The sequence below is a fragment of the Adiantum capillus-veneris genome, chromosome 16, assembly GCF_014529385.1.
Source record: "Adiantum capillus-veneris isolate H3 chromosome 16, ASM1452938v2, whole genome shotgun sequence".
Taxonomy (NCBI): Eukaryota; Viridiplantae; Streptophyta; class Polypodiopsida; order Polypodiales; family Pteridaceae; genus Adiantum; species Adiantum capillus-veneris.
In genome coordinates this window covers 72,214,179-72,358,357 of record NC_140946.1, presented here as the reverse complement: position 1 = coordinate 72,358,357, position 144,179 = coordinate 72,214,179, and positions in this window count along the sequence as shown.

The window sequence follows — 144,179 nt, the reverse complement described above, 5'->3', positions numbered from 1 at the left end:
ATTTCAACAAAGTAGAGGGATGTGTTGGGCTTCTAGAGCATTCGCAGAAACAGGCCATGGTTTCTAATGTTGAAGCTACTCAAGAAAGGAGGGGATCATGAAGTTTTTTGAGGAGTTCCAAGTTTGATAAAAATCCCTATGTGTCCAACACATGCAGAGAGAGAGCATCCAACACATGGAGAGAGAGAGAGAGAGAGAGAGAGAGAGAGAGAGAGAGAGAGAGAGAGAGAGAGAGAGAGAGAGAGAGAGAGAGAGAGAGAGTTCTATTATCGTCCTCGGAGGTCAAATATGACCTATGGGACCAAATGAACATGTCACGTGGTGTGAGTGGTCATAAGTGACTCTCGATGCTCAAAAATGGCTGAAATGAGTGTCACAATAGAGAGTCCACATCATGGTTGGGAGAGGAAGGTATGTAGGGAGAGCTCATGGATGAATATATGGGGAAAAGAGGAACTAATGTGGTCAAAAGTTGAGTACTCAAGTAGTGTGTGGTACTCACTCTCTCGCACTTGACGAGGGCATAAGGTGCAAAGTCGATGGCACTCCTCGCCAGTGCCCCAGCGTCCTATCTCGCAGCGTAGAGAATGGGATCTAAGACGAATGGAGGCAATGGTGCGGATTGCACTCAACGGGATGGTCTCAAGGATGTAGGGATGGGTTCGGTTACCTCGTTCGGAGAAGAAGAGAGATTTGTAGTTTGGGGTAACGTGTGTGGTGTAATGGTTGAAGAGAGAACCTCCGGATTTCTCCCAAGCCGTGATACATTGGCGTTGTAAGAAGGCCTCATTAACTTGGGAGTCGATCGACGCATCCTTGACCAAGTGATATGCATCCCATCTTCCAAACCATTTGTTGATGTCAAGCATCCACCCCGAACTTAGTATTTTGCTCTTGCATGTCTTTTGAACCTTTTGACTTGCTTCATATGCGATTCTAGGAAGTCGATGCAAAGGGCTACGTTGTGTCTTACGCATGTACTCCACAACCCTTTGCATGCCCAAGACCTCAATGGGAAGCGATCCAGTCTCAAGAAGTAAGAGCATGTAGGGTGTTTGTGTCTTGACTTGGAGAAAGTTGGTGAGAAAACGCTTTTGGACATTCTCAAACTCTTTCCAAGTAGACTTCCCGATGCTTCCACCCCACACCTCCACTCCATAAAGAAGCACTAGTGTCACCAATGTGTCAAAGAGGTACTTTTTGAGAGCCCAACACTTGATCTCTTTAGCATTGCACATGTTCTCAAATGCATAATAAGCCCTCTTTCCGGCTTCCAAGCGACGCATTGCACAATCCTTCCATTTATGATTGGATGGAACCTCACGGCCAAGGTACTTGAAGTGATCTACCACTTCAAGTTGCTCATTGTTGTATACAATGCATGGATTTTTGTCATTGAGGGTCTTTACAAGCATAACCTTGGTTTTGGATCCATTCACGATCAGCCCGCTATGTAGGAAAAAGCGTTCCAAGACACTCATAAGCTTTTGTGCATCTTCTAAGGTATGTGCCAAGAGCACTACATCATCGGCATAAAGCAAAAGCATGATCACCACATTTACGATCTTAACCTCTTCTATGCCTTATTGCTGCATAAAATCAAGAACCATGCATTCGAATTCATCAATGAGTAGCCCAAAGAGGGTTGGGGAAAGTGGGCATCCTTGTTTGACACCAATGGTGCTTGCAAAAAATTTTGAAATTCTATCTCCCATACGTAATCAACATATCACTTTTTGATAGATGCGAAAGACTGCATGCATAAATTCTCTCGGCACTTGAAGGCTTTGCATACGTCTCCAAAGATTTCCTCGTGACACCATGTCAAAAGCTTTCTTGAAATCCACAAAGCAACAATACAACTTTTTTCCTTTCAATCGAGACGCTTCCATAAGAACTCGAAGAGTGACAAGGTGATCAATAGTGCTATGATGCTTTCGAAACCTGCTTGGCCAAGCGCACGTTTGCCATTCTTTTCAGCCCATTCACTCATCTTCATCTCCATGATACATCCAAATAACTTTGCCATCAAAGAACCAACCATTATAGTGCGGTAGTTGTTCACATTGTTTACATCTCCTCCTTTGTGCAAAGGTTTGATCTAATTTGCACTCCAATCATGAGGCATGCCATACTGAAGTGCAAGGTTAAACATATCGCATATCTGTTGGAGCCCAATGGTACAACTGTTGTAATGAGCCCATCTTGTAAAGCATATCAAATTCCATTTTTTATGTCAAAGACGGCTTATCATTTTGATCCATTCATCTGGATTATGTAAATATTAGTCTGTTAGTCAAGACTCAGATTTATTCCCACTTTGTAATCATGAGCAAGAGAACCCCATGTATATTTTTGAGCTAAGGTGACTAAAGTATAAAAGTCACCTTAGAACCATTTTTTGGATAACATTTGAATTAATCCTGTGTCGTAGGAGTCTGAGAGAGAGAGAGAGAGAGAGAGAGAGAGAGAGAGAGAGAGAGAGAGAGAGTGAGTGAGTGTGTCTTATCCTCTTCGCTACGCGCTTCTCCCTCACCGGATTCACGACGCGACCACACTATCGTAGTAGTCTCTTGGAGATCTACGCGCCCACGCCACGCATTCGCCGTTTCGAGTTGATCGCGATCGATTCAGCCTCGAGCTTGTTTTGCTTGTAAGTAGCACAAACGGTGTCTGTTTTCAATAATCAAATGCTTCATGGAATGAGAAAGAGATTAGCTACACATAGATACTGATAAACTTAAGTTTCGCCCACTTTTGGATTATGACTTGTTGGTCTATCGCGACAGCATTCGAGATAGCTAGGGTTCAAATCTGGTGAGATTAGACTTATAGGTAAATATGTCCTAGTGAGAGGATGGTGCCTAGTAAGTTTGATGCGATTCCGAGCTCATTGGACGTGTGAACTGTGTTGTGAGCGTTAAGGGATAGAGTGGGTTGCAATCTACCAGGGTTAGTGATTGATGCATCATAAAAGTGCGTATGTGTAGATTGGTCTCAGCCTGACAAGCTAACGAGATTGCCTACGTGCACCTACGGGTTAGTCGTGTCATCGGATGATAAGTATGTTGTCTGTGTCGTGCTCGTGAGTATGAACAGGGGAGTAGTTTTGCCCTAAAAAACATTGGCGCCGTTGCCGGGGACCGAAGACCTTATGTAGGGAGATCTACGTCACTCGTGTGATGGCTAGCTTACTTTAGTTTTGACTAGAGAGAGCTTAAACTTTTAGAACAAGATCCAGGATAGAGTATCCTGAGGTCTAGTGGATAGCCAGGAAGCCTGTGTCTTGCCGAGGGTCTGCGACTAGTTAGATTTAGTTAAATAGGATAAAGAGGAGTTATGGTTTTTGGTTTTGAGTGCTTGTGATACTTGTGAAGAAATAGAGTAGAAAAACGCTGTAAAATCACAAAAAACAAACAAAAAGAAGGAACAATAAGGCTGTTTGCTTGCCTTGAAAGAAAAACCCACCCCATATACCCTTGAAAGGGGTGAAAAGAGTCGACATTGAAATTTATGATCCAACACTCGAGAAAACATAAAAACTGTGACCAAAACCAACAAAAGAAAAAAAGAAATAGATGATTGTCATAAGGAAACATTAAGAGAACCTAAAAGAGGCCAAGATGAGATATAACCATTAGCCAAGGGTAAACTGATTGTGTCATGAGGTATGACTGATGTGCACAAGTATAAGATGCAGTGTCATCAAATTTGCATCACTTCAAGTGCAATGGAGTTGTGAATTGTCAGAGAAAAGTGAAATTTGTGAAGTGCTTGAGTTTGAGGTCAAAATAAGTCCAAACTTCACAAAACTTGAGGGATAGACTTATATGGACTCAGGGAACAAGACTATGCAAAAACAGACAAAAAATTAAGTCCCCATTGCTCACTGCCTGGTCTATCGCGATAGACTGGTGAAGGTGGTGTTTGTCTAGCAACAAGCAAAAAACCCTGATACCACAAGCTTAACACATCAATACAAGGGTACTCACAAAAATTGAGTGAATTTGAACACCAATTTTGACCCCAAAACTTCAAAACTGGTGTGTGGAGTCTGAATTCAGAGACAAGGGCAAGAAGTCTTTGACTAAATGTCCAAACAGTGCCAAAATTGGTCAATGCACTACACAAGGGGAGACTAAACTAACTGTGGAGAAAACTTTGGAAAAAAGCTGAAAATGAAGAAAGTGCTCAGTCTATCGCGATAGACCAAGGAACTTTCTTCTGGGGAACTTTTTTCCCTAGGGAGAGCTTTATCAGGGCCTAAATAGCAGACACACCAAAATTCAAGGCATTTAGATCACTGAAGGTCAAGCTGAGGGTCAGATAGAGAATCAAGCTCCGACTGAAACACTAAAATGGGACCAAAACCCAACCCAAGTGTCCAAACTTCACAAAACTTGAGGGATAGGCTATAGAGGGTAACTGGAACTCAAGGGTAAAGTCACAATTTTGAATTGACTTGTGCCAGAGCAAACTGTCAGTCTATCGCGATAGACTAAGGAAGTAGTGAATCAGACACTTTTTGCAATTTGTGACTATACTGCTAGAACATACTCTCTATATAGATCCCAACCATCATTTCATAATTGAAATTGGACCACCAGAAGACTGATTAAGTGGTTGCTGTAGATACTTGAAAGATTTTTTGGTAATTCAGGGAAAAGCACTTGTGAACAGACTAACCATCCTTGTGTAGATCCCAGAAGGAGGCCATCACAAAGCTATACAGGAAGAAGGAGTCCAGGTAAGCTTTAAGTTTGCAACAAAACTTTCATTCTTATGTATTTAAGATCAGGAGCCTTTGTTAAGTCGGGAACTAAAAGTGTCAAAAGTCAAATTAGCACCACGTCCACAGAAGAGAGTGTAACACAGACGAGACTAGACCCATTGGCAGCAATCATTGAAGAGGGTAGTGATACTGACACTTCGTCAGAAAAGTCCTTCTTCATGATGGGGAGTCAACAGCCAGGAGGTTTCATCGGTGAAGGACCAATGCCAGGAGGGAGCACCTCCCTACATCCTTTACATGAAACCCAGTTCACTATAATCTTCTTGGAAGGAACTAACTCGAAGGGAGCCCTAGTCTATTCTGACTATCGAGGACGCAAGTGTATTTGTATTGAAGAAAGACCGGCTCAGAGACTAGAGATAATTCGAGTCTACGATGATAGAGACAGATTCGGAGACGAAAAGGGAAACCACTATCTGATAGTGAGTAACCCTGAGGATTACAACAGATATGGGGATAACGTGGAAAAAGGGAAAATGGTTTCAGAAACCCAAGAACCGCCTCCTAACATTGATCGACCTGGAGCGCTTTTTATGTATGATAAGAAAACAACCAGGGTCCCAACCTATAATGAGAATGTAGGGATTTACAAGCATGAAAGCGAGGGAATATTCTCTTACTTTCGATGCAAGGAACCCTACCCAAATGAATTAAGCAAGGACAAGTTTCTTTACTTATTTTCTTATGAAACTGCTATGGGGAAGGATATTGTTTTCGTTGACAGATACGGGCGAGAATACAAACGTATTCTCCCAGAAGAGGTTGAAAAGGCAACAGTTCCGGGAGCATCAACCTATGGCCCCGATGAGGTACCAAGAGCCACCTACACCCCTAGCAAGTCGACTAATCCCTTTTCAGAAGAGTATGACGCTACCTCACATTCTACCCGACTACCGACGTCCAACTACCAGGACCAACCAGCTACTCATCCATCACTGCGGGCATGGCTTCGACAGAGTGCTACATTAGAACAAGACCGAACCCGAGAGGGTTATCAAACCGCACGAGGGTTAAGGGATTTACAAGAACCACCACTCTATGCACAATATCAAGGAGAGAGTAAGCCAAAGACTCAGGGGTCAACTGAGCTTGGAAGAACACCTCGAGAACGAGTTCGGAGAGATGAACCATCTCTCACGAGAACTGTTAGAAATTATGGATTAGGAGTACCATTGGGAGAGGAACCTGGCCACTACAGAAGACCAGAGGAGGTATATCGACTAGGACGGGGAGATCCCATAATGAGATTTGGAGACCATCGTAGAATTAGACCTTCTTAAGTGCAAAAATGGGTAAACAAGAAATATACGGGAAGCAGGGATCCGAGAGATCATGTAGCAGCCTTTGTGCATGTAATTAGAGCTGAAGAGGTGCTAGACTTTCCTACCCAATTTGCAGGATTTGCTTTAACCTTAGAGGATGATGCGGCTACATGGTTTGCCTCGGTGGAGCGAAGAGACTTTGAGTCTATGGAGGAAGTGTTTGACGAGTTTATCAAGGAATTATCACAAAGGGGGATAGCTCATAATACAGTCTCGCAAATCCATAAATTCAAACAGAAAGATGGAGAGTCCGTGCGAAAGTCCGCCCTCCGATTAAAAAGATATGTTAAGTTCTGTCCCGTGGAAGAACAGCCAACTCAGTCCAGACTTATGCTTATATTTATCCAAGGACTAAGGAATGCAGATCTTCAAAAGGACTTACATATGAAAAGGAACACTACGTTGAATGATTTGACCAAGGAATCTCTATACCTTGTGGACAATTGTGCGGTCTACAAAGAGGGCGAGTTCAAGGATCTTGACGATGATTCTTCCTCGCAACAAAGCGGGAGCAAGTCTGCTAAGACAACACTGAAAGGGGAAGTAGCGGTAAGCCAAGAGCAGCTGGTAGAGGAAGTGCTTAAAAAAATTGACTTGTATTTCAAACCACAAGCTAAACAACCAAAATGGTGTGCGATTGAACAAAAATGGACAAACCATGGGACGGAGGAGTGTTATTATAACAAGGAATATGTGAGAGAACGACCATATGCTCCACAAGCTCAGGCGACATCTCCTCAAGTCCAACCGATGCCTAGATATCAGACTGGCAACCTACCAGGACCAGTAGGTGCAGAAAGACCACAACAAGTCTTGGGACAACAACCACCCCTACCAGGATTAGGACCAGTCGGCATAAGATACACACCCACAGTAACTGAGTCGGACGAGAAGGCTTTGGTACCTATGCATGCATACTACGACGATCCCCATGGATATGTGGCGAACTCTGTCTATTATCCACCGGACGAACCCTCTACACCAGAACCATGGAGCATGATAGGAAATACAGGACCACCAATTGCGGCACAGGCAGCGAGAGAAGGACGATATAGCCTGGATGAAAGAACACTTCTATTCATAGCCAACGGAGGCATGAGAGGGCAAAGAATTGCGCACCAACAAAGAGGAGCTCCAGGAGCACCTCAACAGCCTGAAGGACCATGCTACAAGTGTGGAGGAGATCATTGGCTGAGGGACTGCCCTCATGACGAAATCATTAGGGTCAACGCATATTGCGCGGAGTGTGGAATTACTCACTTGATCCCTGATTGCCCTAAAAACCCGAGCAAGGGAGCAAAAACTACCTTGAATATGCTGGGAGCACTACCGTCCAGTGGAGGGTCAGAAAACGAAACTCCGATTCCTGTTAAGGTCTTGATGAGAGCCCAAGCAAGGAAAAATGACATTCAGCCCAAGAGTAACGATGAAAATCAAGAAGAAATCAAGACTGACAAGTCTAGCGTCAATCGTGATAATCCTTGGAAAGAACGAAGAGCGAAAATGAAAGCTAGACGTGAGCGACAACAAAAAGATGTAGAAGCTAAGCTAACGATAGCTCGAGAGCAACTTAAACAGCAAAGAGAGTCCGACTCTCTAAAATCAGCGGGAGGACCAAAGAGTGCAAGCTCAGGAGGGTCGGTATTGGTAGATAAGATCAATGAACCCTTAGATGCAATCTTGCAAGCATATGAAGCAAGATTGAAGAACAGACAGACCCTAGAGCAAAGGTGGATGACATATCCATATCCAGAGATAGAAAAACAGAGACTAGAGATGTGCAAACAGCTGATTGAAACTGCACAAGCTTTACTAGAGCCTCCACCTATGGAAGCAGGAGATAGAGTAATCAAACCACCAAACAATGAAACACCTCACAAAACCGAACAAAGGATACCCGACAAGATAGAAAACATTAAATCCTTGCCGGATGTAGAGGATGCAAAAGACGTACCTAATAGCACTGATGAATCACTGAAAGATTTTCCACCATATTCCCCTATTGTGGAAGAAAATTGGCCTGAAGAGCTATGGGAAACGGTGCGAAAAGCTCAAGAAAAATATGAGACAAAAACAGTCGAGTCAGCGCCTTTCTCGGAGCTGAACTTGAATAAAACTCCATGGGATCTAGACGTTAAATCATTTCAAGGGGATAATGGTTCAGTTGCATCCGAAGATAGTAAACCACAATCTCTCAGAACGTTGCCATCATACATGGGGGACTATGAGGCAAGATCAAAAATTCGAAGAGTACCTTCTTAGAGAATAGGCGGTTCAAATCAATTGGACACTAAAATCCTGACAGACTTGTTGACCACTCCGGTCAAGTGTACAATCACATTGGCAGAATTGTTAATAATTAGGCCAAGCATGTGGACGGAAGTGGAAAAATGTCTTGAAAAATTTGGCATAAGGACACCTCTTAAGTTCTTCGAAACCGAGCTTGATGACACAGAACCGAAGAAAGTCAACACTAGACTAGTGCCACTCAACAAGGTAGGAGAGTATTGTGAGGGTGAAGATGGCAACACAACCCTACTAGTTGAGTATAATGGCATAGAGACTACGGCAATACTTGATAGTGGAGCTGGCATTGCCATTGCAACCAAATTGCTATGGGAAAAATGGGAAAAACCAGCAATACGAACAACTAGAATGAAATTGCAACTGGCGGATGGGCACATAGAAAGGCCTATAGGATTTCCTGAGGCAATTGTGGTATCTTCTTGTGGCATAGAATACGAACATACCTTTGCCATAGTGGATTTCGGCAAGAAAAACAACTATGAAATTATCCTTGGTAGGCCGTTCATGAGGCAACTCAAAATGGTACAGGACTGGGGGTATGATTATTTGTATCTAAGAAATGCTGAAACTACTACACGCGTAAACATGAAAAATCATAGCTACCATGATGTCACAAGAACCCCTGTGGAAGAATTTGACTCAGCCACCATTAGTGGATCAGAAGTCCCAGCGTGGCTTTGTAAGAAAAAAGAGATATGGATGTGTGGGGCATCTCAATGTAGTGAATTTGACCACGATGAAAGGACACTAGAGAGGGTCTTGGAAGACGATGCCTATATACGAGAACCTTTTCCTAAAGAGAAGCTCGAACCCGTAGAATGGTCTCAAATTTTGGCTACATTGGATGTATGCGTCAATGAAGTCACGCCCACCAAATTTTGTGATGAGAATGGCTACGATATCATACCATACTACATGTTGAGAAAAATTGTGGAGGAGGACGAGGACGAGGTAGATACTGAGAATACGAGGATCCATAAAACGGAAACGAAACTTGAGATTAAGATAGTGGGCTATGTGGACATTCTCACTAAAGAAATCAAGCAGGAAGGAGAAGAATTTTATGATTCTTCTGATCAAAGTGAAAACGAGGATAACGCGGATGACGAGAAGTCGGAAAATACAGAGGGAGACGACAATCAAGATCAAGACAATGACGTCTTCTAAAAGTGAGAAACGACAAAAAAGATACAAGAGTAAACGACACCACATCAGTACACCAACCAGGTTGAGACCCATGCTGGAGTTTGAGGGTAAGACACATTTCCTTATGAACATTCATGCAGTTGATTGTGCTAAGGATAAAGTGCCAGGAAGATTTCTTAAGGTGGCTGAAGACTCAGGATTTAAGTCCAGACTGTTGAAACCTAAAAAAACCAGCAAACCAAAAAAAGGAAAACTGAATGTCTGTGGTAGTCCAATTATGACGAAAATTGAACGAAAAACGAGATACAATGAGTTGAAAAAAAAGATAAAAAATGTATGGACAACTGAAATGGAAAGTAGCGATAGAATGAATGCTAGTGATGGGAGTAAAAAGATAGATGTACCTCCTCACTATTGTAAGTACACCATTCAGGAAAGAAGATTGGTGGTTCAACAGCCAAGGAGGGAGCCTAAATCAAACGAGTCCTACGATGGTGGGCCAGAGAACGCTAAGAAAATAGACTTAGCAGAGCTAGGAGAAAATCCTCGACATGCTTACATTGCCACAGATCTAGGTCGAGAAGAAGAGGACTTACTGATCAAAACACTTAAGGAATTTTGAGATGTATTTGCATGGTCGTACAAAGATTTGAAGGGAGTGGATCCTAACATTTGTGAACATTCAATCCCTTTGAAGTCTGATGCAAAGCCAAGCAAACAATGTCCATACACGTATAATGAGACATTCACCAAAAGGATAAAAGAGGAGATAGACAAACTTATGGAGGCTGAATTTATTTATGAGATAGAACACACGGACTGGGTGTCCCCGATAGTGGTGGTACCGAAGAAAAACGGGAAATTACGAGTGTGTGCAAGAAGGTAAATGCAACAACAATAAGAGACAACTACCCTCTTCCTATCACTGAACACGTCCTGGAATGAGTGGCAGGCAAGCAAGCCTATAGCTTTATGGACGGATTCTCTGGTTATAACCAATTGGGGGTCAAACTAGAAGATCAATACAAAACAGCATTTGCAACAGAATGGGGCATATATGCGTTTAGGGTAATGCCATTTGGCTTGACCAATGCTCCAGCCACATTTCAGAGATTAATGACACATGCTTTTAAAGAATACTTGCGAAAATTCTTGAAATTTACATCGACGACTTGTGTGTCTATTATCTATTGAGAGAAGACCATATAGATCATCTGAGAAAATTATTCGAAAAATGTAGAATGTATAGGATTTGCCTCAACCCAGAAAAATGCGTATTCATGGTACGACAAGGTAAAATCTTAGGCCACATAGTGTCGGCTAATGGAATTACCACTGATGAAGACAAGGTGAAGGTGATCATAGAATTGCCAAGACCAAACACTGTACGAGAGGTACAATCATTTATGGGACATTGTGGATACTACTGACGTTTTATCTACATGTACGTTGTAATAGCAAAACCCTTGTATAGTCTAATCACGCTCTTCATTTGGACAAATGAATGTGAGGAGTCATTCCAAAAACTAAAAGATGCATTGGTATCTGCACCAATTCTAAAAGCACCAGATTGGTCAAAGATCTTCCATGTACATGTAGATGCTTCGGCATTTGCTATAGGCTGTATATTGGCACAACCAGAGGAGACAACTCAATCAGTTATGCTAGTAGACAACTCAACAGTGCAGAAAAGAATTATACTACCACTGAAAGAGAAGGATTGGGTATGATATATGCTGTAAAGAAATTTCGGCATTACTTACTTGCGAACAAATTTACATTCTTTGTGGATCATCAGGCACTCTTGTACTTAGTAAACAAACCTTGCAACACGGGACGAAATGTAAGATGGTTCATTGTGTTGCTGGAGTTTGATTTTACGGTAGTGGTTAAGAAAGGAAAATCTCATCAAAGAGCAGACGACCTTTCTTGATTACTACATGGTGAAAAAGCTACTGGGGTAGATGATGATCTCCCAGACGCATACCTGTTTAATATAGAGATGGTACCGAAATGGTCATAGCAAATTATTCCGTTGGTGACATATGGAATGAATCTTGACGACAAACACACGGTGGAAGACATTAGACAAGCACGCAATTACACAATGCTTGTGGAAAGAATGTACCATCATGGAAACGATGGGATTCTAAGGTTGTGTATAGGCCTAGAGGAGTACGAAGCGTATCTAGAGGAGGCCCACACACAAACAGGGGGATTCCATAGAGGAAATCAAATGATGTATGCACAATTGAGAAGACTTGGAGTGTATTGGCCAGGAATGGTAGGTGATGTAGCAAATTACATCAAGAAATGCGACTTTTGCACATCCAATACCACTGTGGATTATGCCACATTATACCAAGTGTTAGTAGCACCCTCATGGAGTCATGCTATTGTGGATTATTTGACTAATAAGGAGCTGCCAGGAGATTGGTCTAAAGCCAGACAAAAGGCTTTACAAATCGAAGCGAATAGGTATACCCTCATTAGTGACCAATTGTACAAAAGAGGAATTGATGACCAGCTAAGGTTAGTTCCTCATGAAAATGACTACTTTCCATTATTGGAACAGGCTCATGCAGGCATAGCAGGTGGTCATTTTTCAGCAGAGAGAACTGTAAAAATCATTATGGTTGCAGGTATATGGTGGCCGACCATGATTCAAGATGCCGCAGAATTCGTGAAAAGGTGTGATGAATGTCAATGAACTAAGGTACCAGTTAAAAGAGACAAAATGCCTTTAAGACCAATGATGAGTGCTCGAGCATTCGCTAAATGGGGATTGGACTTCGTTGGTCCTATCACTCCACCAACGTATCATTCACGAGCACAATATATCATAGTGGCCACGGACTACATGACCAAATGGGTAGAAGCAAAAGCCACAATGAAAGCAGACGCTAGAACCACGGCACAATTCTTATATGAATATGTGTTTACACGTTATGGCCTTCCAATCGAGCTGGTGAGTGATAGAGGGATACACTTTGTAAATGAAGTTATCCAACATCTCTTAAATGAGTTTATGGTAATTCATCGCAAATCTGCACCCTATCATCCACAAGCCAATGGCCAAGCGGAAGCGACCAAAAAAATATTGTGCACGGTTCTTACGAAACTAGTTAGTGAAACAAGAACAGATTGGGATCAGATGCTCTATTCGGCATTGTGGGCTTATCGAGTTGCATATAAAACAACACTTAATGCTACACCATTTAATATGGTATATGGGTTAAATGCAATATTGCCTATTGACTTTTTGATCCCCACACTAAGGGTAGCCAAACAATTGGACTGGACGGGGCATGAACTTTCAGAACGATTAGAGGACCTTGAAAAAATAGATGAGTTACGACTCAATGCTGTAGCGGCCATCTATGCAAAAAAAAGACAACAGAAAGAGTTTTTTGACAAACATGTCAAGAACAAGGACTTTAAAACGGGCGACTATGTCTTAGTATACACCCTTAAACAGCATGCCAAAAAGCTAAAGAAAAGGGGAATGGGGCCTTATGTGATCCAAGAAATATCGTCCAGCGGAGCAGTAAAACTGTTGACACTAGATGGAAAAGAAATGCTGAACTGGATTAGTGGGTGTCGTTTAAAAAAATATCATCTCCCTTTAACACCGGAAATGTTGTTTCAACTGCATTATGGAAAAACATATAGACAGGAACAACAACGAATTCAAGACCAGGCACAACAAGAAGCAAAAGAACGGATTGCTAAACGAAAGCAGTTTCTCAGGACAATAAACATGGTCACCCCAATGATGACTGATGAATATCCCCTTTCAACATCCCAAACAATCGAAGCGGATATACAAAGCGACGAATTAGAAACGACCATGACAGACCTTTGGGCTTAGGACGATAGCATCATCAACGACTTGGAAGATACATGGTGCAGTCCTTACATAAAAGCTTATGCAGACACAAAACAAGTTGAAATCTATGCATTGCATGACACTGGAGCAAAAATGAGTGTCATCAGCTTTGAGCTCTTTCAGAAACTTAGACCAATGAAGACGATTCCAGAGACACACAGGTTGAAAGTAGCGTCGAGTGATGAGGTGACCACGATGTGGTCTATTATAATACCAATCACAGTGCAGGCACACCCGTACACTACAAAATTCCATGTACTGCCACCAAGTAGGTCAGCAACTCCGTGTATCTTAGCAGTGTCATGGACGAAAGCTAACAGGGTATTCATTGATCTGGATACGAATGAGGCACTGTTCAGAAAGGAAAACTTTTCAGAACCCTTCTTATCATATAACCAATTCATGTCAAGGAGCAAACAAAAGTCAATACAAAAATCTGCCCAACAACAAACAAAGTTTACAAGTCCAGCAACGTCTTATCAAAAATCAGCAACCATGCAGGGAACCAGGCAAGTTTGGGTACGACATACAGAGATGACCGAGGCAAAATTACATCAAAAGTGGCAATACAAAGTGTGGATAAGGCGCGACCGCCTAATTCCTATAAAAAAGGAGTTTGAAGAACAGACAAAACACCGAAAGCCAACAAAACTTCAAAGAAACATAGTCAATTTGTCAAATACGCAACGGACTATATTGGTATGGAGGCCAAAAGTGCCAATTCAAAACGAGCCAACAACACAAGAAGGGCGGACAAAGATGACAATCGTGCATCTATCTACAAATGTCAAGGTCAAGCAACATCATACAAACAGCACGAGGAAACAAACAGAATCAACAACAAAAACTACAAGGATGTCTAAGACCCAAGTCATCAAAGCAGAAAGAGAGAATGTTCCACCAGATACGACAACATTGACTTCAAAAGAACCACATACGCCAATTCAAAACCAATGGAAAACAATCAAACAAAGGGCGGCGGAGTTACAACTACTACTTGCAAAGAAAATCTGCCAGCCAACTCAAGCTACCACAGGAAACCTCAACCACAAATGCCAATAAACGAATCGCTTATACCTTCCTCGTGCACTGCATAAATTCTTTCTACATGCATTGACCGTACATGCATATAGGGCTACATTACAAGGCCTGCATTAGCACGAGTTCAAACCCATGCACAACACCTCCAATTAGGAGGGGGGGAGGCATTCCAAATGCGGACTCATCATGTCATATATTAGAGGGCAATGTTTGTGAGCAATTTTTCAACCATTTTTGCATTTTATTGTGTGATTTTGGGAAAAAGAATATGCCCTTGTAATTAATCAGAATTGGGGACCAAATCATCATTCATGAGCCTCTAGGGATGTGTATAGACTATAAAGAGAGTCAAATCTGGTCAAAAACTGTCTAAAAACAGCAAAAAATAGGCCAAGGTTGACGATAATGAGCGAGATTGTACATAGACGAGAGAAAAGTGAGCTACAAAGTGTTTTGTTTCTCATTGGTATTTTTTTAGGTTAGAATTGCTATTTTCGGGTTATTTTGGGATTTATTTGCTTTATTTTAGCCATTTTCTAGCAAAAACTATAGAAAAAAATCCGTAATCCGGATGGAAACACAATAGAAGAGACGCATGATCAGAGCAAGGTAAAGAAGACACAGAAAAAATAAGGACTACAAAGGTGACAGAGCAAAATGACCACCGTCATGAAGGGACCTCCAACATGGGAAATCTACAAAACTGGTAAAACTGGAGCAACCGAAGTCCAAATGAGGAAATTTGCGAGCCTAAACCGCATCTCGCAAAAAGTTATGGCCACAGGTAAAAGATGAGAAAATTTGGTGTCGGAGTCTCGATTACATATAGAGAGGCTAGGCTAGAAATCCCTCGTTTGAGTCATTTTCCATAGTGAGAGAGAGAGAGCTCCCTACAGCAGTTGAGACTTCCAGGAGCTCATCTATCGCGCACGGTCGCAAGATCGACATCAGATATGAGAGGTATGCTCGTCAACACTGACTCTAAGTGTTGTTTACTTCAGTTAGTCGCAAAACCTCGCCGGCATCACAATCACAACCTGTGTATGGTTGTTAGGGAGACCTAGAGGCCACCAAATGGGACCAAAAGTGAAAGGCACAATGCCTATTGCTTAGGGATCGAGCCTATGACCTCAGAAAGCGTGAAGGAAGCCGCTCAGAAAACCCTAATTTAGCAGGACCTGCAAAAGGGAGACAAAACCAAGGTGATCGGAAATGAGCCAAAATTCATAGACAGCTAGCCAATGACCTCGACAAACCGACTGAAGGGTTAGACTATAAAAAAGTTCGTCAAAACGGAGCCTAAAGTCCCTATCTGACGAAAACCCCACAAAGCGTCACGATACTCTAACGGGCCGACCAAGTGACAAAATTACACCAAATTCAACAAGGAACATCCAAAGGAGGTCAACTACGGGATGGAATGTGTCCACTCAGAAATAAAAAAGTTTGTTCACTAGGGCAAATGCCGGCAACAAGCCAGAAAGACGTCCAAATGGTTGTTCTTGGTGTTTCAAACACCAAAACAACAACTCACTGCTTGGATGGAAGGTCAAAAGAAAGTAAAAGACAGCCGGAATCATACAAAGACCAAAAGGAACCGCGACCATCACCTAAGTGATCTACTTCGACTTCAGGACCAGCTAAGTGCTGCAAAGAGGGAGTACATTCTGCTAAATTGATTAAAACTTGATATGTGTGTCTAGGAGGGCATATTAACACCATGAATGTCAACGAACATCAAAAAACTGGAAAAAATGACAAAGTGCCCAGTCTATCGCGATAGACTTGAACTTGCACTTAGACAAGGGAAACTTTGACTTTGGCTTCATGAGGGGTGCTAACAAGGAATGTTAACCACAATATCAAGTCAAAGTGCCAGAAAAATCTATTTTGGCCAAAAAGCTCAGTCTATCGCGATAGACTTGCTACAACAATTTTTGGGGGGAAAGACTTTTCAAATTTTTACAAGCTAGACTTGGGGAAGCAAATGAAGGCAGTACACCAAATTTGGTGCCAAGAGGGACTCACATGGCAAGCTGAGAAAGACATGCAGACAACTCAGAGTCCGAACAAGACATCTCAAGGGCAGACAGGTAAAATTTACATGTGAGGGGTCAAGAAGCCTTGCATCAACTCGGAGAAGGCATACAGATGGTCACAAAGCCAAAAAATGACAAACTGGCACTAAGTCCCAGTCTATCGCGATAGACCAAGCAGAGGGATACTGGACCATCTTATAAAAAATTTGAATTAGTAGTTGTCTTCAACATGATGCAAGATAACCACCCATTAAGTTTGAGCCCAAAACAACACAAAATGAAGGAGATAGACCAACATCTCTCTGAAGGGAATCTGGAAAATTGGGAGTTGATCCAAAAGGTGATCACTTGACATTCATTTGAGCTAGAAATGGGGTCAGATCATGTGCAAGGTATGGGAAACCAATTGGTGGAGTCACAACTGCAAAAAAGGACCCAGATCAAAAAAATGCCAGTCTATCGCGATAGACTGAGAAAAAGGAGCAGATGGACAGATTTTGAGCTTTGGCTTATGGAATGACCTTACATGCCATGAGAGCATACACCACACAAAATTTCAAGGCATTTGGACTTGTTCTCCTTCACCAACAACATCAATTTGAAGCCGCCAAAGTCGCACAATGGAAGAGCTTGTCTATCTGCTAACATTTTACCTTAACTAATCTTGGGATTAAGAAGGCTCATCTAGATGCATGATTAAGTGGTAATCAATTTAGCAGAGTAATACTTTGTTTGTGCATTAACTGATAATTGTGATGACAGGATCTATGGAGGCTTCTTCGGGAAAAAGAAAAGGCAAGAACCTGGCAACGGAAGGTGCAGTACCCTATGCACTTCTACCAAATTCTTTAAAGCCAGCAGCCACCTGGATACCTGCAGATGTGCAACAGGCAGCTGCCTGTCAGATATATCAAGGTTCATATGTGGATGACAAAAGAAACTTAGTGGATACAGTGATGATTCCCAAGGAGGCAGAGAATTACTTGAAAAGATCACCGCAAAGGTCATGGCTCAAAAAAGTCGGCTTGTGGAACTTCGTATCACTACCACCAATAGGGATAGATTTCAAGAGGGTACAACATCTAATAGAGACTATCCAAGAAGATGGAACTTGCATAGTGGCAGGCATGGATAACGAAGTGATGGAGATCCAGATCACCAAAGAGATCATCAAAGAGGCATTGAAATTGTCAGATCAAGGAGCAAACATGAGAGAAAGAAGGAAAAACCTCACAGTTTACTTGCAAAAGTCCAAACTACCTTCTTTCGAACTCATAGCAAACCAGGAAGTAAGAGAACTGACACAGATCTACAGTCAGTGTTTGTTGAGCTACAACAAAAGGCCGCCAAGATACACTACACCGCACGGGAGCATCTCAACCACATTGACATGGGCTATGGGAATGACCCGTGAGTTCTACATAGATCACGCTTCATATCTGTTTGAAGAAATGACAAAGCTAAGGCAGGATAGACCCAATTACATTGCAGGAGGAGAAGTCCTAACCAAAGTAATATACCATGCCATAGGTGCGACAGATCAGTTGCCACCTGCCCCTCATCAGAACGACTGGCTGGTATTAAGGGAAAATATCGAAGACAGATCACAAAACAAAGTACCGGCATCTATTAAAACCATTGGAGGACGCAAGCTGGAAAGAGTGACTAGAAGTACACAAGAAAAGATGGAAGAAGAAAAAAGAACTGAAGAGGAAGATGCCCGACTAAAGAAGCGGAAAGCGGAAATGGAAAACAACACCAGGTTGCAGAAGATAGGAAAGATGGAAAGGATGCTAGAAGGGTTTGCTCTAGAAAGATCTCTACGAGGCAATGTAGGCACCACTTGGAAACCTTCTAGTAGCACTTTCAAACTGAGAACGAAGAATAGAAACAACCCAGCTTTTGAGCTGGACTGGTTCGAGAAATACATCCAAGAAAGAAATGCAAGGGATGAACCAGATTTGCTACTAGAGGAGGAGGATCTCCAAACTTTGAGAGATCAGTTGAGGCCAACTTCAGGTGATCAGGAAACACCGTCTCCATCTCCAGGGTCAGATACAAGTGAAAGGCAATCTAGCCCATCTGCTGAATCTACTTCGCATTCAAAAAGCTCACATCGTGATGACAGAGCTCACACACCGTCCAGTGAACAAGAAGAAGAGGAAGAGGAAGAAGAAGAAACACTGGAGAAATATCACAAAGTGATAAAGGCAAGCAAAAGGTGGTGGATCAGTCTAAAGATAAAGCTTCCTCATCTCAAGAAATTGAGCTGGAAGCTACTATAGATGAAGATTTGCAGTCAATGGCGACAATACTAAACCGAACAAAACTGCACAGTCAATGGTTAGCTGATCAGAACCGGTCCAACAAAATGAAGCTACAAAAAACTGATGAGGAAGTTCTGAGACTGCAAGAGCAAAGGGAGGACACTTTAAAGCTGATCAGAATCAGAGATGCTGAAATATTGGGACTCCAAGGCACAATAAATCTTCTCAAGGACAATTTACAGGAGTCGGAAGACTTCAATGCCATATGTGAAGATACAATAAACATGTTCGTTGAAGATGTCAGTGACAGAGATGAACACATCCAGAAGTTGGAAAAGGAAAAGCAAGATGCACTGGAGACAATCAAGAGTTTGCAAGCTCCTACCAATCACAATTAAATCAGACAATCATAGATGCAAAAAAGATAAGGGGCAATGTTAATGGACAAGAAACACCTGTTTGTGTCGATTGTCGCGCTTGATTTGAAGAGTGAGTCGAGATAAAGATTCCATGAAGGTCCAAATCCTATCAATAGCAACACGCTCCTGTACACACTAGGAAACAAAAGGAATACCTCCAGGAGGCACATTAGTGGGAAAAGGTACCAACACTTATTGAACACAACAAAAAACATAAGGAACCCTAACCTAATTATTTTCACTCCCCCTAGAGAGTGAAGGGAATAGGATATTGTGGAGGTTGGGGGGAAACCCTAAGGCTAAACCTCTATCCTCGTCGTTGAGATAAACAAATTCATCATCCATGAGACCATATGTGCCATCCGTGTAGTCCTGTAAATTTTTATCTTCATCATAGGTGCCCATGTTTACTAAGAAGGTCACTAGACGCCTATAGTCATCTTGGTCAAAAGGGTAGGCTTGTGCAATGGGAGAAACGCTCTCTACTAAGTATGGATCAGACGTGGTCAAGAGACGTATCAGCCATTCTAACTCCTCAAAATTCGTCTCACATGCTAGCGTACCTATCAAATCCCATTTACATGCAAGCACTGGAAAGACCATGTGAAATATTTGGGAAAAGTAAGGAGGGTACCTCTCACCCAAGGCAGGAGTAGATGATTCTAGCGTACTAGCCATATCTGTACACGCAAATAGATGATGGTTAGAGTGCAAATATTGCAAGGGTCGTGTTCTTGTGCATAATTTGTTTTTATGATTTGTGTTATGGCTCTTGCTCTTTTACTTTTTTATCTTGTTTTTGTGAGTATAAGGCTTTATATATACATTCCCTAAGATTGGAGATTAAGAGGTCAGGGAGAAAGGTTGAGAGGGAAGCAAGTGAATGATGACTGTCAGCAAACACTCCCCCCTTCCTTGGGTAGATCATACCGTTTGAAATGAGCTCGTCATCCTTTGAAACCAATCGTTCCAGTTGGTAATAGGTGAGGATTTTTGCCAGTAGTTTTATATTACACTAGGTGCCTCGTCAAGTTGCAAGGGTGGTAAGGTACTCTCCCAGGATCGAACTTGAAGTGGTTCATCAGGTGATTCTTGAACACTGGGAGGTGTGGATTCTTTTGTAGCTTCATGGAGGTCCACTACTATTTATGGAGGCTGTGTAGAAGCTTTTACCTCTATGGATGTATTACATGAGGAGCTAGAAGCTTCATGGAACTCCCCCCTTTCTGAGCTAGGTGGAATAAATTGGTTTTGCCTTGGAGCCCAAAATAGCTCTGGACTAGGTGTGTAGCATTCTGTGATCTTTCCCTTCCCGCGGTCTGCCATTGGCTTTAGCGTACACTATTTGAATCATATGGGTTTGTTGTCGATAGGGAAGGACACATTTTACGTTTAGGTACCAAAATTTTCTCATTTCCATCATAGTAGCCTTGGGCTTTTAATAGTCGTTTTGGAATCCATTGTGATTTGGTCTTGAATCTCCTAGAGCGTGCTCTTGGTTCTCCAGGGAAATTTTTTCTTGAAATGGATGGGAGGGTTGAGGTAGTTGGAAGTAAGGCCTTGGGGACCCATTGATATGTACTCTTAGGTCGTGCAGGTTGAGTACTTGCAATATTACTGCTTGCTGCAACTACAAGTGTTGAAGTGCTAGGTTCATGGGTAGCCGACAAAGACGAGTTAACCACCTTGGCTTGTGAATGTTGGCTATCCTTCAACTTTGCTAGAGTTTGCAACGTAGGTGACTTTGCTTGAATGATAGGGGTAAGAGTCGGTGGTCGCGTCGTGACACTACCAGTGATAGCCGTTTTTCGGCTCTCTGTGATTGCCATAGTGAGTTATCCCCCCCTATCAAATCACTCAAACACTGTGGTTACCCTCACCCTTTCACTGTATATAGGTGCGTGTGAGTTAGGGGACTTTTCCCATATCTCCTTACTGAAATAAAAAACCCTCAATTAGCTAGACATTGGGCTAGTTGAGCCAAAAAAAATAAAAAATAATAAAAAAAGTATATTATGGCCCATGCGTATGTAAATATTTCTTTGTATATAGGGCCTAAATAAAATATTTTTTCATAATTATTTTGGTATTTATTTAAATATTTCTACCTAGGTGTGTGTTATTTATGCTCTGTACATTGCCTCACCATTACCACAATTTTTCTTACCATTTTTCATACTCTTTATTCCATATAGAAATATTTTCATGTAAGCTTCTCTTATATTTGGTGTAACTCCACCCCAACAAAAATCCAAAAAAACTAGTTTTATTTATGTGTATATTTTTCACTATTGTGATTTTTTCCTTCCTACATCTATTTTGTTTTTTTCTAAAAAAATTAGAACACCAAAAATATTTATCTTTTTATGGTAGCCTCATAATGAGAGAGATTTCTTTTGACCCCTTTATATTTTTTCCACTTATATTATTTATATTTGACATGTACATATTTTTTAGACCCCTCAATATTTGATTTTCTTAGTTGTACTATTCACTTATATCATAATCTCAACAATATCTTCAATTATAGACCTACCAAATAAGGTCAAGGGTAGGTGGCATGCATACATGCACTATGAAGGGCTCACTCTTGGAGGTATTCAAAAGAATCATCCAAAGAAGGACCCCACAAGGACCTTGTGTAGTGGAAAAAAACGGTCGGTTTTGCTGAATTTTTAAAGTTCACTTGCTCTCCGAATTTGAAAAGGTGATACAAACAAAAGTTGTAGCTCATGAGCTGAACTTTTGCCTCAAATTATTTCATATTTTTTTGAGCTACGAGCTGTGAGCTATGATTTTATTAGTGGACCCCAATTTTCCCATGCTATGCAGCCACACTCTCTCTTCCACTTTATCATTTTCCTCTTTCACACACACTTCTCCACTCATCATCCCCACCTCTCTCACCCTTCCTCTCTGCACCCTACTCACCTTCTCCTCAACCTTGAAGAATAAGAGAAACCATGGTGAACTCATACCTCCCACACACAATTCCATTCCAAAATTGACCACCTAGTCTCATTTTTCCTCCTCCAAATTACCCATATCTTTCAAAAAAACCACAAAATTCAGCCTCTTCTCTTAAAAGACAGCATCATGGTGGTTGATTACTCAGCTTCAATTACCTTGTCTCTCAAGGAAGGTCAAGAGTGGAGAAAAAATGTACCGTCAGAGCTAGTGGACCGTCAACAAGCGTCAAAATTGGCCCTACTCAAGACACTTGGAGCATCAACCTTGTAAGAAATCCACCTTTTCTTACCTCTTAAGAGTTTTTCTTCCTTATTTGTATCCTACATGGATACTCCCATTGTAAATATCCAATTCCATTTGTAAATTAATACTAACTCTACTAACACTAACCCACTATGAAAAGTCCTATCACCTCCATTTCTCTCCTCTCTCTTTCCCCACCACCTTCATGGTTAGAGGAGTAACCCTAGCCTTCAAAATTGCTATAAAAGGAGGGTGTAGCTAGCACAAAAGGGGGAGCCATAAGCAGGAGCACTATGCTATAGCTTGAGAAGCCAAGCTCAACCTCTCTAGAAGGAGCTCTTGAGTGGAAGCTCATTGTCTTATGCATGTGCAAGTGTTGTAATAGGGGATTAGCAAGGAAACTCTATGCCATTGTAAGAGAGAGAGTGATCATTCAATTGAGAGTAGGAAATCTATCATTTCTCCTACTAGTGTAATCCCAACATTTGCTGAATCAAGAAGGGTGGATTTGGACTAAGCTTGGATACTTTGTCTCCCTTCCAACGTGAAGTAATGGACAACAATGATGCGTAAGTGTCTTGGTGTTTTTTGTTAAGTTATTGATAGCTTGCCTCTGGTGTTGTCATCAATCTAGCCATAAATCCCACATACTGTAAGAGGGCGCCAGGGTGGAGAGGACTCCCCTGGCCTTAAGACAGTGATTGGGGTGGCTTATCTTGTGATGTGTTGTGGTGAAATTTACGCAAGCTATGTTGAAAAAATACTAATCTCACTTTGATTTGTCATGACAGATTTGTAAGAAGGTATTAATGTAACAAGCACCCCCTCCCCCTTTCTCTCTCTTTCTTAAATATATAGTTGTGTTTGCTTGATCATTGCCGATACGTTTCAAAGCAGCCCGAGCACTATCTCTCTCCCCCCCCCCCTCCCTCTCTCTCTCTCTCTCTCTCTCTCTCTCTCTCTCTCTCTCTCTCTCTCTCTCTCTCTCTCTTTACGCGTCCTAGTTCGCATCCAAAACTAGGTGGTGCCCCAAATTTGTGTAGGGTTAGGTTGCGGGTTTGTGTGTGTGTTTTTTGTTTTTTCCAACCCCAACCCAATTGAGCAGCGCGGGAGCCTTGAAGGGTGTCTAGAGGTTGCTCTTCTTGTTGCCCGCCCCGGACCGCCCCAAATTGGTGCCCGCACTGAGGACGGCTTGTGTATTTTTGTGTAGAATCAACCTTTAGCATAGTCAAGTAGTTTGCATGAATCACAAAAATTTGTATGATCCTTTCATTCCCATTGCAAGGCAAAAGGTACACATAATTGTTAGTACTAAGTTGCAATTTCAACGTGTCATTCGTAGAATTTTAGGTCCTCTTAGGTTGGCCGAGATAAACGCTTCACTAAATCCTTTTATTTTGCCTCTCATTAGGTACGACCTTAGTTTGGACGTCTATATTTTTGTTTTGTTTTAAGCATTAGGTCATGCATAGACCATGGATAATGGCCCAGGAATAGAGGTTTTCCCCTTCCATTTCACTCCACACATTAGAATAAACATTGCAATTAGTAGGAAAATCCATTTTCAACAACGTATGGTGTTCATGTTTGGTGCCCAAAGAGTAGGAGAAATTCTCGCATCACCAAACCCTGTCATCCTACCTCTTATTGATTATCATAGGTCGTTTGATGTGAATATCTTTATTTTTTTGTAGAATAGATTGCAAGCTAGAAAACATTATTTTGTAAATCTTTTTAAGAAAGAAAAACAAAAATGGGTGTCACTTTGAAATCAATTCAATGGAAAGCCAACGCCAAATGTCTGGGTATCCTCTTTTCTTTGGAGAGCCTGGAGAGGATGTAGAATTATTTTTAGCAAATTTCAAGATGTCTTGCCGTATCAAGAGGATAATAACTGATCAAGAACGTGTAGAAATGTTTGAGGTGGTCCTTAGGAAAGATGCTAGCACTTGGTTTGACTCTTTGCCTGAGGAAGTTAAGGGGAATTACACAGAAGTTTTGAATCGTTTCAAGAAATACTTCTTTGATCCCCAAAACACTCAAAAATTATGGCAAGACATTGTTTCTCATAAGCAAAAAGACTTAGATGACTACTACTTGTACAAGCAAGAGTTTCTATGTCTTTGGGCTCTATGGATACGAAATGTTGCTAACCCTGGTGATGGTGCAGAATTTCTAAAGAAGGAGAGGTTCATAGCCGGACTCTTTCCTGACCTTAAGGTAAAAGTTGAGGTGGGTGCACCTGCTACCTTTGATGCAGCTGAAACTAGGGCTGCTGAGAAATATAGGAAACTCAAGTGCTTAAGGGGAGAGGTTCCAATAGAAGGTCTTAGACCCAAAGGTAAGTCACAAGCATCAACATCGAGGGAGCTTCCTGAGGTAATGGCGGAAGTAATTGAGAAGTTAAACGAATCTTTAAGCAGTCTGTCAATTCACTTTGCATAAGCTGTAGGTCCAAAGGGACAAGCAAAGAAGTCTGAAGAGCGAGATCCACGACCTAGGAGAGTCTTGCAATGTTGGAATTGCGGAGAGTCTGGACATGGGATGTATAATTGTCCTTGGCCCCGTGGGGAGCTAGGGAGACCTAACTTGAATTACCCAGTGATGAATGCAGGTGAAGGAACTGGTCAACAACCAAGGCTTCTACAAAGGCCAAATGGACCAAGACCACCTCCACAAGGGGTAGAAGGAGTTCCACCTTTGCCAGATCCAAACGTGCATGTGGTAGAGGTGACAAATTCAAGAGAGGTTGACATGGAAGCAAATGGCATTAAGCGTGGCCGAGGAAAAGGTAAAGAGAAAGAGGGTGTCCCATCACAGAGTGACCATGGACTGGCAAGAAGGCAAAGGAGACCAAGGAAGCTAAGAGGACTCGACGTCGTATCAATCTCCAAGACTTCCCTCTTGGACATGGTATGGCTCCATACAACCTGTTGGAAGACATGCGAGGTAAGGGTCCTGATATCTCATGGCCTCAGTTTCTTGCATTATGCCCACAAGTTAGGAGGGATTTAACAAAGGCAGTTAGCACTAGGAGAAAGGTAAAAGAGAGTTTTCCTGTTGTAAAAATTGCACATGCTGAAATGAATGAGGATATTACACCTGTGCTAGATTGTTACATAAAAGGAAGATTGGTTAGGAAAGGTCTAGTGGATGGGGGTGCACAAATTTGCATCATGACAGAAGGGCTCATGCAAAGACTAGGCATGCACATCCATGAGACACCTGAAATCAAAGTCAAGATGGCAAACAATAGCAAGGCTAGGTGTGTAGGCATTTGTAAAAATGTCTTTGTAGAGGCCTTTGGCATTAAGAAAGCGGTGGATTTTTATGTTATGTCGACCAAGGGAAGTGGTTATCCATTTATCCTAGGAAGACCATGGCTAATGAAAATGCGAGCTTTGCAGGATTGGGAGAATGGGAAATTAATTTGCAGGAATGACAATCATAAGAAGGTTGTCTTTGACATGAAGGAGCAACGCCAAGAGGAGCTCTATGAAGAATCATCTCAAAGTGAGACGGAAGAAGGTTGGACCGATAGCACTTCAGAAGAAGAAAGTAGCGGCAGCATTACTGAAGAGGAGTCTTCCATCGAAGTCATGGGGGTAAGGTTTAAGCCAAACAACCAGGAGACCTCTTCTCGAGGTTTGGAAGAGGTAGGTTCCCAAGAGAACCAAAAGGTGGAAGATGAAGGGATGCTGGAAGGTATGCTATCAACAACACTTACAAAGGATGAAAGAGAGGAGTTCAAATGTGTGCTAAGGAAGTTTCCTAGGCTTTTTGCTAAAGACTACACCGACGTGCGTGGGGTAGATGTTGTTCAACACAAGATTGAGTTAAAGCCTGAGGCCACACCTAAAGCTCAGAAGCTAAGAAGGCTAGGAGTTATAAAGGAACAGGCTCTACTCAAGGAGGTAAGAAAGCTTCTAGCAGCAGGTTTCATTTATCCAGTGGAGAATTCAGAGTGGGTATCTCTTGTTGTTGTCACTCCTAAGAAAAATGGCAAGTGGAGGGTGTGTGTGGATTACCGTCCCCTCAATGAGGCAACAAAAAGAGATCACTTTCCCCTCCCATTCCAGGATGAGATACTAAATGAGGTAGCTGGTCATGAGAAGTACACCGTGTGCGATGGCTACTCGGGTTACTTTCAAATAGGTATCGCATTGGAGGATCAATTGAAAACAACCTTTATCACTCCTTGGGGTTGTTATGCTTTTAGAGTCATGCCATTTGGCCTGACAAATGCTCCTACAACTTTAGAACGCTTCATGAACATGGTGTTTCAAGCATTCTTTGGAAAGTCCATTAGGGTTTTTATTGATGATTTTTGCATTTATAGCTCAAAATCATTGCATCTACAAAGGGTAGAAGAAGGTTTAAAGAAGCTCTATGACATGGGAGGTCAACTCAACCCGACAAGTGTCACATAGCTGAGGATGAAGTGATCTTGCTTGGTCACAAGGTTTCCTATAAAGGCATTGAGGTGGATCCTTCAAAGGCAAAGGCTCTTATTGAGCTCCCCTCACCGAAGAGTCTTAAGGAGGTCATCTCTTTCATTCAGAAGGTGAAGTATATGTCACGCTTCATTCACTTCGCCTCGGAGTTGCTTCATCCTTTGCAAAAGTTAACACAACAAGTAGAATTTGCATGGTCTGATGAGATTGAAGAGTATTTTTGTAACATTAAAGTCATTTTGTCAGAGCTACCAACACTCATGCCTCCTTGTTGGGAGTACACATTCTTTGTTAGCTCTATTGTTGGAAGGGAAACAATTGGTGCTGTGTTGCTACAACAAGATCCCCACAGTACAAGGATGCGACCCATCTAGTAGGGTCATGAATGCTTTGGAGAGAGACTACACAAAAGCAGAACTCATGATGCTTTCTCTCATGTTTGCAGTGAGAAAGTTTAGATCCTACCTACTACCAAAACCTTTTGTAATTCTCACTGCAGAAAATTTGTTCCCTTGGGTGTCATCTCAAATGAATCTTCGTACTAGGATCTCAAAGTGGATTATGGAGTTGCAAGAGTTTCAATACTCTTTCAAGGTAGAAGATAGTGTGCGTGCACAATTGGCAGGGATTCTCACTTATAGGGTACATGAGAAAGAAATTAAGGTGCCTCAAGTAAAGACCCTACCATTGCCACCACCAAAAAGTATTCCCAATGCTTTTACCTTATTCTTTGATGGAGCTTTTCGATGAGCCACAGGGAAAGCAGGGGGAGGGCTAGTGTTGCTCAACCCAAGTGGAGAGGTGGTCATGAAAGAGAAGTTCAATATACCAAGTTCAGCTAGCAACAATGAAGCAGAATACGACACACTAATTCATGGTTTGAAGATGTGCATTGGCCAAGGGATACAACGCCTCATGGTAAAGGGAGATGCACTTCTCATTGTTAAACAGATTTTAGGCATTTGGGCATGCAAGAATGAAAGCTTACGGAAAAAAGTTCATGCCATTCGTAGATTGTTTAATCAATTTGAAGAAGTGCAACTATATCATATTCCTAGGAAATAGAATGAAGATGCCGATTTACTTGCACAACAAGTAGTTACATGTGTTGAGAAAGAAGTGCAGGTCATCATGGTGGCAGCAACTGTCAAGCAACCGAGATACCAGGGATTGGAGTCATTGACTCCCATTATTAGCTACATTTTGGAGGGCGAGTTTCCACAAGACTTCACGAAGGCTCAGAAGAGGAGACTCATGAATAAGGCAAGCGCATATCTCTTCCTAGAAGGCTCCCTCTATCAAAGAGGGAGGGATCAAGTATGCAGAAGAGTACCAACTATTGAGGAAATTCCAGCCATTCTAAAAGGTTTGCATGAAGAAGCATGTGGTGGTCATTTTGCCCAAGAATTAACTGTGAAGAAGATTTTGCTTGCGGGGTATGTTTGGCCAAGTCTGCATGTGGATGTCCAACATTGGTGTAAAATTTGTCACAATTGTCAGGTAAATGGGAATAGAAGATTGGTTTATGGTCCAAGGAAAATCGTGCTTGCAAATGGACCGTTTGAAAAGTGGGGCATTGATGCTATGGGTCCTCTGCCTAGGACAAAAAATGGTAAACTCTACATTCTAATGGCTGTAGACTATATGACTAGGTGGGTGGAAGCACAAAGTGTGGCAAAGGTAAATGAGAAGACAGTGAGCAAATTCGTCTACACTCACATTTGTTGTAGATTTGGCGCACGTTTGGAGATTGTTTCTGATAATGGTCCAGGGTTTAGAAAGGGATTTCTCACAGAAGTCTGTGAAGAACTTCACATTCTACATCGTCACAGTACACCCTACTATCCCCAATCAAATGGTTTGGTAGAAAAAGCTAATGGTGTCATTGCAGGCATCATTAGAAAGATGGTGAAAAACAAGACAAAGTTGTGGGATGACTTCTTGGATGGTGCCTTGTGGGCATATCGAACCACATATAGGGAAGCCATGGAGTTCACACCATTTCACTTGGTCTATGGTCAAGAGGCTTTACAACCAATTGAGCTAAACATTCCAACAATGCGACTTCATGGAAAATCAGCACAAGATGATCAAGAAGCATGGATGGATCGACTTCTTACCTTAGCTGAGCTTGAGTGGAAAAGAGAAGCAGCATACGAGTGCTATAAGAGGAAAGCCACACAGACAAAGGAGAAGCTTGACAAGAAACTGAAGGACAAAGGCATCAATGAAGGAGATCTTGTGCTAACGTATGACAATCGACTCGATAATCGTTTTGATGCCAAATTTGAAACAAGATGGCAAGGGCCATACATAGTCAAGAAGGCTTTCAATTCAAGTTACTATCAGCTTATGGACTTGAATGGTAAAGAGCACTCCAGGAAAGTAAACGGGTATCGCTTGAAGCCTTACTTGAGTCGCCTTCTACCAAAGGATCTACCAGAGCAAAAGGCAACTATCTCATGTAAGTATTGTTACATGAAGCATGAGTGTAACACAAACCAAAATTCCAAGGGGCCAAACAATGAAGATCTTGTCAAGGACTCTGAAGCACTCTCTTTGGAAAAGATTCTTTATGATGGTACATGAATATACCATCATCCTGGAGAAGGGGTAATGATAGCCGTTTTTCGGCTCTCTGTGATTGCCATAGTGAGTTATCCCCCCCCTATCAAATCACTCAAACACTGTGGTTACCCTCACCCTTTCACTGTATATAGGTGCGTGTGAGTTAGGGGACTTTTCCCATATCTCCTTGCTGAAATAAAAAACCCTCAATTAGCAGGTCATTGGGCTAGTTGAGCCAAAAAAAAATAAAAAAATAAAAAATAAGTATATTATGGACCATGCGTATGTAAATATTTCTTTGTATATAGGGCCTAAATAAAATATTTTTTCATAATTATTTTGGTATTTATTTAAAAATTTCTACCTAGGTGTGTGTTATTTATGCTCTGTACATTGCCTCACCATTACCACAATTTTTCTTACCATTTTTCATACTCTTTATTCCATATAGAAATATTTTCATGTAAGCTTCTCTTATATTTGGTGTAACTCCACCCCAACAAAAATCCAAAAAAACTAGTTTTATTTATGTGTATATTTTTCACTATTGTGATTTTTTCCTTCCTACATCTATTTTGTTTTTTTCTAAAAAAATTAGAACACCAAAAATATTTATCTTTTTATGGTAGCCTCATAATGAGAGAGATTTCTTTTGACCCCTTTATATTTTTTTCACTTATATTATTTATATTTGACATGTACATATTTTTTAGACCCCTCAATATTTGATTTTCTTAGTTGTACTATTCACTTATATCATAATCTCAACAATATCTTCAATTATAGACCTACCAAATAAGGTCAAGGGTAGGTGGCATGCATACATGCACTATGGAGGGCTCACTCTTGGAGGTATTCAAAAGAATCATCCAAAGAAGGACCCCACAAGGACCTTGTGTAGTGGAAAAAAACGATCGGTCTTGCTGAATTTTTAAAGTTCACTTGCTCTCCGAATTTGAAAAGGTGATACAAACAAAAGTTGTAGCTCGTGGGCTGAACTTTTGCCTCAAATTTTTTCATATTTTTTTGAGCTACGAGATGTGAGCTATGATTTTATTAGTGGACCCCAATTTTCCCATGCTATGCAGCCACACTCTCTCTTCCACTTTATCATTTTCCACTTTCACACACACTTCTCCACTCATCATCCCCACCTCTCTCACCCCTCCTCTCTGCACCCTACTCACCTTCTCCTCAACCTTGAAGAATAAGAGAAACCATGGTGAACTCATACCTCCCACACACAATTCCATTCCAAAATTGACCACCTAGTCTCATTTTTCCTCCTCCAAATTACTCATATCTTTCAAAAAAACCACAAAATTCAGCCTCTTCTCTTAAAAGACAGCATCATGGTGGTTGATTACTCAGCTTCAATTACCTTGTCTCTCAAGGAAGGTCAAGAGTGGAGAAAAAATGTACCGTCAAAGCTAGTGGACCGTCAACAAGCGTCAAAATTGGCCCTACTCAAGACACTTGGAGCATCAACCTTGTAAGAAATCCACCTTTTCTTACCTCTTAAGAGTTTTTCTTCCGTATTTGTATCCTACATGGATACTCCCATTGTAAATATCCAATTCCATTTGTAAATTAATACTAACTCTACTAACACTAACCCACTATGAAAAGTCCTATCACCTCCATTTCTCTCCTCTCTCTTTCCCCACCACCTTCTTGATAATTCCAAGCAAAAGAAATTAGATAAATTGCTGAAAATCTAACCCAACCATGGTTAGAGGAGTAACCCTAGCCTTCAAAATTGCTATAAAAGGAGGGTGTAGCTAGCACAAAAGGGGGAGCCATAAGCAGGAGCACTATGCTATAGCTTAAGAAGCCAAGCTCAACCTCTCTAGAAGGAGCTCTTGAGTGGAAGCTCATTGTCTTATGCATGTGCAAGTGTTGTAATAGGGGATTAGCAAGGAAACTCTATGCCATTGTAAGAGAGAGAGTGATCATTCAATTGAGAGTAGGAAATCTATCATTTCTCCTACTAGTGTAAGCCCAACATTTGCTGAATCAAGAAGGGTGGATTTGGACTAAGCTTGGATACTTTGTCTCCCTTCCAACGTGAAGTAATGGACAACAATGATGCGTAAGTGTCTTGGTATTTTTTGTTAAGTTCTTGATAGCTTGTCTTTGGTGTTGTCATCAATCTAGCCATAAATCCCACATACTGTAAGAGGGCGACAGGGTGGAGAGGACTCCCCTGGTCTTAAGACAGTGATTGGGGTGGCCTTTCTTGTGATGTGTTGTGGTGAAATTTACGCAAGCTATGTTGAAAAAATACTAATCTCACTTTGATTTGTCATGACAGATTTGTAAGAAGGTATTAATGCAACAAGCACCCCCTCCCCCTTTCTCTCTCTTTCTTAAATATATAGTTGTGTTTGCTTGATCATTGCCGATACGTTTCAAAGCAGCCCGAGCACTATCTCTCTCCCCCCCCCCCCCCTCTCTCTCTCTCTCTCTCTCTCTCTCTCTCTCTCTCTCTCTCTCTCTCTCTCTCTCTCTCTCTCTCTCTCTCTCTTACGTGTCCTAGTTCGCATCCAAAACTAGGTGGTGCCCCAAATTTGTGTAGGGTTAGGTTGCGGGTTTGTGTGTGTGTTTGTTGTTTTTTCCAACCCCAACCCAATTGAGCAGCACGGGAGCCTTGAAGGGTGTCTAGAGGTTGCTCTTCTTGTTGCCCGCCCCGGACCGCCTCACCAGTATCCGAATCAATAGTGCATTTGGTTGCCAACATCCACGTGCGTCCCAGGTTTACGTTGCCTTCCATAGCTCCCGCGGGCATGACTAGAAACCTCTGAACTATGCTTCCATTGTCATAGACAACAGGGATCTGAAGGACTCCAAGAATAGCAGTTTTCTTTTTATTAATGCCCTTGACTTGCATTGTACTCGGGGATAGGGTCCGTTTCCCTAATTGACACCAAACTCCATAGGATAACAAATTGTGTTTAGCTCCCGTATCTAATAAGGCATTGTATAGTACTTTCCCATAGGGGCTATTTAGCTCAATTGGGTATCGTAGGGGTGGCTCAGATTCTAATGAGTCGTCATCTATGTCCTCGAAAAATGCTTGCGTGATTCCCAGATTAGACTCTCGTTGGCGTCTAAGACGTTGTTGTCGTTCTCGAGCCTCAACTCTTGCTTGGATTTTTTAAAGCTTTGCTTGTTCCTTGGCAGCCTTCTTTTGATGGGTGGCTTGCAACTCTTCCCGGCTTAGAGGATCATAATATCTTTTGAATTTACTCCCATTAAGGAATCCAATGGTTTCAACTCCATCTAGAGTCTCCACACGAATGGTACCTTGCGGGGTGATTTCACACACTCGATATGGTCCCTTACCAGCGTATTTCAATTTCTTCTTTTCATTACGTACCCCGTACATAAGAACTTTATCACCAACCTTGATGTCTTTATCCTTTAAATGGCTATCAAAACACTTCTTTCTCCTATCCTTCTCCACTAGAGCATTTCGCACAGCTAATTGCCTCTCTTCATCTAGCCTTTCCAGGATATATAATCGCTCCACTAAGGGGTTAACATCCCAACCTTCTTGAGAAGCTACTCAAAGACTAGGAATGAAAAACTCCCATGGCATAACTGCTTCTTGGCCATACACCATCTTAAACGGTGTGCAATTAATAGCAACTTTATACGCAGTACGATAAGCCCATAAAGCTGATGTAAGCTTTAGGTCCCAATCAGTGCGATGAGCCTCAACTGTCTTTGTCAAAATGGAGATGAGAGTTTTGTTGGTACTCTCAGCTTGGCCATTTGCTTGGGGATAATAGGGTGTAGACTTGTGGTGAGATATCATGAAGTTTGATGTGAGTTGTTTTATTACTTCATTTATAAAATGAGTTCCATTGTCACTCACAAGTTCAAAGGGGCATCCAAAACGTGTGATAATGTTCTCAAAGAGGAACTTAGCTGTTGTTTTTGCATCCACCTTTCATGTTGCTTTTGCTTCAGCCCATTTGGTTACATAGTCGGTAGCCACAATGATATATCGTGATTGCGTGTTACGTGCAGCCGGACTAATCGGTCCTACAAAGTCTAAGCCCCACTTTTCAAATGGTTGGGTTACCTTGATGGGATGTAGAGGCATCCTATCCCTTCTTTGTGGCTTGTTGAATCGTTGGCATTCATCACATCCCTTTGCAAAAAGTGATGCATCCTTAAACAGAGTGGGCCACCAATAGCCTGACTGTAAGATCTTTCCGGCAGTCAACTTTCCTGAAAAGTGACCACCAGCTAAACCCATGTGTGCCTCTCGTAGAATATACAAATACTCATCCTCGCGGGCACAACGTCTAAGAACATCATCTTTTCCTCTCGTATAGAGAGTTCCCACCAGTAAGCAATAGGGTTCGCATTCCTTGATTAATTTTCGAGCTATATCTTTTCGCAGCTCTTTGGGTGGAAAACCATTAACTAAGAAGTTAACAATCTTTTCACTCCATTCAGGCATTGTCTCAACAATGAACAAAGGAGTATCAGGCAATTCATCATCAACCCCCGTAGGAGCTTCGCCATTAGGGATACGAGATAAATGATCCGCCATGACATGTTTCCTCCCAGGCCTCACAACAACGGTGAAGTCAAACTCAAGAAGAATTAACAACCATTGTGTAATTCGACCTGTGGAACATGGCTTGTTAACCAAATATAGCAATGCTTGATGATCAACATAAAACACAAACTTGGTAGCAATAAGGTAATAGCGAAATTTCTTTACTGCGTAAATCATAGCTAGACCTTCGCGCTCTGTAGTAGTGTAGTTCATCTTGGCATCATTCAATTGGCGACTTGCAAAGCTAATAGGGTAGTCCAATTTATGTTCTCCTGGTTGAGTTAGAACACACCCAATAGCAAAATTTGATGCATCAATATTCACATGAAAAGGTACATTCCAATCAGGTGTATCACATGCCCCTAGATAGCTAAGCCATTCTGCAGTAGATCTTTCCTTGTTTATCCTAGCTCTAACATTGCTCGATATCGTCGTCTCTTATATGACCTTTGTTTCTTGTTAAGGTTTTGATTTTGGTAAATGTTTGAACTCGACTCGCCTGATAGGTCTTCGCTTGTATCTTCTTCACTCTCATATAAATTACCATAGATGGTCGTACTAGGCCTTGAGTGTTTAGTTTCTATACTTGGCTCACTCGATGTTTCCTAAGGTTCTGAATCCATTTCTCCCTGAGATTCCGTTTCTGATGTGTATTGGCCTGAATCCTTTGAGGAATCATCAGTTTCACTCTCAGGTAGGTGTGCCTCTTTCTTATCATCGGATGTTACATGCGCTACGCCTAACATGTTTACTGGTGCAATGTGTGGTATCTCTTTCCCATCTGGTGTTACCCAGGTTGTTCCTCTAGCTCCCCATGTATCTATAGTTGCCGCTAGGTGCACCCAATCGACATTGTCTGACTCAGCCATTCCGGGTAGGATATCCATATAAGGAGAGTTCTCCTCAATATCCGTGTCTTCGTTACACGTGTAACAATACTGTAATGGAGCTGAGTGAATTGTTGTGTCTGATCGATTATCAATGATGAATTTATTTCCTAGAGGATGCGTTCGACCACTTAAAAGATCAACTCGAATGACAGAGTCTTGGAACTGTAAGTAGACGTGGTTTTTGGACCAGTCATGCACCATTTTTGCTTCCCTCATGAATGGACGCCCTAAGATCATCTCAAATGACATAGGATGCTTGGAAAAATCCATAACAATGAATGTCTGCCTTACCTTGTGTCCCAAGACCTTAATTCTGAGATCCTTTAGCATTCCAATAGGCGTAACAATAGATCCATTAGCCATTTTTACCACTACGCTTGTGGCTTCAAGGTGAGGTCTCCCCATAGACTCCCAACAACTCTTTGTCACCATGCTGACTCCCGCACCACCGTCAAGGACCCCCTTTACAGTTAATCCTTTAGTAGTGATTGATAGAGTAGCATTAGATTCATCACCTTCAAAGTATTGCCCCAACTTGTTAACGGGTACTTCAATTATAGATTCATGTCCCACTAGGTCAGATGGTGGTGCTAAATGTTCCTCATCATTCATTACCGAGTCAGGTTTGTTCATATGTGCAAACTGTGGTAATCCAGCCTGTAATTCTCCATTGAGGAAGGCTCGAAGAGCTGAGACTAGCTCGCGGTCTTTATATAGTTTGGACATGATGGTGGTTCTAACTTCTGAAGACATGAAATCCATCAATTTGGCAACATTTAATGGCATCTTGTGGGACGTAGGACCCTGAAAAGAGAATGGTGAAGATGGAATCTCCACTTCCTCAAGGTGGTCGGGCATTCCCTCACCAAACATTCTCTCTAGTAGGAAAGGTGTGTGTCCACTTTCAGATGTCCTACCCTCACTCTCTTCCCGAATGATATTGGGTATAGCTAACGGCCTGTAGTTCTTGTGAGGTTGAACTTGTGTGGGAAACACTGTGTCCGATATCTGGATATGTTTGGGTTCAGGTTCTAATGTTCGTTGAGTTTCTTCCACCAAACCCCTCAGTTGTTGGACTCGTTCAATTTCCACTGTTGGGTTTGGATAGGTTCCAATCTTTCTCTTGCAATCCTCATTTTTTGTCTCTCGTGGCTTATCTTGGGGTTTCGCAACTGGGTGGTTTAACTTTGAATACTCTTTTGGTGTTCGTCGTAATTCCCTCTCGTGATCCTCCTCACTGGCTTTTTCCCTTGTAGTAACAGTTTTGGTCTCCGTGGTCTCTATCGAATCTGAGTCATCCTCAGGGTCATTCATATACACGGGATCCTCTCCTGTCCCTATGTTAGTCTTTGAACTAGGTTTTGAGCTAGAAGCATTAAGGGATTTCTTTCTTCGTGTTTTCTTCTTTCTCGCTCGGCCAATGGATGCAGCATCTCTCTCTTCGAGGATGTAATTTTTCTTTTGGAGCATCGACCGTGTGAGTGCATTCACTGGTGCTATGTTTATAGTTGGTGGTGTCCCATCAACAATCTCTATTATGTTCAATGGTGTGATTTTCGGTGCGTTTGGATTGTTAGGACATTGTGCGATCAAATGATCTATGCCACAACGATTACAAGTGAGTATTGGCATTGTCAATGCACTCCCTTGACTTGTTTGCATTAGTGCGGCATTCTTTTGCATTCTAATGGGGCACTCAGCTACTCGATGTGGTCCACCACATTCGTAGCATTGAAGAGGTGGTCTCCTGGAAAAACTATTAATGTTTTGGCCTCTTGCTGCTAGCGCAGTAGCTTGATATACCGGTTTGATTTGTCCCCAATGGTCTTCCATATAGTACATGGGACACTCCTCAAGCATGTCGACTCCATAGGTGATACTAGAGTCTATGTCCTCTTCACAATCTACATAAGTACTAGATGACTCGCAACCTATTTGGTTCATAGGTGTAACTCTTGGATGAGGGGGTTGCGGTCCTAGCACTGGAGGTGGCAACGGTGTGGTTTGGACCACATTTTGGGTTCTAGGGACCATGTGCTGTAATGGCAACTGTTGCTCCATGGGTGGGGTAGGCATCAATGTAGGAACTCGAGGTGAGTCTGCCCAAGCTATAGGTGGTCTATTTTCCATGATGCGTTTAAGCATTAGGAAATCCTTCGCTTGATGGACATACCTACCACACGCATTACAAGTCCCGTTAAACTTTACTCTGAAAGTAGGGCATTCACTCGTAGTATGTGGGCCCAAGAAAATTGAGCACCATTGTTGCTCCCTTCTTGGATACATATGAGTGTTTTGTGGAGCACGATTACCCCTAAGGCTTTCTTGGATGGCCTTGGTGAGATCTGCCAAAGTCATCTCAGATATCGTTTGCTCTTTCACGATTGGATTTATCTTCATTGGCTCATGCCCTGACGCTTGCGAGCTACTAGACTTCGGCTCGACGGACACTCTTTCTCCTTCAATCATTAAATTATCCTCCAATTGGATTGCATTCATGGTGACTGCTTCCCAAGTAGTGATACCTCTAATGACTAGGCCATTATAGATACTTTCATGTCGTAGTCCCCTAATGAATCTATCGAGAAATTGGTTGTTGTTGAATCGCTCGTTTGGATTGCATCGAGAATTCAAATTCTTTAGGCGACTAATGAAGTCTCTCACGGATTCACCTTCTTCTCGTTGGGATTTTTGGAGCTGAGAGGCTACACCCCAAAGTACTCCCTCTCGTATGTATTCTTTTAAGAACAGTCTCCTAAGAGTAGAGTAGATCGTTTTCTCTTCAACTCTTAAGGTTCTATACCAATCTTTAGCCTTTCCGCTTAGGGTCAAACTCAAAGCCTTACACTTATGTAGCTCATTGTGCTCTTCCAAGGAATCGCACACATGTTCAAAGACTTCCATATGCTTTCTAGCATCTCCGTCTCCACTGAATTTCTATGTGAGCTTAGCTACTTGAACTGGCTTGCTCCTAGGCTCTCTATCAGGTGCACTACGCATGTTTTCCGCAATAGAGCGACCGATAGTTTGAGAAAATGCTGCCAAATCTCCTATTTGAGCAGGTATAATGGGTGTATGTGCTCCTGGAACCACATGTGAGATGGGAGTTGGCCTTGGCCTTGGCATACGCGCGGCTCTTGGGTCCCATATTTCGTATGGTGGTGTACCAGACGGTGGTCCAAAGTTTACAGGCGTGGCCCTAGGCATAGGGGCTGCCTGATATGGCATGTTATTATTAAATGGCATGGCTCCACTTGTATAAGAGCTTGGATAATTCCATTGTGGATTGTAAGCTCTTGGAATAATCGGAGGTGTAGGAGCTACATGAGGCTGAGGTACGACAGGTGCACATGATTGATACATACATGTAGGTATAGTTGGGGGCACTGTGCTACTAGGCATCGGCGCAATGTTAACAAATGAACTCCATGGTGTACTTCTTGTCATGCTCACCACTAGGATATGCATGGTAGCCGTAGTGTCATTAAGAGAAAGATGAGCTAGATCTGGGAAGGTAAAGCTGAGATTGTACTGAGGCTCCTGGCGAAACAACATATGGAGGATCAATGGGGCTCACTGAGGGAGTCTCCATTTGTGATAGGGTTGGTTGGTTGGCCTTTCCCGTATCCAAGAATCTCATTAGGCCTGTTGAAGGCATGTTGATCCCTATGTTCTGTCTTTCTAACTCAACAATCCTATGGAGGACATCACAGACTTTCTGTTGTTGCTCATCTATGCTAGTAGCACCCGATGTGGATTGTAGAACATCTAACCAACCCACATGATAGGTGTGTCCTGTGTACCGATCAGTTAAAGCTCTCATTCCCTCTCGAGGGGGTAGGGTATATATATAAGAGTGAGTCTAGTATATATCATAAGACTGAGGCCTGGGCCTGGGCTTGGGCTTGGGCTTGGGGAAATGATCCCGATCCCGATCCCGATCCCGATCAAAATTTTAGTGTAGCCCCCTCAGTCACTCACGCTTAAATATTTTTGGTTTTTTGTTTTAAAACTTTTTTTAAAATATATATATATATATATATATATATATATATATATATATATATATATATATATATATTTTTAAAGTTGCCGCGGCCGCGCCGTGCACGCGCGCGCACACACTTAACCTACACCTAACTTATCTACTTACAGTTAATAGAGATACTGCCACACACACTCTAACACTGTTTACACAGTACTACAGTAGCTAACAGATCTACAAAACTAACCTTACAGAACTAACATTCCATAGCTAATACCTTAATTCTAACAGTACATTGCAAAAAAATTGTAGCTCCTTCTTTACAGAAAACAAAAAAGACAGTACAGTGTAACAAAAATCTTCTCCACACAACCACACCTTCCTTCTTCACAAATCCTTCAATTGAAATTGCATCACAAGAAAGCGTAAAGTGCTTAACCGAGCTTAGTGTAGGGCATTTCCCCGACAGCGGCACCAAAAATGTGCGCTCCTTGCCGCACTGTCGAAGCAAAGGACTTGCCGATACACCGTGTGCGAGCCACAAATGGCTCTAAGCACACAACAAGCCTAAAGTAGAAATCTCAAGAGAGCAAAGGGTGTGTCACTCACCGCTCTACGCTCGCCTTCGTGGTGGATTCCTCGCTGCGATGAAGAAGAAGCTGCAGTCGTGCTGCGCTCAACCGCTTCGCCAAAAATGTGCGCTCCTTGCCGCACCGTCGAAGCAAGAGACTTGCCGATACACCGTGTGCGAGCCACAAATGGCTCCAAGCACACAACAAGCCTAAACTACCAAGCTTAAGAGAGCAAAGGGTGTGTCACTCACCGCTCTACGCTCGCTTTCGTGGTGGATTCCTCGCCGCGATGAAGAAGAAGCTGCAGTCGTGCCGCGCTCAATCGCTTCGTCACCGTCGTGCCTTCGTAATGCTCGATCGCACACACACTCCCCCCCCCCCCCCCCTCTCTCTCTCTCACATACACACATACACACAAGGAGGTGAAGAAGAAGAAGATAGAGATGGAGATGGAGCAAGAGCACTCTTCTATTGCACAAATGAGAGAATAAGTGAATTTATGTTTAGTTGGCTTTTATATGAGCTCACCCCATTCACACTTGGGCGCCCATGCTTAGCCAACTAATCCCTTGAATGTCCCAGTTAGAGTGCGCCTCTCATCGGCGATCACTCTTACCCTTTTCCTATTGGTCCGACAACCCCGGTACCTGACTCTACCAAATACATAATACACGTCCGTCGTCAGTGATGGGGTGTCCGTGAGCCATGAGGGTTAACAAAGTTGAAGGAATGGGAGCGACGTTCCAAGAATATTGTCATTCGTGGAATTCCCAAAGAGAAGACTCCAAGTTATGGTCTATGGAGCACATAGAGTGGGTAAGAAAGGAGCTCCTCTCTTGGGAGAATGGCCAATTATATGCACCATGCGCGATGAGATCAAATGAAAGATTATCCTTAATAATAGTTGGATCTTTTTAAGAGATACAAAACTTTTTGTATGGAAAGATATCACTATTAAGAAACAAAATATGCATCGCAAGGCATACGCGGAAAAGAATAAGAAAAACAAGGAGATCTCTCATGAAGATAATGTGCCCAAGAAGGAGGCAAGGACCTCGAACAAATAGGAATGCACGACCTATGAGGCAGAGTTACAATTGAAAATATGCTTATGAAATTGCAATGGATACCCATGGAATGCGGGGGTTGGCAATAACGAACTAACAAGCAAAGCCAACGGTTGTACTTCTTGTTGAAACTTGGGATCATGATACACAAAGGATTAACGGATTGGAGGATTAGAATGTACATTCATTGATGTGGTTAAAGAATCTCAAGTAACAAAGAGGGCAAGGAGGGGTAGCATGTATGGTTAAGAAAGTATTGGAAGATTTTTTATCAATTGTGAAAGATGACAAGTACAAACGTTATGTATGGCTGAAAATTATGACACCAAAAAGAGCATCCATTTTTGTAGCCGGTTGCTACATTCCTCATCATGATTCCCCCTTTTATGCTTGCATGGATAGAGATCACCATTTTTTTATTTAGAAGAGGACATTGCTTATTTCAAAGGCGAAGATGATGTTATTGTATTTGGGGATATGAATGCTCGCACAAAAATATTGCAACTTGATACTCAACAATTTGATATGCCATACATTTCAAGAGAGTTGGAGGAAGTTCACTTGTATAATTGTACTTCAATGGATGAGAAAGAGCCGGATCATTATGGAAAGTTAAATTTATACATGTGTAATAGCACGGGTATACTCATTGCTAATGGTGTATCTTTGTGAGTGGAGCGAGTGGATTTACATGTAGAAAACATAATGGGATAGTGTGATTGACTATATACTACTCTCTGAAGCCATCATGTATCGCATAAAGAGTTTTGTGTTTGGCCAATGGGCCTTGGAATCAGACCATTGAAACCTTATGTATTGACCTTCCATGTGGAGAAGGAGAAGCAACAAAGCATGATAATCTCAGCCAAAGGAAAGAGAAGTTATCACTATGTATGGATTTCAAACGGGCACCAATGTACATTGAAATTGTTGAGAAAAAGTTATGCATGACAAACTGCAATAAGACGTACCATTGGAAACTAAATGGGAAGCTTTTAAGAAACTTATTTGTTCTTGTGCCGAAGAATGCTTTCCCATAAAGCATCTCCATGGTATCAACAAAGATAGATCACGCAAAAGGTGGTTTGATAAAGAATGTCATGATGCTCAAAAGTCCTTGATAAAGCTTGATGCAACTATGGACAAAGACAACTATCAGAGTCATTTGCAGACATACAAGGCATTGATTCAAAAGAAGATAAGAAGACTGGAAGTAAAGCAACAACTTTTCTAAGTCCAAGAAAAGGCACATGCATGTGAAAGATTTTAGAGAAACTTGAGGGGCGAGCGGGTTGAAAAATTGGTAACTTGAGTCTTGTGGATATGTACACACATTTTAGGCAATTATATGAGCAACCAAATGCCATTTTATAGATCACTCCCATGTACGCTCTTTCTTTTTTTACTATTGAAGATGTATGCGGTGGGCTTGAGAAGTTGACCACTTGCAAAGCGGGAGATCTTCAAGGTATCAAGTCGGAGATGATCAAATGGACGGGAGATTTTACACATGAGTGGATATGTGATATGTTCAATCTTGCACTTCAACATGGTATGCCTTATGATTGGAGTACTAACTGGGTGAAGACTTTGCATAAAGGAGGGGATGTAAAGAATGTAAAAAACTAATGGAGTACAATGATTGGATATCTTATGGAAAAGTTGTTTGGGTGTATAGTGGAGATGAAATTGAGTGATTGGGCTGAAGAGAATGACAAGCATGCAAAAGGACAAGCGGGTTTTTGTCGATGCCATAGCACCATTAAACATCTTGTCACTCTTCGTGTTCTCATGGAGGAAAGTTGGTTGAAAGGCAAGCAATTGTATTGATGTTTTGTGGACTTTAATAAAACCTTTGATATGATTCCACGTAGCAATTTGTGGAGAAGGATGGAAGAACTCCAAGTGCCAAGTGAGTTTGTGCTTGCGGTTTCTTGAATCTATGAGAAGGTGATGTGTCAAAAGCGCATGGGAAGAGGAATTTCAAATTTTTTTGTAAGCACTATTGGGGCTAAACAAGGATGTCCGTTGTCACCAACTCTCTTTAGTCTATGCATCGGTCAATTGAAACAAATGGTACTTGAGTTTATGCAAGAAGAAGGCATTGAAGAGGTCACTATTTGCAATGCGATAATCATGCTTTTGTTGTATGCAAATGATGTAGTGCTTCTAGCACACACTTTAGAAGAGGCACAAAAGCTTATGGTTGTCCTTGAGAACTTTTGCTTGCATAGTGGGCTAATTGTGAATAAATCCAAAACAAAGGTTACGCTTGTGAAATTCAACCATAAGGAGAAGCCATGCATTGTGTACAACAATGAGACATTTGAAGTTGTTGAGATATTTAAGTACCTTGGCCTTGAGGTTTTGTCTAATCACAAGTGGCATGATTGTGCTATGCTTCATTTGAAAGCGGGAAAAAGAGCATATTATGCATTTGAGAACATGTGTAAGGCGAGAAACATCAAGTCTTGGGTTCTCAAGAAGTACCATTTTTATGCATTGGTGACACCGGCTCTTCTTTATGTGTTAAGTATGGAGACTGATTTATCCTTGTAATTTTATGTGGTAAAAGCGCACATTTGTAAGGGCCCCATTATGAGGAGAAGCCATCGTGCGTGAAGGAAAATCACTCGCCGGAAACCAAAAATCAGGGGCAACTTTAGGGGCCTCGGGGGCTTCCGCCCCCGAGACTTTTTTTTCCCCTCGCCGGAATATTCTTTTTTGCCAGAATATTATGGCCGGACGTTGGTCGGAAAGTGGTCGGAAAACAACCAATCGGTTGGCCGGTGGCCGTTAGTCAATGGCCGGTGGCCGGTGGTCAGAAGTCAATGGCCGATGGCCGGTGGCCGAATTCAAAAGCGGACTTGTCTTCTCAAGGGCGGCCACACATGGGCGGATTGAAGGGTCTGATTTGGACTTATCTACACAAGGGCGGCTACACATGGCTGCCTTTCATGAGAGAGGGCAGCCCTTTTGGCCTATAAAAGGAGGCCATTTCTACACACATTTCATAGTGTGAAGTTGATGCAACAAGGTGAGTGTGAGGTGGTGAGAGTGAAGCAAGGCGTGAGCTCCATTAAGGGTATAATCCCTTTGTAAACTACTTCTTGTTTTGAAGTACTAAAGGCATTGAGTGGATGCTTTCCCATGGACGTAGCCCACATTGGGTGAACCACGTATATCATGTGTACTCTCTCTCTCTCTCTCTACTCTATAATATCGTGTATGTAAATCTGTCTCTCTCCATTAAGTAATCTACTCAATTATCTATTTAGCTATGTCTTATTTCCTAACAACTGGTATCAGAGCAAGGTTTGCTCGTAGCTAAATTATCTCAAGGAAAGGATTCCTTGAATTGAGTGGGAGTTATGGTGGAGGAAGGAAAGATCAAGATTGAGAAGTTCAATGGCAAAAACTACCAACATTGGAAGATGCAGATTGAAGACTATCTCTACCAGAAGGACCTCTATTTGCCACTAGGCGGTCTTGCAAAGAAGCCCGTAACGATGACAGATGAAGCATGGATTGTCCTTGATCAAAAGGCCCTGGGAACAATCCGGTTAATCTTGGCGTCAACGATGGCCTTCAATGTTTCGGAGATGAAGACCATGGAGGACTTGATGAAGTCACTTGACGACTTCTACGAGAAACCATCGGCATCCAATAAAGTATTTCTTATGAAGCGCTTGTTCAATCTAAAGATGGCAGAGAATGGTTCAGTTGTAGAACACCTAAATGACTTTAACACAAACATAAGTCAACTTTGATCGGTGAAAATCAATTTTGATGATGATGTGTGAGCTCTCCTTATACTATCATCTCTACCGGATAGTTGGGATAGCCTTGTGATGGCTTTAAGTAATTCTATCTCTGGTACAAATACTCTTAAGTTTGATGATGTTGTGGGTGTTTTCCTAAGTGAGGAAATGCGAAGGAGAAGTACAGGAGAATCATCAAGTGCTGCATTGTCAGTGGAAACAAGAGGAAGGCCTAAGGAGAGGTTCAAAAACCAAAAGGGTCATGATCACTCAAGATGGAGCAAGTCACGCACAAAGTCAGTTCTTGAATGTTGGAACTACGGTAAGAAGGGCCACGTCAAGAAGGATTTCTAGTCCAAGAAGAAGAAGGAGACTGAGTCTCAAGACAACCAGCCAACATCGGAGGCCAATGTGGCAGGTAAATTAGAGCAAGATGCTCTAATTCTCTCATTAGACAATGTATCTAATTCATGGATAGTAGATTCCGGGGCTTCATTCCATGCGACACCACACAAGCAACATTTCCAAGAGTACACCAAAGGTAATTTTGGGTATGTATACTTGGGAGATGATGAAGCTTGTGAGATTGTCGGCAAAGGTACAATTTCTGTCAAAACTACTAACGGAAATGAATGGAAGCTTAAAGATGTTAGGCATGTTCCTTCTCTTTGCAAAAATTTAATCTCTACAGGACAATTGGACGATGAAGGTCACAACATTGCATTCGGAAACAAACGGTGGAAGATCTCAAAGGGATCTTTGGTGGTTGCCAAGGGAGAAAAAGTCGGTACACTTTAGTTGTGTACTGTTAGCATGCAACCTTCAGCTTGTGCAGCAACTACAGAAGTTGACAGTGCGGTGTGGCACTATCGACTTGGGCATATGAGTGCCAAAGGAATACAAATCCTTCAAACAAAGAAGCTTCTACCAGGTTTGAAAGAAGTGGACCTACAATTCTGTGAAGATTGTGTTTATGGTAAACAAAAGAGGGTGAAATTTCAAAAATCAGGAAATGAAAGAAAAAATAAAAAACTTGAGTTGGTTCATTCTGATGTTTGGGGTCCTGCAAGTACACCATCACTTGGTGGCTCATTGTACTATGTAACATTCATAGACGATGCGACTAGAAAAACATGGGTTTATGTCATGAAGAATAAATCCGATGTATTTTCCATATTTCAAAGGTGGAAAGCCTTTGTGGAGAATGAAACAGGTACCAAGGTTAAATGCCTCAGATCCGACAATGGAGGCGAATATTGCAGCCAAGCTTTTGAAAGCTTTTGTGCTAGCAATGGAATTCGGAGGCAAAGGACAACCCCAAGGACACCTCAACAAAATGGGATTTCGGAAAGGATGAACAGGACAATCATGGAGCGATCACAAAGCATGCGGCTACATGCATGCCTACCGCTTGAGCTTTGGGCAGAAGCTGTAAGTACGTCTGTGTACTTAATCAATCGGTCACCCTCAACGGCATTGGATGGGGGAGTTCCAGAAGAGGCATGGACAGATAAACCGGTGAATTATGCATTTCTCAAAGTGTTTGGGTGTGAGGCTTTCATGCACATAGATAGAAGCCTAAGATCAAAGCTAGATGCAAAGTCCAAAAAGTGTTTCTTCATTGGCTATGGAGAAGGTGACTTTGGGTATCGCCTATGGAATCCTGAAGATGGTAAAATCTTAAGGAGTAGGGATGTAATTTTTAACGAAAAAAATATGTACAAAGGTTACATAGAAAGAAAACAAACAAAAAAAACAAGTGATGAGTACATGGAGCTTGAGGACGGTGAAGACTCAAGGACTGCAAACGGTGACAATGTGCAACAACGTCAACCAAATGAGGAGCCTCAACCTATTCCCCGAATATCTACAAGAGCAAGTAGACCTCCAGAAAGGTTTGTTCCTTCCTTCAACCATCTCTTGATCTCAGATTTTGGAGAGCGAGAATCATACAAAGAAGCTATGCAACATGAATCCAAAGAAGAATGGACGAAGAGCATGCAACTGGAGATGGACTCACTACATCGCAACCAAACATGGGATTTGGTTGAATTGCCTAAAGGTAAGCGGGCACTTCAAAACAAATGGGTGTACAAGGTGAAGGAAGAAGAAGGTGGGAAGAAAAGGTACAAGTCTAGGCTTGTGGTAAAAGGTTTTTCTCAAAATAAAGGTATTGACTTCAATGAAACATTTTCTCCTATTATAAAAATGAACTCAATTAGGCTTGTCTTAAGCCTTGTGGCTGCTCATGATCTAAATCTCGAGCAAACAGATGTAAATACGGCATTCCCTCACGGTGACTTAGAGGAGGAAATCTACATGCTTCAACCAAAGGGGTATGAAGTAAAAGGTAAGGAGAAAATGGTTTGCAGATTAAAGAAGAGCTTGTATGGTTTAAAGCAAGCATCAAGACAATGGTACTTGAAGTTTGATCGATGGATGTTGGATCATGGATTCACAAGATGCAACTCGGATCAATGCGTCTACACGAAGAATTTGGGAGATGGAAAATTCATCATCCTAATGTTGTATGTTGATGACATGTTGATTGCAAGTGCTAACATGCACGACATCAAAGACCTAAAAGAGGAGCTGTCTAAATCTTTTTCAATGAAAGATTTAGGTGTTGCAAAGAGGATACTTGGTATGAAAATATCAAGGCTATTGATAGCCGTTTTTCGGCTTTCAATAATTTCCATAGTAAGCTACCTCACCCTATCAAATCACTCAAACATTTTGGTTATCCCTACCATTTCACTATACATAGGCGTGTGTGAGTTAGGGGACTTCTCCATATTTTCTTAAAAACCCTCAATTAGCTAGTCACTGGGCTAGTTGAGCCAAAATAAAATAAAAAATATAAGTATATTATGGCCCATTTGTGTGTAAATATTTTATTGTATATAGGACCTAAATAAAATTATTTTTCATAACTATTTTGGTATTTATTTAAATATTTATACTTAGGTGTGTGTTATTTATGCTATGCACATTGACTCACCATTACCATATTTTTTCTTACCATTTTGCATACTCTTTATTCCATATAAAAATAATTTCATGCAAGCTTCTCTTATTTTTGGTGTAACTCCATCCCAATAAAAATCCAAAAAAATTAGTTTTATTTATGTGTATATTTTTTCACTATTGTCATTTTTTCCTTCCTACATCTATTCTCTATTACACTCATAAATTAGACCACCAAAAATATTCATCTTTTTATGGTAGACTTATAATGAGAGAGATTTATTTTGACCCCTTTATATTTTTTCCACCTATATTATTTATATTTGACATGTACATATTTTTTTAGACCCCTCAATATTTGATTTTCTTAGTTGTACTATTCACTTATATCATGATCTCAATAATATCTTCAATTATAGACCTACCAAATAAGTTCAAGGGTATGTAGCATGCATGCATGCACCATGGGGAGCTCACTCTTGGAGGTATTCAAAAGAATCATCCAAAGAAGGACCTCACAAGGACCTTGTGCAGTGGAAAAAACAGTCAGTTTTGCTGAATTTTTAAAGATCACATGCTCCCCGAATTTGAAAAGGTGATACAAACAAAAAGTTGTAGCTCGTGAGTTAAACTTTCACCTCAAATTGTTTCATATTTTTTTGAGGTACGAGCTGTGAGCTATGATTTTATTGGTGGACCCCAGTTTGCCCATGCTATGCAGCCACACTCCCTCTTCCACTTTATCATTTTCCTCTTTCACACACACTCCTCCCTCTCCTTCCCACTCCCAAACCTGCAACTCCCATGTCCTAATTCACCCTCTTCACCATTGCCACATCTCTCACACCTCCATAGCCTTCATCCTCCATTTCTACACCCTATGTGTCCCCCTTTCTCTCCACATATATGTCCGTATTACCATACTCTCTTCAGCTTTGTAAAGAACTTCAAAAAATTTGCAAAAATCCACGGATAACCTCTGCAAATGAAGACTTTTATCATGAATTTTCCAAGATTTGAAGATAACATAGCTTCATCGACACGCATTGCTTCGCCATGCTGACTGCTTCTTCTTCCGGTGCTGTAAAGAGGTGAATGTCAACTTCTCCAAAGCTTCAACCTCTCTTTACAAGCTCATCCCTTCTCTAACTTTTCTCATCATATATCTCACCATTTGGTGAATGATTTTGTAAATATTTTCTAGTGATAAATACTAACTACTAGCCACTAACCTTATTGTAAAATGCACCCTCTACTAGAGTAGGCACTCCCCAATTATTCACTTAATCCTCTCTCCTTTCATCCTCAATAATTCTCTTCCCTTGAGCCCACATCGATGTGACTCAAAGGACAAGAGAGACCCACCCTCATTAAAAAAAAAAAATATGCATAATCTTTTATTCCTTCAAATAAACTTGATTAGGCCTAATCCTAATCGGGGCTTCTAAAACCTATAAAAAGAGCCCTTCTCTCCCTTGTAAAACATCACATGATCACACTACACCACACCATTCTCAACACATAACACACCACTCTTCAAGCCTATTTGTGTAGAGTGTGTGCATCGTGAGTGCTCTATTCCATCGTTACACATAGGTGCATAGAGGAGCTTGAAGTTAGTTATGCCATCTAGAGGAGAGGAGTGTATGCCATACTCTTCATCACACTTGTAGCCTACTATTGTGCATAAATAAGATTTTTAGTTTTGGGTGCAATTGTTTGCTGTAACTACGACTCTTCTCTCCAAATTGACTTGATAAGTTGGCTCATCAGGTGGTTGAAGGTATATTGTCCTTGAAGTTTGTTGTGTCATTTCATGCTTGGTGGTTTGAGGGCTTGTTGAATTGTTTGCCTAAAAGGTAAATTGTAAGAGGGTGCTCGGTGAGAGGGATCCCGTGACCCTAAGACAATTTGTGTATTGGCAACAAGGTCAAGTTTTGTGTTGTCTCTCTATTTCTCATCAAGCTTTGTGTGCATCTAGTCTTTAAGGTTAGGACTGAGTTGCTCAATTTGATTTGTGCTCTTTACCTCGCTCTGGCGTGGTGAATGTTTGTGTTTGGTGTGTGTGTCTAACTTGAATTCTCCTCTCTTTGTGCGTTTGAGTACAAGGAGATATCACGTGCACCCTAGTTCGCATCTACAACTAGGTGGTGCCCCTTTTCTTGTTTGGTTTCTTGTTGTGGGTTGTTGTTGTCTTTGATTGTGCTTGCCCCAACCCCAATTGAGCAGCACGGGAGCCTCGAAGAGTGTTTAGAGGCCCCTCTTCTTGTTGCCCGCCTCGGATCGCCTAAAATTGGTGCCCCCACGGAGGAATGACTTTGTGCTTATTGTTGTTGTATTGCATGCATACTTGAATTTTAGCATAATCAAGTAGATTATATGAATCATGAAAACTTGTATGACCGAGTTGAATTTCAAGGCAACAAAAATTGATCTAGAATATGGTTTGGATTAGCATAACATAAGAAAGGAAAAAGCATTTTCACATAAGAATCTAGAATTCATGTTGAAAGACCTTTCAAAACTTTGTGTAGTTAGTTGATGTCATGAGAGAAAATGATTGTTTGGAGCTAATCTTTTTGTGGTTCTAGCACTGAGAGACTATGATACGCTATACCTTTGATGATATCCCAATCTTCTTTGGAAATCTAGAAGAAGATGTTGATGATTTTCTTGCTGATTTTAGAATGGTTTGTCGTATCCTTGGTAAAAGGGATGACATTGAAAAAGGGGATTTTCTATTGCTATGCCTTAGAGGCAACGCTGAGAAATGGTTTTGGAGTATGTCTTCTCAGATTGAAGATGGGTATACCCAAATTTCCAAAGCATTGAAGACCAGATTCTCTAAATTTCCAACAACGGAGAAAGCATGGGCTTCATTAGGGAGACTTCAACAACATGGTGAAGACTACTATGCTTATGAGGATATTTTTTCTCGTCAATGGGGAAGATGTGGATTTAGTTCTACATTTCCAGATTATGTAAAAATGGAGCAATTTATTTCGGGTTTGTCTCCTTTCCTAAAGACTAAGGTTACTTGTAGTGGACCCTCTACCTTTGAAGAAGCGGTCACTATTGCCCGAAGGAAGTTTTACAAGTACTTCTACATCAAAAATGGTTTCCATCATGCTGGAAGAACCAACCATCATGAAAGTGTTTCTATCAAGGAGTCATCTCCTTTGCCATACCTGTCTCCTTCTACTCCGACAAATGTTGAAGAAGTTACTTACATGCCAATTGATTATTCAAGTGCTAAAGTGTGTGGCCATGATTCAAATGTGGAATCTCCTTCTACCTTTATCACAAGCATGCAAAAATCGACACAAGATATCTCAAATGGCATTGATGATTCAATAATGGATACATCCAACCTTTTGGCGGAGGATCAAATTCTAGTCCAAGCAGACGAAGCTTTTGTGCAACATGACTCTATGGAGAATGAAGACCTTGAAGGTAACCTTGATCTTATGGAATGTTCTGAGAGTGTATCTTGTCTAAAAGAAGAGAGTGAAGAAGAAGATGAAATCATAGGTGGGGAGATCATAGACCACATTGATCGTAAAGAGATGATTGTGTACATGGAATGCCAACCCCAAAACAAAGTAGAAGAGTGTGAGTTGAATCCATGTGAGGATAATCTTCAAGAAGTGTTTGAGGATGTTGAAAAGCATTGGTATGACCCATGTATGTTAAGCATGGAGGAACCTATCATCCAAGAAGCCAAAGTTTTCACAAAATCAGATAGTAATCCATCAACCTTTGAGGTGGTACAATGTGAGGAGTTACAGCCTTGTCAAAGGGGGGGCTTAGAAGGGGATGAAGAACATGGGAGAGTAGTAAAAAATAAAATCATAAAAGGAAACTGTCAGAAGGGTATCATTTTCTCCAATGGTGTTTTAGTGGGTGGCTCTTCATTCATGGGACAATCTCTTAGCAAGAAAATCCAAGCTTTTGAAGCCCCAATCATCTTCACATTGGGTTTCACCTCTTCAAAGTCAACTTCTCCTCTCTTCACATGTACCTTTCATCGGGGGCACCATACCTTCTTAAGTGGAAGAGGACATGAATACTTGGTGATGAAAGGATGTTTCCAAACCTTCTTCATTTGGTTCTTTGGTGTATGGAGGTCGCACATTGTGATGCTTCTGGTCTTCATCATAGATGAAAAACTTGTTGATTGCTACATGTGGATATTTAATCAATCAGTTCTAAAATCTATTCTCTTCCAACGTGTTGGAAGCAATAGAAACCTTCGTCTATTATCTACTTATGTGGTAAACTATTTGCAATATCTTCCAATAGCGGTTGGAAGCATGGATCAAGCTTTCATAAATCATGAAGGTCATAGAATTTTTGACTTGATGAACCTACCTAGGTTGAATGAATTTTATGAGCTACAGTTCAGGAATTTGCTCATACCAGCTCTTGAAGATCGTAGCAGATACATCAACTTTACACAGGAGGAAGAGCAACCAATCTTTTATATCACATTCATAGTGATAGATGCAATGATGGACAACAATAAAATCTACAAGTTTCTTCAACCGAAATCAGTAAGTGATTCCATACTATACATCTCTCTTTGGAAAAGATATTTCAAGATCTTTGATCCTGGGGGGTGCTTATGGAAACTTTCTCAATGGAGGAGGTTTACTCCGTCACTTCATTACATCTTACTATTGGCTCTGAGAACCTTTCATGTCACTCAAGGTTTTTTAATCATACAACAAAGGTTCTTCAAAGATGAGAGCAAACAAAGATAGACGTTACACAATCTACATGTTGTATGGTCGGATAAATGGTACATGAATGTATCATTATCTAAGGGGGGGCTAATGATAGCCGTTTTTCGGCTTTCCATAATATCCATAGTAAGCTACCTCACCCTATCAAATCACTCAAACATTTTGGTTACCCCTACCATTTCACTATACATAGGCGTGTGTGAGTTAGGGGACTTCTCCATATTTTCTTAAAAACCCTCAATTAGCTAATCACTGGGTTAGTTGAGCCAAAAAAAAATAAAAAATATAAGTATATTATGGCCCATTTGTGTGTAAATATTTTATTGTATATAGGGCCTAAATAAAATGATTTTTTATAATTATTTTGGTATTTATTTAAATATTTATACTTATGTGTGTGTTATTTATGCTATGTACATTGACTCACCATTATCATATTTTTTCTTACCATTTTGCATACTCTTTATTCCATATAAAAATAATTTCATGCAAGCTTCTCTTATTTTTGGTGTAACTCCATCCCAATAAAAATCCAAAAAAATTAGTTTTATTTATGTGTATATTTTTTCACTATTGTCATTTTTTCCTTCCTACATCTATTCTCTATTACTCTCATAAATTAGACCACCAAAAATATTCATCTTTTTATGGTAGACTTATAATGAGAGAGATTTATTTTGACCTCTTTATATTTTTTCCACCTATATTATTTATATTTGACATGTACATATTTTTTTAGACCCCTCAATATTTGATTTTCTTAGTTGTACTATTCACTTATATCATGATCTCAATAATATCTTCAATTATAGACCTACCAAATAAGAAGTTCAAGGGTATGTGGCATGCATGCATGCACCATAGGGAGCTCACTCTTGGAGGTATTCAAAAGAATCATCCAAAGAAGGACCTCACAAGGACCTTGTGCAGTGGAAAAAACAGTCAGTTTTGCTGAATTTTTAAAGATCACATGCTCCCCGAATTTGAAAAGGTGATACAAAAAAAAAGTTGTATCTCGTGAGTTAAACTTTCACCTCAAATTGTTTCATATTTTTTTGAGCTACGAGCTGTGAGCTATGATTTTATTGATGGACCCCACTTTACCCATGCTATGCAGTCACACTCCCTCTTCCACTTTATCATTTTCCTCTTTCACACACACTCCTCCCTCTCCTTCCCACTCCCAAACCTGCAACTCCCATGTCCTAATTCACCCTCTTCACCATTGCCACATCTCTCACACCTCCATAGCCTTCATCCTCCATTTCTACACCCTATGTGTCCCCCTTTCTCTCCACATATATGTCCGTATTACCATACTCTCTTCAGCTTTGTAAAGAACTTCAAAAAATATGCAAAAATCCACGGATAACCTCTGCAAATGAAGGCTTTTATCATGAATTTTCCAAGGTTTGAAGATAACATAGCTTTATCGACACGCGCTGCTTCGCCATGCTGACTGCTTCTTCTTCCGGTGCTGTAAAGAGGTGAATGTCAACTTCTCCAAAGCTTCAACCTCTCTTTACAAGCTCATCCCTTCTCTAACTTTTCTCATCATATATCTCACCATTTGGTGAATGATTTTGTAAATATTTTCTAGTGATAATTACTAACTACTAACCACTAACCTTATTGTAAAATGCACCCTCTACTAGAGTAGGCACTCCCCAATTATTCACTCAATCCTCTCTCCTTTCATCCTCAATAAATCTCTTCCCTTGAGCCCACATCGATGTGACTCAAAGGACAAGAGAGACCCACCCTCATAAAAAAAATAAAATATGCATAATCTTTTATTCCTTCAAATAAACTTGATTAGGCGTAATCCTAATTGGGGCTTCTAAAACCTATAAATAGAGCCCTTCTCTCCCTTGTAAAACATCACATGATCACACTACACCACACCATTCTCAACACATAACACACCACTCTTCAAGCCTAGTTGTGTAGAGTGTGTGCATCGTGAGTGCTCTATTCCATCATTACACATAGGTGCATGGAGAAGCTTGAAGTTAGTTATGCCATCTCGAGGAGAGGAGTGTATGCCATACTCTTCATCACACTTGTAGCCTACTCCTGTGCATAAATAAGATTTATAGTTTTGGGTGCAATTGTATGCTGCAACTACAACTCTTCTCTCCAAATTGACTTGATAAGTTGGCTCATCAGGTGGTTGAAGGTATATTGTCCTTGAAGTTTGTTGTGTCATTTCATGCTTGGTGGTTTGAGGGCTTGTTGAATTGTTTGCCTAGAAGGTAAATTGTAAGAGGGTGCTCGGTGAGAGGGCTCCCGTGACCCTAAGACAATTTGTGTATTGGCAACAAGGTCAAGTTTTGTGTTTTCTCTCTATTTCTCATCAAGCTTTGTGTGCATCTAGTCTTTAAGGTTAGGACTGAGTTGCTCAAGTTGATTTGTGCTCTTTACCTCTCTCTGGCGTGGTGAATGTTTGTGTTTGGTGTGTGTGGCTATCTTGCATTCCCCTCTCTTTGTGCGTTTGAGTACAAGGAGATATCACGTGCGTCCTAGTTCGCATCTACAACTAGGTGGTGCCCCTTTTCTTGTTTGGTTTCTGGCTGTGGGTTGTTGTTGTCTCTGATTGTGCTTGCCCCAGCCCCAATTGAGCAGCACGGGAGCCTCGAAGGGTGGTTAGAGGCCGCTCTTCTTGTTGCCCGCCCCGGACCGCCTCACTATAAAACCAAGTTCTTTTTTGAAAGAGAGACCATACTCACACTTACATGCTTGAGTCTATCCCCTTGTCAGTGATACACACTATTGTAGCCATTTGGCTTAGCTTCCATTCCCTTTGATGCGAGACAGGCCGTTGGGACAATGGAGAAGAGTCAAATCAACTATGCACATTATGCTCACTGCAAGTTCGAGAGTTTGAGTACCACACACTACTAGAGTTTCAATTTTTGGTCACATCCGAACTTGCTTCGCTCACATTTTAAGCGGTGACTTAGACCGACATACTTTCCTCTCCCAGCCATATTGTGAGCTCTCCATTGTGACTCTCATCACCACAATTTTGGAGTATCGAGAGTCACTCATCAGCCATAAACACGTGTAACTTTGGTCCCATAGGTCATATTTGACCTTCGAGGAAGATAAAAAAATCTCTCTCTCTCTCTCTCTCTCTCTCTCTCTCTCTCTCTCTCTCTCTCTCTCTCTCTCTCTCTCGATTTGGGTTTTAATCAAGGAGTGCAATAGCTGATCACATTGGGGGCCAGCCAAGCCCTGCTCGCACAAAGAGAAAATGATGGGGAGGATGAATATATTGGGGGATTGTAGCCACAAGCACTTGCTGCTGCACATGTCCTTTAAACTATTGATTGTGTTGTTAAGCCCACGTGTATACTAATTTGACAAAGATAGTGCACTACCCCATGCCTTTTCCTTGAAGCCTTGCTCATAAATGTGGATGTTGAAGGCATAGTGGAGATTAGAAATTAGAAACAGTGAGCCAGAGGTGATTGAAGGACTCATAAAGAGCATGGTGATTGGAGGGATAGATACAGTGGATATGTAATGGAAATGGCCTATGAACTTTGAGAATAGCGGAATTAAGAGAATTAAAGTGAGCATTTTTGTGAGATCACATTGAGAACAAAGAGAGTGAACTTAATTGATGGTAGTGATAGCCGTTTTTTCAGCTCTCAGAAAATCTTTTAACAAGCCACTTCACCCCAAAAAAATACCCTAGCACAATGACTAGGCTCGCTTTTTCATTGTAAATAGCGTATGTGCGTTTAAGGTTTTTATCACATTTTTTAATTAAATCATTGAGCGAGTCATTGGGCTAGGAGACAAAAAAATAAATTTATAATATTACGGTTCTCTTTACATGTAAATATTTTCTATCAAATAAGGACCTAAGTATAAAGGGTTTTTGTTAATTTTTTTGTATTTATATAAATATATATTCCTAGGTGTGCGTTATCAGGCCTAAGTATGCTAGCTTCCATTGCGTGTCATTCCTTATACATATTTTACTATCATTCTATCCCTTAATCTCCACTCACACAAGCCTTGAGAAAACCTTTATGTGACTTCACCGTAAGAATTCACCAATAACTTTATCGGCTCCGTCATATTTTTTTCCATCCCTTCTTGATAAATATTCACAAATATATAAATTTCATCTTCAGATAAATTCCATAAATTACTTAAAGTAGAGAATAATTGAGGGTCCCTTTCCTCATGATTTTTCTCCTTTTATTTTATATATTTTTTGCCACCATGCATCCCATGTGTCCATTTTTCATGACTAGCTAGCCTATCTTCTTATCCCACAAGTAGATATTATATTTGATACTTATCCTATACCATACATGTGTGCAAACTCCTTGGCAATATTAGGTCATGGTTGATGTATGGGGGACTCACGTGGAAGACTACAAAGGAAAAAGAATCAAATAGTGGCCCACTTCAAGCCTTATTAGGTGCTATAGGAATAGCTTTTTGCTTAGGTCTAATTCCTAATCGGGGCTTCTCAAACCTATAAATAGAGCCCTTATCTCCCTTGTAAATCAACACATGATCACACTACACCACACCATTCTCCACACATAACACACCACTCTTCAAGCCTAGTTGTGTAGAGTGTGTGCATTGTGAGCACTCTATTCCATCACTACACATAGGTGCATGGAGAAGCTTGAAGTTAGTTATGCCATCTAGAGGTGGAGTGATGCCATACTCTTCATCACAGTTGTAGCCTACTCTTGTGCATAAATAAGATTTATAGTTTTGGGTGCAATTGTATGCAGCAACTAGGACTCTTCTCTCCAAATTGACTTGATAAGTTGGCTTATCAGGTGGTTGAAGGTATATTGTTCTTGAAGTCTGTTGTGCCATTTCATGCTTGGTGGTTTGAGGGCTTGTTGAATTGTTTGCCTAAAAAGTCAATTGTAAGAGGGTGCTCGATGAGAGGGCTCCCATGACCCTAAGCCAATTTGTGTATTGGCAACATGATCAAGTTTTGTGTTGTCTCTCTGCTTATCACCAAGCTTTGTGTGTATCTAATCTTTAAGGATAAGACTGAGTTGCTTAAGTTGATTTGTGCTCTTTACCTCACGCTGGTGTGGTGAATGTTTGTGTTTTGTGTGTGGCTATCTTGTATTCTCTCTCTTTGTGTGTTTGAGTACAAGGAGATATTACGTGCATCCTAGTTCGCATCTACAACTAAGTGGTGCCCCTTTCTTGTTTGATTTTTTGGTTATGGGTTGTTGTTGTCTTTGATTGTGCTTGCCCCAACCCCAATTGAGCAGCACAGGAGCCTCGAAGGGTGTTTGGAGGCCGCTCTTCTTGTTGCCCGCCCCGAACCGCCTCAATTTTGGTGTCCCCATGGAGGACAAGCGGTTGTGTTATCATACACAAGGTAAGTCTTCAAAAACTTGTTTTTTACATGAGAAATCCACCACCTCCTAATCCTTCTCATGCAATTCAATTTCATCAGTTTCATTGGGTGCAAGGGATTAGGATAAATGTTCGTATTGATAGAAAAATATCTTTTCAACAACGTATTGTATTCCTCTTTGGTGCTGAAGCATTAAGAGATATTCTACAATCCCTAAATCCTATTATAATCCCACTTGTAGACTATGATGTCTCTTTTGACGTGCATTTTTTTATCTTGTTTTAGCTAGGTTAATGAATCAAGAGGACTTGTATCGTACATTCATTCCTTTGGCTAGACAAGACGTTGTCCTGCCATGGCACGTGCATAGTGGGAACGAAAGCTAAGGCCTACACTATTATAGATTTTATGTGTATGCCTTAAGTGTGCATAGGTATATGCATTTTCTATTTAGCATGCAAAAAGCTAGTCGAAGTCTGATGTGTCACTCTTGTTGGGAATGTACTTCGATCCCGAGCTTGTTTAAGAACCTCTTCTTGGAGCCATGATTAAATGAGCCTATAAGACATACCTCCTATCTACTAGGCATCCTAGGTGGTATATGACATGTGTAGCATGGTCAAAAGTGGCCTTAGTCATAGTATACCCCATGAGGTATCATTCTACACATAGTAGGTTCACTTTGGAGTAATTATGGGCCTAGAAAAATCCCTTAGAAAAATGTTTACGATTCTGTTTGATGTTATCCATGATGTATGCCAAGCTCTCTCTCAATTTTTTATACAGCTACTTTATGCACATGTTCCCACCATAGCTCAACAACTCTTGGAGGCTTAACCCTTGACATGTGGTGGCAAGGAGAAGATATTTGGAGAAAGATCTAGAAGAACCTCTAGACTTGAAGAGAAAGATCTAGAAACTTTGAAGATAATTTCAAGATATTTTGAAAAGATAGACACTTGTCACACAAATCCCTTGGATATTTCTAAGTAAATATATTCTTCAAGGGGCAACTTCATCTATAAATAGAGCCTCTTGTCCCTCACTTGAGCATGAAGCAAACAATCAAGCAATCAATCACTCAAGCAATCCCCATAATCAAGCCACTCTATCAAGCCGTCACCCAACCTCCTAGCCATCTCCTTGAGTGAAACTTTCTCTCAATTTCAACCCAACACATCTTGAGCTTTCTACTTCACGCCTCAAGCCTTCTATCTCCTCACTTGTAATACTCATACACTCTATGTAACCTTCTTTCATCAATAAAGACGAATTGTTGGTGGCTCACAAACGGTGTTGGGTACTACTACTAATCTTCTACTTCATCAAGTTGGCTACAAGACCACACAGTCTTGAGGTGTGCTTCACTTCTTTGGCTTGATCTTGTGTGGGTCTTTGTGTGTTGGTTGTCTCTCTTATATCTTTCCTCCATTGTTTGACTGCTTTCTTAGATGAATAATCCCAATGGTGTAACCTTTCAACCCTTTCACTTTGTACAAAATATTAGGATTAACGTATGTATTAGCCGTAAAATCCACTTCCAACAGAGAATTGTGTTACTCTTTGGGCCGGAAAGACTGCAAGAAATTCTTCTTTCTACATGTCCTCTTATTTTGCTACTACTAGACTACTCTAATTCTTTCGATGTGCACATATTTGTTCTCCTCTAGGGGTTGAGTCTTGCTTTCTTAATATTACTATGAACCAAGAAGACTTGTACACACGGCTCACTCCTATCACTAGGCAAAACATCTACATCTTTGTAAGCACTAAGTTACATTTTCAAAGAACCATTCGCAGTCTATTTGGAGTACAACGACTTGCTTCTATAAATGCATCAGTGAACCCTTTCATCTTACCTTTGATTAGATACGATCAAAGCCTAGATGTTTTCATCTTTGTTTTGTTTTGAGGGTTTCACGTGTGTGTATGCATGTAAGATTCCAATGGCTACACACAATGTATTTGCTACAAACATTAAGCTTGCTTAAGTGAAAGCCTTCACAATCTCCCCACAAACCCTCACAGCTAGAGGCCTGGTGCCTTCCTGGCAAGACCGCCAACTCTTTGATACACTTTTTGGTGAACGCGACGCAAAATTTGTCAGGGTGAGTTAGTGGGGATCTGCAAGCTACTTCAACCATGGGTGATCATCATCCACAGCAGCAAGGTATGCCTTTTGATCCCGCTACAATGCAAATGTTTCAAACATTTGTCTTGTTTATGCAACAACAACATGCTACAGAAAGACGAGAAGTGTTAGCAACCAAAGGTATTCAAGCAGTGGTGCACAAAATAGATCAGTTTAAATGGGAAAGATGTGACATGGGAAAGATGTGACAAAGTATCTTCGTGGCTATGTAAAGGAGATGGAGTTGCATCGTGTGCCAGAAGATCATTAGGAAAAATATGAACCCTCTAGGGGCCCTTTGGGATTAAGGTTAATTAGAGGCCAACCAATGAGAAGAGGGTGGTGGACACACTCTATATCCTCAAAAATGTAGGGGGACAAAGTAGCATTACACTTCTTAAATGGGCTCTTACCTAGTGAGAAGGTGGGGTTGGGGGGGGGGGGGGGGGGGAGGTTTGGGCCATATGGAACCTCCAACTTCCCTCCTTTTTGATCCGGTTTTGAAAAAATCCCAAAAATTTGAAATGTTTCAAAATTTTCAGAACTCAAATTGTATCTTCTTAGAACCCCCCTAAAGTTATTTTATGGTCAAAAAAGCATTTTTGACCTCAAAAAGTCAAAACGTGCACCCAAAAACCCTAAAATTCAAATTTTTTTAAAAACTTTTGAAAATCTTTTTTTACTATCCAGAGCTCCCCCAAAAGCAGTCCTTAGGCAAAAAGTTATTTTCTCTCTCTAGAACCCCTTTTCCAACCCCTCCTTGGTTACAACCATCACACTCATCCTCTACTCCAACACTCTCTCTCTCTACACCATCTCCATTGCTGCAACAAGGAAGTTCCTCTGTCCTCCCCTACCACCTTCCATTGCCACACCAAGCAAGGGTTATCCACCTTCTCCTCCCATTGCCACAAGGGTTAACCACCGTCTCATATCACTCTATCCTACCTACATTGTAGCAATAAGCAAGGTCCTGCTCCTCCTCCTAGTTTTCTTTGCTCAACCATGGCCAACTCTACTTCGCAAAGGCGGCCAAAGGATGAGGTCACAACACTTGCATGCCACAACACTAGAGGTATAGATGATGAGTGGGTGCCACAAGAGTTCACCAAAGGTGCTTGGGTATACATGCAACCATCTGCTATTGGCCCTCATCGTGTGCGGAATCTTGCAAACTTGGATCTTCATTGGAAACACTACAAGAGGTTGTGTGCTCTTGTGACGCTGTTAGCGACGGAAATACATTGGGTTTTTATAACCCCCGGCGTCGCTAAAACCGTCGCTACGAGCGTCGCTATAGGCGTCGCTATATGCGTTGCTATATAGCGACGCCTATAGCGATGTTTACACAGAAGACTATAGCGACGCTACAGAGCCATAAATAGCGACGCTTATAGCGACGCCCGAGAGAATTTTTTTTTGGTGGCAGGGCATTGAATGCCCTGCCACCCATCAACTATATTGTACTTGATTCACTTTTTAAAAAAAGTGCAAAGGTAGATAATAGACCCAAAATAGTCACCCACAAGACGCATTGTTTGCAAAATTGACAATTGTACACATCATAGGCAAAATGAATTGATTGGCAAATGTAATAATGACAATTGTACAACATCATAGGCATAAAGAATTGATTGGCAAAAGGAACTGCGGTGACAAATGTAATAATATACATGGTTCAAAAAGACGTATAAAATCCGTCTCATGATACATAAGCTATGAGAAACCCTAAACTAATGCTATCTAGCTACGGCTAAACTGACGTCGTCTAGTCAGACGTCTAATCGCGTCCAAGCGGCGTATCTGTCGGATTCTGCAAAAAAAGACAATAAGACAACTTTCAGTAAGTATAAACATATAAAGACATTTATAAAACAATACAAAAAAAAAAAAAGAGTAAACCCTAATACTAACCATGCCGCCGCGAGAACTGAGAATGTCCATCAGGGCGTTTAAGCCCTTCCTGCCTGCGTACTCGCGCTCGTACGGTGTGGGATCACGTCCTGTCATCGACCACTTTCAAAACATACAAAGATTTCATTATGTTAGAACTAAAAAACTCATAAACCCTAAACTATCGAACATGCATAAAGAGCAATGTGAAAAGACTTACAAAATTGGCCTCAAATGATGCCCATCCACCGCTCCCCAAGTGGTGCGAGCTCCCTTCCTCTACTCGCGCTCTGGCTGCATCCTTTTGTTGCTTCCACTTGTCGGGATTCTCGCGCGCTGCTTTCTTCGCATTCTTCCAATCTTCTTTGGCCAGCCAATCTGGCCTGTTTCACCCATTCTTGATTGATTTTTGCACTTTGGAACGCTTGTGTTTGCAGTATTCGCGCATTCGAATCTTCATCAGGTCTTCATTGAAGCGCTGATCCCGTGTTGGAACGGGAAACTCATCATGAAGTATGCTGATGACTCTATTTTTTAAATCACTTGGTACTTCACTCCATTTGTTTAGTATGTAGTGTCTAAACAGCTGAGAGTAAAGACCACGCATGCGCGAGATCACCTTCTTGCCGTCATCATCCATGATGATGCCGCCGCTGATGTCGACGGAGTAAGGCAAGCCCTCTGGCCGGTGACGCGTGAACCTGGGTGTCCCGGCAGGGGTCTCTAGCGGCGTGTCGATGGGGGTACGGACGTCAGGTGTCTCCACCGGCGTCTGGGCCCCGAAGCGAGGAGTGTCGAGTGGGGTGGCTCCTGGCGGAGTAGGTAGAGGTGTGTAGCTTCTAGGAACAGTCAGCCGTGAAAAACCTGGCGTAGATGGCGATGCTATGGCTGGTGTGGGGGCGGGCAAAGAAGGGGAGGGTAAAGAGCCTCGTCGAACACGAGGCGGTGTGGAGGCATCGGTGGCGGAATCCCCACAACAACCGCCACCGCCACCACTAGAGCGCCGGTGTCTAGACGAGTGTGAAGCTCGTCTCGTCGATGCCGAAGCTTCGGAGCGCGCCGAATGCTCCGAAAGAGAGGGAGATGTAGATGGTGTAGGAACGCGCGATGATGCGCCAGAGCGATGACGCTCCACGTACCACTGTCTCTGCTACGGTGACAAAGAAGAAAGAAACTCCTCATCATCCATACCTGCATTAAACACACGAATATTTAAACTTAATATTGAATGAATAGAGTAGACAATGACGCAAAGACCATTAAATACAATGACGTAATGACGCATATAAATACAATGACGCAATGAATCGAGTGATAGAAGAGGCAAGTCGAAAACTCAGAATTTTCAATCAAAAGATGTGAGCGCGAGTAGAAAAGAGCGTTATACACCATGGAAGGTACTTAGAGAGCCATAGCTTTTACAACACGGAGCAAAATTGTTCAAATACAATATTTGTGGCTTTAAGAGATCTCTCTCTCATCCTCGCATAACTCAGCATAACTTCCTATATCTATATAGAGCTCTCCGTTTAAACACATATCCTCTGTTTCATTTTGTAGCTCCTCTGCATGCACCCCATATAGAGTAGTAGCATCTTGATGCTCGTCTGGCACCACCGTAGCGGCTTCTGATTGAGCATCTTCTCTGATCTCCTCCATTGATTCCGTTGTGATTGGCACATGGTAGCCTTCATACGTCCTTGCACTACGAGGGGCTACCTCTATGACGTACCACCAGTTTGATGTAGACTTTGTAGGATGAAATATTACCTGCCAGAGCCACATAACTTACATGAGAGCTTTCAAGCACATAGCTTGTAAAAGGGGGATGTTAACTATTTATATACTTACTTGTTTACAATGCTCGGGTAGTACGAAAGGGTCTCTTAGGTCAGTCCATTTCTTAGTAGAATCCACCTCAAGAAAACTAGACTCTCCTCTACGCACAGTAGCGTTGCGACCCTCCATGATTATCTTGAACCATTGCACGTCGAACAAGTCGACAAAAAATCCTCTGTAATCGATCCTCAAAATCTCTTGCAGCGTGCCGAAGTAAGTGAGTTCCGCCACCACAGGATCTGCATCAGAGGAACGTCGTCAACTAGACTGTTCAAATTTTTCCATGATTCCACAATCTTGAGTAAAACGCTTTTTGTCGATTCGTTCCACCCTAAAATGTCGACCTTTACACCATGCTGCTGTGTATGACTTATACTACAACGAACAAAGAATATGAGTGGCCGTTCAAACGTTTATAAATAAAGTCACTTGCTAGTCGTACATTGCAAACTTACCTTGGTCGCGCAACCCCGAGAGTACTCCCACTCTTCTTCAGTCACTTCGTCACCGCATTGTTGTGCGCTTTTCAATTGGTTGTGCAACCATCTTAAGCTCATGAAGGTTGGTAGGCTCTCCAGAACCGCTGGATAGTGCATCCGTGGTCGTCTTCCCCGTCTCCACTCGATTCGTGCCCTTTGTTGCTCTTGCTTTGCATCCTCATATTGTGAAATCCACTTTTGCATCACTGGATTGTGAAGCATGCAAAATCGGTTGATTTTAGCCTCTAGATCTTCCATCATCTTCTTCTCAACACCGAGATTGCACATGACAATCCCAGATATGCGCTCATCATCTATGGTTCGCCATAGCGTGTCCCGGGATTTATCAAATCCGTCTAGCCACTCTCCAATGTACACTAGGGACTCTGATACCAACCAACCTTCTGCCATGCTACCCTCCGGACGTGCCTTTTGACGCACATATCCCTTAAGCGTTTTCATGAAACGCTCTAAGAAGAACATCCATCTGGAATGAACTGTGCCAACTATTTCCACCTCATCAACTATGTGAACAAGAAGATGCACCTGAATGGTTAGCATGGTAGTAGGAAAATGTTTCTCAAACATGCACACAAGCTCCGCAGCATTTAGTTTGGCGAATGGTATGGAGTCTACGTTGATCTCCTTTTGTGAGATCCATTGCACCAGCTTTGCAAGTTTGTAGATTGTGTTACGGATGTCGAGAGACAAACATCCCTCAATGGCAACCGGTAAAATAAACTGTAAAGTATGTGCAGCAATGATATTAAAGTCCACATTTTATGCAATGATATTAAAGACCACTATGAACGTACCTGACACATTTTATGCCAATCGTGTGACTTCAAACCGGTAAGCTTTCCTTCTTTAGTAAAACACGTTCGGAGCGAGTGCATTACGCCAGTGGGGGTCCGCAAAGATCGAATGGCCTCTTTTACTTTGCGTTCTTGGGCTCCTGTGAAAATCCATGGTGCTTTAGGGAGTTTTATCGATCCATCAGACGCTGTTTGCGGCCAATATTGCTCCATACGATCCACATTTCTAAGGTCAACTCTGGCTCCCAAAGTATCTTTCTTGCCGGTCAAATGGTCCCATAGTAGATTACCCACATTCTTGAATATGTGCATTGGATTGAGCAAGTGATTGATCATGAGTCGGGGCCAGTATGGTAACTCGTACCATAGAGATAGTCTCTTCATCCCTGGAGGCAATCCGTCATCGCACATCTCCTTCTGCTCTAACCATGCTTGTGCAGACATCCTTGGTGGCTCTCTTCCCAAAAAGCCGTCGTGTAACACATGATTCTCTGGAAGATACGCTTGATGACCTTCGTAGATTTGCTTCTTCAGTGAGGGTGCCCTACGTGCATTCAGTCTAGGTCCACATGTGACACATGCTCTATATCTGCTTGTTTGAAGCCCTCCATGTATACACATGATAATAGATCAACTATGGGAAAAAACAATATTTACAGTGTCTGAGTGAGGAGTGTCAATAGATCACCTAAGCATTCTGTTAGCCCGGGATAGTCATGCATGGTCCACATTAGAATGCCTCTGATCAAAGCATTCCGTCGTCCTGTGTGTCGGCTCATATCCACCACCTCTATGCCAATCCACAATTGTTGTAGCTCTTCCAATAGTGGACGAAGATACACATCCATATTTCCCACTTTATATCGCCCTGGCACAATCAAGCTTAGCCATAGGTGCCCCTTCTTCGTAGTCAACCACGGGGGAATGTTGTAGTTGACGATGACAACGGGCCATACACTGTAAGATGTTGATCTTTGACCAAATGGATTTACGCCATCCATAGCCAGGCCTAAGCGCAAATTTCGAGCTTCCCTGGCAAAATCCGACCATGTTCCATCTATATGTTTCCAGGCTGCGCAATCTGCAGGAATTCGTAGCACACCATCCGAAGATTTATTCTCCTCATGCCATGATGCTAGGGCGGCCATGGACTTACATTCGAAGAAATGCTTGATGCGAGGAAGCAGAGGAAAATGTCGCAAAACCTTTTGTGGAATTTTTGTCCCGTGGAGATCTACTCGATATCTTTCGGAATCACATTTCGGACACTTCTCCATGTCTGTGTATTCCCCTCTGAAAAGAATGCAGTCATTAGGACAAGCGTGGATAGAATTGTAATCCATCCCCAAGTTTCGCAAAATCTTTCTTGCTTCATCTCGGGAATCTGGCATCACATTGTCAGCTGGTAGTATGTGCTCTTTCAGCAATCTACACAACATAAAAATATGATACAGTCGTGTAAAAATCTATCAGATCATTGTACATTTAGAGTTCTATTAAAGTAAACTAATTGTAATAGATCACCTGAAAAGCGCTCTGACGCTAGTGTCACTCCATCCAAACTTTGCCTGCATGTTGAGAAGAACCAGGAGTGCTTTCAATCTAGACATACGTGCTCCATTATACAATGGCGTATCGGCTTCACTTTTCATATCATCATAGATAAGCCTTTCTGAATCCATGATCGTCTCGATCATTTCATCAATCTCGGGCTCAAACATTGCCTCGTTGGGAATGTGCTCTGCATGATCATCCCCCGAGCTGTCAGAGGCTACATCTTGTGGCCTCACATATGCTGCTTGACCAAAGCGCCTGCGAACACGTCTATTGGGTTGCAAGATTGCTTCTTGTTGGCCAGCGTCAGAGTCCGACGAGTTATAATTGGCAACAACTCGATCTATAATAGATGGATTGAACTCGCCAAATTTGCGAACGTGCTGCAAAGAAACACGTCTTGTCCGTCGCACAGCATGCTTGCATTGATTACAAGGACATAAGACCCTCGTTGAGAGATAGGTGTTTCGGTTGGACGGTCCCACATCCTCGTCGCTACTCATAATGAGGATAAAAAACTTATTACCTGGACAACAAATTTAATATTCTATTGGCATTCTTCGTCTTATCTCTCTCTCTCCTCTCTCTCTCTCTCTCTCTCTCTCTCTCTCTCTCTCTCTCTCTCTCTCTCTCTCTCTCTCTCTCTTTACCTCACATTCTCTAGTCATGACCAATCCCAGCACACCTCGGTCTAGAGGTGCACGGAGATCAGAACCACCGGGTTATAATCTCGTCTTTATTGGTCAATACCTATATTTGTGGGTACAAGAAATCTACACACCCACGTCTACATGATACTGCATGTAGTGGACAAAACCCCTTTGCCTCTTCTCTAGCTGTAGCACTTCACTTCATCTTAACATCTTTTCACAGTAGATCTTTTTACTGTTCGTCTAACTCTAAACCCTAAACCATAAGTAATTCTTGCGTGGACTCGATCTAACGTAAATAAGCGTAGATCTAAATAAACGTAAATCTAACTAAAAATAAAGCTAAATCTAATTTAACGTAAGTCTAATGACTAGAGGTTGTCTAGATGGTCATTGTGTCGGGGATGTAGTGACTCTTGCCGCCCTGAAGATCCACCTTCTTCCCTATCTTTTGAAGACATTTCACCAGTACTTTTGGATCGACGGAGCCCACCATGAGTGAAGGCAGCAATACCCTATATTCCATTGAGGGCTTTCTTCACCCGCTTCATGCAGGCATCGCAGTCTATGGAGACCTAAATCTAATCTAATATAACATAAATCTAAATCTAGCTTAAATAAACGTAAATCTAGTTAAAAATAAACCTAAATCTAATTTAATGTAAGTCTACATATAACCTAATCTTTAACGTCTTTTAAGATAGTTTCCTACGACGTTATAACTCTCTTCTTCTTGTGTGTGTGCACGTGTGCCAATAAAAAGAGATAAATGGTATAACCTTTCTATCACCCATGCCAAGTATGATAGATTGATTATGCCATTTCCCTCTTGAATAATAGGTCTTGAGTTCAACTCCTCGTCGGCTAGATCTTTAGGTCTTTTAATTTTAATTAGTTTCCTACGACGTTAAATTAGTTTCTCTCTCTTTCTCTCTCAATGTGTGTGCGTTTTTTTGGATCGTATGCATGTTTTCTCTCTCTTTTGCTCTCTCAATGTGTGCGTTTTTTGTTTATGCATGTTTTCTCTCTCTTTTCCTCTCTCAATGCGTGCGTTTTTTGTTTATGCATGCTCTCTCTCTCTTTTTCTCTCTCAATGTGTGTGTGCATTCTTTGTTTATGTATGTGTGTGTGCGTTTTTATTTTTGTTTGTACTCTCTCTCTCTCTCTCTCAAAAACACTATGTGTGTGTGTATGTGTGTGTGTGAGAGAGAGAGAGAGGGAGAGAGAAAGAGGGGAAGGGAACATGAGAATGAGGAGAGGGAAGGAGCATACCTGGCTCTCCTTCCTCTCCTCGTGTGTGTGTGTGTGTGTGTGTGGAGAAGAAAAAGAGAGAGAGAGAGAGAGAGAGAGAGAGAGAGAGAGAGAGAGAGAGAGAGAGAGAGTGAGGGAGAGCATTACCTGCTCCTTGCTTGAGGGCGCCGAAAAACTCAGATCTGAGATCTGAGTTTTTGGGCGCGCTCGGTTATTTTTTTACCCCAGCCGGCGTCGCTATGAGCGTCGCTATAAGCGTCGCTATGAGCGTCGCAAATTTACAAAGAAATTTGCGACGCTCATAGCGACGCTTATAGCGACGCTCATAGCGACGCCGGGAAAATTTTTTTTGAGCGTCACTGTGTGAGCGTCGCTAATATGAAGAGCCTCTTGTAGTGAAAGGAAAGCTCCTTGGCTTCAAGAACCGCAAAGACAAGGGGAGTGTAGCCATTGTGCAACATGTTTTCTCAATGTCAACCATGCAATTGCAACAACCACGTCGATTTCCAACACATTGTAAGTACATATTTTGAGAATACAAAGCTAGGTGTGAAATCACAGTGTAATGTTATTATGGATTCATACTTAAGATTTGTCATGCATTTATAGTCATATTTCCATCCACTTTGGTGGAGGAGCAGCCACAACATAGTCTCTTCGGCACATTCAATGCTCTCCAGCACATTCAATGTTATACATGCGGATATTGGAGCAACAATGTTCCCACATCTTTGCCCAACCAAACTGGTTCAAAGAAGGATTTTCTTCTATTCTCACTCCTATATTGTCCCTACTTCTACACAAGCGTTTGGAATGCTTGAACCCATCAAAGTAACTTCCTTATTAAGTATGGAGTGGCCGGTGCCAGATTTGTGGTCGGTATCATCTTTCAAGCAAAAGATGATAATAGATGTCCAAAAATCTTTGAAATACTCTAAAGCTTCTGGGTCTGTGGGCTTGAGTTGGTGTTTGCCTATTCATTATTTTGTGCACATTTTTAAAGAGTTTGGATTTGTGGAGACTACCACAATGATTGTATGTAAAGATGTGCATTATGAGGAATTAGGAAGGTTTTTAGAAGAGGACTGGGGTTTTGTGGAGGGCATGCACAACGGGGACCGGTACCTTTGTAAGGTTGGAGCTTCAGGTATTGGAATGTGCTATTTGAAATCCGCACCTCCTTGTACATAAGATTTCACTATGATCGTTGGATGTGCAAGCTTGGAGTGTGGACTCCCTTACAAAGTGTAGACGATGCTATTGCAAGCTTTGACATTGCAGTGAAGATGCCCAACGATGCTTTGGAGGCAGTCCAAGTGAACAAGCATTGGAATCTCAATAATCTGCGAGAACATTTGGTTATTATGGGTTTTGAGGCCCTTCAACAAGCACAATTTCGTTTACAAGGTCACAAGGTGAGAATCCTTCCACCACATTTTCAATACATCATGATTTGTCAATCATTGGATGCTTATTGTAATGAATGTCCGCAGATTGGGAAGAGAATGGAAGACAAATTGAAGGTCGAGGAGGAGTGGGGGATGGATGGAACTATGCTATCGATCTTTTAACTTTGTAACCTTTGCAATTTTCAAAACAATCCCCGACGTAATCAACATGATTTGCTTCGGCAAATCATGTCTTTCAATATAATTTTTCGCATTGAGATGAGAAATCATTTTTTGGTGAAAGTGCTCTTTTTTTATAATAAAAAGGATTTAAAAAAGGGTCCATTATAAAAGGGGGGCCGCCTAACTCATTCACTATTTTCAATTTTGCAACTCTTGAGCTCCTCCACTCTCTATCTACACCCTAGGCTAGACATGGATACTTCCACAGCCTCTGCATCTGCACCCCCATCCACCCCTTTGTCACGCTTCATTGTCTTCCTTGAGGACACCAAATACAAAGGGAAGATGGACCTCCACACCTTTTTTACTTGTCTCCCTGACCTTGACGCCACAATTGGCCTTCACATGGATGCATTTGTCGAGATTTTTGCGTTCATGGAGGAGCACATCATAAAATATTCTGTATGCATCGCCCCACATGCAGGGATCTGGGTGGCTTGCGATCTTTTGTGCTATATACACAAAGGTGATTGCCCATTCTCCAAGTGGTTGCAACGATTCCAAGAAATTGCCACCGATGGAGGCCATTACTTGGACGAGCAAGCCCCAGGGGTGTCTGCGCTCAAGAAGCGCAAGTTGGGGGTGGAGTACCTTTCTCGGCTTGTAACATTTATCTTCTTGGTGAGCGAGGAACCTGATTTGGAGGAGCTCCGCTTACCACACCTTCAGGTTGGGTCTTTTATCAAGGACACCAACGAGCAGCAGTTTATCCCCATGAACCTTGCAGCGGAAGGAAAGACACTCCAGCTCGAGTACCCCAAGGGTCTCGAGGAAGTGGTTGAGAAATCCATAGTTGTGGCTGGCCCTAGTGACACTCCAGTGCCACTACCACTGACGGATGTGGCTATCCCAGAGGTAGAAATCAACCGCTTCTCCTCAGTGGTAGTGGATGGGGAGGAGTATGTGTTTATGCATGATTTGGAGAAAGCATTTGGCCTGCGCATGGATGAATGCTTGAGCGTGCTATGCAACAGCACCAAATGTCCCTTAGACAATACGCCAGATGCCCTAGAAATCAAGCTCTTGCCAGTTGGGGACTCTGTTGCTGACACTATTGCAATTGTATGTGTGGAGGTCCTGGAAGCAGAGCAGTTGCACGTGGCTGAGAAAGAATTCCAAGCCACGCAAGCCAAGGTTGAGGCTGCTAGGATGCCTATGCCCTTATGCAACCTCCCATCTGATGATCCAAAGCTCGTATCTGCAGTGCATGGGACCATTGACTTGGATGCAACGGGCAACAGGGAGGAGGACGACAAGGAGAAAGAGGTAAACTATATCCTAATTTTCATGTTACTATTTTATCCTTCATTGTCTTTTTTCTCAACCTTCATCGGTTTATGACAGGACGTCGTGGAGCTTGATGATTTTGCTGCAAGGACGGGTGGCAAGCGGACGAGCTTTCGACCTCAAGCTTCCCTTGTGCATTACTTAGGACAACTCCCCCCTGGAGATGTGGCCATTATCCATAATGAATTTACTCCCCAAGCCCATTTTATGACTTGGTTGTTGAAAGCTTTGAGCAAGTTTTTGTGTTTGAGCACCATTGCTCAAACTGCGCATCAAGTGTTCCTAGTGCGTAGATCCCTTGTATGCAGAGCGTTTGGCACTGGCTTTCGTGGTAAAGTGCTTGCCGAGATAGGGTACATGCTTCCATTGGCTCAATTGACCCAAAGGCCATAGCGTAGTCCCTCTTGACTGGGGAGTTGCCTTACGCGCAAAATAGGTGCCAAGAAATGGTCAAGAAAATTATGAACTTCTCAGATACATGATGTAAAATCACCATTTTGGAAGTAATAAAAATATTTGGAATTGTCTCTCTATCTTGCAAATTCTTCTAAATGTGATTTGTCAATCTTGAAAATTGTTGTAATTGGTGGTATGTTTCAATAAGCTGTCTTTTTTGCTTGAAGTAACAACACAACCGAAGTTGGATGCACATGATACTGGGTCTATTATGATATGACTTTGAAATTTCAAGTTTTGTATGTAATTTCAGTTAATTTAGGTATTTTAAGTATTCTAGGGGGTAGAGATGCCTACCAGGAGCAAAAAAAATGCTGGCCACAAGGGTGCGCAAATGGCCCATCCACCAGTTTTGGATGGGCCATTTGTGCGCCCTTGTGGCCAGCCTTTTTTTTGCTCCTGGTAGGCATCTCTACCCCCTAGGATACTTAAAAAACATAAATTTAATTAAATCAATTGGTTTTGCATCACTATTTTAGATGGAGCCTTGTGGCCACCCTTTTTATGGAAATTTCAGCATATGTTCACCCTCAAGGACACTAGAAAGGTGAAACCAATTCTGAATTTAAGTTTCCAGCACATTATCACCTGCTTTAGCTCTACCTAGTACACGCCTGCACCAAAAAACCCAATTACATTGGACATTTCAAAAATCAAAACTAATGTTTCATAGACACTTGGTTTCACAATATGTTAACTTTTTTGATATCCTATGGGGAATTCAAAGCTTGAAATGGCCAAAAAAGGGTGGCCACAAGGCTCCATCTAAAATAGTGATGCAAAACCAATTGCTTTTAGTAAATTTGTGTTTTTTAAGTACCCTGGGGGGTAGATAAGCCTACTAGGAGCAAAAACAAAGCTGGCCACAAGGGCGCGCAAATGGCCCATCCAAAACTGATGGATGGGCCATTTGCGCGCCCTTGTGGCCAGCCTTTTTTTTGCTCCTGGTAGGCATCTCTACCCCCTAGCATACTTAAAATACCTAAATTAACTGAAATTAACTGAAATTACATATAGAACTTGAAATTGCAAAGTCATCTCATTACAAAGATAATAGACACAATAGACACAACTGTTGATCATATTGTCATTGGAAAGTCAAAACATTACAAAGATAAGGTTGTGCAATACAAAAAGAGGGGTAACTTTGGCTAATGCTCAAAGTCTTGTCGCAATCAATGTACAAGCTGCATATCTTTTGGCTGTATTGTCACTCGCTTTTCATGAATGGTGCATAGGTTGGTATCTTCCAACACCGAAATGATGTGGGTCTCTACAGCTTCTTGAATAGTCTCTAGCGCTATTTCTTGCATTCTATACTGATTTCCATAGCTTTGAAGCACCTCCTTCATTGTGCGAGCAAAGGGGGCGCGTCGAATCAAAAGCTCCGTAGTCTTCTGGTGGTGGCGGATTTCTGCAAATGCCCTTGCTATTTTTCGGCACCGCTGCGGTTGTCTTGGGGGCACTTGCACATTTGCTGGAAGGGGGCGTTTAGGCTTCTTGAAAAACTTAGACTTGCACCTATTTACATGCTTAGGGACTGGTTCTACAGCCTCTTCTGATTCATCTTCTTCCCTTGGCTACCGATCTTGTCGTGTGGGGAGAGCTCCTTGGCCACAAGGCAGTGTCTTCCCCCCAACGGCCACCCGGTATGTGCTTGGTATTTTATCTCGCAACCATGGTGGCTCACTCTCTGATTCAGTGTTTGTATAGACCACCCGAGTCCTGGATGGTCCTGCTTGTGATTGGTGGCGTGACGGCTGCTCCCTATCTAACTCTGTTGTTTGCTGGCCCTGTTCTTCTCTCCAGCGCTGGGCACGTTGCTTCATTCTTTTTCTAGGTGTTATATCTTGAGGAAGTGGAGATTCAACAGCCCTCCATGACTCTGGTGCCCTACCACCATGCCCACTGCCAGAAGAGTTCTTGGAATGGCCAGGTGTTCGTGGCCGTTTTCTTGTGCCTTTAAGCCATGCCGGCTTCTCACAGCCTTGGAGGGTGTTTTTGTTGGCAGGCGGATGCTCTTTCGTGGTTTGTTTGGTGCGTGCCATTTCGTTGGTAAGAGCTCACATGTTCTTAAGAAATGAGTGGTTTATGAGAGCATGCAATATTTATAAGGGTCCATTTAAAAAGGGCCCTGTTCACACTAATTTTGAAAAAAAATATATTTTTAAAATAAACATGGCACTAAGAGTTGGACCCTGCGTTCATGTTTAGTGACTTGCGTAGTATCCACTTTGATCCTTGTTGCACTCTGCATCACCGCCATGCAACATGCTTGGTGGGACCTTGCGACATTTGCCACTTGTTGCTATGCTCTTGACGACTCCATTTCCGCACTTCAATAGCAATCTTGGATTGTCGCACATGCTCCATTGTGAGCTTACGAACAAATGTTGTGCAAAAAAACCAGTTGAACATCTCCTCCAAATAATTGGATTGCACCATTCCACTACCATGTTGAGTATTTTTGAAGTACACTCCCCTTGCTTGATAATGGGACTTCTCCATGCCTTGAGTGCTAAAAATTTCAAGCGATCCATACTTGTGCATAAAAAATGCACCATGCACAAACAAGATATGTTGTTCACATGAGTAAACGATCCACATTATCTAATAAAAACAATCCCTTGTAATAAATACACCACGTAAAATGGCTTACGATGTAATGTGTGATGTTATTTTCACCCCTAGAAAGGGTGAAGACCTTGGTAAAATCCGCCAAGGCTTCTTGAAACGATTGGCGTTGTTCTTCTGTTGTGCTGTTAAGGCCCATAAGCTTGACCATTTTATCAAAATGTACCCAAACTTGCTTGCGCTTGTTTGCAAGCTCGCCATTTGAATCATTGTCAGTAGTAGCTTTGCATAACTCCTTCCAAAGCTCCCAAAGGTTACCTGCCTGTTGGTTGGAGCTGTTTTGAGCATCATATTGACTTGGCTTTCCTTGGGAAACTTTCTTCAAAAAGTGTCTAGCTTTTTGTCCACTCATTGACACTTGTTGAGCAATTTCATGGGCCTCCCCTGTGTTCTTTGCAGCAACAATAGACATATTTCCAACGTGACAGCCAATGGAATTCAAGAGTATGTCCACGCTTTCGATCGCTTCTTGGGACTTTTCCAACGGTTTCATTGTGAAAGCATAGTCAATGTGGAGCTTCAATAGCCTATCAAAAATGTACATTCGATAGAGGAAATGGAAAGATTGGATTCCAAGTGTGGTCCTTTTGATCACGGTCTGGGGCATTGAGCATGGGACATCTCAAATAGACGCTTCAAATCCCCACCTAAGTGCCACTCCACATCATAACTAACAAAACCCTCAATCTCCAACTTCTGACCTGCAATTTGGGAGTGTATTACTTCTGTGATCCATGGAGTTCTCTCAAAAATCTATGAAAGTACTCCATTGCTCTCTTTGGGCACCTCAATAGCACCGAACCACCAAATGTCTTTCTCTGATTGCATGCTAAAAGATGGGGTGGGAGATGGCTCGGCTGAATCCCTTCGCTTGGTTTGCAAAAGGGCCTCGTTCATTAGAGTGACTCTTAGCCTCTCTAACCTTCGGCCTTTCACTATTTGACACTCATGGAGTTTCAGCACAAAAGCGACTTTTGTGCCAAGCACTACAAAATAAACAGTACCAAGACCTTAAACTTCAGAGTCTTTATGATAAGAACAATACCAAAGAAAAAAGTAAAGTGTGTCACCTTCTTCAAGTAACTCATAAAATCTAAGCATGGCTTCTTGAAGCCTTCTAAGATCCACGAAAATATTGTTCCACATTATGGAAGGAAATCCCTTCTCCGAAGGTCTTATGGATTGTTTCTTACCTTTTCCCCTTGTCTTTGTTGCGCACGAAGCATAAAGGGAAGTTGGCATTGTGTCCTCAATGTGTAGGTATGTCCCAATGCGGGAGAACACATCTTTGTTTGTGGCCTTCGTTGCGAGCTTGACCTTGTGAGGAACGAGAAATAGGTTTTCCACAATGCCATGTTCTTTGAGGGAATCCTTTAGGAGTTGGAAAATAGCATGATAGGCTTTGGTGCTGATTCCAGCCTCATCACAAGCTTGTTGCACGCCATCATCACTAACCACATTTCTCAATTTACGCATAAGGTCCTTGGTGACTGCATCCTTAATGTGCTTACCTCCAGGTGATCGTAATATAGAAATCACATCCTGGGTATTGAGACAACTAGTGAGAAGGTTGACTCGATCATCTTGGCTTGTTCCACCGCATGCGTCCTGGATGAAGTTTCTAGCAACAAATAAACATAAATGTTAGAAAATAGTGTGAAGTAAGAATGCATCATGCAAGTAAAGACCAAATCACCTTGTGGCTATAACTCGTCGTTTGCGTTCTCCTCCTGAATGTGCAAGAGTTTCAATGGATGAATACGTGCGTTTGCGTTCCCTTGCACCAAGGGGTGTTTCTTTCAAGTATGTGATGGTGTTGGTAAGCTTTTGGATGTGGGACTCCTTTTCTTGCATTTGTTGTTCAAGAGTTTTAAGCACCCTCTCCGAAGAGGAAACACTCTCTTGTAATGCCGTTGTCTTGAGGTGAAGATCTTGACATTCGTGCGTCCACATATGTAAAAAAGCACCTGCACCCATACACAACCGCTTGCAATAGCCTAACAAGCCTGCTTCTCCCCTCCCAAGAAATTGAAGAAATGCAGAAAGGCTACTAAATGGTGGATGGAAGTGGCTTATAGGATCGTAAGGGTACAAATGGCCATCCACCCAAATGTCAACATTGGTCTCACAAGCGGTGCGACGTTCCTGTGATGACCTTTGATCACCCTAGCGGTCTTCGGTGCAAATGCCGTGGGTAAGCGTATATGTATGCTTTTGGTGTGCGGAGTATGTGGTGGTGGAAGAAAACCATTTGTGATGTCCGTGAGCACCATGAAAGCTGTTGCGTGAGGAAGAAAATGATGAAAAGATAGAGGGGGAAGGGTAGGGAGGTTGAGGAAGATGGGAGGAGAGAATGAGGGAGGAGGGGGAGGGAGAGATTGGGGAGGAGGAGGAAGGTAGGGGCAAGGAGGGAGAGGAGAGGGAGAGAGGAGGGAGGATGAGGAGAGAACAAAATGTTTTTTACTTTTTGGGGGAAAAGATTTTTGAAAAAATGGACTTTCTAAGCTTGTGGATTAAAAAATGGGTCAAAAAATGAATTTTGGATATGTATATATGTTGGGAGGGAGTTTTAAGTAAAAAACAAGTAAAAATGATTTTTTTTATAAAAAAAGTAAAATTTTGACTCTTAGTGACCCACGTTTTTGCTGATGTGGTCACACCCCTACGCTTCCTTCACTTTTAAAAAAGCTAGAGAGAGAAAGTAACCCCTTAGGTCCACATCCTACATTTGTCTAAAAAAAAGGCTAGAAAAGCCTACTCAAAACTACCTTCTTCAATGCCCTTTCCCCCTAAACCCCACACAACATTAGCCTTAATCCCTAAAAATTAGGATTCCTTACAAGGCCCATACAAGGTTCATATTTCTCCTAATGTGAGATGCTCCAAAGCTTTGATCTTGTTGTGACTCTCGAGATTAGAGAGCATGTGAGAGGAATCAGGAATGAGCATGGAAGAAATTGGGAGGAGTTCCAGCTAGCAATGAAGGAGGAGTATTTCATGGAGGACTCTGAGAGAGTAACAAAGAGAACTTTCTTGGAGTGGGTAGCCAAGCTGAAGGAGGGGATCTCTCCAACAGAGCTACTCAGGGAGTTTGAGTGACGATATGCTCAACTCACAAGGACAAAGAAGGCCACACTTGACTCAGAAAAGACAGAGCTCTTCTAACAAGCAGCAGGAAAGGAGCTCCCGGAGCAATTGGAGCTACTTCTTGAGGACAAAGATGTTGAGCAAGGATTGAAGACAGATTGGAGCGAAGTTGAAATTGCTATGTCATTACTTGCCAAGCGCCAAAGGAGACGGGATAAGATGGTTGTTGGTAGTTCACCATCTACCTCCACAGCGTCTGAAAAGAGGGTAAAGCCTTCTTCCTTTATACTTCCAAAAGATGGTAAAGCCTTCTTCCTTTATACTTCCAAAAGTTGATGACACTGTAATAGATGAGCTTATGAAAGGTATCCGGGATTTAAAAGTAAAACTCACAAAGCTTGAAGAGAAGGGGCAACCATTGGCACCATATTCAAGGAAAAAACAACCTAAAGAAGGTTTTGTTCATAGATGCATATGGTGTGACAGCACAAAGCATGCTAGGAGAGAATGTGACAGCTTCAATGAAGCTTTGAGAAAAGATCTTATCTTCTTCAAGGATGGGAAGATTCACTTAAGGGAGACAGGTTTACCCTTAAGGACTAACTTTGGGAAAGGAGGAATGTAGAGTCTGGTAGGTGTTAGCAGCGGCTAACACAGGCTACACCAAATATGCATCAAGCGGGAGATATCTATGGATGTCACAATATTTCCCACACACTTTGTATAAGTCTTCGGCTCACTTGGAGTTCCAAAGTTGTATTTGGTAGTTTGAGGGCTCAAGCTTAAACCCATAGTAGAAGGGAAAGTGGTGAAAGCCCTTAAAAGGAAGCCTTTGTGTAAGGAGGCTTCATTCTTGAGTATCCACTCTTGAGGATCCACTTTTGAGAGCTCCCTCTCTCTAGAGTGTTCACTCTTTGGCCTAGCCTTGAGCTTAATGTCTATGCTTGAGAGGCTAGTGCTAACCATTGTAATTAGTGTAAGCTCTTCTTGATTAATCTAATTCTTATTTTCTCATTAGTCTCTTCTTCTCTACATTTCATCTTGTCATGAAGTAGTATTACACTTTCATTATTCTAGATTTGAGATATGTATGTACTTCTTGCTAGTAACCACTCTTATCTCTCTACGAGCAATTGATTTGTGATATTTAGCATCATAAATTAGGGTGATTAAGTTGGGTCTTAATCTTCTAATTTGTGTGTGTGCCCTATTCTTTGCTTGTGTGTGTAGATAGGTTTTATGGAGCTCTAGCACCATTCACCTCGTGTGTGTAAGCTATTGATGAAGTGCCTTAATTGACGCGTTATAATTAGTGTGTGCTTATCATTAGTGTGTTTGGAGTTCCTAGTCTATGGCAAGTCGGACTTTGAATAAAATTGATAGTCAAATTGTGACTAATGAACTTGTGTGTATCTAAATAATGTTTAGTTCTCATCAAGAATTCATGTGTGTGTGCACACACCAAAGAGGGAAAAAACTGTCAAAAATTTCAAGTGTGTGTGCACTTAATTTTTAGTGTGTGCATACATATAAAGTGATGGAATTGATGATACATGAGTATGAAATCATGTAAATGATGAGTATGTGAAGCTAATTCAAACATTGGATAAGCCTAATTGCCAAAAAATTGGGCAAAAATTGAGTGTGTATGCCCATCCATGACCACTTGATTTTCAATGATTGATGGTCAAGTGCGACACCTAAATGGTTTTTTGATTGTGAAATGTTCAAGAAAAGTATGTGCAATCATTAGGTATAAGCCTAAATTCAATGCTAATTGAGCCAAATTTGAATTTTTATGCTTAATTTTTGAGTGTGTGCATTGCTTGATTGGGTGAAAATCGTGCTAAATTTTTAGAAATTGAGCATGCATACGCTTGATCGAGTTTGCAATTTGTGCATTCCGATGTGGAATTGATGTAATTTTCTAATAAATTTTGGCCTAAATTTGGGTGTGTGTGCCTACTCAATGGCATGTGCAATCCGGTGCTTGAATGAATAATTGGTATTTTTTACCAATTATGATGATTAATTTGGCCTAAAAGATCGGTGTATATGAGATTGATTGACTTAGGATGATTCAATTGGTACTCAATTGAAGAGGATTTATGTGATTACCATTATAATCGGTGTGCCAATTTGATTGAAAAAGGTGAAAAAATTCAATGATTTGTGCATGTGTAAGTGCCATCATCAAATTTGTGTAACCGTACAAACCAAATGACAAATCCGATATGATTTGGATGATTAGGGCTTTGAAATATGAGAAATTAAATTTGCAATGATTTAAAAAAAAAATCGGGTTTGAATTGACCAATGTTTTGTGCCAATTGGGTTTGCCTAATTGTGGATATCCGCAGATATGAGTAACATAAGTTGCAATGATTAATTTGGTTGTGCAAATGAGATGACAACCTTGTTTAATTTGCTTATGAGCATTGCCCAATCGAGTAAGAAGAGCATCAATGTCAAAATTGAAAATTGAATTTTTACTCTTAAATTGGAAGCCATATCAATTAAAAATGGACTAAATGTATTCTCAAATTGATGAGAATTTGGCTTAATTTTTTCGTATGTGAGATCCATTCTAAGATGTGTGTAACAAAACTGGCTTGAAAATGAAGTAAAGGAGCGCACATTTGTCTGAAACAATGAGATGGTATGGTGTGTGATTTTGCTTTAGATCTTTGAAAAACGATGTATCCCGTGGGAACAAGCTCCCCAAGTGGAATTTAAAAGAAAAATTAAAAAAAAAATCTATGGACCCTGGCTTGGCGTTTTCAAAGAAAAACGCACACACACACACGCCCGTTTTGTCTTGTAGGCATGCAGCTCCCGCAGCTTTGAGTTTGGCTTGGATTTGCGCATTTAACACACACACACACAAAGTGGGATGCCAAATCTGCTAATCAGTAGTAGCCCATCATCAAGCCCGTCCTGTTGTGGCTTCGTTGAGTCCGCAACAGGTTGCAGAATCTCTCTCGATCGGTCGATCTAACCTGTTGAAGACCTGGGTTCATGCACCCCTTTCCTAAGTAGCGCTACTCGACATACACGCTGCTAGCCCACTTGGCCTATTGATCTAGCTACAGCTTTGCAACTTCCGGCCTCGTTCATAAAGTGCTCACACCAATCACCAAGTGGCTAAGCTACTTTAAGCCATGGATCCACACTCGTCAGAGTCCAAATCAAACAAGGGTGCTGCGATTCCAGCCAATTAAAATAAATTGAACACAGCCTGGCTCGCGAATCTTCATACACACACACACACAGTAACTGCAGGGCTGCAGGGCTGCACCACCGGATACCTGGCTCACCAAATTGCAGTTTTACACACACACAACTCATACACTCACTGTCTCTCGCTGTCCCTGGCCCCTGTCCCTGGCCCGCCTTGGCTGCCCACATCGACCACGCCAACACACACACACACACTCGCTTGGTTTGGCACGGGAACCTCTCTGATGCGCCATCGGGCCCAAGACCCCCCCACACATAGATGCTAAACAATCTTCTTTCTCTCTCTCACTCACTCTGTTGGTCCTGCACTGAGACAGCCTAGTAGCTACAGCTCGCAGTCATTTTCAATAAATGAGAAAATTAAAATTAAAAAGAAACGAAAGCTTGCGTTTCCACCCTAGAAAACGAAGAAATCCGCAATTCCTACTCGCCTCTTCTTTTGCCTCCACATCACCTCATCTGTCCAAGGTATTGGATTATCCCAATTGATCCTCAATTCCTCTATGGTTTTTCCTAATCCAAGAAACCCTGCTGTGGCCCTTGCCTTCACTAACTCACAACACAGTTTGTGAAAATATCATTGGACTTTACAAACAAAATGACCAAATTGAGTATTCAAAGTACTTTACGGTACAAATCTTTGACACCTATTTGATATGCATGTTAAATTACACTAAAGTCGGGCATCAGTTTTGGGTGAATGGCCATGGAATGACGTTACATTTTGGTTTGTGAATGATCATGGTATGTTTTGATGCTTATTTTGTCTGAAGAATGTTGTCATGCACTAGTGGATGAGCTTCATTGGGTATTTATTACTGCCAGAGCTAAATAGACCTTTCCATCAATTGCTATAAATGTCATATTAAAGAGCACGGATATGGGCTACGATTGTGTATGCATCCATTGTAAAATTTGCATAAAGTCATTGAAAAAGTTTGAGATATGATTGAGCACGATCTTATTGCATTGCCAAATTGAGAACTTTGTTTGTAGTAGAAGAAAATTTCATTTTTGGCATGCATATGGGCTTCATGTGAGAGTTGCAGTAGATGATGAGTTGTGATTGCTTGGTCGGGACTTTGTGCTTAAACTTAACATTGCTTGTACATTTTAATGCTCGACTTGAATGAAATCATTGGAAAGGATTACAATTGAGCTTGTTTTAATGGCCAAGAGAGAGCATTAAAACTTTGGGGTTGTGGATGATCCTGCATTTTTAGTTCTTGTGTTGAATTTCCAAATGCTTAAGAAGCACTAATGATTTGAGTTCAGGTGTGTGATTTCATTGATCCAAGGAGGGGTCATCATTGCAATGTATTGCAACATTTGGCTTGTTAGAGTCATTCCAATAAAAGTTGTATAAATGCTAGCTCATAGCTTGGTCAAAAATTTAAATTTTTTCATTTTGAGCTAGAGTTTACCCAACTTTTTTGAGCTTTAAAGTACATAATTTGGCTATTGAGAGCCATTTACTTTCATTTCATCAAGTTGCAGTCATCTCTAGCTCATATCGTTCTCTAAAATTGTAAAATTTGGTGAGCTAGTTGTAAGCCAACTTTTTGAAAAGCTTTAAATTGTAAAATTTGACTTTCAAGAGTCACTTCATTTCACTTAAAAGTTGCATTATTTTCAGCTCTTGGCTTGTTTTAAATTCCATATTTCATTGAGCTAGAAAATAGTTAACTTTGAATCATGCATAAGAGATGGTAAAAATTGCAAAGTTTGCTTAGGTAGAAGCTCATTTTATCTCTCATGGTTGATATGTATGCATAAATTTGCTATCAAAGAGCATCATGTGCATAACCAAAGGCATTTTTTTCCCTTTGGCAAATTTGGGTATGCAAGACCCTAGCTTTAGGTTTTCATTAATGTTTTGTGTGTGGCTTTTCACCTCATGTGTGTAAGCTATTGATGAAGTGCCTTAATTGATGTGTGGTAATTAGTGTGTGCTTATCATTAGTGTGTTTGGAGTTCCTAGTCTATGGCAACTCGGACTTTGGCGGGCTTGATGTGTGTAGGAGATTAATTGATTAGCGATTAGAGTAGGTTTAGAGTTAGTCTTGCCATGGCTAATCTCTACTTGCAATGGAGAGGTGATCTCTTGAATCCTCTATTCCATTCATCTTAGGCTCGTGCTTCCATGCCCTAACCGGGTTGCTCAATCCACAAATTTGATAATTTTGTGGATTGCGATTAGGTCGTGCTACAACACATCCCTACAGTAGGGGATATGGACACTACCCATGCCATCTCTGCATCCTAGGCATCTACTTATACATTCAAGATTGAACCACTGAGGAGTTTTGAAGAAAATGGTAAGCTGTGGCCAAGTGCTATGGAGCTAGCAAGGAAAGGGAAGCTTACAAGAGAAGTCCTACATGAAGCAGGTGACTATATCCGTCTAGAAACAGGATGGAATGACCCTGTGGACTCCTTGTCAGTGCATGCCTATATTGAAAGATGTCAAAACAACGAAGTGTTTGTGGAAGAAAAGCGCAGGCGAGAGAGTGGTGACAAAGTACCATAAAAAAGAATTACTAGAAGAGCGACACAATTCCTCCTCGAGCGCCTTCGACATAGGATCACCCCCACCTGAAGTGACTATGGAAGAAAGTACAACTGGGAGGAAAAAGGAGTCATCAAAAGGTAAGCCTAAAACTCCAACTTATAAGTTACAGTCTGATATTGAGGCTGCTACAGACTTAAAGAAAGTTCTAGAAGAAAGAATTTTGAATAGAAAAATAGAGTTTACCTTGGGGGAGGTCCTTGGCATAGCCAAGTGCGAGTTTCATGAGGAGATCATTGATATCATCAAGAGGAAGAGGCAAAATCTTTTTGCACCATTCGCCCACAATCTGAAGGAGAAAGCTTAAAGACACAGGTAATACAGGTGAAGATAGAGAGCATGATGAGGATGTCGTAGGGTGCTACCATTCTTCTGGAAGAACAAAGCAAGTAAAATTTCAAATGGAGATGAGGAGTACGAAGCCATTCCAAGAAGTCACTTTTCCAGGAATCATTGGGCAAGAGCTACGTCAAAGACAATGGTCAAGGTGGGTGATCTTGAAGAGCCATTTGTTGCCTTGATTGACCATGGCTCAGAAATAAACATAATGTCAAAGAGATTATTCAACAAGTGCAAATTACCAATGGACATAGATCATGGCTGGATAAGGTAGCAAATAATTCATCACGTGAGTTATATGCATCTTGTCCTAGTGTGAAAGTGACTATTGGAGATGTAAAGGAAGAGCAGAATTCCTTTGTACAGGACATATCTTCTTATGATCTCATCCTTGGACAACCCTACATTGTAGGGGTTAGAATGGAAACAAAGGTAATGGATGATGGTTCTTCTTATGCTAGGATAAGAAGTAAAGATGGAAAATGTGTTGTTCAATTTCTCACTGTCTGTGTGAATCATGAAAGAAATCATGACAGTCTCCGAGAGCGCCCATTGCCCAGATTGAGTAAAGAGTTTTATGATCATCGAGAGAGAATGGGTTTTGGCCAAGTACCATTGTAGAGCGGGATTATGATGGTACAAAAAGGGAAAGGTTCTCACATAAGGAGGATTTTTGTACAGGTTTTGCAAGTCTAACAGAATATGGATATGTCTCGTTTCTAAAACGTGAGAACTTGAGTCGAGGTTCCCGCAAACATGTACATAGTCTACAAAAGGAGTGGAAAGAACATGGTCTGCTAGGAAACAATGAAAACATAACAGGTGTGTTTGAGGAGTTTTCTTTCGTGGACACATTACAGGATCTGCAGTCTATAGTAGATTATCCTTCGCATGACAAAAATGCGATACCGAAAGGTTGCTCACTTGAAATGTACAATGTGGTTGAGGCATTTCAAAAGGAACAAGAAGATAGAAAGCAAAAACATGAAGTAAAGGTGGACACCATATACAAGACTGTGGCAAAGAAGGTAAAACTACTGGCACTTCCTTTGCCAAAGGATTGCAAGGAAAAGCTAGAACAAGCTTCTTTGCAACCTAGTCTCAGAGATCCAAGAGGGATTGGACACAGGTTTACAAAAAGGAGTCTCTAAAGCAATTGAAGATTGGGAATGAAGACTCCTTGACACAGGTTGAAAGGGAATGTTTTGAAGAGATTCTCTCTAAACATGGAAAAGCATTTGCATTTGAGCCACATGAGATAGGATGTGTAGATCCTACCATTGTTGCTCCTATGCTGATCTTTACCATCCCTCATGTACCTTGGAACTTAAGACCAATACTAGTTCCAAAGGCTCACTTACCAAAGTTAATTGAGCTGCTAAGTGAGAAAATCAAGATGAATATTTTGGAGCCTTTGTGTGCTCCATACTCAAACGGGTGGTTCACAGTACCAAAGAAGAATGGAGCTTTGCGCTTCATCGAAGATATGCAGCCGGTCAACAAAGTCATAATTAGGAATATGGGTACAGGGCCAATTGTGGATGAGTTTGCAGAAGCATTTGCAGGAAGGGCAATATATTCTATGGGAGACTTGTACTTAGGGTATGATCAGTTCCAATTAGCAATGGAAAGTAGGGATTTGACTACCATGAGGACACCTTTGGGTTTGGTGAGGATGTGTACCTCACCACAAGGAGCAACCAATTCGGTTGCACATATGATGAATGGTATGAATAATGTCTTACGCGACTTTATTCCCCAAGTAACTATGCCCTTTCTTGATGATGTTCCTATCAAAGGATGTGAAGTAAGTAATAAAGATGAAGCTTTGGATTCCAAGGGGTGCCGCAACTTTGTGGCACAACACATAGATGATTGTGACAAGATCCTATCCAGACTGGAAGAGGTGAACCTTACCGTCTCAAGACAAACGTCTGTGTTTGTAGTGAAGGAGGTGTTGATTATTGGGCACATGTGTGGTCCCAATGGGAGACGACCTTGTCCAGCAAAAATTGATGCAATTCAAAAGATGAAGGGGGTATGCATATCTGTGAGTGAAGTTCGCAGATTTCTTGGTGCATGTGTGTTTTATGTTATATGGATTCCACATTATGCACATGTAGCAGATCCTTTGTGCCAGTTGTTAAGGAAAAATCAAAAGTTTCATTGGGGAGACGCACAAGCAAGGGCTATAAGAAAGCTAAAGGATTTTCTACAACAAGCACCAACTTTAAGAAAGGTAAACTATGAGTGTGAAAAGCCAGTAATAGTGACAGTGGATATGAGTTCGATAGAAATTGGATGGTCAATAGGGCAGGATGATGAAGAGGGACATATGTATGTGGTAAGGTTTGGAGCCAAGGTTCTAAGCACTCGACAAAGGAACTACCCACAGGTAAAACGAGAGTTGTGGGGCATGGTTACAATACTAAAGTGTGAAAAGGAGTACTTGATTGGAGCATATGTGGTTGTGAAAATAGATTGTCTGCCACTCCTCGGAATGATTACAAGCTGCTCAACACCAGAGATTGCCATGCTAAGATGGATTGCCTACATTAAGTCCTTGAATCCCGAGTTCAAGCATATTGCAGGAAAAGACAATCCGGTAGCGGATATGCTATCAAGGGCAAGGTATGAGGATGAGCAAGACATGGTAGATGATAGTGAAGATGTAGGCACAAGGTTCTACTCCATTAATCATGTTGAGCATAATGATGTTGGCACACCTAGTGCACTTGAGTTGTTTTTAGAAGATGGGTATGAAGGAGATTGGTTGCTTATTGGTCATTATTTGAGTACTTTAACAAAACAGGGTGATTGGTCTGAGCATGAGTTTAAGAGGATAAGTAGAAAAGCATCTGGGTACTTTCTGCAAGATGGCTACTTATGGAAACATCCAAAATAGAGGAGTGCTATACCACAAAGGGTAGTATGTAACAAACAGAGTCAAGTAAAGCTCATGTAGAAGTTTCATGAGAACCTATGGGCTGGACACCGTGGTGTGTGGGCAACCTTTTCAAAGCTAAAAGAAAGGTATTGGTGGAAAGGTATGTACAAGGATGTATCCAACTTTGTGGAATCGTGTGTCACATGTCAAATGTATTCAAATGTGCGACATCACGATAGGTTACATCCTACTTATCTACTATCCATATTACAAATGGTTGTGGATTTAATCACCATGCCTTTAGGACTCTGGCAGATGAGGTACTTGGTTCTTACAAGAGAAGACTTGACTGATCAGGTTGAAGGGCGAGCTTTAAGGACAAAGACTACAGAGGCAATATGTAAATTTCTCCTCCAGGATGTAATCGGCCCCTATGGTTGTGTGGGAAAGATTTTGCAGACAGAGGAGAGGTGGATGCCAAGGAAGCAAGGGAATTCTTTTCTAGGATAGGAATTAAGCTTTTCATTACCACCACTTACAATCCGGAAGGCAACGGGAAAAGTGAAAGAGGGCACCCGCCAATCATCAAATCCTTGGCTAAATCTTGTGAAGGGAGAATTAGTGAGTGGCCAAAACTATTGCCATATGCTCTACGGGCTGTAACTGGCTACATGCCTACAGAATTGATGTATGGTCAAAAGCCTGTAATGACCATTGAAGAGACCATTCCCACATGGAATGTGCTACCTTGGCAAGATGGGCTTAGCAGAGGAGAGCTCCTTGCCTTGCGTATAAGACAGCTAGAAAGAAGGCTTGAAGACATTGAGGTTGCAAAAGGAAGATTAAAGAATGCCAGGTTGAAAAGCAAGGAGTACTTTGATAGACAACACAAGTTAAGAAGGAAGGTAATTAAGCAAGGAGGTTGGGTTTTAGTGTATGATAGTAGTCTTGATAACCAGCACACTGTCATGCAAAAGGTTTCAAAAAGATGGTTTGGACCGTACATAGTACGTACATGACAATTCCACTTACACCGTGGCTGAATTGGATGGAACAGAGATAAAGATACCTATTGCAAGAAAGAGAATCAAGGTATTCAAAAGAAGAGAGGATAGTCATCCGGCTGATCAAGTAAGCGAGAATGAAGGTTTGGAATCACCTAGTGAAGATGAAGAAGAAGAAACTCTAAGCGAGTCAAACCTGCAAACATTGGCTGTGCAGATACCAGAGGATGTGCAGGTTGGGGGTGGATGTCGTGCTGTGGCAAGTGCATAGTGGGAACGGAAGATAAGATCTACAATATTATAGATTTTATGTGTATGCCTTAAGTGTGCATAAGTATATGCATTTTCTATCTAGCATGCAAAAAGCTAGTCTAAGTCTAATGTGTCACTCTTGTTGGGAATGGGCTTCGATCCCGGGCTTCTTTGTGAACCTCTTCTTGTAGCTATGATAAAATGAGCCTATAAAACATACCTCCTATCTACTAGGCATCCTTGGTGGCATATGACATGTGTAGCATGGTCAAAAGTGGCCTTAGTCATAGTATACCCCATCATGAGGTGTCATTCTACACATAGTAGGTGCACTTTGGAGTAATTATGGGCCTAGAAAAATCCCTTGAGAAAATGGTTATGAGTTTGTTTGATGTCATCCATGATGTATGCCAAGCTCTCTCTCAATTTTTTATAAAGATACTTTATGCACATGTTCCCACCATAGCTCAACAACTCTTGGAGGCTTAATCCTTGACATGTGGTGGCAAGGAGAAGATATTTGGAGAAAGATCTAGAAGAACCTCTAGATATTTCTTGAAGAGAAGGATCTAGATACTTTGAAGATAATTTCAAAATATTTTGAAAAGATAGACACTTGTCACAAAAATCCCTTGGATATTTCTGAGCAAATATCTTCTTCAAGGGGTAACTTCACCTATAAATAGAGCCTCTTGCCCCTCACTTGAGCATGAGGCAAACAATCAAGCAATCAAGCGCTCAAGCAATCCCCATAATCAAGCCACTCTATCAAGCCATCACCCAACCTCCTAGCCATCTCGTTGAGTGAAACTTTATCTCAATTTCAGCCCAACACATCTTGAGCTTGCTACTTCATGTCTCAAGCCTTCTATCTCCTCACTTGTAATACTCATACACTCTATGTAACCTTCTTTCATCAATAAAGACGCATTGTTCATGGCTCACAAACGGTCTTGGGTACTACTACTCATCTTCTACTTCATCAAGTTGGCTACAAGACCACACAGTCTTGAGGCGTGCTTCACTTCTTTGGCTTGAGCTTGTGTCGGTCTTTGTGTGTTGGTTGTCTCTCTTATATCTTTCCTCCATTGTTTGACTGCTTTCTTAGATGAATAATCCCAATGGTGTAACCTTTCAACCCTTTCACTTTGTGCAAAATATTAGGATTAACGTTTGTTTTAGCCGTAAAATCCACTTCTAGCACAGAATTGTGTTACTCTTTGGTCCGGAAAGACTACAAGAAATTCTTCTTTCTCCACGTCCTCTTATTTTGCCACTACTAGACTACTCTAATTCTTTTGATGTGCACTTATTTATTCTCCTCTAGGGTTGAGTCTTGCTTTCTTAATATTACTATGAACCAAGAAGACTTGTACACACAGCTCACTCCTATCACTAGGCAAAACATCTACATCTTTGTAAGCACTAAGTTACAGTTTCAAAGAACCATTCGCAGTCTATTTGGAGTACAGCGACTTGCTTCTATAAATACATCAGTGAACCCTTTCATCTTACCTTTGATTAGATACGATAAAAGCCTATATGTTTTTATCTTTGTTTTGTTTTGAGGGTTTCACGTGTGCGTATGTGTGTGTCTGCGTGTAAGCTTGCAATGGCTATACACAATGTATTTGCTACAAACACTAAGCTTGCTTAAGTGAAAGCCTTCATAGTCTCCCCACAAACCCTCACAGCTAGAGGCCCGGTGCCTTCCTGGTGACCACCAATTGTTTGACAACCTGCATGTAATAGTTGGCACAAAGTTACAATTTCAACGTGTTTTCCATCGTATGTTTTAACCTAGGGAAGTAGCAGTTATCAATGCATCAATCAATCCGTTCACTTTGCCATTGATTCGCTACGATCTAAGCTTTGATGTTTATATTTTCATTCTACTTTGAAATTTGATTTTGCAAAAGAGAAAAATAAAAAAAGAAAAAGAAATTTTTGAGTAAAACTGGCAACATGGATACAACTAGGCAAATGAGTGGCTACCCCTTGTTTTTTGGAGAGCCTGGGGAGTATGCAGAATTATTCTTAGCAAATTCAAAATGTCTTGCCGTATCAAGAGGATAGTAACTAATCAAGAACGTGTAGAAATGTTTGAGGTAGTCCTTAGGAAAGATGCTAGCACTTGGTTTGACTCTTTGCCTGAGGAAGTTAAGGGGAATTACATGGAAGTTTTGAATCGTTTCAAGAAATACTTCTTTGATCCCCAAAACACTAAAAAATTATGGCAAGACATTGTTTCTCATAAGCAAAAAGACTTAGATGACTACTACTTGTACAAGCAAGAGTTTCTACGTCTTTGGGCTCTATGGATACAAAATGTTGCTAACCCTGGTGATGGTGCATAATTTATAAAGAAGGAGAGGTTCATAGCCGGACTCTTTCTCAACCTTAAGGTAAAAGTAGAGGCGGGTACACTTGCTACCTTTGATGCAGCTGAAACTAGGGCTGCTGAGAAGTATAAGAAACTCAAGTGCTTAAGGGGAGAGGTTCCAATAGAAGGTCTTAGACCCAAAGGTAAGACACAAGCATCAACATCTAGGGAGCTTCCTGAGGTAACGGCGGAAGTAATTGAGAAATTAAATGAATCTTTAAGCAACTTGTCAATTCACCTTGCACAAGCTGTAGGTCCAAAGGGACAAGCAAAGAAGTCTGAAGAGCGAGATCCACGACCTAGGAGAGTCTTTCAATGTTGGAATTGTGGAGATTCTGGACATGGGATGTATAATTTTCCTTGACCCCGTGGGGAGCCAGGGAGACCTAACTTGAATTACCCAGTGATGAATGCAGGTGAAGGAGATGTTCAAGGCTTCTACAAAGGCCAAATGGACCAAGACCACCTCCACAAGGGGTGGAAGGAGTTCCACCTTTGCCTGACCCAAATGTCAATGTTGCAGAAGTCACACAATCCAAAGAGGGTGACATTGAAGCAAATGGCATCAAACGTGGGCAGGGAAAAGGTAAGGAGTAACATCACAAAGTGCCCATGGATGAGGAAAGAAAGCAAAGGAAACCAAGTAAGCCAAGAGAACCTGGTGCCACGTCAACCTTCAAGACTTCCCTCTTGGACATGGTATGGCTCCCTACAACCTTATGGAGGACATGAGAGGTAATGGTTCAAGCATATCATGGCCTCAATTTCTTGCATTGTGCCCACAAGTTAGGAGGGAGTTAACAAAGGTAGTTAGCACTAGGAGAAGGACCAAAGAAAATGTTCTTGTTGTTAAAATTGCACATGCCCAAATGAATGAGGATATTATGCATGTGCTAGATTTATATATCAAGGGAAAACTAGTTAGGAAGGGTCTAGTGGATGGGGACGCACAAATTTGCATCATGACAGAGGACCTTATGCAAAGACTAGGCATGCACATTCATGAGATGCCTAAAATCAAAGTGAAAATGGAAAATAATAGCAAGGCTAGGTGTTTGGGAGTTTGTAAGAATGTTTCTGTGGAAGCTTTCGGCATTAAGAAGGCTGTTGATTTCTATGTTATTTCTACAAGGGGAAATGGCTATCCATTTATCCTAGGTAGACCGTGGCTAATGAGGATGCGAGCTTTGCAGGATTGGGAAAGCGGAAAGTTGATTTTCAGGAATTAAAATCACAAGAAGGTTGTCTTTGACATGAAGGAGCAATGTCAAGAGGAGCTCCAGGAGAAATCTTCTCAAAGTGAAAGCGGGGATGATTGGAACGATGACACCTCGGAAGAAGAAAGCAGTGGTAGCACTACGGAGGAGGAGTCATCCATGAAGTCATGGGTGTAAGTTTTAGGCCAAATAACGAAGAGACATCTTGCCAAGGATTAAAAGAGGTAGGCCCCCAGGAGAACCAAAGTTTGCATGATGAAGAAATGCTAGATGGTATGTTGTCAAAGACTCTTACTTGGGAGGAAAGAGAGGAATTCAAAAGTGTGCTAAGAAAGTTTCCTAGGCTTTTTGCTAAAGATTACACAGATGTACGTGGAGTGGATGCCATTCAACACAAGATCGAGCTAACGCCAGAGGCCAAACCTAAAGCACAAAAGCTACGAAGGTTAGGAGTCATCAAAGAGCAAGAACTACTCAAAGAGGTGAGGAAGCTTCTAGCAGTAGGGTTCATCTACCCCGTAGAGAATTCTGAGTGGGTCTCTCCAGTTGTGATCACTCTGAAAAAGAGTGGCAAGTGGAGGGTATGTGTCGATTATCGTCCACTCAACGAGGCAACAAAAAGGGATCACTTTCCCCTCCCATTTCAAGATGAGATTCTTAATGAGGTAGCAGGTAAAGAAAATTACACTGTATGTGATGGCTACTCTAGCTACTTTCAAATAGGTATTGCATTGGAGGATCAATTAAAAACAACCTTCATCACCCCTTGGGGTTGTTTTGCTTTTAGAGTCATGCCGTTTGGTTTGACAAATGCTCCAGCAACGTTTCAACGATTCATGAACATGGTGTTTCAAACATTCTTTGGGAAGTCTATTAGAGTATTCATATATGATTTTTGCATCTATATCTCTAAATCATTGCATCTACAGAAGGTAGAAGAAGGCTTGAAGAAGCTATATGATATGTGAGGTCAACTCAATCCTGAAAGTTCCACATAGGTGAGGATGAAGTGATCTTGCTTGGTCACAAGGTTTCTTCCAAAGGCACTGAGGTGGATCCAGCAAAGGCAAAAGCTCTCATTGAGCTACCATCACCAAAGAGTCTCAAGGAGATAATTTCATTTATTCAAAAGGTGAAGTACATGTCACGCTTCATTCACTTGGCATCAGAGTTACTTCACCCCCTCCAAAAGTTGACACAACATGTAGAGTTTGCATGGTCTGATGAGCTTGAAGAGTACTTTTCTTGTATAAAAATGGTTTTGGCCGAACTACCGATGCTCATGTATCCATGTTGGGAGTTTACATTCTTTGTTAGCTCAAGTGTGGGTAACGAGACATTGGGTGCGGTATTGTTACAGCAAGATCCTCATAGCACAAGGATGCGGCCTGTCTACTTTGCTAGCCGGGTCATGAATGCACTTGAAAAGGATTACTCGGAAGCAAAATCTATGATGCTTTCTATTGTCTTTGCAGTGAGAAAGTTTAGATCCTACCTCCTACCAAAACCCTTTATCATAATCACTACTGAAAACTTGTTTCCTTGGGTGTCATCTCAAATGACACTAAGTCAAAATGGATCATGGAATTGCAAGAGTTCCAATACTCTTTCAGAGTAGAAGATAGTGTACATGCACAATTAGCAGGGATTCTCACCTATAGAGTGCATGAAAGGGACATCAAGGTGCCTGAAGTGAAAACCCTACCCTTACCACCACCAAGGCATTTACCTAATGCATTCACCTTGTTCTTTGATGGAGCATTTAAGAAGGCTACAAGAAAAGCAAAGGGAGGGCTTGTGTTGCTTGATTCAAATGGTGAGGTTGTTATGAAAGAGCATGTGAATTTGCTCGGTTCCACGAGAAACAATGAAGCAGAGTACGATATACTAATCCATGGTTTGTAGATGTGTGTTGCTCAAAAGATACGGTGTCTCATGGTAAAAGGGGATGCACTTCTCATTGTGAAGCAAATTCTAGGTATTTGGGCTTGTAAGAATGAAAGGCTAAGGCAAAAGGTTCATGCCATCCATAAACTCTTCAATCAATTTGAAGAAGTACAATTGTATCATATTCCGAGGAAACAAAATGAAGGTGCTGATTTGCTTGTCCAAAAAGCAGTTGCATGTGTTGAGAGTGAAGTGCAGGTCATCATGGTAGCAACAGTGATAAAGCAAGCAAGGTACCAGGGGATGGAGTCATTGGCTCCCATTGTGAGCTACATTTTAGAGGGAGATTTTCCAGAGGGCTTCACAAAAGCTCAAAAGCGGAGGCTCATTAAGAAGGCAAGTTCGTATTTGTTTTTGGAAGGTGCCCTCTACCAAAGGGGAAAAGATCAAGTTTGCAGGAGAGTACCGACAACCAAGGAGATTCCAGCCATTCTTGAAGGTTTGCATGAGGAAACATGTGGTCGTCATTTTGCATAGGAACTCACTGCAAGAAATATTTTGCTTGCCGGGTATGTTTAGCCAAGCTTGCACATTGATGTTCAACATTGGTGTAAAAGCTGCACAATTGTCAGATTAATGGAAACAAGCACTTATTGCATGGTCCACGTCAGTTAGTCCTGCAAATGGTCCGTTTGAAAAATGGGGCATTGATGCTATGAGTCCATTGCCTAGGACTAAAAATGGAAAATTGTATATCTTGGTGGCCATAGATTACATGACTAGGTGGGTAGAAGCTCAAAGTGTGGCAAGAGTAAATGACAGGACAATTAACAAATTTGTGTACACTCACATTTGTTGCAGATGTGGCACACCTTTGGAGATTGTTTCTGATAACGGTCCAGGATTTAGGAAGGGCTTGCTCATAGAAGTTTGTGATGAGCTTCACATTCTACATCGGCATAGCACACCTTACTATCCTCAGTCAAATGGTTTGGTAGAGAAGGCTAATGGCATCATTGTAGGAATCATCCGGAATATGGTAAAGAACAAGACAAATCTATGGGGTGACTTCTTGGATGGAGCATTGTGGGCCTATCGGACTACCTACAAGGAAGCGACAGAGCTCACACCCTTCCACCTAGTCTATGGTCAAGAAGCTTTGCAACCCATCGAGCTCAACATTCCCACGATGTGACTTCATGGAAAGATGGTACAAGGCGAAGAAGCAGCATGGGAAGACAGCCTTCTCACCCTTGCAGTACTAGAATGGAAACGGGAGGCGGCTTATGAGTGCTATAAAAGAAAGGCTACACAAATAAAGAACAATCTCGACAAAAAGGTGAAAGATAAAGGGATCAAGGAAGGAGATTTGGTGCTAAGGTATGATAATCACCTTGACAATCGCTTTGATGTGAAGTTCAATACTAGATGGCAAGGTCCCTACATTGTAAAGAAGGCGTACTGTTCACGCTACTATCAAATCATGGATTTGGATGGCAAGGAGCACCCCAAGAAGGTGAATGGGTATTGACTAAAGCCCTACTTGAGTTGAGTTCTACCAGAAGATCTACAAGAGTATCGAACAGCTACAATACCATGTAAGTCTTTGAGCTTGGCACTACAAGATGAAGATTTGATTAAGGCACCAAATATCACGAAGGATCGAAAAACACTCTCATTGGAAGATATGCCTTTTGATGGTACATGAATGTACCATCATCTAGGGGAGGACTAAATGATAGCCATTTTTTCGGCTCTCACAAAATATTTTAAGAAGCCACTTCACCCCAAAAAAACACCCTAGCACAATGACTAGGCTCGCTTTTTCATTGTAAATAGCGTGTGTGCGTTTAAGGTTTTTATCACATTTCTTTATTAAATCATTGAGTGAGTCATTGGGCTAGGAGACAAAAAAATAAATTTATAATATTAGGGTCCTCTTTACATGTAAATATTTTCTATCAAATAAAGGAACTAAGTATAAAGGGTTTTTGTCAATTGTTTTGTATTTATATAAATATATATTCCTAAGTGTACATTATCAGGCCTAAGTATGCTAGCTTCCATCGCGTGTCATTCCTTATACATATTTTACTATCATTCTATCCCTTAAGCTCCACTCACACAAGCCTTGAAAAAACCTTTATGTGACTTCACCATAAAAATTCAGCAATAACCTTATCGGCTCCGTCATATTTTTTTCCATCCCTCCCAGATAAATATCCACAAATACATAGATTTCATCTTCAAATTAATTCCATAAATCACTCAAAGTAGAGAATAATTGAGGGTCCCTACTCTCATGATTTTCCACCTTTTATTTTATATATTTTTTGCCACCATGCATCCCATGTGTCCATTTTTCATGACTAGCTAGCCTAGTAGGGTCCCCCAATTTCAGAAAAAGAAAAGTCTTTGAGAAACATGTAATATTCTATGAGAAATCAGTGAACTAAAAAACATTTAATAGCTTTCAAAAGGTCACGCGTGAAGAATGGGAAAGGTGAGAAGTTTTTTTTATATTAAAAAAGAAATTTTTGGCAATCATTGACTCTCTGTGTCTCTCTCTCTCTCACAACGACCCTCCCTACTCTTGCTCTATCGACTCTCTCTCTCTCTCTCTCTCTCTCTCTCTCTCTCTCTCTCTCTCTCTCTCTCTCTGAATCCTAGACATCAAGGGTTTCCTGCATTCACAAAATCTGGTTTGCGTCTGCAAAGCTGACGTACGAAGGAGGTGCGAAAAGGGCGAGGAGAGGAGGTACAATATGTATAGTTGCAAGGGGTGCGGAGGTGCAGGTCGAAGGAGGGAAGAAAGGGCGAGGAGAGGAAGAGGTAGGAGGGGGCAGACGGCGGGGCACTAGCGCTGGCAAGGGGCGATGGTGAGTACCTTAGGGGAGGACTCGAAGGAGTACCTTTTAGTTTTTTTGAAGCCTTTAGGAGTACCTCTCAATTTTTCATGACTAGCTAGCCTACCTTCTTATCCCACAAGTAGATATTATATTTGATACTTATCCTATACCATACATGTGTACAAGCTCCTTGGCAATATTAGGTCATGGTTGATGTATGGGGGGCTCACTTGGAAGACTACAAAGGAAAAACAATCAAATAGTGGCCCACTTCAAGCCTTATTAGGTGCTACAAGGACAACTTTTTGCTCGAATTTTGGAACCTTCTTTTGATCCGAATATGAGGATGTGTCCAAAAGAAAAAATGTAGCTCGTGAGCTAAAGTATTTTTTATAATGTTTTCAGAGATTTTTAAGTCAAGGGTACATGAAATTTATGGCCAACTTCAAAACTGCCACCTCATACACCAAAAAATCTTCCTATTTTCTCTCACCCTTCCACACACCTACTCACTCTTACACACTCCTCCCTCTCTTTCCCACACCCAAATCTGCAAGTCCCATGTCCTATTTCACCCTCTTCAACATTGCCACTTCTCTCACACCTCCATAGCCTGCATCCTCCATTTCTACACCCCTATGTGCTCCCCTTTCTCTCTACATATATGTCCATATTACCATATCCTCTTAACTCTCTAAAGAACTCCAAAAAATCAGCAAAAATCCAAGTTTAACCTCTGCAATTGAAGGCTTTTATCATAAACTATCCAAGGTTTCAAGATAACATAACTTCATCGACACGTGCAACTTCGCCATGCTGACCGTTTCTTCTACCGGTGCTGTAAGGAGGTGAATGTCAACTTCTCCAAAGCTTCAACCTCTCTTTATAATCTTATCCCTTCTCTAACTTTGCTCATCATATATCTCACCATTTGGTGAATGATTTTGTAAATATTTTGTAGTGATTATTACTAACCACTAACTTTATTGTAAAAATACACCCTCTACTATCTATTAGAGTAGGCACTCCCAAATTATTCACTCAATCCTCTCTCCTTTCATCCTGAATAATTCTCTTCCCTTAAGACCACATCCATGTGACTCAAAGGATAAGAGAGACACACCCTCATTTAAAAATAAAAATATGCATAATCTTTGATTTCTTCAAATAAACTTGATTAGGTCTAATCCTAATTGGGGCTTCTAAAACCTATAAATAGAGCTCTTCTCTCTGTTGTAAATCAACACATGATCACACTACACCACACCATTCTCCACACATAACACACCACTCTTCAAGCCTAGTTGTGTAGAGTGTGCATTGTGAGCGCTCTATTCCATTACTACACATAAGTGCATGGAGAAGCATGAAGTTAGTTATGACATCTAGAGGAGTGGAGTGATGCCATACTCTTCATCACACTTGTAGCCTACTCTTGTGCATAAATAATATTTATAGTTTTGGGTGTAATTGTATGCAGCAACTATGACTCTTCTCTCCAAATTGACTTGATAAGTTGGCTTATCAGGTGGTTGAAGGTATATTGTCCTTGAAGTCTGTTGTGCCATTTCATGCTTGGTGGTTTTAAGGCTTGTGGAATTGTTTGCCTAAAAAGTCAATTGTAAGAGGGTGCTAGGTGAGAGGGCTCCCGTGACCCTAAGCCAATTTGTGTATTAGCAACAAGATCAAGTTTTGTGTCGTCTCTCTGTTTCTCACCAAGCTTTGTGTCATCTAGTCTTTAAGGCTAAGACTGAGTTGCTCAAGTTGATTTGTGATCTTTACCTCACTCTAGTGTGTGAATGTTTGTGTTTGGTGTGTGTGGCTATCTTGCATTCCCCTCTCTTTGTGCGTTTGAGTACAAGGAGATATCACGTGCGTCCTAGTTCGCATCTACAACTAGGTGGTGCCCCTTTCTTGTTTGGGTTTTTGCCTGTGGGTTGTTGTTGTCTTTGATTGTGCTTGCCCCAGCCCCAATTGAGCACCACGGGAGCCTCGAAGGGTATTTAGAGGCTGCTCTTCTTGTTGCCCTCCCCGGACTGCCTTAGTAGCAACATGAACATAGTACTAATTAACTTGGCATGAACAATACTTTTGCAAGAGAGAGAGAGTATTAGAGAACATGACAATAGTTGAGGACCGGATTTACTTGGAACCGGTCCCCCCTCCAAAAGGCGTTCGTATTATAGATGCTCCCATCAAGAGAGACTTATAACAATACAATCTTTGTGTTTCTTGTGACCTTGGTGATGCTATGAAGATGGAAAGCTTCATGCATCACAAACATAACATAAACTTTGCAAAAAACATTAACTATCCCAAGCCTCAGTCCCAAGGCTTCAAACACCTTCGAAGGTGGAGAGAGCTAGTGGGGAATGACAGTAGGGAAGAGGAAGAAAAATCATTCATAGGAAGAAGAAATAGTTCCTGACTTATCATCACTCTTCTTGCTTAGCATATCAGAATATAATAGTAATGAAGATGAAGAAGACGGCAAGATTAAGCATTGAAGCAGGACTCTTGGTTGGATTTGCATTTCATAGCCAAGAGTGTTGGTGTAGGCTCTCCACTTCTCAACAAGCTTGGAGAAGGAGATGGAGCTCTTTTACTTTGCACTCCACACAATGAGAGAATGTGTGTGTGTGTGTGTGTGTGTGGGAGAGTATACCCCCCTCTCATGCTTGGTCCACCTCTCTCTCTCTCTCTCTCTCTCTCTCTCTCTCATAATATTTAATTATATCATTTGGGACATGTGTCCTTTTTTTTCTCTTTGGGAGAAAGAACTTAATTATTTATTTTTATGCATCTAAATTCTCATTGAACCCCTTTAAAACCTATCCAATAGGATTCAAGCACATCATGAGGGTCACATGTGGATAGTTTTTTGAACATATGTTTTTTATGCTTCTTAAGTCATTTGGTTTGATTTGATTACTTTAAGCACTTAGTCAATCAAGCATGTGTTTTTTATGCTTCTTAAGTCATTTGGTTTGAATTTAATACTTCAAGCACTTAGTAAATAAGGCATGGAACGAGTTCATGCCTTTTGAGAATTTATCTTTGAATTTAACACTTCAAGAACCTTAGTTATTTGAGCATAATAAAAATCACCTCAAGATTTGGGTAAGGTTCCCACAACCACTTTAAGCATCTTAGCACCTCATGCTTGGGTAGGATTCCCACCTCGAGGTTAGCTCTAGCTTGCGTAAGGTCAAAGGGCTTTTTTACACTAACTTTTAGAGGTATTTAATGAAGCTAACCCTAAGGTCTTTTAAGCTCCATTAGATGCACGTTTGCTCTTTGATAGACGGTCCTTTTGGACCCCTATTGAGATGTGACCATCTCTCCTCTTGGTCCCTTACCGAGGTAAATCTAGAAGCACTTATTACATATTGCTCTTTGGTAGACCGTCTCCTTTTGGACCCCTATTGAGATACAGCCATTTCTCCTTTTGGTCCCCTATTGAGATAGGTCTAGAAGTATATATCTATATCCTAAATCTTGTTTCCCTTTTATCTTCTCATATTAAGTGATCAGTTTAATATGAGAAAAACATTTGGTAAAGTTAGATATTATATTTTATGACAGGATATGCTGGCAATGATAACATATCCAATGTATCTTTTATTGTACTTTGTACACACCTTCATTGCAGGTTCGTAGAGCACCCTTATACTTCCACGGGGTTAAGCGGGTGATTGTTCCAATTAAAACCTCTGCTTTGGAAGAAGATGAGTAGCTCTCTCCAAGTGAGGCTAAAGATAAAGCCGGTGTCCTTGTTGATGAAGTAGCCGTTAAAATGCACTGAGTTGGTATGAAGCGAGAAGTAGGCAATGATGATGCCCGTGTCCACATGTGCCTAGGGGGTCGTGACATAGCTAAGGGTGAGACTAGAGTCAGAATGTAGCAGATGTAAAAATATGGAGCTCACATCCATTGAGATGTGCCAATCAAGACCATGCTATGGACGGAGAGAGAGAGAGAGAGAGAGAGAGAGAGAGAGAGAGAGAGAGAGTCTCAAAGAACAGATTTTTGAAAACTTCACACACTTCTCATGCATGTGCTCAAAATGTAGCTCAATCTTTCAACTCTATTAAGGAGACCACCATTCAAGCATGCCACATCTTTCTAGGAGGGCCAAATTCGGGAAACAATACGTGGATGGAAATTGGTACTAGGCGGTTGTGAGAAAGGAGGAAACCCTGTAGTACTCAAAATCTTAGAGGGGGACGAGAGGAGAACAAGTGGGGGGAGGGGAGGCTAACGAGAGAGAGAGAGAGAGAGAGAGAGAGAGAGAGAGAGAGAGAGAGAGAGAGAGAGAGAGAGATAGAGAGAGAGAGAGAGAGAGAGAGAGAGAGAGAGATAAACCTTGATGCAAGCTACTGGTTGTTGCTTCTTGCCTCTCCATGCCTACTAAATATAGTTGAGAGAGGATCCTTCTCTTATGTAAGGTCTCTCTCTCTCTCACAAAAAATTTCCTTAGCTATTTCTTAATGACTAATACATCAGCAGGGATGCCCACTTTATCGCTGGCCTCACTTAGAGAGAGCTGCTCACATTCTTACAAAAAAAGAGGTTTCAACTGATTGGGGCAATGACCTGCTTAACCTCGTGGAAATACATGGCCACTCACGTTTGCAGAACCCCAATGAAGGTGTGTGCAAGTGCAATAAGAGTGAGAGAGAGACCTTGGTGCAGGTTGTCGGCTATTGCTTCTCACCTCTCCGTGCCTGTTGAACATAGCTTAGAGAGGATCCTCTCTTTTAGATCTCTCTCTCTCTCTCTCTCTCTCTCTCTCTCTCTCTCTCTCTCTCTCTCTCTCTCTCTCTTGCCTCTTCAATTGCCTTTGCTTGTTAGCCTCCCCTCCCGCCTATTCTCCTCTTGTCCTCCTCTATAATTATCGGTTCCGCATGGCTTTGTACATTCTCACCACCAGCTAGTACCCATTTCTAGCCTCGTATTTCTTCTTGAATTTGGCCCTCCATAATAGAGTAGAAAGATGTGGCATGCTTGAATGTTGCTCTCCTTAATAGAGTTGAAAGATTGAGATATATTTTGAGCACATGCATGATAAGTGTGTGAAGATTTCAAATGTTCTCTGAGACTCTCCCCCCCCCCCCCGAGTGCAGCCGTTTTTTGACCTAGTAGACAAATAGTTCACGCTTTTGATCATAACTTCTTCAGCCGAACTCCGATTTGTGTGATCTATAGTCTCAATCGAAGAGTACAGCACACTCTATGCATTGATGTAGAAACATAAATTTGTAGAGTTATGGAATGCATTTTTGTAGCAGAATTTATGAAGTGAACAAGTTTAGAAAAGTTGACTCTCATCTCTTATTTTACATGCAATGCCTTCCGACACTTGCAAGGGTTCTTCTTCTTCAACAATGTCCACAACCATTATAGAAAACGACCCAAAATCTTCTAAGTGTGGAGATAGCAACACAACTACTCAACCAATGAAAATGGAGGTCATGATCATGGCATACTCAGTATCGTTGCAATAAATCATAAACAAACAAGGTGAAGACTTATGGGCACTTGCAATGGAGAATGGCACACTAAGGGTTCTTGTCATTAAGAATGAGAATCTCAAGAGAAAACTTGAGATGAAAACAACACGGTTGATTAAACTTGAAGAGGAAGTCAATGAATGTAAATGATTTCTTGTGCTTTCAAGAAGCACATGAGCAAAGTAGAGCATGACCATGTACTGAAAGAGAAGAACTTCACACCATGATCCGGGATGTATGTGACATGAAAAATGTATACAAAAACAAGTCTTGGGCTGATATATGTGATAGCAATGTGGTTCCTAGTTTCTTTCTCATGCAAGCTATGGCTCAAACAAAGAATGTTGAGAATATGGATGAGGAGTTGAAGGAACGGGAACAACGTTCCAAGAATATTGTAATTCGTAGAATTCCCAAAGAAAAGTTAAAGATGCCTCCTTCTCTTGCTATTGTTATCAAATATTTTTTCAAAACCCACTTTGGCATGTCCAAAGTTATGGTCTATGGAGCACATAGAGTGGGTAAGCAAGGAGCTTCTTGCTCGGGAGAATGACCAATTGTATGCACCATGCCTGATGAGACCAAACTAAAGATTACCCTTAATAATGGTTGGATCTATTTGAGGGATAGAAAAGGTTTTTTATGTGAAGATTACACCATTAACACTAGAATGGTAACAGGACACTTTTGTGTCCTGTTAAGTGACCATTTTTCTTGAATTATTTGAAGAGTATGAAAATGAATTTCTAGGTTCTATATATCCACAAAGTTGCCTTATGAGTTGAAAAAACTTAGAATTTTTTTTGGAGCATCGATCTCACCATTAACCTTACTCTTACACAACATTTTTGAACCTAAACGGTGTGAAAAAACGGGTCCTGTTTTTGGCTTTTTTTCAATTTTTGGCAACTATACCACTCTAAACTTAATGTTTGTGAGCTTTAGATGGCTAGAGGTTAGGCCTTCATAGTTCTCAACATGTTTTGATTCTTGTAGGGAGAGCTAAGTGTTAAAATTGAAAGTTATGACCAATTTACAAGAATTGCATAATCCTGTTTTTTGGCCAAAATTAGTACTTCTATGATTTTTTTGGTGGCTTTCTTGATATCCAAATTCAATTTTGATTGTGTAAGTGTATTGTATAACATAAAGCTAGTCTTCCTTGAGTTTTGGGAGACCTAATATGCTATATAGCATAGTATATGATGATGGTTAAGTTTTTTGATTGCTGAAGAATACGATACATTTTAGAGTAGCAAGTAATGCCATAGCACCATTGATCATCTTGTCACTCTTTGTGTTCTCATGGAGGAAAGTTGGTTGAAAGGCAAGCGATTATATTGTTGTTTTATGGACTTTAAAAAAGACTTTGATATGGTTCCACATAACAATTTGTGGAGAAGGATGGAAGCTCCAAGTGCCAAGTGAGTTTATGCTTGTGGTTCCTCAAATTTATGAGAAGGAGATGTGTCAATTGAGCATGGAGAGAGGAATTTCAAATTTTTTTGTAAGCACTATTGGGGTTAAACAAGGATGTCCATTGTCACCAACTCTCTTTGCTCTATGCATCAATCAATTGGAACAAATGGTACTACTTGACTTTATGCAAGAAGAAGGCATTTAAGAGGTAACTATTTGCAATGTGGTAATCATGCTTTTGTTGTATGCGGATGATGTAGTGCTTCTAGCACACACTTTAGAAGATGCACAAAAGCTTATGGTTGTCCTTGAGAATTTTTTCTTGCATAATGGGCTGATTGTGAATGAATCCAAAACAAAGGTTATGCTTGTGAAAACCAACCATAAGAAGAATCCATGCATTGTGAACAACAACGAGACACTTGAATTTTTTGGGAGCTTTAAGTACCTAGGCCTTGAGGTTCCATCGTGTAACATTTAATGGCCTAAAATCTTATGTGTAGCGGAAATTAGCATGAACATAGTGAGCATTTCATTAGAGTTGATTCCTAATGAGAATTACAAGAGTGCTTGGGTGGAGAGAGCAACAAAAAGCATAACACCTAGTTAGATAGCATCGACAATACTTTCAAAAGAGAGAGCAATTAAGCTATTGACAATAGTTGAGGACCGGATTTGCATGGAGCCGGTCCCCCCTCCAAAAGGCTTTGTATTATGGTTTCTCCCATCAAGAGAGACATTGTACAATACAATTCTTTGTGTTCCTTCAAGACGAGCTAGTGCAATGAAGATGGAAGCTTCATACACCAAGCAAAACACTTAATCAAACACAACTTGAATTATCCCCGTTCTCAGACCCAAGACCTCACACACCTTCGAAGATGGTGAGAGCTAGCAGGGTATGAGAGTAGATTGAGAGGAAAAAGAAGTATCTTACGAGAAAGAAGTACATCTCCTCACATAATCACTCATATTAGCATAGCTTAGCTTAGTAATTAGCTTGGTAGAGAAGATGAGCATGCATTGAAGCTTGGCTCTTGGTTGGATTTGCATCCACATGCCAAGAGAGTGTTGATGTAGGCTTCTATCTCACAAGCTTGGAGTAGGTGATGAGCTCTCCATTAAAGCTTGGGAGGAGATAGAGTATTTTCCCTTCACACATGGTCAAGTGTGAGAGTGTGTGTGTCAATGCCAAGCAAAAATCAGCCCCCTCTCTCTCTTGGGCGAGCCCTAGCTGCTAAGTTAGTCTGGCTTTTGCCTCATTGGACCTCCCCAGGTCAAGCCAATAGGGATTAAGCAGCATAAGTGATAGCCTTCTGACATGTGTCCCCCTTTCCCCTTTTGTGAGAGATTTAGATAATTAAATAATTAAACTAAACTCTCATTGGACCCCTTTGCCTCCTGGCCAATAGGAATCAGGCAAGCCATGGGGCTCCTGAATGCTCATTGGACCCCTTGGGAGACTGCCCAATAGTCTTCTAGGACACTTAATTCTTATTGGTTTCTTTTATTAAATGTTTTTAAATTAATTAAACTAGATTTACTCTAGCCTTATTCTCATTGGTCCACTTCAAGGGTCTTCCAATAGGAATTGGGCATACCTTGTGGGCATCTGGCCTAGGGAGCTGACATGTGTCCCTCATTCCCTTTGTGTAAAGGGAGCCTGTGTGTGTGTGTGTGGCTTTCTCTCTCATCCCCTAGCTTTGAGGCTCGCCCCCTCCCATGTAGGGATGTAGAAAGACTTTTTGGGCACACACTAAGCATCCAATTTTCCCTAAGGTTGACCTTTGGACACAACCTTTGAATTTTGGAACCTTAGCATTTTGGAAGTCTTAATGGGCTGAACCTTAGGGTCTTTTTAGCCCGTTGTTTCACATGGCTCTTTTGCAGATGGCCCCCCCTTTGGATCCCTATTTTCCCTCCTTTGGATCCCTACTGTGGCCGGTCTGCTAACTTAACCAATATTCTAGCTTTTTCTCCCTTGGCACTTCCCCACATTAAATGATCAGTTTAATATGAGAAAATCATTTAGGAGAATTAGATATTGATTATTATGACATTACCTCTCTCTTGAAATCATAGTCGTCCTCGACTATGGTGTAGAGAAGACAAAGCATATGCATGAGTCCTTTTCTTAGCGGGTAGAGGATCCCTATGTTACCCTACGACATCATTCCATAATGGATGACTAGTCCATTTGGCGCTTGAGAGCCTGAGGCTGCCGCAAGCATGTCTGCACATTAGTCCTATCAATCTTCCATAGTAGAGTGACAAGCTCTACTTGGTGTTCGGGAGACGTCGTCTCCGCAAACTTGATCTAAGCATGCATACTACTTCATTTTTGTGCACAAATAAAGAAAAAGAGAGTCTTATAAGACAAAAATTTTTGTTCATTTTTAACATTTTGTACATTTTCTTACTCTTGGGAAGCATTGTAAGCATTGACAAGGTTTAGGTTATCCTTTAATTGTATGCCTTGCATCCATCTAGCATCTTCAAAAGGATAATTCTTAAACTTAATAAGATATCGTCGGATAGTCTTACCGCCTCTTAATACCTTGTCTTCATGTCGGAGAATGGACTCGGGCTGCAGCACCTCCTCGTGGTCCTCGATCTCCGGTGGGTCTTCAATAGTTGGTTCTTGAGGTGGCTCTCCTTTGTAAGGCTTTAAGAGGCTCACATGAAAAGCATTGTGTATGAGCCAATGATTGGGCAACTTAAGTTGATAGGCCATCTCATTGATTGGCCTAAGAATCTGGAAGGGACCATAGTACCTTTTTGCTAGTTTAGCATAGTACTTTTGGTGGCCCGTAGGATTCTTGCCCGTCGTGTGCCTTAATCGAGCCTTGGGAAACTTTAACAAGACCCAATCGTTTTCTTTAAAGGCTTGGGCTCTTCTGTGCTTGTCAGCAGCAGCCTTTTGCCTTTGCTGTGAGATAGAGATAGCATCCTTAATCTTTTGGAAAGATTCTTGTAGGTCTCGGCTATACTCATCTGCAGCGAAGATCTTCCCATGTACCTTAAGTAGCAAGGGACTTTTTGATCTTCCCTCAATTACCTCGAAAGGTGCTTTTCCTGTAGAAGTATGTACAGTGTTATTGTAAGCATACTCTACTAAGGGTAAGTACTTCTCCCATTGGGATCTTTGATCTACTTCCGTTACATAGGCTTTTAGTAGATCGAGAATAGTTAGGTTAGCTATTTCACTTTGGCCATCAGTTTGTGGATGATAGGCCGAAGAGAAGTTTAGCCTTGTTCCTAAATTCTCAAAGAGACCCTTCCAGAAATTACTGGTCATTCTAGGATCTCTATCCGACACTATGGACATTGGCAAGCCATGGTACTTGAAAATTTGCGAAATGAAGAGGGTTGCCATTTGATGGGCTTTGATAGTCTTTTTGACAGGTATAAAATGAGCTTGTTTACTGAACCTGTCTACTATCGTCCATATTCCCGTATTCCCATGGATAGACTTAGGCAATCCAAAGATAAAATCCATGGATATGCTCTCCCATGGTGAATTAGGGATTGGCAAGGGTTGAAGCAATCCAAGTTGCTTCCCTCTATCAAATTTTGTCTTTTGACATACCACACATTTGGAAATATACTCATGTATGTTCACTTTCATGGTAAGCCAATAGAAATATGTTTCAATTCCCTTTAGGGTAGACTGAATCCCTCTATGCCCCGCATATGGGGGAGCATGAGATTCATACATTACTTTCTCACGTAGTGAGTTAGTAACGCATAGTCTATTGCCATAGAGAAGATAGCCATCTTGTAAAGTAAATGGTTCTTCTTTCTTCCCTAAGGCAAGGGCTGAAATCACATCTCTAAAATCGGGATCAATAGCATACTCATCTATCATTAAAGATAGATCATTGTGAGTTGCTATGGAAACCGCATTCACTCTCGGTCGTCTTGAGAGTGCATCGGCTACTTGATTATGCTTGCCAGCAATGTGAGCAATATGAAAATGAAATTGCGAAAGGAAATTTGCCCACCTCATTTGTTTGTCGGAGAGCTTGGTCTGCGTCATGAAGTACTTAAGACTTTGGTGATCCGTTCGCAGAATGAAAGGAGTCCCCAATAAATAGTGCTTCCATGAGTCTAAGGCATGTAGAACTGCAAGGAGTTCTTTTTCGTATATGCCTAGAGCTTGCTCAACAGGGTCGAGCCTTCGACTCTCATAGCCTATGGCGTGCCCTTCTTGGAGCAAAACAGCCCCAAGGCAATCACCACAAGCATCACATTGGACCTCAAATGGTTTTGAGAGATCCGGTAGTGTAAGCACAGGTTGAGAGATAAGCTTTTCTTTAAGCTTTTCGAAAGCATTGTTCTCCTTAGCAGACCACGTATACCTAACATTTTTCTTTGTTAGGTCATGTAATGGTCCCGCAATTTGTGAGAACTTTTCTATGAAGCATCTATAGTATGCACACATACCTATAAAGCTTCTTAGTTCATGAAGATTCCTTGGTTTAGGCCATCCTTTTATTACCTCTAACTTGGATGGATCCATTTGGATTCCATCTTGAGAGATAATGTGACCTAAATATTGAATCTCTTGCAAGAAAAATTCACTTTTCTTTCGATTAACATAAAGTTTATTCTCTCTTAAAACTTGAAATATTACCTGGAGGTGTTGCTTATGTTCCTCTAATGAATTAGAGTAGATGATAATATCATCAAAGAACACTCCAGTGAAGGTTCGATGAGGTCTGAACAGCTTCTCCATCAAGCGGTTAAATGTGGCTGGTGCATTAGTCAAGCCAAAAGGCATGACAATGTATTCGTAAAGACCAAATGTAGTACGAAATGCGGTCTTTACAATGTCTTGATCAACTATCCTTATTTGATGATAGCCACTTTTTAGGTCAATCCTACTGAAGTAGGTCGATCCTTGTAGCTTATCAAATAGGTCTTCTACCCGTGGAACGGGAAACCTATTCTTGATAGTGATCCTATTTAGTGCTCTATAGTCGACACACATACGATATGTGCCGTCTTTCTTTTGCACTAATAGCACAGGTGAGCAAAATGGAGATGAGCTAGGCCTAACCATGCCCTTCTCAATTAACTCATGCACTTGCCGCATAATCTCCTCTTGTTGAGCTTGAGAAACTCTATAAGGAGGTTTGTTAGGCGGTGAACTTCCTGGAAGAAGTTCAATTGCATGGTCGTCATTACCTCGTTTAGGAGGTAGCTCAGAAGGGATGTCGTCAATAAAGACATCTTGAAACCCCTTGAGAAAATTGGATAACTCTAATTCCTTTTGGTTGCTTTTATTTTCTTTTGCTAAAGCATTAGGTTCATTTTGAGAATCTTTAACAAAAAGCATGTACACGGAAATAGAGCTCTTTATTGACTTGTTGAAAGCTGGTGTATGTACAATGGGGATGGTGTTACCCATCTCCCTAGCATCTATATACATGTCCTTTTCCCTGAACTTAAAGGAGATTCTCCTTTCAGGAAATTTAACATGGGCAGCCAGACGGTCAAACCATGGTGCCCCTAGGATTACATCCTCATGCTTGAGAGGAGAGATAAAGAAATCCTCTTTGTCCACATAGCCTTGGACATGAAGCCTCAATTTCCCGATTAAGGGAGTGACTGAAGCTTCTTGCCCCTTGAAGGCACTGTCTGCGGGTAGGATATCTCCCATCTCGTAGGATTGTATGCCTAGCTTGGTGGCTAACTCCATAGATATGAAATTGTGAGTAGAACCAGGGTCAAAGAGAATAAAAGCATCATGTTCTCTTACCTTTCCCCAAGCATGGCATAGAGGAGATCCTTTGTGGTGAGTTTGGTGAATCTCCTCCTCTTGGATTTCAACCAAAGAAGCTCTAGGAGGATCTTGGCGGTTGTTCTTTTGGGGACAAGCGCGGTACGCATGCCCTTGTTCGCCGCACTTGAAACACCGGTTATCTTTACGATAACGCTCAAGCTCTTCAGGAGAGAGTTTATTCTTTCCTTTGTAAACTCCCTTCTCTTTAGCTTTGTTGGAATTGCCCTTAGGAGACTTTTGGACATTGTCCTTCCCCTTAGGCTCATTGGAACCTTTGTTTTCCGGGGGCTTATTATTTCTTTTACCCCCCATTTGGAAATTGATTCGCGAGGCCACCATAGTATGGTGTATTACCGCCGATATGGTACGTGGCCTTTGGGAGTTGACATACTCCGCCATTTCTTCGGTTAAGCCCGCACAAAATTGTTGCTTTTGCTCTCCAAAATCCAACTTTTTGAAGACAGTGGCTTTGAGTTGTAGGTCCCAAAACTTGTCTACATATTTGTGGATGGATTCATTGGGAGAGAGCTTTAAGCTTCGCCATTCGGTGAGTACTTTGTCTTTGGCATCGGTGGCCAAAAACTGCTTCATAATGGAAGCTCTTAAAGCCTTCCATGTTCGTGGAGCTTCACCGTTGGCTCGTAGGCTAGACCACCATTGTCTGGCGGACTTTTGAAAGTGCATAGCTACATGGCGTAGCTTAGAGGACTCCGTGAAGCCCTCATCTCCAAACGCCGCATCGAATTGCTGGATAAAGGCCAAAACTTTGTCTGTAGCACCGAAGGTGCCATCATAGGTAAGGAAAGAGATGCTCTTCCCTCCCTCTTTGAATTTCTTCAGCTTGGACGACCTCTTCCATGCGGCATAGGATTTCCTATGGCCTCTTCTTTTTGATGGTTCAAAAGTTCCACCATCACTTTCTTCAGAAGATGAAGAATTTGAAGAAGGTGGAGAAGAGGGTGACCTCTTTCTCGCCTTTTTCTTGTCTTGATCTTTGTCGTCTTCACCATAGCTTTCATAAGAGGAAGAGGATAAAGAAGATGGAGAAGAGGGTGTCCTCTTTCTCGCCTTTTTCTTCTCTTGCTTTTTATCATCCCTCTTTGAATTATGGCGTGGAGAAGAGTGTGATGGTCTTCTCCGCTTTGGTGGTGATGGAGAGCGTTTAGCCCGCCGTCTTCGTGGAGCCATCTCCGCCGAGGTGGCGGGAGACTCGCTTCTTTCTCGTTCCTTCGGTGGAGGCTCTTGAGTTCTCCTTTGGGAAGGAGATGCATCATCAAGAAGTAAGTTCTTGAGCCCTTCATATGGATTCTCTTCTTCTTCCCGAATCGGAGAGAGACCTCTTTTGGTAGTCTCACAAGGAGGCTTCCTAGGTGTTCTCTCGTCATGGTGATGAGCTTGGAGAATCCCGTGAGCACGGAGCTGCCGTTGCACTTCACTTTGGAGAGATGGATTGCCCATGGCTTGTTGAAGCCTAGAAACAAGATAATTAACAAGCATTGAAGCATCATTAGTAGCTTGCTCATGAGCAAAATCAAAGTTATCAACATTAATTTCACTCTCTTTAATATTGTCAGCCATTCTAAAAACTTTTAGGTGTAAACTTTTTAGGTGTACTTTGGCACTTCAAGCCCTAGTTGCTACTCCTCTTTACCCCTTTAGAAAAAGCACTCAAGCTACTGTACCCGCGGCTCGAATACCATTAATTGCAAGGAATAGAAGAGAGGGTCTTTCGACACCAAAACAGCACCGGCTCCTGTCAAGCTTCTAATAGCTCAATAGTGGTTAAGCCGTAGGCAAGCCCCGTAGGACTCCACTATTAAGACCATAGCTCTCGACGGTGATGCCCCGTTAACTGCACAAAGGCAGGCGCACTGCAAGGCTGAAAAATCCCTATTCTACTTACTCACAGGCAATTAATAATACCAACCATTTGTAGCTAGCTTGAGGACCTCCCTTCTTGAGCAAGAAAAGAGAAACCTTGAGCTCTGATACCAATGTAACATTTAATGGCCTAAAATCTTATGTGTAGCGGAAATTAGCATGAACATAGTGAGCATTTCATTAGAGTTGATTCCTAATGAGAATTACAAGAGTGCTTGGGTGGAGAGAGCAACAAAAAGCATAACACCTAGTTAGATAGCATCGACAATACTTTCAAAAGAGAGAGCAATTAAGCTATTGACAACAGTTGAGGACCGGATTTGCATGGAGCCGGTCCCCCCTCCAAAAGGCTTTGTATTATGGTTTCTCCCATCAAGAGAGACATTGTACAATACAATTCTTTGTGTTCCTTCAAGACGAGCTAGTGCAATGAAGATGGAAGCTTCATACACCAAGCAAAACACTTAATCAAACACAACTTGAATTATCCCCGTTCTCAGACCCAAGACCTCACACACCTTCGAAGATGGTGAGAGCTAGCAGGGTATGAGAGTAGATTGAGAGGAAAAAGAAGTATCTTACGAGAAAGAAGTACATCTCCTCACATAATCACTCATATTAGCATAGCTTAGCTTAGTAATTAGCTTGGTAGAGAAGATGAGCATGCATTGAAGCTTGGCTCTTGGTTGGATTTGCATCCACATGCCAAGAGAGTGTTGATGTAGGCTTCTATCTCACAAGCTTGGAGTAGGTGATGAGCTCTCCATTAAAACTTGGGAGGAGATAGAGTATTTTCCCTTCACACATGGTCAAGTGTGAGAGTGTGTGTGTCAATGCCAAGCAAAAATCAGCCCCCTCTCTCTCTTGGGCGAGCCCTAGCTGCTAAGTTAGTCTGGCTTTTGCCTCATTGGACCTCCCCAGGTCAAGCCAATAGGGATTAAGCAGCATAAGTGATAGCCTTCTGACATGTGTCCCCCTTTCCCCTTTTGTGAGAGATTTAGATAATTAAATAATTAAACTAAACTCTCATTGGACCCCTTTGCCTCCTGGCCAATAGGAATCAGGCAAGCCATGGGGCTCCTGAATGCTCATTGGACCCCTTGGGAGACTGCCCAATAGTCTTCTAGGACACTTAATTCTTATTGGTTTCTTTTATTAAATGTTTTTAAATTAATTAAACTAGATTTACTCTAGCCTAATTCTCATTGGTCCACTTCAAGGGTCTTCCAATAGGAATTGGGCATACCTTGTGGGCATCTGGCCTAGGGAGCTGACATGTGTCCCTCATTCCCTTTGTGTAAAGGGAGCCTGTGTGTGTGTGTGTGGCTTTCTCTCTCATCCCCTAGCTTTGGGGCTCGCCCCCTCCCATGTAGGGATGTAGAAAGACTTTTTGGGCACACACTAAGCATCCAATTTTCCCTAAGGTTGACCTTTGGACACAACCTTTGAATTTTGGAACCTTAGCATTTTGGAAGTCTTAATGGGCTGAACCTTAGGGTCTTTTTAGCCCGTTGTTTCACATGGCTCTTTTGCAGATGGCCCCCCCTTTGGATCCCTATTTTCCCTCCTTTGGATCCCTACTGTGGCCGGTCTGCTAACTTAACCAATATTCTAGCTTTTTCTCCCTTGGCACTTCCCCACATTAAATGATCAGTTTAATATGAGAAAATCATTTAGGAGAATTAGATATTGATTATTATGACACATCGAATCACAAGTGGCATGAATGTGCTATGTGTCGTGTGGAAGCAAGAAAGAGACCATACTTTGCATATGAGAACATGTGTAATGCGAGAAACATCAAGTGTTGGTTCTCAAGAAGTACCTTTTGACACATTAATGACACCAATTCTTCTGTATGGAGTTGAAGTGTGTGGGGTGAGAGCAACTCAAAGTCTACTTGGAAAGAGTTTGAGAATGTCCAAAAGCATTTTCTTACAAATTTTCTCCAAGTTAAGACACAAACACCATATACGATTCTACTTCTTGAAAGAGAATCTTTTCCAATTGAGGTTATGGACATGGAAAGGGTCATTGAGTACATGATAAAGGTGCATCAAAACTCCTCACATTGACTTCCTACAATTACATAAGAAGCAAGAAAAAGAGTTCAAAGACGCATAAAAACAAGATGTTGGGCACGGTATGGATGCAAGACATAAAGAAGTGATTTGGGAGATGGGATGCATTACACTTGCTACATAATGCCTCAATTGACTCGGAAATGAATGAAGCTTTTCTACAACACCAATGTATTACGGCTTTGGAGGAATTATGGTGGGTCATGCTTCATAAATTACACCACCCATATTTTCCCCAACTACAAAACCATATTCTTCACTGAAAGTGGAAATCGTAATGACACTTACATTATTGAGCCTATCCCCTTGTCAGCACTATGCACTATTGCAGCCATTCAGCTTAGCTCCCACTCCCTTCGATGTGAGACAAGGGATTGGGGAAATGGAGAAGAGTCAAATTGACTGTGCACATTATGCTCACTGCAAGTTTGAGAGCTTGAGTACCACACACTACTAGAGTGCTCAACTTTTTCTCACATCCAAACTTGCTTCCCTCACATTTTTAGCCATGACTTAGACCTACACACTTTCCTATCCTAACCACAATGTGGGCTCTCCATACCTCCAAGGATGATAAAAATCTCTCTCTCTCTCTCTCTCCCCTCACATCGACTTCCTACAATTGCATGGGAAGCAAGCAAAAAAGTTCAAAAGATGCATAAAAGCAAGATCTTGAGCACGGGATGGATGCAAGACATAAAGAAGTGGTTTGGGAGATGGGATGCATTACACTTGCTACATGATGGTTCAATTGACTCCCAAGTGAATGAAGCTTTTTTACGACGCCAGTGTATTACAGCTTGGGAGAAATCCGATGGGTCATGCTTCATACATTACACCACCCATATTTCCCCCAACTAAAAAACCATGTTCTTCACTGAAAGAGGAATCCGTACTCACACTTACATGCTTGAGCCTATCCCCTTGTCATGGCGATACGCACTATCGCAGCCATTCGGGTTAGCTCCCATTTTCTTTGATGCGAGATAGGGCGTTGAGGAAATGGAGAAGAGTCAAATCGAATGTGGATATTATGCTCACTGTAAGTTTGAGAGTCTGAGTACCACACACTACTAGAGTGTTCAGCTTTTGATCACATCCGAACTTGCTTTTCTCACATTTTCAGCCATAACTTAGACGCACACACTTTCCTCTCCCAGCCAAAGTGTGGGCTCTCCAATTCAACTCTCATCACCACAATTTTGGAGCATTGAGAGTCACTTATTAGCCATACACATACTACATCACATGTAACTTTGGTCCCATAGGTCATATTTGACCTCTGAGGACGATAATAAAATCTATCTATCAACACACACACACACACACACACACACACATGACACTAAGTGACACCATTTGAGAGCAGGTGACTAGGGGATCAACAAATTGGGAGGTGTGCGGGATCTCACGGTGTAGTATGTCAGGACTAGGGTAGGACCAGTCACGGCCAAGGGCCAAGATGGACATGCAGTCAAGGGGGTCCCTATATTTAGCAGGCCAAGGGCCTATATAGGGCATGGCTGGGTGGAGATTAGCATGTTCCAGTTCCCTATGCGTCACACTGGTATCAGATCTCAGGGAGGAGCGGGCTATGGAGGAAGGGGAAAATTCTCTCTCTCTCTCTCTCTCTCTCTCTCTCTCTCTCTCTCTCTCTCTCTCTCTCTCTCTCTCGCAGCAAAGAAGGTGCAGCATGGTTGCATGGTGTTTCATCAAGGCTTGACAGAGAGGATGAAAGATCTTTTGAGGCCGCAGGGAATTGCATGCAAGGCATGCATGTTCATGAAATTTCATGACAAAACCGAGAAGGTCGAAGGGAAAGAAACCGAGCCACAGCGCGGGTAGGGCCGCTTGTGTCGAGCGAGATGGAGGACCGTGGGCAATGCCCCTTGTGTCGGGGAGGGAGAACAGGGTCGACCAAAGAGTTTTGTTGTGCGTTTGGTGCCGTTGAGGTCGCCTGGCCATGGGGAGCAAAACTCGTCATACCACTGAGTGTTGCAGAGCAGTCGATCGCAGACAAGCTTCCACTCTTGGTCTCGTCGATGCTCTGCAGCGCCATAGCCACAAGAAGTTTTTTTTTAATTTTAGTTTTTACTTTTTCTCCAAGTCTCCACTGGAGTGGCCGCCCATGCTACCCTTCCACCCCTTGTCCGTGAGGATCAAGGCTCCATAGCTCGTCAAAATGTGGATCAATTTGCAAGCGTTGAGGTTCGTTTTCCTTGCCGAATCAGCCGCGACCATGGTGTGTCGAAGGCGGCCAAGGTTGGAGCCGATATTGCATTTGCTGAATGTCTGAGGGGAGTAGCAATTGCAGAAAGTCCGAAGTGACCAAGCAGTTGTCAAGGCAAGGAATAAGAGCAACAAGGACAGCTTTTGGATGACATGACTACAACAAGAAATTCCATGAAGTTTGTATGCCTCAAACCCTCTTCGATTCGAGTGAATCACATTTGAAAAGGTTTGCAGCCAAGAATTTGTAACTGATCCTTGCTTTAAGCTTAACCGTAAGTTGCACATAAGGCAAGGCATTCCGAGAGAAGCCTTGCAACCAACCTCCATGAGGGTACATGAGGGCATGACAAGCTTCAAGTTTCGACATGGGTTGTAAGGATCTACCACATAGGCCATGCGGCCAGTAAGGTAAGTCGGCACAAGTCAGTAATGAGGTATGCATTTTTTTTTGAATTTGTTTGGCAAATTTTTTCGAACATGATGAGTGATTCTTGTCCCAGCAAGGCTGTTGTACAAGTTTTCAATCTTCATTCATTTGCATGGTTTTGCTAGCCTGAATGATCATCACTTGTATATGCAACTGAATTATACCTATGATGTGCAGGCTATATTGTTACTTTGAAATTTACATAACATTTCGGGCAAGTAAGGCTTGCATGCAATCGAGAGGAGTTCACTTTAGGCACTCCAAGCACAAGCACGGCTTGTGATAGTTGTTTTGAGCATTACAATTTTGTTGGGATCAAACCAATGCTTAGCCTGGCAACATGACTCAAGCATGGCTTGAGTACGTGTAGCCCTGATCTGCTGCACGGATCAATTGCAGTTCAATTCTGATGCCCATGGAATCTCAAGGAGATTGGCACACCCCGTGGCTCGACTTCATGAAGGGTGCACAGAGCTTGGCATGGCCGACTTCTTGTCACTATTTCCAGAAGCCGGCAAAGATGCTCGCCACACAACACTAGCCAATTTCAATTGAAAGTTTTTGAAAAGGTCAACTCTCGTTTGGCATGATCTTTGTACGTCGGTACCAACATCTGTTGGCTACAATTTGGACATCTTGCATTGAAGATTCCCACATTTGGACCATGCTATGAGCATACAAACTTGGCGAGGGAATTGGCAATATGATTGCAGGTTATTTCATTACATACCAAACAGGCGTATAGGATATATGATGCAAGGTCTCTGACCCCGATCAAAAAGAACACCATTGTACCTTGAAATGAACATAATGGAAAAAGTTACTATTTTTATTAGTTTTCCAAATTCTGTCAGTGCCATGATGTTTAGAATGTTTTAAAGCTTCGAAATGTGAATTAAAATAATTTTGTAAAAAAATTTCAAAAATAGTAAGTTTTTGGTCACCCGACCCGTCCAGTTTTGATTGTCTCGAAAAACTGCACCTGTACCCCGAATTTGAAAAAATGCAATTTCGGACCCCGGGGGCTGCTAAATATGGCAGGTACTCAGGCCAGTACGCCTTAGTTAGAGCTTGCTATAGCAATTTACGGCATCAAAATCCGACTCGTATGACCTATTTTAGCCTAAAATCAATTTTTCCATAAATTGAGCAGGGAGGCACCGAAGCCCGGGATTGTGTGGGAATAGGTCCCAGGCCACTCCAGATCATCTTTAGTAGCTAGGGGGCGCCTTTTGTCCTTGTGGGAGTCCTGGGAAAGCTGCCAAGCCAGTAACTAAGTCTCATAGCCAGTTAACCAAGCCAACCTAACACTTGGTGGGTAGGGGGACTGGACTTGCCAATGCAGAGACTGAGTGCTCCTGCAGATGCATTTAGCAAGGCTGGTCGATTTTCAGCTTGTAGGAGCCTATTTAAAGGCCTGCTCACACACACACACACACACACACACACACACACACACACATATGCTCACACACACACAGTGCACACACACACACCCTGGGAAGGTGCTGCCGGAACACACACCTTTTGAAGGAGAAGCAAGGAGGGAGGTGATGTCGAATTCTCGCCTCAAGAAGCTCGATTAGATCAGAGAATCGAGAAGATTATCATCCCTTAATCACGGTAACCACGGTTTAATTAATGCCTTCTGTAAATTATTTTCATTACCATCTAAATTCCTCGTCTATTATGCTTATTCCTAGTCGTAATTCTCTCTAATTTCTCCTTAACCATATTCTATTATGTAATCATCATCCCATAGCTGAATTATCAGCCGTTCATCACTCTTGATTAATGATTAGTGCATGATTATTAGAATGTTATCTCTCTGGGTAGCATAGTAATTAATCGGTAAGCTGGTAATTGTGTAGATTGATGAGAATCACTCGTTCTATCACGCATTAATATTGTAGCTGAATTAGATTCATTTCTCTTATGCATTAAGATAGAATTAAGGTAAGATTAATCTGTCATTAAGTCTCTAAGAGGCGGTTTTTCTCACACCTATGCATGCAGTGATTCTGCACCCTCTAATTGCTAGGAAAGAGATTAATCGTGCTTAATTCATCTCTCTGGTAATTTCATTAGTGAAATCCTATTATTCTTAATCATGTAAGCCGAGTAATTATCTTTAGAACCAGTTCCCATAGGATTATGTGTCATCCATAATGATTGCTATATGAAAAATCTAGACCTCTCATATAGGAGAGATTAATTGATGTTGCTAATCTATCTATTGGGTTGTTGTGACGCTTGCGAACCTTAGCTTTTTCTCCAAGCTAACTATTTAAAGTAGTGAGTGAAATGGCCCCGGTTAAGAGAACTTGCTTCGGTGGTGCCCACGACCGCGAGGCAGGAACAAGCAATGTCAATGGAAATGGAAAAGCTCCCATGGAGGAACAAACATCGGCCATCTCACGGGCCATTGAATGGAAGAGGTAGGTCATAATTTTATTTTAAGTCGTTTGAATTAACATTGCACACATTTAGTTAGGAATGAACATATCCCCAAACATGTTGGAGAAATTCGACGGAAACCTCGGCATTGAAATCATTGTACATTAAGTTCTAAAAGTAGGAAGGAAATGATTGATGGGTATGTTGTTTGCAAGAGGAAAGAATGTCTGCTAGGGAAAATTTAGCTCGACATGTTCATTTTACTTCCAATGTTGAATCAGTCCTGACCCCCCTACTGATCACAGGGGGCAGAGTTCCTCGTTAAGGGCTCTTGAATCCACGACTTGCTTTCTATGCGGTGGGAACCCACGTCTTGCTTTCTATGTGGTGGGAGTGTCCATGACGTGCTTTCTATGCGGTGGACATACCTAGTTGTATGGGCAGCTAGGTGACAACGGGAGGAGTGAACTCTCACTGGAGGGGGGATGTTGTACCTCCAGAACATTGGAATTTTTATGAATAAGTTTGAGTAGAATTTTTACTAGAATTCTGTCTTGGTGTTGTTTGCAATACTGGTTGAAGGGCTGTCTTAATGAACAATGTGATTTCGGAATTAAAACAAGGAATGTTTATGTTGAACAACCATTGTGATAGTAATTAGGTCACACAAAGAAGTGTGAGTGTGGGGGTGGAAAGTGGGGGCTTGGCTCAGGTTGCCAATACCTACGAGATGGGTGGTCCCGATTGGTCAGGAACTCTCTGTCCCCATAGTGCTTACTTCGATATTAGTAATACTCATTGCCCCTAGAGCGGTGAAATCTCGGGAGTACGTGCCTCTGAAACATGGGAAAAAAGGCACTCGGGATCTCTCTCCTCTTGGAAGGTGGGTCTTAGGATCGCTAGATAGTTTAAGTACGCTTCCCCTGCGAGGTGGAGCTAGATCTCCTTGCTAGTAGGCTCGAACTCGACTCACTATGTGATGAGAGATCGTCCGCTAGTCGAACCTTGAACCATTTTGTTTGCTTCCGCAATAGATCTAGTGGCCACGAGGTTCACCATCAAATCGGCCGGTTGATACGGCGGGGTGGGGACCTCACATACGAGGGTGTATATGACACACACGATAATTCTCTCTCGCGCAACAGAGATGGTTATGATCTACATTTGAGCGAGCTTTTCTTTAGACATCTCCAAACCACTGGTTATAGCAGGATGACCAGGTTAGACCACTGGTTACAGCAGGATGACCAGGTTAGACCATATTCAATTTTGTTTATTTTTTCATGTTTACACATTTCATTTGGAAAATATTGTCGGTTGTGTAAAGCAAAGTGCTTTGACAATTTCACATGAAGCAAGGCTTCTCACGCGTGCCACTCTACTGCATATTGATTTGGTATCAAGGGCGTTGGCACGATAATTTGGGGAACTGTTACGATTAGAAATTTGTTCCCCTTTTATGTGTGGTGACATCATGTTATGATGGATCACTACCAATGCAGAATGTGCAAGGCACTTATGCTTTCAGCGCTCACGATTGAGGCCATCATGTTGCCAAGGGCTTACAATTTCGCATGCAAGGCATTTTGGTCAAGTGGAATCAACTCCACGGCCTCATAGATTACGCTTCCTCTATAACACCAGACACTCTGTCAAGGACAAGGACACTTCTGGATTCTTTCCACATGCTTTCTAAGTTTAAACATGCTTTTTGGTTGCTGTCAACGCATAAAAACATAAAAGGAACCTACATCTAAGACTTAAGACTTAAGTCATAGGCAAAGTGCCATATCTCAGTCATTTTCGTACAGTCACGATCCCCTACATGATCTGTGAAGCAAGATGTGACTTGTGTTTTCTGTTACCTCTCTCGATGAGAGAGTTATATAGCCAGATTATTGCATGCTTATAGGATAAGTTGCACGCTATGCATAAGATGCATACAAACATGGGTGCGGTATATACAAAGCAATAACCTAAGGAAAGTTCCTAAGCCCAACATTATCTCTCTCGTTTTTATTTCTCTTGAAGAATAATGAAAACTTGTTAATAATCTTTTGATACATGTTTGTTTGGGAGACGGCATGAACCAAGGTGCTCTAACTCTCAGCGAGAAATTGGGCACGACGTCCTCTACATTAGTCTTCATCGTTTCATTGATTGAACACTGCCATAAGGGCTATGAGCCCCAGACGCTGACTAAGATTCATTGTCAGATCTCGGGTACGACCCAATTGTTGGCATTCCTTGGTGATTGTTCTTAAGATCGAGCAGATCTACCCACTGGAGTACACAACGACGTTAATGGACAAGCAAAATTCTTTTCCTTACGGATGTTTAGGGTGTCATTTTTGCACGACATGGTTTCAGTGCAACACTCAAGTTGAGTTTTTGATAACCATAAACTCAACTCGGCTAATTTCTACCATAGATATTAGATGCAACATATCGTTGCGACAGCATGGTTGTCCATACGAGCTAGGATTTCCCCTTGTGTGGATCTCTTGCTCTCTGTATAGCACTACAAGTGTCTATGGACGCACTGTTTTGGGGTAAGACCCCATGGGTGCTTACTAAATTACCCATACGCATTGAAAATCACAGTTTGATCTATTCTTGTTATACTTTCAAGGAAAGAATTCCGCAATCTACCACGCAGCAGCGGAAAAATTCAACTTTTCAACTTGATTCGCATCTTTCTATAAACGGTTAACTATGTTGGTTACTGTTACTTGCTAGTTGAGCAGTTTCTACAAAGGGTCTTACCAAGGGGTTCGGGTTTGGATTGCGAAGGCAACACCCAGGGTTTTCAGTGCAATGTTGCTTCGTTTTTTCACAGGTGCGAGACATGCTCCTGTGCATTTGAATACGGGAAACTGAACTTTCATTAATCCCCAGGGCCATGCCAAGGGCATGTCGAAACAATTATTTTGGGTCGTAGTGTCCAAAGTACATTACGATGTTATGAATCCACTTGTAGGATTCGATTTGGCACATGTTGTCACATGGGATACAACATGGTCTACGAACTCAAGGAGTTTGGTTTAGCTAGTGTGGAGCAATGAATGAGGGTCCCTCTCACTCTTGTCGCGGAGTGTTTAGAATTACCTCCACACACAAGTACATCTTGTATTTACAAGATGTTCTTTTTTAAACATCCTTAGATGAAACATATTCCACATGTGGAGAATATGAGTCTCTGGACTGACACTAGCACCCACTATTTCAAATATGTGTCACGACAAAGTCCCTAGGTGCTGGTCAAATCTGTTTTTTAGACCATTTTCAGCACGACGTATCAGGAGCAATTTCGGTGGCCAAAAATAGTTGGATACTTAGAATGACTTGTTCAGGTACAAGTACTGCTAAACAATATTACAGATGGTTGTTTATACATATAGAAAGGCTCTAAGTTTTTAGTGAAAAAGTTTCATTGCCAGTACCTAGAAGTGATCAATGTTTCACCTTCTATTGTGATTCAGACGTTTCAACAATGCTTGCAAAAGATTGCAACTGAAAGTATTTAGTTTCTTTTCAGAACTATATACATTCCTTTTTTGTGTGCTAAGCACATCACATTTGCCATAAGTATTGGCAAGGATGATCATGGATATGCAGGTTCGGATCTGTTTTTTGCTAAATGCATGCACACTAGGTGTTATGGGCCCTAGTGTTTAGCAATGCTGATTTGGAACGGCATGCATATTACTCAAGTTGTTGCTTATGAAGCATTTTTCACTCTATGTGCAGTATCTCTATGAGATTACTTTTGAGTCTACTAATCCCCAATAGAGTTCATGGCTCGGTTTGGGTGTTGGTGGATTTCGCAAGTTAACCACGATGGTTATTTCGTACATTATTGATTTCTTAACAATGTTACACGATATTGTGATTCCCATTTACTAGTCATTTGGGACGACTGTCTGTAAACCGTGAGGGAACACATCTCAGTACTGTCATTTATCCAAGGGGATAGGCAGATTACAAAGTGTAATCTGGTACTGAAGGATATGCAAAGTGCGTATGTTAGAACCAAGCGATCCAATCAGTAAGCATTTATTACTCTACTTAGAGTTTGCTTACTATAAGTTAAAGCATGTTTGCGACTAGGTATAGTCTCTTCATGTATAACTCAGGTTCTCAACCTTGAACACTCATTAGAGTGGGGTTGTTTACTGATGATGAAATTGGGAACAAGTCAAGGACTTAAACTTGGCTGATGAGTTATGTCAGCAAGTTACTTTCATGGAAAGTGACAAGAGGTACTCTTTTTGGTACATCTTTGTTGTGGTAAACTCGTTTACCATGCTCATGAGTGTTGTAAATAGAGTCTACACACTATGTTTGGATAGGAATCGGTACCATCAGATGGTTACAAATGGACAGCAATGTAGAAAACAAGATGTTACTCTTGGTTTCATTGAACCTCCTACTGAACCGGGTTCCGCTCAAATGAACGGTTGGATCCATGAGGAATGTTACAGTAGAAAACATTTGTTCTTATGAAGATTACATCAATTGTGTTTTCACAGACGAAAACGCTTCTCCAAGGGGGGAGTAATGTCAGGACAAGGGTAGGACCAATCACGGCCAAGGTCCAGGATGGACATGCAGTCAAGGGGGTCCCTATATTTAGAAGGCCAAGGGCCTATATAGGACATGGCTGCATGGAGATTAGCATGTTCTAGTTCCCTATGCGTCACATAGTAAACGAGAGCAACACAAAGAGTAAGGGCAAGATTTTCACTTCGTCTCTCTCTTTCTCTCTCTCTCTCTCTCTCTCTCTCTCTCTCTCTCTCTCTCTCACACACACACACACACACACACACACACACACACACACATGTGTTTGTACTTATCCAACAGTTAAATTATGTATTTTTTTTCTTTTTTTGAGTGTTCCTATTTACCTTGGTCAATGTTCCAAGGTTGTACCCTAAAAATATTGTATGGGTCAGCTTTTGCTTGGGGGGGGGGGGGGGGGGGGGGGGGGGCAACCTCTCCCTTCTATCTTCACATGGATACCCACCCCTAAAGTTATTATGTAAGGATTGTGGCTTTCATTGCTACCCTAACCATCACGCCCTCTCTCTCTCTGTCCCCCTTGATTGTACTACTACACACCGCAGCCTACTGCTAACTCCTACACACACTCTCCCTCCCTCTCAACTCCCAATACGCGAGCAGGGGTGGCCATAGAGGCATCTTGGGAGCCAGTAGCCACTAATCACTCTGATCGTGGGGCGTCTTCTCACCTTGAACAAATTGGATGAGCTATAAAAAAGGTGAGGCGCTTTGGCTCCTCACGTAGTCTGTGGGTATTTCTCTCTCTACATGTGTATTTCAAAGTGAGGTGTGAGGGCTTTGACATTGTGCAACCATGGAAGTTGTTGAACTATCATCTCAGGTCGATATTCTCCTTTTTAATGGTACCTTGATGACATACAATAATGTTTTTTACCTTGTTGTTAGTATGACAAGTTTAGGTTGTTTTCTACTGTTCGTGCAATTATCGACTGGTTTGACTTGGTTTTTTTCTTGATATTCTATCGTGATTGCATACTGTGCATGAACTGATTTTTTTAAAGGATGGATGGTAAAAAACTATAGCTTGCAGTACCCTTTTTTTTTATAAAATTGGAGTGATCATTGAGGGGATCAATGGTTTTTAAATACATACTGATCATGCTAATTACTTATGTTTTTCTGCCTTTTTTATGGTAGGAAGTTGGTTTTTTCATACAGTGGGTTATGACCCAAAAGCAATTGGTAACTTGTATATTGCCTTAATGCATTGTGGGTGAGGCTTCTGGAAACCTATGCATAATCATAGTCGTGGTGCTAGATAATGCCGTGTTCAAACAACAAAATAAAGGGGATTTTATGGTACTTGATACTGTCATAAGTCTGGTCTGTCTTGATACTACACAGCCTAAAGTTTTGGGTTTTTTCCCTTGACACTAGCTAAAATGGTAATGGTAAAGTTGGCCTCAAAGGACAAATATTACGTGAAACAAGTTGTGGTGAATATGTAATTTGCATACTTTGGGATACAACGTTAATAAGAGGTTCATATCAGGCTATGCTGCCGCTTAAAATCCCATTTTTAAAGGTTGTTTACTAGTGTGTAATTAGTTTTTAACTAGGATAGATTTAGCAGATTTCTCTCTTATGTATCACAACACATACCAATACAGATTGTGGTAAGTGGATTCAGGATGCCCATGTGGGCCTACGAGTTTTGGTTTTTGCTTGATGACATAGCCAAAATTGATGCTTTAACCCAACAATTTTTTATTATTTTGTACATACCTCAAGTGGTTAATTAGGTTACTTTATGCTTTATGGTACTTGTAAAAGAGGAATTAGATCCTGACAATATGACAAAGCAATATTTGAAAAACTAACCTATGGGCTAAAATATGGATTAAGACACTTGGATCAAAAGGGGTGATGGCCTTTTGATGAAAATGATATATATGTTAAATATCTATTTAAGGTCTTATAGAAGTTGGGCAATATAGAAACCATACATATAATTACTTCCAATAAACGAGATTATAATTTTTTTAAAAAAAATTAAAATAAAATAAAAAAGAACTAAAAGACATGAATACTTTGGACAACGATTTAAGTTAAAAGGAGTTGTAAGCTGGACATGGATAATAACTGATATAGTTTGTTGACACCTGTAATACACATCCAAGGCTCACGAATCTATTGTCTTGTTTGGATGAATGTAGGTGAGGACTCTATCCTTTCTTGGATTTTTTTTTGGCTTGAAGCTATTGTCTGTTCGAGAGTATACTTGCTCCTACCACTTGTGAAGTAATTCTTTATTTGATCACTATCATTGTATACTAGAATGTGGCTTCAAAGCAAGCTGTAATTTTAAATGATTTATGTCTTATTATATAAGTTAAAACAACTACACACACACACACACACACTTATTACATTAGTTGGACCTGAGGATTTAGCAGAATATCAAACCCTTACATAGGTATTTCCAGACAAAAATCAGACCCTATTATTCAAATGAACACGTGCACACACACACACACACACACACACACACACTCATAACCCTGATGGTATTTAAATAACTACATGGAAAACAATTGCTTTTCACACAAGAATGTTTAGGATGGGTCCTTGTAAGACAATAACAAACAATAATAATATGTTATTATCCGAATATCTATATCATAAGAGAGTCTAACTCTAAAATGATTGCAGATACAAGAAAAAATTACTTCGGGTAGTACTCAGTCCACTGGGAATCATCCAAGCAATGTATGATCGGGAAATTATCAAGATATGTGATACAATATTTTTAGGAAAAAGTTTTCATATTGCAAAACTTCGTCTACCTTGTAAATAGAGTGAAGATTGCCTTCCAATAATAAAATCTCAGATTTTTGTATTATTCACCAGCTTTGTAATTCACTTGAAGATATTTTTTGGATATTCTTGGATATTGTGCTAGACTTTCAAATAAATAGCTATAATGCATATTGTTAATGTGGTTGTTGGTATGGAGTATCACCAAGCTCCTAAACTTGGCCGCCACATGATGAATAGCTTGTAGGTTAAAATTGGGTCATTGCCTAATTCAGCATATGAAGTAAATACTACCCATTTGGATGTAGGCTAGGATGATCACTCTACGTACTGTATTTAAAGTGCAAACCCTCACAATGTTTGTGCATGCACAACCCTTTGATGCAGAGTCTTGGCATATACAATACTGCTGGCTTGCATGCATAATCTCTCGCCTACACGCATCCGTAGACGAGTACACACACACACACACACCTACACACACACACACACACACACACACACTCGAGAGGTCTTTATATGCATCATCAAACTGTACATATCTAGCTGTTGCTAACACTTAATATCCAGGGTGGAAAGTAATTGTCTCCATCTGCGGGCACATCCATATTGGAACATGGCTACCATGTCGAATCAACAGGTAGGTGTTTACCTACTGAGATTATTTGAATGACCTTTGCTCTGTATGCCTCAGATAAGTGATCAGACAAACATACATATACATAGTAGCTTCCATTGCTTTCTGTCCAATGAGCTAACGGGCTAAGTATAACCTATTATCTTAATCTACAGTCGAAAATTGTTATTGATAAAGACACATGCATGTCTTTGTAAAGAGGGGCACTTTTCATAATGAGTCTTGGTTAGGTTTTTTATAATATATGATGCTATACCTTTTTGTGGATTTCAAAATCAAAAAAATGTTTATATTGAGGATGAATGATGGTTGTACATCATCTCGGATTCTACAGGTAATTAGTATATGGGATTCCACATGAAAAACTTCATACGGGTTTGTCTGGCTCATTTCGAATGCTGGATTTCATATACATATACACACTATGCATAAAACTAGGCATTGGTTGAAATACAACAAAATTTTGAGGGTTTCTCTAGATCTCCAAATTTTTGTTCTGTAGCATAAAAGGCTTTCATTCTGGCTGATGATGGTGTTTAAAACCTGGTCTTTTTTCGGGCACATTACATACATAACATGCTTGGTAGCATACCTAGAGGAGGGTATAATACAGGTTAAAAAAGGAGTCAATAGCGGAATTTTTTACTTGCAAAAGGAGACGAGGAGGATTGAACATAAAACATAAAATAATAACTGTCCTATGGTTGATATATGGGTTTTTTGAGATGTTGTACTAATTGCAAACAAAATGCTATCCGGTTTTTTAGAGATGTAGTAGTAGTAATTGAACCATATTCTGGTTCACATAATATGATATATTTTTTGATTGAGGAACTCTCTTGATCTACAAATTAAGTTTATGTAGCATAAAAAGTATTTTAGTTTTGGTTGATGCTGGGGTTTAGGACTTGGTCTTTTTTCAGGCACGTTACATAAATAGCATGCTTGGTAACATATCTAGAGGAAGGTATAATACAGATGGTTGCTGAATCTCTTACTTGCATAGGTGTTATTAAGGGTGCCAAGGTGGATTGAACATAAAACAATAACTATCATATGGTTGATATATGATTTCTTTGAAGAATTTACACTAATTACAAAAAAAATGCTATCTGATTTTTTACAGATGTAGTATTATTAATTGAACTGCATTTTGGTACACATGTATGCCATATTCTTGGATTAGAAAGGATACATATGACCATTGGGTGTGTTCAATAGAAGAAGATATCATACTGGAGATATCTCTCATAGATAGAGAATACTTTGTTATTCATAATCGTCAAATTGCTCATATTTTATGAAAATTCTGCAATAAACAATGGATATTTTTTGAAAGTCTACCTTTATAACATCTTACAATGATTACCAATATCTCATGAATAGATGTGTATTTGAGGAAAAGGTTAGTACCATGGATTTTACTTACAAACTTACAGCTAGGATGCATATGTGTACAGATCCAGCCAAGATGGTAGCCATCAATAAAAAACAGAATTAGAACATGAAAAGCAGGAACTGGAGTACCTTGTAACTAGTTATAAAAACCAATTGTCTAGAACTAGACCATATATTACATATATTTGCAAGGAATTTATTGTGTGTGAAAAATCCATGCATGAATATTTGGGAAAGTTGCATAGGGTTACTAAGTAAGTTAAACCCTTTTTCTTGGAGGCATGTGTTCTAACATGGAATAAATGTATTTCATTAGAAATAATCATATCCTCTTTCATGACATGGATTTTCTCCTTCTTTACACTTTCTATCCTTGCTGAAAATGTCAATTGTTTGCTTTAAACGCCACTTCACAACCTTTCCATTGCAATGAGTTGTCTTGTACTACTCAAGGTCTAGCATGTTGAAGTTTTCTAGCAAGAGAAGTCATGATGTTGTGGTTGACTCCTTCAACAAGCACAAATCCTGCACTTGAAAAGCTTAAACCTGTTAACCGGCAAGTCATGCAGTGGAGTCATCACTGACCGAATAGGACACTTGGCGACTGCCCAACACTCCCAATCGCTTGGTGCTGACCTTGGTGTAAAATCCATTACAAGCAACAATACAGACCTTGGGATAGTGGAGTCACTATTGGGCGAATACAAAGCTGGGACTGCCCAATGCTCCCTATCGTTTGTTGGTGTAACCAACAATGGAGACCCTTTTGGTGATGAGATTACAAGTCATGCAGTGGAGTCAATACTGGGCGAATAGAAAGCTTGAGGACTACCCAACACTCCCTATCGCTTGGTGCTGACCTTGGTGATAAAGTTATTACATGCGACAATGAAGTCAACACTGAGCAAATAGGAGGCTTGGGGACTGCCCAATGTTCCCCATCGCTTGGTGCTGACCTTGGCAAATGGGCACAGGACCAGTAAACATCCACGGATATCACATTGTTTTGAGTTAGGGACCGGGCTTGTCGGTCCTATAGGTGCTTGGGTGATCTCCGATGAGAGGCGCACCACATATCTCATTTGATACTATTTTTACTTTGATCAGCCACCACAGTGGGCGCCCATGTGTGAATGTGTTAAACTTATATAAAAGGTCTATTTTGACCTAAAATCAAGATTGGATAATGTGTAAGCCAAAGAGTGCTCTTGCTCCATCTTTGTCTCCTTCTCCTTCGTGTGCTCATAGGTGTGTGTGTGTGTGTGTGTGTATGCTTGAGAGAGAGAGAGAGAGAGAGAGAGAGAGAGAGAGAGGGTGTGTGGGATCGAGTATTGCAGTGGCATCGGCAGCAACGAGGCGGTTGAGTGCGATATTGACGATGCTCCTTCTTCTTCGCCGCACAGGATCTTTCACGATGCAAGCATTGAGCGGTGAGTGACACACCATTGTTTCTTTTGAGGTTGCTAGGACTCTCTAGTTTTGTGTTTGCAGCCTTTTGAAGCTTGTGCACGGTGCACGGGAAAGTCCCCAACCTTTGATACATACGGCAAAGCGTACATTTTTGGCACCGTTGTAGGGAAAGCTTTGCATTAAGCTCAAGGAGCAATCAAGGCTAACTCGGAAGCCTTTCTTCCATTTGTTTTTTGTGTTTTGTTGTGTTGTTGTGTTGACTGTCTGTGAGTGTGCAGAGTACTATGTTTGAAAAAGTGTTAATAGAGGTAATTAGCGTCAATTAGCCGTATTTAGCTGTGTTAGTCGAAAAGAGACTATACAGAGGTATTGTGTGCGGGTGGGAGCTCAGCGCCCACGCGGCCACATTATCCTCAAAAAAAGTTTAACTTTTTTTTTACAAAATATTATTCTAAAAGGAAGGGATTGGGATCTTTCCTCAAGCCCAAGCCCAAGCCCAGCCCAAGCCCAAGCCCAAGCCCAAGCCAAGGCCTCAGTTCTCAATCTTATGATAGACCACTCACACTACCTTATATATAAAGGCTAGGATCTCAAGTGAAGGGAGGGCATGTGGGACAAGTTCCTCAAGTCCTCCACCATCCCCTTCACACTCACCCTTTGGACTCACTAATTCTAGCCCTCTCCATAGTACCTAGAAAAGACAAGTTTTAGGATTCCAAGGGTTGTACGTAACCGAATCGAGGGCTGTAAAGTACGACACATCTCCCTAGCCAAGAAGATCATTTTGAGCTATTATACGCCATATTCTGTAGCTCGGTTAAAATGGGACCAAAAATAAAATAAATAAATAAAATCGGTTGTAAACACCTAGTGTAAATACCTAAAAAACTAGGTGAGTGGCCTTCACGGGAACTCACCAACACTTCTAGAGTGTTGAGGTCACATGCACCTACGCTCTGGTCGTGTGCTAGAGAACGAGGACATCAAGAGTGTCTCTGTTTATGCGGGCACTCATTATTCCTCTACCATAGGCTCTAGGCCCTCAGTGGGAATCCTAGGCAGTACCACTCAAGACCTGCATGTTGCGTCTAGTGACTCTTCCTTTGACTATGATGTCATGGAGGGTTACCTGATGCCTAATTCTGATGGCTCAATCCAAGACATGCATGCCATGGGCCCATGGTCTGGGCCGAGCGTGCTTAGCCACTTGAAGGAAACCTTTAGTAGAGCCACTTGCTTGAACATGGAGCTAAAGATGTAAATGGGGGGTTGGGGGGGGGGGGGGGGGGGGGAAGTAAATTTGTCATTCATAACCAACGTAGGCCCCATGCTCCTAGAGAGTGTGCACGTGAATACTCCATTCAAAGCACCCCCTGACTCTTCAGATCTATTCCCCTCCGAGGTTGTATTACCTGATGGTAGAAGCTTTGCCGAAGTGCAAGAGGTTGAGCGGTATATCATTACAGCTAGGGAAAAGGAAATAGAGAGCTTACGCAAGGTGGAGCAACGAAGAGAGTAAAAAGCAAAAGCCCCTATGTCAATATCCTTGGTAGGAGAGCAATCGAGTGATTCTGAATTAGCGACCACTAAGGGTCAACCCATAGAGAGCCACATTGCATCTAGTTCAAAGGACACCCCTAGCACCTCCATCCTAGATGGAGTGTTCCTAAATGAGAACTTGGAGTATGAACTACAAACAGAAACTCTAACCGACCTATACATAGGTCACACCTATCACGTGGGTTGGTTAGATGTTCTACAATCAACAATGGGTGCTACTAGTGTAGAGGATCAACAACAAAGAGTTTGTGAGGTCATCCATACGGTTATTGAGCTAGAGAGACAGAACAAGAGGATCCACATGCCTTCAACAGGTCTCATGAGATTCTTGGATACAGGGAAGACTAAACAATCAACCTTATCGCAAACGGAGACTCCCTCGGTGAGTCCGATGGATCCTCGATATGTTGTTTTTCCAGGGGTCTCAGTGCAATCTGAGCCCACAAGTGATAGATTTACCTTTCCAAGTATAGCTCATGTTTCCCTTGATGACACCATGGCTACCATGCCTACCCCAATGATGGGCATGCCAAGAAATATGCCATGGACCCCATTTGTTAGTAAAGCACCGCTACATGGTAGCTCAACGCCTGCAACAATACCTACAAGTGTGTACCAATCATTTACACCTATGGGTCCTCGTACTCATGTACCTCCTACCCCTCCCATTGTTTCAACAACCTATGCTCCACAACCACAACACCTAAGATCTTATTTCAATGGGACCATAGTGGATAGCATTAGCATGTCACATCTGACATCTGCTATGCCTAGGGACACACATATGAACTTTGGGCCGCCACATGGCACAACACCGTACCAAGATTGGAACCCAAGGGCTTCCTATGCACCAAGCCCAATGCCACAACCTCCTACCCCTCCCATTGTTTCAACAACCTATGCTCCACAACCACAACACCTAAGATCTTATTTCAATGGGACCATACTGGCTAGCATTAGCATGTCACATCCGACATCTGCTATGCCTAGGGCCACACATATGAACTTTGGGCCGTCACATGGCACAACACCATACCAAACTTGGAACCCAAGGGCTTCCTATGCACCAATCCCAATGCCACTACCTACTCCACATGTAGTCTCTGGAGCGCCTTCACCCATGATGCCTGCTCACTTAGGTGACTTGGAAACATTTTCTCAAGCTATCGATCGGTATATTGCTGAGAATATGCGTAACACGCTTGATAGAGAGCCTAGAAGTAAGGCAGTACAAATAGCCAATCTCACACAAAAATTTAGTGGAGACGAGGATGTGAGAAAGTATATCAAAGTGTTTGAACAAATATGCAATTCTCTAGAAGAACACAATGACCTGCATAAGAGTAATGCTTTAAGCCTAACCTTCAGTGGGAAGGCTAGGGATTGGTATAGAACCCTAAGAGTGGAAGAAAAAAAGATTTACCCTACTCTTAGGAGACTGTTCTTGAAAGAATACATATGAGAGGGAGTGCTTTGGGGTGTAACATCTCAGCTCCAAAAAGCCAACAAGAGGAAGGAGAGTCCGTGAGAGACTTTATTATTTGCTTGAAGCATTCAAATTCTTCTTGTAATCCAAATGAGCGCTTCAATAATAATCAATTGCTTGATAGATTCATTATGGGATTACGACATGAAGATGTCAACAATGGCCTAGTCATTAGGGGTATCACCACTTGGGAAGTAGTCACCACAAATGCGATCCAATTGGAGGTTAATTTAATTATTTAAGGAGAAAGAGTGTCTGTTGATCCCAAATCTACTAGCTCACAAGCATCAAGGCATCAGCCAAAGACCCTTAAGCCTATTGCCAAGGAGCCAAAGATATCTGAGATGACTTTAGCCGATCTCACCAAGGCCATTCAAGAGAGTCTTAGAGACAATCGTGCTCCACAAAACAATCATATTTATTCAAGAAGGGAGCAACAATGGTGCTCAGTATGCTATGGACCGCATAGTACCAATGAATGCCCTACTTTTAGAGTAAAATTCAATGGGAATTGCAATGCCTATGGGGGGAGGTATGGTCATCAAGCTAAGGATTTCATAGTATTTAAGCGCGTGATGGAAAATAGACCAACCTTAGCATGGACGGACACACCTTGAGTGTCTGCATTGATGCTCGCCCCACCTCTTGAACAAATGTCACAACACATGGTCCCTAGGGCCCAGAATGTTGTTCAAACAACACCCTTACCACCTCCAGTGCTAGGACCGCAACCACCACATCCGAGAATCACTTCTACGAATCAAGTGGACTCTGAGTCATCTATTTCTTGTTTGGAAGGCTGTGAGGAAGATATAGACTCTAATATTGCCTATGGGATTGATGCGCTTGAAGAAATTCCACAATACTACATAGAGGACTATTGGGGACAAGTCAAACCTACCTATCAAGTAGTTGATCTTGCTGCAAGAGGCCAAAATATTAATTACACTACCAAGAGACCACCTCTTCAATGCTATGCGTGTGGAGGTCCACATTGTGTAGCCAAGTGTCCTATTAGGCTACAAAAGAATGCCAGACTAATGCAAACCAATCAAGCGAGCATGTCTACAATGCCAATACTCATGTGTAACCGATGTGGCATAGATCATTTGATTGCCCAATGTTCAAATAATCCAAATGCACCAAAGATCACGCCATTAAACTTGATTGAGGTTACCGAGGAGCCATCACAAAGGACACCTGTGGTACCAGTAAATGTACTCACACGATCGATGCTCCAAAAAAAAAACTTATATTCTTGAAGAAAGAGATGCGGCACCAATTGCCCAATCTCAAAAAAAGAAGAAACACGAAGGAAGAGAGATAGCAACAAGCAGCAAAGTCAGACCCCAGTTCAAAGACCAACATAGGGATTGGTGATGACCCTCTATATATGAACAACACTGAAGAGGGTTTTGATTCAGGTGAAACCATGGAGACCAAAACGAGCACTAAGAAAGAAACCATCATGAACGATCATCATGAGCCACAATAGCCAGGATCCAAGAAGAAGATAGGAACTTACCCAAACCCTACAGAGGAGATCGAGCGAGTCAAGCAATTAAGGAGTTTGGTAGAAGAGACCCAAAGGGATCTAGAGCCAGCACCTAGGCAGATCCAGATTACAGACATAGTCCTCCCTACACAACAACAACCTCACAAAGTCCATAGACCCCTAGCCATACCTAGTGTCATCCAAGAAGAAAGTGACTTAAAGTCATGGGAAAGTGGGCGTACTCACTTATTGTTGGAAAGAATGTTTATAGAGGGATTACTTGATCCTATCAAAGAAATAGAGATCCCTTCTTCCCCACCTCAAGGGACTAAAGCCAAAAAGGTTTCATCAAACATTGCCAAAAATTGATGGATTTCATGGCTTCAGAAGTCAGAACCACCATCATGACCAAAGTATATGGCGACCTCGAGCTATTTTTAGCTCTTTGAGCTTTCCTCAATGGAGAATTGAAGGTTGAGCTACCACAATTTTCACAGATGGAGGGAGCTAGGGAGATGCCAATAGAGGAGGAACACTTAGATCCACAATCCAACCTAGATGAGAATTGTGTTGTAGAAATACCTGTTAACAAGTTGGGACAATACTTTGAGAGTGATGAATCCAATGCAACCATACCAATCACTACAAAGGGATTAACTCTGAAGGGAATCCTTGATGGTAACGCTGGGGTTAGCATTGTGACTAAAAATTGATGGGAAACTCTGAGAAGGCCTTACCTTGGGACTACAACCGATGGCCAATGGGTCTATTGTGAAACCTATTGAGATGCTAGAAGATCTCAAGATCAAGGTCTTTGGACACAAAATAAGAAATACCTTCATTGTTATGGATTTCGCCAAGCACACTATGACATCTGAGATGATATTAGGACTTTCTTTCACGAGGGAAGTAAAAATGGTGCATGGCTGGTCTAAAAACCATGTCTACTTGCAGTTCAAAGATTCTGTCATTCGAGTGGATCTTATAACTGGTTGAGCACATCCTCTAGGAAATAGATTTATGATTGATCATAGATCTGACACCACAGTTCACTCGACCCCATTGTAGTATTTTTACGCGTGTAAAATGGAGACTGATGTTGGGAAAGATTCTCCTTATATGGATGTTCTACCTGGGGTGCTGAGTCTGACAATGTTGATTGGGCCACCTAGCAGCAACCATAGACACTTGGGGAAATAGGGGGACGACCTGGATAACACTTGAGGGGGATGAATGCCACCACTCAAACCTTTAAATATGATAGAAGCAATAGCTTCTGTTGACCTACAAGTTGAAGGCTTGATTGTCAGTGGAAGTAGTAGTGTCTCACAATACTATAGCCCACACGATTAAGAGTTAGAATCATCTATTGAAGTTGACTCTAAGGATGAATAATTTGAGTTAAATATTAGTGAAAATTTGGGGACAAACCATTCAAGGCCCAGTGGTACCCTAGATGACAATCTATCCAAGAGAGCAGGAGACACAAGTAGCGATTCATCTAGTGACTCTTCACTAGAGAGTGGCCATAATAAAAAATTAGACAAGAAGAGTAAGAGATATAAGAGGCGACATTATCAAGCAAATGTGTGTTCTAGAATACATGAGAAGAAATCTACCACAGAATGGATTAATTATATAGGGGCATGTGATGCTCATCTGAAGCTGGTAGATAACTTGGGTGAATACCTTCAAAGTGTTTATGTGGTGTAGTCCACAACCCATTGACATCACACAACTAGAGGCTACAAAGAAGCCAAAGCTGAGCCATACCATAAGGAGACAACAAAATTAAGAGTTAGCTCAACAACAAAAGGAAGCGGAAGTGAAATCATAGTCTATAGAACAACAAGACCCCACAGACTTACACCCTGCACCTGAACATTTCAAATCCTACACCACAGAGGAATGTAAGGTTGTGTATACAACGGCTCAAAGAAAACCTATCGATGGAAGCAATGTAGTTTATGATGGTCCGCCAATATTTAAGGAGATAGAGTTAGCAGACCCAGGAGATAAGTTCAAACCTGTCTTCATTGCCCAAGATCTGATAGAGATTGAGGAGTATGTACTTAAAGAACTTCTCAAGGAATTTAGGAATATATTTTCTTGGACATATCATGATATGAAAGGTGTTCCACCTTCTGTGGTGTAACACACAATGCCCATGAATAGCATGGCTAAACCAGTTCAGCAAAACGACCCTACCCAATGAATCCTAAGTATGCAAAGATCGTTCAAGAAGAGATTAAAAAGCTTGTCAAATGCGGATTCATATACCCTATTGAGCACTCAGAATGGGTGTCTCCAGTAGTAATTGTGCCAAAAAAGAATGGAAAACTCAGAGTCTGCGTGGATCTCAAGAAGGTCAATATCGCCACTAGGAGGGATCATTACCCCTTGCCATGTTCAGAACATGTGCTTGAAAGAGTTGCAAGGAAGGAAGCTTATAGATTTTTAGATGGGTACTCTGGCTACAATCAAATCACAATTGCACTATAGGACCAAGATAAAACAACCTTTATAACCAAATCTGGAGTGTTCGCATTTCATATTATTGATTTTGGCTTAACCAATGCCCCTGCTACCTTTTAAAGATTAATAAACATTTCTTTTAGAGAATATTTGAGGGAGTTTTGCGAAGCTTTCTTAGATTAACTTTGTGTTTATTCCTCTTGAAAAAAACATCTATCATGTTTACGAAAAGTGTTTGAGCAGTGCAAATTTTATCGCAGCTCCTTAAACCCTTTCAGATGCCAATTTTGGGTTGAACATGGAGTCATTTTAGGGCATATAGTGTCCAAAAATGGGATTTCCACAAATGAGAGAAAAATTAAAGCCATTGCTGAATTTTCATTGCCTACGAACTATAAAGGAGTTCAAAGGTTCATGGGCCATGTTGGTTATTACCGACGATTTATTTTAAATCTTTGTCGAGATAGCTTGTCCTTTGTACAAGATTCTTATTGAGCTCCACTAGACCGCGGAGTGTAACCATGCTTATGAGTCATTGAAAAAGACCTTGACAAGCGCTCACATTCTACGAGTGTCCGATTTGGAATATAATTCTCCATGTGCATATTGATGCATCAAACTTTGTTGTGTTCTAGCTCAACCAGGAGAACATAAATTGCTACCCCATTAGCTTTGCAAGTTGTCATTTGAATGATGCTGAGAGAAACTACACCATTATAGATTGGGAAGGTTTAGCTATGATTTACACAGTGAAGAAATTTTGCTACTACCTTCTAGCCAACAAGTTTTTTTTCTATGTTGATCATCAAGTCTTGTTGTATCTAGTAAATAAACCTTGTTCCAGGGGAATAATTACAGGATGGTTGTTAATTATTCTTGAGTTTGATTTTACCATTGTGGTGAGACCTGGTGAAATACATGTCATAGCGGATCATTTGTCTCGCATACCCAATGGTGAATCCCTACTAGATTCGATGATGAACTGCCCAATACTTTCTTATTTCTAGTCGAGACCATGCCTAAATGGAGCGAGATGATTGTGAACTTTCTAGTCAATGGTTTTACACCCAAAGAGCTTCGTAAGGATATAACTCAAAAACTGTTAAAAGAATGTGAACCTTATTCTCTCATTGCAGGAACTCTCTATAGGCTAGGGAAGGACGATATTCTTAGACGTTGTGCTCGTGAGGATGAGTGTTATACATACTGCAAGAAGCCCACATGGGTATAGCCGGAGGATATTTCTAAGGGGAACTAGCTGTTGGAAAGGTGTTGCAATCAAGCTATTGGTGGCCACCTTATTCAAGGATGCATCACTTTTGTCAAAAGGATGTGATGAATGCCAACATTACAAGATCACACAACAAAAGGATAAGATGCCCTTACATCCTGTTAAAGTGACTCAACCATTTGAAAAATGGGGTTTAGACTTTGTAGGCCCAATTAGTTCGGCAGCTCGTAGCACTCAATCTTGATATATTATCATTGCCACTGATTATGTGACAAAGTGGACGGAAGCCAGGGCAATAGGTAAGGATAATTCAAGGTCAACTTCCAAGATTATCTTTGAGAGCATTATTACAAGATTTGGTTGTCCCTTTGAGATTGCGAGTGACAATGATACTCATTTTATAAATGGAGTGATAAAATAACTCACTACCAACTTCATGATAGCTCACCCATAACTCCACTACTTATTATCCACAAGCAAATGGTTCAGCTAAGAGTACCAACAAGACCTTAATCTCTATCTTGACCAAAACAGTGGAAGCTCATTGCACAGATTGGGATTTGAAGCTGACTTCAACCCTATGGGCTTATAGTACTTTTTACAAAGTGGCTATTAATTGTACACCATTCAAATTAATATATGGACAAGAAGTAGTTATGCCACGGGATTTTGTAATTCCTAGTCTACATGTAGCTTCACAAGAAGGTTGGGATGGTAACCCTTTAGTTGAGCGCTTATATATTCTTGAGAGGCTAGATGAAGAAAGACAATTGGCTATGCAAAATGCACTTGTGGAGAAAGATAGAAGGAAAAAATGGTTTGACCGTCATCTAAAGAACAAAGATATCAATGTTGGTGATAAAGTCCTTATGTATGGCGTGTGTAACAAAAAGAAAAAGTTGAAATATGCAGGAAAAGGACCATATGAAGTATGTGAAATCACCCCACAAGGTACCATTTGTGTCGAAACTCTTGATGGAGTAGAAACCATTGGATTCCTCAATGGGAAAAAATTCAAAAGATACTAAGATCCTTTAAGCCAAGAGGAGCTATGTGCCATCCATCAAAAAAAGGCAGCCAAGGCACAAGCCGAGTTGAAGAAGATACAAGCTCAAGTTGAAGCTAAGGAGCACAACAACGTATAAGACACCAACAAGAGGCCAACCTTGGAGCTACACATGCATTCCACATTGAAATAGAGGATGATTGGTTGGACTCTAGCACACCTCTATGATACCCTATTGAGATAAATAGCACCTATGGAAAAGTGCTATATAATGCCTTATTGGATATTGGTGCTAAGTATAATCTACTATTATATGGGGTGTGGTGTCAATTAGGAAAGCCATCTCTATCTGAGAGTATTATCAAAGTCAAGGGTGTCAACAAAAAAAAAACCATGATTTTTGGAATCTGAGACTTTTTTGTCAGTTATGACAACAGGGTTGTAGCTCAAGACTTTTTGGTCATGCCTACTGGAACTATGAAGAGTAATATAAACCTAGGAGGCACGTGGATGATAGCCACCAAATGCACTATAGATTGGGGGACTGGGAGTATCACAAGGCATAAACCAGCTCTTAGCCATACCACTTAAGCCATAGTCCCTGAGATATTGCCTCTTAGGAGAATAAAACCCAAAACATTGCATATCCAAGAGGTTGAACCATATGTCCCCATAGCCCAACTCTCTAGAGCTTCAAATGTTGTAGTTGAAATAAAGCTTGATACACACAAGACCCATCCTAATATAGCAAAGAAAACACACAAGCGGGCCCCTAAAGCTTCTTTAGTAACCATAGCTAGTGCTAAAAGATAGGAACCTGGTAAGAGACGTCTCACTCGCCCCAATAAATGTAAAGAAACGTTGCGTTGGATTCCTAAAAAAATATTGGAAGCCCAAGGCTACTATGAAGGAAATGATCAAATATGGGTGCCAAAAAGTCATTTGTTCTCTTACCTATCACCTGACCCATGTGAGCCCAATCCTATAGATCCAAAATGAATTGAAGATTGCGAAAAGGAAAAAATCATAGAATGCTACACACCCGCTCCAGAGCTAGTTTGGGTATCGAAGAAAGAACGATTTGTTCCACCTAGCTCAAGATTAGGGAAGTCAAATGAAGCTTCTTGCTCTTCATGTAGTTCCTATACAAAAATAGAAGCTTCGACATAAACTCCACCTACCATTGTACATACTCATACAAACAAGGACGAGTTTGCACCTCTCGTTGTAAGTTCACCACCTACAACAACGTTACAAATAAAATCATGGAACAGTAGCTTACCACACTAGCCACTAGATGAAATGCAAAGGGCGGTTAAAAACTATTGGGTAAAGCCTTCACCCGTAACAACTTGGAACAATTGGTTTTAAAAGGTGATGACATCATTCCAAAGGGTAGGATCTGCCCGAGGAAAGGGGGAGTGTTTCTTGACAGTCTTCATTCACTCACTCCCCTCTGAACCTTCCTCCATGACCTTTCAATATCCCAATCTTAGGGAATGTATATATAAAGCCTTATACTCACAAAAAACAAAAATAAGAAAGTAAAAGAACAAGAGCCACCAAAAACAAAATCTGGAAACCTACAAGTTCTATACATGACCCTAAATCATAAAAATACATTATGGACAAGGACACGACCTTTTGACACAAACCTTGTAATATTTGCACTCTAACCATCATCTATTGGTGTGTACATATATGGCAAGTATGATAGAGTCATCCACTCCTACCTTGGGTGAGAGGTACCCTCTTTACTTTGCACAAGTGTTTCACATAGTCTACCTGGTGCTTGCTTGTGAATGGGATTTGGTAGATATGCTAGTGTGTGAGAGGAGTTTCGAGGAATTATAATGGTTGATACGTCTCTTGACCATGACTGATCCATACTTAGTAGAGGACGTCACCCCGTTTGCACAAGACTACCCTCTTGACCAAGATGATTATATGTGTCTAGTGATATTCTTAGTAAACATCGGTGCCTCTAATGATGAGGAAGAGTTACATGACTACAAAAATGGCACATATGGTCTCAAGGATGATGACTTAGTTTTTCTTGATGATGGCAAGGATGAGGCTTTAGCCTTAGGGTTTCCCCCCAATCTCTACAATATCCTATTCCTTGACTCTCTCGGGGGAATGCAAATAATTAGATGAGGGATCCTTATGTTGGTTGATTGTATTCAATAAGGATTGTTGCCTCTCCCTACTAATGTGCCTCTAGAGGTATTCTTTGTGCTTTCTAGTATGTACATGAACGTGTTGTTGTTGTTAGGATTTGGACCTTCATGGAGTCTTTCTCTTGTTCACTCTTCAAATCAAGCACGATCATCAACACGAACAGATGTTTCTTGTCCATTAGCATTGCCCCTTGTCTTTCTTTTGCATCCATGTTTGTATGCTTTAATTGTGATTGGTATCATAATATTCTCCACATTTGCTTAGATTAAACATTAGATTCTATATAATTTTCTGTCATAATCCCTTGTCTAGGTTTTAGAATCAAGCAGTTTGACTAAGCTAGTTTGACCAAGTTAGGAGTTAGATATCTTCTCTTAATACCATCGGCAATGCCTTCCTAATAATCAATGGTTACTTTAGGTTCTTAATCCAATTTAGGCAACATTGTATGCAATGTTCTAGGGCTTTCTAGTGGGCTTAGTCCCTATTGACCTTTAGCTTAAGTATTGTAAAGGGAGTTTACTAGTGTGATGAGCCTGCGGAGGGTAACAATGTTATATGACCCCCCAAAGTTACAAAATTGAAATAGTATAAAACACCAAACAAAAATATCAAAAGTGCCACAATGTAAAATCTTAAGCTGGAAGAGGAATTCTAGCTTGATTTTGTACTTCACTCACATGTATCGCCTATGGTACTAGAGCCCTAGAGGTTCTGACTGTGGGTGCTTTTTCTTGAAAAGCAAAAACCGTAAGGAATCCAAAATAGGCACACATCAAAATCGAATCACTGTGAAAAGACTTTGGTGGGTCAAACAAAAGGAAATAAGTCAGGTGATGATTTTATTAGCAATTCCTCCTATCGTAGTTTAACTACAAGGTCTTCTAGGTAAAGCCTCTAGTCAGACCTCGGATATGAAATACTTGGCTCTCGCGATTAAATAGCTTAATTGACCAGAGAAAATTGAAAGGCTTTCCCATGGTATTAATAGTTGACCTCTAGTGCCTTTTGACCGTTAAATTAGCGACCCCAAACTTGTTTAGTTTTGGACCTTTACAATTGCTATGCGTTTGATTATATTACAGTTTAAGGTTTATTGCTGTTAAATTGTTTAATATTCTGTTACCAATCAATTTGTCTGCCTACAACTGCATATGCTATTTAATTGGATATGAGAATGCAATTACTATGTCAATTTTGTTTGATTTTGCAGTGACTAAAAAAGGCTAAGGAAATTCATCTCAAATGCTCTTCCACCTTGACAAACGGGCTTCATCTCAATAGCTTCCAAGGATGGAATCTACATCAAGAAGGGGGGCATGTTAACCAACAATTCATGCAATGGAGTTATCACTGGGTGAATAGGAGGCTTGGCGACTGCCCAATGCTCCCAGTCGCTTGGTGTTGACCTTAGTGTAAAAGCCATTACAAGCGACAATAAAGAACTTGGGATAGTGGAGTCACTATTGGTCAAATAGGAAGCTTGGGGACTGCCCAACGCTCCCTATCGCTTGGTATTGACCTTGGTGTAACCAATGATGGAGACCCTTTTGATGATGAGATTATAAGTCATGCAGTGGAGTCAATAATGGGCGAATAGGAAGCTCGGGGATTGGCTAATGCTCCCTATTGCTTGGTGTTGATCTTGGTGATCAAGTTACTACATACGACAGTGGAGTTTGCACCGAGCAAATAGGAGGCTTGGTGACTGCCCAATGCTCCCCGTCGCTTGGTGCTAACCTTGGCACATGGGTGTCGGTCTAGTAAACATCCACGGATATCACATTGTTTTGAGTCAGGGACCGGGAGTTAGGGACCGGGCTTGTCGGTCCTATAGGTGCTTAGGTGATCACTGATGAGAGGCGCACCACACATTTCATTTGATACTATTTTTACTTTTATCAGCCACTGTGGGCACCCATGTGTGAATGGGTTAAACTCTTATAAAAGGTCTATTTTGACCTAAAATCGGGATTCGATAAGGTGTAAGCTAAAGAGTGCTCTTGCTCCACCTCTGTCTCCTTCTCCTTCGTGTGCTCATAGGTGTGTGTCTGTATGCTTGAGAGAGAGAGAGAGAGAGAGAGAGAGAGAGAGAGAGAGAGAGAGAGAGAGAGAGAGAGAGAGAGAGAGAGAGAGAGAGAGAGAGAGAGAGAGGGTGATCGAGCATTGAGGTAGCGGCATCGGTGGTTGAGTGCGGCATTGGAAGCAGCTCCTTCTTCTTTGCCAAACAAGATCCTTCACGACAAAAGCATTAAGAGGTGAGTGACACACCATTGTTTCTTTGAGCTTGCTAGGACTCTCTAGTTGTGTGTAAGTAGCCTTTTGAGGCTCGTACATGGTGCACAGGAAAGTCCCCAGCCTTCAACACGTACGACAAAGCTTACAAAACCTCATCACCACTTAGCATCGTTCCTTGTGCTACCTTCCATACTCGTGGTGCATTGCTTGGTGCACCCTCAACAGTGTTATGCACATTCCAACTGTGTGTAATAGTGTTATTACAGAACCACACAAATTGCTCATAGATTTCTTTTGCATATTTTCATCTCCCACAAAGTCATGGTGCAGGGACCCCACAGATAGATGATCTACCCAAAGGGATTATAAGAAGACCACATCAGCCACCATTTTTTGCAAGGTATCCAAAGCAAGTGACAATGCTATGTGACTCAGTCCTACAAATAGCCCAATTAGCATCACGAACTTCCACCTCAATTGCATGATCCACAACATTGATTATATCCCTCCTCTTTTGAAGGACTGTATTTGTTGTCACTGACACAAATTTGGGTCGATGGGTATCAAGGTCATTCTCCTCGCAAGTTAAACCCTTCCCCCTCTTCTGTCTCACAATTATGGGCTTTGTCATTGTCGCACACATTTTTAGAGTGTTCAAAACTCCTCCAAGACAGATTCAGTTAGGTGCACCACCTTGTTCTGCTCAACCTTACTAGAGCATCCATCTAATAGTCTATTTTGTAAAATATCTAAATCACGGCCAATGCCTATGTGTCTACCGACATGTATGCAGCATAGCACTTTGCAAAGCACTCATTACCAAATCTATAGCAGTTGCCTCATACAAAGAGCAATACTTTCAAACACCTTGACTTACTCTCATGCTTGAATGCTTGTTTTCTGACAAATTAATTGCTAAAACAAAACCCATATCCTCTTGCTCAGTAAAAAAGACAACACTCCATTGACTAATTTGTATCTCCAAAAAAGCTATCCATGTTTGCAAAGCAGGCAATTCACCATCCTTGACATGTATTAAAGTCCAAAAATTTATCAATTTGGCCTTCCACTCACTAGCCACACTATCTGTTGTTGAATCTCTCCATCTTTGACACAAAGCTTTATGCTCTTCTTGAAACTGAGGCTTTATACAATGTGTTGTATGTTCCCCCATGCTTTTCTCCCAATGAAAGATGGAAGATCTCTCTCTACTCTCCATCTTGTTTTCTGGGCCTCCATTATACAGTGTCCTAATGGCCAACCAATTTTCTCTTGTGTTAACTGTTATGAAGCCTCTAAATCTAGGCTTCTCATATCCATTTTGTAGCATTTGGTTGTTTAACATTGTCCAGAAGTGCACTTGAGCATGAGTGCTTTGAACCTTAAAGTCACATATTGCAATAGTGACCAACTGTCTAATAAAAGGATCATACACCTAACCTCCCAAGGTAACCCAACCTTGTATGCGTTGAATGTGGTCAAAATGTACCCACATATCACCAATACTTCCACCCGGTCTCATTTTGTTCACCAGATCTACACCTAAACCAAGGACAATTGTCAACATCTTAAAAACATGAGGTTGAATGTCCTTTGTGAGTTGTCCAGGAAAGAGGATTCTTTGAATATATGGATAATTACATCTTCCTCTCAACCACAAAATTGCATCTAGCCCTCCATCTCCAATTGCAACCTCCTTTGTTTTACTTCGAAACTTTGATTTTGATTTCCACTTCATTTACACTTTAGCAGTCATATAGTTAGACATGGGGTTTAGTGCTTGGTAGAGTCTACAAGTCGAGGACTTGCTAGATCTGTTCTTGAGAGGTAAAGAGGTTTGTGAGTGAGATAGCCAAAAGCATTTCATTCTTCAAATTTCTCGCTACTTTCAGAGTGTTGTACCAGTTTTTGTTTTGACTTCAATTTGTACCATTTTGTTTGTTTTTGTTAGATGTTTCATTTGAGTACTTAAGAGTAGGGTTAAGTAGAAACTACCTCCGTCAAATTTGGGCAAAAAGATGTGAAAACCATATTTTGGACAAAACGACCATAAACTCTGAAAAAGTGAAAATTTGATGGTTACAAGTTCAAAGCTATTTTAAATTCAAAATAAGTGCAAAAAGGACATAACAAAACCACATAGAGTGAATTTGAAAAGTTTTATGCAGATTGGTGCAAAAACATGGATCTCAATCCATGACTCCCTGTGACTTTTTGAGCATGATAACATTAGTTCTAGAGTGGTTCTAGATAAAAGGATATACACT